This window comes from Melospiza georgiana, chromosome 3, assembly GCF_028018845.1.
Source record: "Melospiza georgiana isolate bMelGeo1 chromosome 3, bMelGeo1.pri, whole genome shotgun sequence".
NCBI lineage: Eukaryota > Metazoa > Chordata > Aves > Passeriformes > Passerellidae > Melospiza > Melospiza georgiana.
In genome coordinates, this window is record NC_080432.1 from 76,648,818 (window position 1) to 76,792,996 (window position 144,179).

The following is a 144,179-nucleotide window of genomic DNA, read 5'->3' on the forward strand; positions in this document are numbered from 1 at the left end:
TCACTTTCTGCTGCTGTAAAAATTCTGTTTAATTAGCACTGAAATTGGCAGCACTTACCTTTCTACCTAAATTACTGTAGCAAACTAAAATGCAATGTTTCCATACCTGTAAAATGTTCAGTATAATCAGGAAGGAGTAAGCTGTGCTTTAAGGTTTTCAGACTCTCCTACAGATGTGGCTGAATGCACTCACAAATAAAATCTTTACCAGCATCAAAGTAGCAGATTACAGAACTGGAAACAGTTTCAGATTTGTTAAAAGACAACACAGCTATTCAATAATTAAGAGTTGAATCCATTACTTTCTTGTTCCGAAAACAAATCTGTTATTTTCATGTTCAATGTGCTCAGTAGAGGCAGGCTGTGGTCTGCATGTGTTTACATAAGAGAAAGCAAGAGGAAGACTCACTAAGCATGGAAACATTAAAGCCCACATGTTATCAACAGCTGCACAAGCTGGAAAATTGTCAGAAGCTGGGCAATATCAGTCTAGCAATGTCACCTGCCTTAGAGCCCAGGGTGCATGGTTTTATCATCACCGTCAAATTGCTGCATATGCTGCTGTCTCAATGATTGTTGTGGAGATACAGCCTGTTCCACAAGCACCCTTCATCTTTGAAATTATTTTAATGAAATGAATAAGAACTTTCTGCTCAGGAACTCCTACAGAGTTTCAGTGGGATGACTTCCAAGATAAGAGACTGCTCTGTTGAGAAAGACTGGCAATCGTTGTGATGGAGAGTGAATCAGGGGCAAAAAGGTGGGAAAAGCTGAGGGATAGGATAATATTTCTTTACAAAAAATAGTTTCTTTACTTTTTGATAATTTGCTGTCATCAAGAGTATAAACTTCTATTTGGACACAAGGAATTTTAGTAAGAGGGAGCTCCACTGAAGGGGTTTGCCACCAAAGCACTGTGATTTTGTATTGGAGATATCCATCTGCTTGTATGATCCTTCCAGTCACCACTAACCATTCCTGCTGATCCTACCTCTCCCAGCAGCTGCAGAGTATGGATTTATTCCTGTGGAATACCTCTTGTGGACCACCCTTGACACAGCTCAGGGACCTCAATGGAAGCAGCATGGTGCACAATTATCAGGCACAAGTAGCTCATTGGTCCATAGTAACAATCAAATTTACTTCAGTAGAACATGGAATGAAATCTGTTTCTAACTTGTCACTACAATACTATAATACTGTTTCTATTGACACATTCTAAAGCTCTGCCTCCATTTGTCTTTGAGAGGCTTGGAATTAAGTTCTGTGTTCATGCTATGAAACTCATACCCTTTGGATGGGCTCTGAACTGGAGCTCTGCCTGGGGCTGGCTAGAGAATTCTTCAAGGTGACTTGAACTGTGCAACTTTGAAAAATGTTTTATAGTAGGAACCTGGCAAATATCGCATTTCTACCTTGTGCATTTTTATTTTCAAATATAACTACAGTCAGATGCTAATATGCCAAACATCCATGCCTTTTTCCCTTGTCGCCTATGAAGAAGTATTTTCCTGATAAAGAAAACTAGATTTTTTTCTTCATTCCTGGAAAACAAAACTATGGATTCTAACTTCAGCTTACCTGGGAAAATTAATTTTTTTTATAAGAATAGCAGATTCTAACAGAGATGTTACTTGGAGGAAAAAAAACTTTTATGACAGTGAGGCTCTTTTTCTTTGTTAAAAACCTTGTTAAAATAAGACACTGCCAGGGCTAAATTGATCCTCCCATCAGAAATCATAAGCCATAATCTGTATTTTATTTATAAAATAAAGAGAAGGAAATTTTATGAAATTGTATTAATTTTCATTCGTTTAATTTGTGTGTTCACCACTTTGATTACACATGCATTGAGTGCCTCAGAGTTAAGGGGGATGAAGGTACTAGTGCAAAGCAAATAGACTGAACTAACATGGTAAATTTTAGTGACAGGTATGCTTTCATACACAGGATGTAGAAGCCTAAACAGTAGATGAACAGAACAGAAATTCAGTAGATGTTAAGGATAAAATCTAGTTGCATGAATTGCACATGGTGAGACTGGCTACATTTACAGGTAACTAGGGCCATTTGGTGCATTTAGGATATTCGTGCACTGTGAGAAGAACAGAAATATAGGAGATGCTCAGCTCTTTGACAAGATTTTCCTTAAAATTCAGCTAAAGTTTGTTCCTATGTTAGTTGGCTTAAATCAAGCTTCAGTTTAAGCTCACCTGGAAGTGAGCTTAAACTGAAGGATTGATTCAGCAGTCTCAAACAGACCTCTACTGCCATTTGGGAGGCCTTAGGACATTTCAGACATGTGCATGTGTCTGGCAGATGTGACACAGGACAAACAGGATGTCGACACTGTTCTGGAGCATCTGGATACCACACACTGGGCCCAAGAATATCTCAAACTAAAAGCCATTTACAGATATCTGAATTTGACGCTTATTGTTGCACAAAAGCTCTCAAAACAATTACCCACAGTATTGTAACATAGCAAAAGAAGGCCACACTTAACCCAGAATTTTCATGTGAATTTCTCTATAATTAAAACTGGATTTTGTTAACAGATGGATCATTTTCCCATTGTTATTTTTACATTGTTCCAAATCATGGTCCCTTCAATTGCAGGGTACTTTTCAGCTCTTATTGCCAATGAAAACTGAAAAACATCAAGTAAGATGGTTTTGCACTGCCCAGTTCTGCACAGCAGGGTGCTTCACATAGCCAACAGATCAACACTTGCTCACATGCCACTGCTATTCTGCCAGATAGGGACAGAAACAAGTTTATGAGATTCCTTTGAGTTCACTAAACAGAATGTTTTAATCAACTGACATTTTACTTTCATTCTCAGCACTGATGATGTGGAAATTAATGACCCATATGCTGACAGAGCTGAAACAAAGGCTGGTGGTTGCTGCAAGAGCCCCTGAACCCTGGAGCACTTCTGTCACTTGCAGTCTGTGAGGGGAAAGGGGTAAACAGTTACATTCCAAAGGCAGAAAAGAACTTTAGCATGAAGTCTATGACTCCATGTCTTAATATGGACTTCACCTTAGCTAATTCAGTTTGTGTTTGCTTTGGGTTCCCGTTTACGTGATTGGTACTTACAGAGGTTTTGAATGTAATTTTAGCCAGATTCTCTCATCACTTAGAATATTATAAACGGAGCATGACTTCCAATGGACTAACTTGGTGTAAAATAAGCAAAAACAGGGAGAGAAATCAAATAATTCTAGATTGCCTGCATGCCTCCTATCCATTTACATCTCTGCCATTAAATCTCGTCTGATTTTGTTTTGTTTATTCTTCTAGTTAGCATCCTCTCAGTTAAAGAATTCATTTTTGCCTTGTTTGTTATTCTTAGGCTCATGGAATAATCTAAAATAACTGACTTCAATATTGCATAAACTAACTGGTTTATAATCCAGTTCCACTGAATAATTTTCATTGATGTAAATACTTTAAACAAATTAAGTGCTCTTCCCTTATAAGATTTGTGATTTACTGTTCTAAATTACTTCAGATTTAACCAGCAGGATACATAATAATAATAATAATAATAATAATAATAATAATAATAATAATAATAATAATAATAATAATAATAAATGCAAATAAGTGAGTTTTCAGAATTAAAATGGGTCAATTAAAGAATTTTGAAGGTTGAGAAAGTCATGGGAAAATATTAAATTGAAAAAAAATCAATACTAACAGCGTGACACTTTTGAAGAGAGGTGTTAAGTGTACGCAAACAGTTACAGGGCAAAATAGCTACTATGAAGAAAGTTTTAAAACAGTGCCAAGCTGAAAACCACAGGACAAAGTTTGTGAGTGTATGGAGACAAAGAATTCCTTACTGAAGGAATTCAGTTATGGTGAAAGAAAAAAAAATTAGAAAATATTATAATCCCTTTTTTTTTGGAAACACAGCAAAATCTTAAACAGAAAAGATTCCACGTTTCATCTAAGAATCACAATGCTTTGTACTAAAAAATATTAGGGTTGCCACCCCCAACCTGTATTACAGGAATCTGAAGAAAACAGTAAACCAAATCCAAAGAATTTCTGAAGTTAAAAATCCCACAGACTCAGAGAGAAAGATGCCAAAGAAAAGAAAATGCCAGGGACTCTGTATTCCTTCAGGAACATCTTTGCTGTTTTTTTTTTTTTTTTTTATCTGAAAGATGACCATATGCTGTGATAATGAATTGGAGTATAAAACTATATTGAGAGTTATTTTCAAAATAGTAGCAATGAGACTGGTTAAACAAAATGCAAATCTGATTATCTGAACTCTCACAAAGGTTGCAGTTTCTGTCACATCAAAAAGAAAACAAAACAAGGCAAGCATGCCCTAGAAAACTCTCCTGGAATATCTTGTAGGAGAAAATTCCTTGACAGACTTTAGGACAGAGGGTATGACCTTAAGAGCCAACTTTCAAAGGGCTTTCAGCCTTGGCTGTAAATTGAGTATGTTGCCTGCAGGCACAAACAGGATCTATGCTTGCAGATAAGATTTTGCAGTGTTCTCAGATCAGGGCTGGGTCAGTCACTTGCGTGCAATAGATCTACAAAAGACCATTAAGGACTCTTTTAAAGCTGCTATGACAAGTCATTTCCTTCTCTAATTCAAGCATTTCTGCAACAGACCATGCTAATCTATGAACAGCTTATTGCATTGACATGTTCAGGAATGTTCCACCCTCTACATCCAGCAAGACATCGTTTCCATCAGCAAGAGTAGATGGCATTAAGCACTGAGTTTATTCCATCAGCAGGCTCACAGCTTTGCACTACTGGGAAAGTAACGTCATTATATATTTCTAATGCCAACTTTAATTGCATTGTGACTTTGTCTTCAACTTACCTCTTTCATTGTAGTTTCCCCAACCCCTTTTCTCTTTTTCTCCTGGTCTTTCATGCAGGTCCTTCTCTCTCTTTCTGCAAAACTCCTAGCTCCTACTCCAGCCAAAAGTACCTGCTCTGGGTCTGCAAGAGGCTGCAGGTTTTACTGTGCTTTCTGGCATCCTTATACTGAGGGTTTATTTTCAAGACACACCATTAGCTGGAGAGGAAGGGTGCACGAATAGAAGTTGGAATACTTTATTCACAGAGGATATTCTTTCTTGTGATGCTAAAGGGGCTCCTTTAATTACTTTTGGAAGGCTTCTCTCATCACCTAGAACTGATGCAAGAAAGTAGGCTGAGATTTTCAGCAGTGGCTGGCAGCAATGTGTGCAAAGGAGACCCAAAGAAGCTGTGCAGAGCATGAGCACACAGCGCTTCCTAAAATGCATGGTCCACCAAAGTTTCCGGAAATATACTTAAACACCCCAAAAATCAACTATCTTTTCTGAAAACTCTCATCAACACCTTTTGATATCCTCATAGTGTGTAACTCTGAATAAGCACTTGACAGGAACTCTAAATAAGCACTTGGAGGGAGCTCTGAATGGCCATCCCTTTTCTCCTCCTAGTGGAACCTTCTTCCATACCCACTGAAGTTAGTCAAGCCACTTACACAGTGATCAAAATTAACACAAGAACCCCAGCGTGTTTTGTTGCATTAAAGGAGCTGCCACTATCACTTTAAATAACCAAATTCAGGTGGTGTTTTGTTTCAAGCCTCCAGCAGCCACTGCAAAATCCACGTGGCAGAAATAACCTCTCAATTCAAGCACACATGTAGCCTCTCTGCCTTTCCTTTATGCTTGATGCAACCACTTCTTTCCTGCAACTTAACACATAAATTATGTTTTCTTTGTATTCAGACTTGTATTAAAATGCATTGAGAATTTGCTATGTAGCTATAATTAATTTTTTGTTCTCTCACGCTCCAAAGAGATGCTCAGGGTGCAGTGAGGGCTGAGTGCTCCTCAAGTGTTATAATTGTACTAAACAATGCCAAAACCTCAGAATTAAGAGGAAATCTTAGCTAGAAGCACAATGCAAAAATGAGGGAAGTGTAGAAAAGATCATCAAGTACTTGTGTTGGAGACCAAATCATAACTACAGTATCTGTACATTTTTTTTAATTAGCAAAGAAAAATAATTTTTTCAGATGTCATTTTATTAAACATAACATATCTAAATATGTTAGTGTTTTTAAAAGCAAATACACACATCAATTTTTTCTCTGATCTGTCAGAGGTTCATATGGCTCACTGGACTTTGTGCAGGTATTTGCTTGGTTTTTCAGAGGACTGTGGGTTTCTGTTGTTAGTACTAGTCAGACACAGGCAGAATGGTCAATGGCAGGGAAGGTTATATTGTTTTACATTAGCAATGTAAGCATTATTTCTGACACCTATAATGGAAAATTAAAATGTAATATAACCTTCCCTGCCATATGAACCTCTGACTCAGAGAGACTCAACATTTCATGTGGCCATAAAGTTCCCACCTTTTCCACCTAGGAGGACAGTGTTTGGCCAGTGCTGCTTACTTGTTTAACACTGGCTATACACCTTGCTATCTGTCCTGTGTCTGTGCAATTTAGTAAAAGTCACAGCAGCCTCCTTTTCCCCTCTGTCTACTGATGACACATTTCTGTCCCATATTACAACTTCCATTGTAATGATAAAAAAAAAAAAAAGAGAAACATGAAAAATTGATGGGGCTGTGTGTTTGCTTTAAAAAACACTAGCATATTTGGATATATTATGTTTAATAAAATGACACATGAAAAAATTCTTTTTCTTGGCTAATTTAAAAAAATGTACAGATACTGTAGTTATGATTTGGTCTGTTCCAACACAGATACCTGATGATCTTTTCTACACTTCCCTCATTTATGAGGTTGTACACTTGTATAGCGTGTGACTAGGAATATGAGGCACTATGGTGCTGTGCTGAAGCAAAAGACTAAAGCAATGGAAACACCTATTTCTTCTTAGTATTTCTGCCACCATCACATCATTATATTATTAGACAGACCCACTGTTGCTCCTGCTGGTAATGTCCTGCTCAGTACATGCTTAATCAGAGTGGGTCTAATGACTTCTATTTGTAGCTAGATCAGTGACCACAGGCACTGGCACACAGACTGATGATGTTTCCTGTACTGTGCACTTTGTTAGGCAGAGCTTGATACCAAAAGAGAAAAACTCCAGCCCTGCTGGGTGGGCAGGGATCCTGTTCTGGTTTCCTGGGACCAGCTTCCTATTGCAGACACCATCTAGAGAGCACACAGGATTTAGGTTGTGAATGGCTTAATTTTCCCTTTGAGTAAATAATCAAGTTCCACAGTATAAAACTCACATTGCTGACTCTTGGTTTTTCCCCACTGAAAAAAATAGCAAGGAAAGGAATTCACTGTGCTCAGACCCGACTGGACTCAAAAGCAGCTCAGCTGACACTAAAGCACCCTCTCCTCAGGTCCATTAGACTTATTAAGTGTAATCTGAAGGTCTGCTCAGGAACACTGAGAGCAGAAGTCTTTACAACAATCTGTTCCCACTGAAAATAACTGAAAAAGATTTTGCAGCCTAGGGAAAAAAAGTAGGGATATGAATGAAATTAACTCTGACTTGTCTAGTAGTAATTCAGTAATTCTAAAGAATAAGAATTTCTCTCAAAAATTATTTTCCACTATCCCCCTATTCCCCCCCCCCAGATCTGACTCAAACATTTATTAGCTGAATAACTACTTCAGATTTAGTGTTTTGTCCTGAAGATCTAGGAAACCTTAGACTTTGGGCTTTTTGGCCCCTCCAACTTTGTACAGACTAATTCAGTCGATTAATTTTCAAAATACTTTGAGTAACTCTAATTGACCACACAGTAAGCTATATTTACATGTAAAATTAGTTGAATTTTCCTGACTGTTAACAAAACCATTTAAGCAGCCTTCAGTAATGAAGAGAAAGCAGGTCTATTGACTGACTCCCTGTAACACAAGTTATCAACTGTGGAGAGGGAAAAACAGTACAGTAAAGAAAAATACCTGATCAGGAGGAATACAAAATTCAAGAAGAGTATCACTTTTACAAAGCACATCTATCCACAATTCTTCAATTGACTGTAAAGAATTAATAAACTTTTTAAAATGCAGTTTCAGCCTTTTAAGAAGTAATTAGTCAGTGAGGCAGCTTGCCACAATGCCGCAACCCTCTTGCTGCTTGTTGCCTGCAGACACATTTTTCTGTCTAATTTCATGCTTTTCTCTTCTCCCTCACTTCAGCAGACCACCAGACCACAATCACAGGCACAATGGGGAAATGTTCCTATGATGTGGTTTCTGAAATTTGTCTAATTTTTTTTTCTTGGAAAAGGCTTATTCATTTCCATGCTCTGTGCCAATCCTGTTCCCAGTAAACGATAGCTGTGTGAATACATGTGAGTGCAGAATTTGGCTTTCTGTGTTCAGCTGGTTTCACAATGACTTTTTCTGACTCGATGCTCATTCTGCCAAATTAATACAAATTCTGGGAAGTAGGGCTGCCGCTTAGCAAAATCTTTTTTATTAGTTAATTGATTTTTTCCTACTACTTTGATTTTGTTTTCTTTTTCTCTGACATTTAAAATCAATTCCCCATTTTTAAGAACCCTTTAGATTCTACACTAGATTAAATTTTCAGGTGTAAGTAACATATTGTTCCACCTCAACAGAGATCAGTTGTGCCTGGTGCTTACTGTAAGCAATTTAAAGAGTTACTTACAAGATAAGAACACTCTTTCAAAAGGAAAAAAAAATAAAGATTCTAAACATATCCTTTACAGAATGCAGACACTGACAGTTGTTCAAGGGCTATATGATAAAAATGCTTGGGAGGTCCTTGCTGCAGCCCTGCTACAGAAGACTCAGTGCAGGGGTTGGACTGGGTGCTTCTGTGATGTCAAACAGAACAGGTCCCAGGGCAGATGCACTGGTGGCACTCCACTGCCACCACCATCCAGGTAAACACAATCCTCTAACTACTCTCTGTCCTTTGAGCCCAACCATCCAACAGCTTTTTAACCAGCTATCTGCCCACCCATTTGCAGTGTAATGACTCAGCTTAGTTCCATGAAGTTTGAAGGAGACTCTGATGGAAGCCTTGCTAAAGTCAAGGTAAATGGCACCCACTGCTGTCAGCTTGGTAAGGTATGATTGATCACTCCCTGGAAAATCCATGCCACCTGTTGCCAATCACTTCCTTCTTCACCTGCCCCAAAATGTTCTTCAAGAGGACTTGCTCCATGGTCTTCCTTGGGATCAGCATTCTGGAGACTACTCTAACTGGTGGAAATTGTTACAGCTTCCATGTAACATAATTCGATTGCATATCCCTCTTTACTGTTGGACAGATTTGAAATCTTCAAAGTGGATACAACATTTAATTAATCACTGAACTTCATTTTAAGTTGGTGTCTTCAAAAGCCCAATTAAATTCTACTTCTTTCATAAGATCTTTTGTCCATTGCTTGACAGCAGAATTTAAGACTTAGTTTATAAAATCCCATCAAAGCTGCTGAAATCTATGAACATAGGTGAAGGAAGCTTTGTTTCTCCTGGAGATAAGTGATGATCATATTTAATTCATCTGAATTCAGTATAAACATTGCCTTTATTTAAATTTATTATTAGAATGATACATTTATTTTCACACTCTTAACTATCTGTTGTGAAAGAAACCTGAGTTATGGTTTAAAAAGTTAGACACAAAAAAAGATAGAAAATACATTGCTTTGTGTATTAAACCTGTGTTTGGGGTACATGCCCAATCCTAGGATATGAGTGCGCACTAAGAGGTCTGAAAACTGGTTTTGCAAGAAGAGTTCACTTGACATTTCCAAATTCTGACTCAGAAAACATATTTTTTAGCATATTGCTTCTTGCTTTCTCCTATTATTTTTATTCTGTGATTATAAACTGACAGGCACTGTTCTTTCTGTGTTTAGACAGCACCTGGGCACTGCAGCCCTGGTGAGTGCCTTAGGCTCCTGGCAATAGTGAAAGGGAAGGATCTGTAACATATATCTAGTTGCTATACCCTAAGACACTTCTAGGTTGTATGTCACTGCCAAAACCAGCTTTACCATAACCTTATTTCCTTCCTTCCCTCCTCCATACACATGTAGTTTAATATGATGAAATGGGGATTCCAATCACCTGGTTTGTCTGTGACACAATTGACAAGAACCCAGCTTTTCTTCTCCTTGTTCCCGCTCTGCATTTCATACTTCAGGGAAACACACAAAATTTGGAGGTTCTGCAGCAGATTTGGAGATAGAGCTAATTCCAGTCTTAACTGTGTATTTTGGCATTGCATATTGATTCCATTAGAAAGAAGAACTGTTTTTTGCCTTGGTTTCTGAATCAGCCCAGCCACAGAGTTTCCCATTCCTTGAATATTTCAGCTTGCTATCATAGTCTTTTTTTGTGGTACATGAGCTAAAGAAGGCCAATGGCTGTATGGGGCATTTACATCTCAGCAGAAGCTTACCAGAATTTAATAGGACAAAGAAGAAATATTTCATCAACTATAAGTACTCCTCCTCTCAAAATCCTCCAGCAAATTATCTATATATATAAAGAGTCTTGTAGAAAAAATTGCAAGAATGCTACTAATGCAAAGTGTATAAAAGCCAAAACTTAACTGAGTTTCAAGATAGTAAAAGGAATGTAATGCTTCATTAAATCTCTGAAGGCTATCTGCAGAGGTATTAGCCAACAAAAATGACGATGTGCTTTAAGAACTGTGTCAAATTTTCAACTCCTCAACTCAAAAAAAGACATGCACAGAGTAGAGAGGATCCAAATGAGGGCCACAAAGATGATTCAGTTGCTGGAGAACCTGACTCACAAGGAAAACTGAAGGAATTAGGCCTTTTCTCTCATGAGAAGACTCATGTGACCTCATCAAAATTTTCTAGTACTTAAAGGGCAGTTAAAAAGCAGAGAGAAGGTCACTTCAGAAGGACACACAGAGAGGACAAGGGACAATGAGCTCAATCTCCATAAGGACAGGTTTCATCTTGATACAAGAAACAATTTATTTCACAGTGAGAACAATCAGCCATTGGAACAATCTTCCGCTTTTCTACTTTTCTATGACCCATCTACTACTTTTTATTAGCATTTGGACATGCATTATTAACCAGTTTATTTTTGCTTTTTTTTTCTTTTTTGTTTGGTTGCTTTTTCTTTTGGTGTGGGGGGGAGTGTTTTGTTGGGATTTTTTTGTTGTGGTTTTCTCTTTTTTTTTAATTCGGGAATTCCATCCAAGCTTGAAATTTAGAGGCAGATGGGACAATTTACCATTTGCTTGCCTGAACAAGATAACATGAAAGATCTCTCCAAAATGTTTTATTATCTCCTTTGTCTCATCCTCCTTAAAATTCTCCTGGATTCTAAATCAGGTCTGATAAATTATTTGAGGATTTGGTTTTGACATGAACAATTCTCTTCTGCCACAGCTCCAATTCACAGTCACCATTGAACAAATGGCATATCTGCCTCACACTGCAATTTTTTGGCTGTCTAAAATAGCAAAATTATCAGTGTTGCAGTGACCTCTTTTTTCCATGATGAAGGATCATGCTGATGTTTTTTAATAAACTAAATTACTTTGAACATCTATGTTGGCAGGGATAAGAAATTGGAAAAAAAATTCTACAGTTGAGAAATCACAGTAAAATGAGAGGAAAGGATTATAAATATCAACCAACAAAATGCAATTTGTGGATCAGCTTGCATAGATTTTGTACTATCTTCATTTGACGTAACTTTAAAGCACAAGTCCAGCACATAAACCCCAAGGATTTAAAAACACAGGAAATTCTAGTTATCAAAAGAAAAAAGGAAAAAAAAAAAGAAAAAAAAGACTCCAGAGGATATTCTGATTTGTTCCTAATGGCTGGAAAAATTGCATCCTGAGGTTAGAAGTAATTGTCAAAAAAAAAAAAAAAAATTACATAGAAAAGATCATCTTGTGTAACTTAAGCCAAGAACTCACGAATACATAGTTAGGATATATGTGCCAAGAAGAAAATTAGGAGTTCCAAGATATGTGAAGTAATTTCTTCAAGAGTTCATTAAAAATATTAATACATCATGCCCACCTTGTTATACAAATTTACCAGTCAAATATTGAAATTTGAATAGGACAATTTGGCTAATAGGTCGAGAATTTTTAAACTACTTTCAAGAAGCAGAAAAACATTACTAAATTACGAACTTCAGTGAAGAGTAACAGAAATGGTCAGAACGTTGGGACTAATTATACAGAGCAATTAAAAGTCTTGAATACCTCAAACTCAGCAAGGGGTTGACTGAAGGGTAACGTAACCAGTCACAGACATTTCTTTAAAAATGTTAACCTCAATATGATATGGATAAAGTAAAACTGGCGAAAAATTGGATAATTACCAGTAAAAAATAAGAATAAGCATATTCTGGTTTTCTTCATGAAAAATTAAGGAAATTGCATACCATAGGAATATTTGGTATGTGAAACATCATTGTAAAAGTGCAGATGTATTGTATGAATCAGTTGGCCACTTTCCTTTTTGAAAAGGGTGGGGTTTTTTTTGTGGAAAGGTAGCAAAAATTCATAATATTGTGATCACTGAAAAAGTAATATTTCCAACAGCTCAAGAAACAAGTCAAGAAAGAGTTTCTCACTGTAGTAACCACTTACTGTAACAGTGAACAAGTGTTTTGGAGAATGAGGGTGAGCCACGGCATTCCCCTGGATTCCTGGATAAGGTTGCTAGGGAAAGAAATTCTGACCAACATAGCCACGGTCTCATGGCCAGTACAAAAACAACTTCCCTGAAATTATTGGAGTCTTTCCACGGACTTAAATAGACTCTGACATTCTGTGAATGAAGTGAAATGAACTTATGGATAGCACTCAAAGTTCAAGAAAGCCCAGAGGACAAGGTCCTGACCTGTCCCCTGCCTAACACAGGGAAAGGAAAGAAAAAAAAAAAAACAGTAAGGCAGGAGGGCAGGCAGGAGAATGGTGGAGGCATAAAGGAGAATAGCAACTCTGGGCTATGTACCTCTTGGAGAAACTGATAGGGAAGGGAAGAGACATGATCAAAGGAAGGTGGGTCAACAAGGGGGAGGAAGATGAACCTGGCATGGCAAAGGGAAATGAATAACACAGTTGGAAGCCCCTTAATGGAGCTCTGATTAAAGCTGCAAGGGTTCAAGGTTCTCCAAGTACCTCTCCCACTTTGTTATTCTTATTGCAAATTCCAACAAAACTGAAAGCAAAAAAGCAAAGAAGACAAAGAGGAAAGCTATTGCATTGGTGACAAGAAGAAGCAAGTATGCTAGTCATGAGAAAAAGAGAGAATGCAAATCACAGACCAATAAAGTACAGTTTCTTGCATTCATAAATTAACACTGAAGAGAAAGTTTTAGCTCAGAAAAATACCTTGTGGTTCAAGTGAAAGAGACATAACCCAAAAAGATCATTATCTACAGGCCTGGTAAAAAAGGGTCCTCTATTACTGATGAGCATGCATGAAGCAGAATGGGTGGTCTTAGAAAGGGATTATGAGATGGGAAAAAAAAGAACACCCACATCAGAAAACGGATGAAATCCATAATAACAATAAGTCTACATAAAAAATATTTGAACCTAAGACTGCACTAAGAGAGCTGTAAATTTTTCATCCTGGGAGATGGTGAGCAGACCAGCTTTGACTACTGATGAAGACACAGCTCCTCACCCAGACATGGGTCATGGTGCAGATGACAGGTGCTTTTTGGATCTTTCACCAGCAGTGACTTGAGTGAAAGGGTTTTGCCTCTCTTCCCCTGCCACCTACTCCAATCACTAATATTTATTCAAATGGGATAAACAGTAGAAACAATTTTTGGAAGAAAAAGAAACTCAGTTCATTAGGACTATTGAAACTCAATGCCAGATATTTAAAAGTATAATCAAGCCACTTCAGTCCAGCCATAACATTTAGATTCTATTTAATCCTAATGTATTTTTGCAACTGATTTTTGATAAATCAGCCTTTTAAAATTTTTTACGTAAACTGTTCTTTAGATTTATATGCAAATACTATCCTTTGTAAACTGAAATGTTGGCATATATTCCTACCACAATTTACAAGTAGCTTAACTATTTACCCTTCAGATTATTCCTAAATTTTTTGATGGTAAATAGCATCCAAAGAAACAAAAGTGTTACCTTTTGGTATACCATTACAATAAACCCTTAGAGATAACAAAAATTCCCAATGTTAACATGCTTGCAATAAGGCTAACCTGATGGGTTAGATCAATTTTCTTCTGATTGTTTGCTTAACATATGCATTAAGAACAGTTTGGGAAATTACCTACATTGTATATGAACTACTTCAAACTAGAGTTTGTCAAAATTCATGACATCTGGCAATGTTCCTAGTTAACCAAAATGGTATTCTAACCTCCAGCTGAAGTGAGACACCTGAATAGCACAAATTCAAAACAGGCAACAGAGCAATCTCTTAAGAACTGCTGATCCCTGTACAAGGTCTGCTCCAGAAAAAGGCAAAGAACCTTTCATTTTCTCAGGTGCCCTGCCTGCTACAGCAATGTGTGCTTCTCAAGACACTTGCTTCTACCTGCTCCCATAGGAGCTTCCACACTTACATGTTTGCCCTTGTGCTACAGATATTTTCATCCCTGTCTAGTAAGCCGGAGTGGTCAAAAAAGTCAGAGAGGCTACAAAAAACAAAAGTCATGGTCCTGAGTTAACAGAATAAGCAGTGAGACAACAATTTGGCATAGCCAGTTTAAATATAGTGAAGGGCCCAAAAATGGCCTGCTAGAGCAAAAAGCCTGTAACCTCACCTTTTAAGAGGAGCAGAGATTCAAACTTTATCTTGCATCTCCTCAGATTTCCAAGAGATCTTCCCACACACTACATTGTGTCAGGGAAAGCTGCAATTTCAGTGAAATGTCAACAATGTTCATTCTGAATTTTGGTGCAGTCTATAACTACAAGCTCCTATAGATGCTTTCAGGTCTCCTTAACTTCATTTATATATTTCTCATAGTAAAGAATCACAAAACACTCCCTCTGAGTAAAATATCCTGCTTAACATACAGAATTATACAAAACCCCTCCTACAAAACATTGCTACGTTAGGCACCACACTGCAGGTCTAACATCATGTCACACAATTTTTGGCTAATGCATTCTATATAAACACCCTCAAATATCACATTTGAAATGCAAACATAGAGGATAAGGCATAATGAAAGATATACTATATATCTATCTAACATAACATAACATAAAGACCAAACGATACTTTATTTTTCTCATCAGCCAATTAAATCTTGCTCAAACAGGCACTATACATAGTCAGGATTTAAGGACTGAGACATTTTGTAGAGTTCAGACAAAGCTCTATACAATACTAAAATTTAGATAACAAATGTAACAAGGTTTACCTGGGGACACTTTTAGCTCATTCCCACATATGTTTTTTAAATGCGCTTTATCCCTTGGTGGTGCAGAAGCGAATTAACAACATGGGAAATCTACTAAGGAAAACAGAAGGTGTACATTAATTTCACACCTAATTATTAACTAATTTGCTCAGGCTCTGCCAGAGTAATCAGCACTTGAACAGCTTCACTTGTTCCCAATGAGCCTCTGCAGTGCCTGTGTTTAAAATTCCAGGGGGGCAGAGTTGCAGCAGGATGAATAATAATGATTGCAGGGAGCCTGAGCCTGGCTTGGGCACTCTTTTCCATGGGGCCAGTACCACATTCCTTTATAGTACCAAGAATTATTTGGACACTAATGCTAGGGCAGACAGATGTAACTTCTTTCTGATAGATGTGCTACACTAGCATAAAACTGAAGGGGAGGATGATGCAGATGAAGTAGCTCCATTGGTTTTGTATTGCTGTAAAATTGTAACAGTATTAAAACAAAGTCTGTGTTATTCACATCAGAAAAATTATTCAGGACAGATGAATCTGCATGCTGTACTATGAACCAAGGCTCTGGTGCTCTGATACAAACAATATGTAGTGTTGGGAGATGACAAGTTCAACTAACATTAAATAAAACACAAATCATCTTTGACAGACAGATGATGTGAAAGGCTGACACGAATTTTTCTACATGCTGCCTCTTTTGCAGATAAAACTTCTAAACACACAGCACAGTTCCTTATATGTTTGATCCAGATTGTATTTCACTTCCTTCTGTACCCCATGCAGGTTTTAATTTGCTGTAACACCTGTCTAGTAAAGTCTTACATGTATATAAAATCACTGGAAATTCGAAGAAAAACATTATGCTTATATAAACATACAAACATCTTCTACATCCTATCCCTGTTATCCTAGGTTACAAAAATTGATATATAACCCATCATTGACCTAGAAAAAGAGGGACACGTGAAAAATGGAAGACATTTAGGACCATATTCAGAAGGTTTGAAACTGAAAATTAGGGTGCAGGGTGCATCTTCCTGCTTGGCTCTGGACTCCAAATGCCTACACACCTCTTTACACTTCAGTCTCACAGTGCCCATTGACAGTATTTAAATCAGCTCTAGAAACAGGGAATTTAAAACAAACCTGCTTCCAGGAGAACTTCTTAGTGGCTGAGAAGCAGGCTCGGCTGAGCAAGGCTTTCCTCCTCTGCTGAAGTTTTGTGAAGGTGGTAGCGATTTGCCAAAGAGGGAGGGAAATCCAACAAGTGGAAAATTGACTCTGGAGAGACACTTGGGTAGGAGTGAGTTGTGGGACTGTCTCTATTGTCAGGACTGATCATCCATTTTATATTAAACAGTGACTGGACTTCATAAAAAGAAAAGTACATACACTCCCACATCAGTACTTAACCACAGTGCTGCCGTCAAGCTTCATCTCTGTGTAAGATTTCAAGGAATTTGTAATTCCTATAGGAAAGGAATGCTTTCCTTCCCTCCTTTTCCATTCTCTGTGGAACTCAAAATACTGAAAACTGAGAGGAAAGTTTGCCTAAAAATTGCAAATTCAATGGTTCCTTTTGGCTCTTAGGTCCCATTCTGGAATTAAATAAATGAAATGAGAACTGCACAGTGTATTTTTGCAGAGGTCAGCTCATCTCATGAAGCTTAGGATCATATCATAGAACAAGAGAAAATTTATTTATTGCCTAAATTTTCTCTCTTAACTAAGCATCAAGTCTTTAATGGATAAGAATTGGAGTGTTGTGGTCAACATGCAAAAAAAATCTGCATGGGGTAAATAGCAGAAAGAATAAAAGGTTCTGATCTGCAAAGTGAGATTCTTGGCATTCATTGCCTTCAGAAACAATTGAGAATGTGCAGTAACACTCAGGAGGGATCTTCAAGTAACCTTTAAGGCAAAGCATTACAAGTATAGACTAATTTTAAAAGACAAGTGTAAAAACCATAAAATCCTAGCAGAGCTTATTTACTCTTTTATACCAAGATCTGTGTTTCTATAAAACTTTGTGGAATTGCACCTAATTTACCACGGGTTATAAAAACTAGGAAGAAAGGGTATAATAATTTCTCTATAATTTTATATTATTTTCATCACAGTAGATAACCTACCTGTAATAAAAATCCACCAACTCTCTTTTGTAATACTATGTTTATTGTATTGAGTTATATGCAATATAATACACATCAATACCATAGGGTGCATAAGCAGTAAAATAAATAGTATGAAACACAATGGCATTACAATTATTTAGTGTCATAAAAACTATAAACCATTAGAATGGCTAGTAAAATTATTCTAAAAACTAAGCAGGTATTTTTAAAGTGTTCTAAGAGGTTTGCCAAGAATTACTCATCTGTGAGTATATCTTTCTTCCTCCTTAAAACTGGGGTTGAATCTTCTACTGATGTATTCTGATAGATCCATCCGTATAAATCAAGTTAATCAACCTACAACAGCCTAGAGTCTACATCCACAAGAATTCTTCCCTCCAGCTGCTGCATTACTCTTCAATGCAAGCTCAGGAACCTCAGTTTAGCAAAAAAGAGTGCATCAAAAGGAAATCAGACTGTAAAATAGTAATTTTCACATTCTTAGCATACTTTTCTTATTACAGGAGTGCTCCAAGGATTCCAAGCAGAAAAATCAGTTTCCAATCAAATCACAAGTTCACAAAACCCATCTGACTGATAACAAAGGGATGAAGATTACACTCAGCCTTATCAAAACAGAATATGCTCCCAGTTGCTCTGACTGCAAAGCCAGTTATGAAGTTCCAACCTCTATCAAGAGTTACTATTACTCCAGAATCACAGCTCTTTCCCTCTCAGTAGCACTGACTTGCACACTGCAGGTCTGGTATGGTAAACAAGACCATTCACAAGTCTGGGAAAAAGATACCTTCTGAATCCAGAGACCTGAGTCTCATCTTGTGAATTCAAATAAACTTCTAACCCAGGAGAACAGGGACTCTGTGTGTGTTTTTCCAGGAACTGCCCCAGACAGGTGCAGAATACAATTGCCTGGCTGAGAAGGTGGTTCTCTGAAAAAAAAAGAATTGAAAAAATGAATTTTCTGAAGAGGAGAAGAGGGATCTGGACAGGCTGGATTGATGGACCAAGGCCAGTTGTCTGAGGTTCAACAAGACCAAGTGCCAAGTTGTGCCCTTGGGTCACAACAACCCAGCACTAGAGGCTGTATGATAAAATGTGCATTACAAAATTTGTAACAGTCAGTGAGCAGGTGTACCAAGACACAGAAGTATTTTTCTTATTCCTCTGTGAAAGGAATTCAACTGACAAAATCATGTCTCTATTGGAATTTCACTCACATCATGAGGGCACTAAAAAATACCAGTGAAAATATTAAATATTCTGCTTGTTACTTGGAGATTATTTTTCATGTCAGAGAAATGTATTTGCAGATTTACTGAATCAAATTCATCCTTGAATAGCACAAATTTTAGTAAATTCACTGGAATCACATTGAGATGATGGTGGCATATTGACTTCAATAATGCAAAACTGTAACACTTTTTAAAAAAAGAAATTAGATTCATTATCTTAAGGAATGTGTGTTACTAATAAGATTCCATTGCTTAATAGATTCTGTTCCACAACAATCTTAAAATAAATTTTTTAATAAAAGATCATATTTTGTGTATGAAGATATTCAGGACTGGTGTTTCTCTTCATTCATTTTTCTGTATTTCAGACACTGTATTTGTTCACAGAATCTCCAAAGAATTTTCTCAGATGCAAAATTCTGTTAGGATCACAGACATTATCTAAGTGAAATAATAGAAAAAAGTAAAAACAAGTGTTTTCTGGAATTTAAATAAACAGTGTTGTTACCAAGCAATGCTTTGACTATTTCTTTAAAACATAACTTTGAGGAGGAGGTCACAGCTTGCTAGGACACAAAACATTTGAAAAACAAAGCACACAGTTCATGTTACTGAAAGTACACAAAGGAATAAAGCATGGCAAAGGATGGGCCAAATTCTGTCTTCCTGAGCCTGTCTTAGAAGAGTACAGCTTCAAATGAGCAGCAAAGAGCATGATTTGCTTACTTTTCAAGTATTTTACAACATTCCAAAAATGAACAGAACAAAGTTATCTGTGCGTCACATCTGGTCAGATTAATCTGTACTTGTAGAAGAGACTCTTACAAGAAGACTATAACTTATATTAACAAGAGAATATAATCAACAGCTTACACAGCAAATGTCTCCAGTATTTGACTCCCTGCAAATATTAACATTACAGACAGCACATGGTTGATGATCCAGGAAGGAAGCTGTATTGTGTTTGGGATTCAGAAATATAGCAGGATAAGCCACTGGGTAAGGAGAGTAGTAGTTTATCTGGACTGGTAAAATTTCCAGAAGACAAATGGGAGACAGGAAAGAGAAGGTGGGGTCACTTAACACTTAAACCCCAAGTAACAAAATCACTTATGCAGGCTTTGTAGTAATAATGGTGTAACAAAGGAAGTGATACCAGTGATACATATTAGAGAAATCTAAGAGGGAGCAGAAATGCAAAGAGGAATAGCAGTCAGTGTCTGCAATAGGATACCACATCAGCAGCTCACAGGAGCTGATGACTGAATTCTGAAATGCCATGTGACAAGCACAGGAATTAATGCTGATCTTGAGATGAAATCTTAAAGAAGTTACTTTAGCAATACTTTACTAAGGATGAACATAAACTGAGCAATTATAAAAATATTCAACTTCAGGACATCAAAATACTGTTTTGGGAGTTGGCATAAACAGTCATTGGTAAGGACAAGAAGAAAGATGGACAATTCTAAGGCACAGAAATATTCATATGCAACTACTAAAAAGGCCACCAGTTTTGCTGAGCAAACTCCTTAAGAAGCACAGTGTAATAAAGTCTGTCAGTATAATTTAAAATTGTAGCATTTGTGTTCCATGCACATTTAGGAGTGGAGATTACTTTAAAGAAAAAAAACCAAACATTTCTTTTCTCTCAGGATGAAACATTCAGATCTAAAGGTATGCAAGGATTAGGGAGTCCGTCTGGACCAGCAAAAATTCACAAGAAATCCCCTGCTTATGTTTTGCATTTTGTTTAGAAGCATGGCCATTGGCAGCTATGCAACTGACAGAATCACAGAATAGGTGAGGATAGAAGGAGGCACTGGAAGTCATCTAGCCTAACCTCCCTGCTCAAGTCAGGTCTTCCTAGAGCACATGGTACGGGATTGTGTCCAGATGGCTCTTGAGCATCACCAGTGGGGGAGACTCCACAACCTCTCTGGACAGCCTGTAACAGTGCATGGCTACCTGCACAGTAAAGACTTTCTTCCTCATATTCAGGTGGAACTTCCTGTGCATCAGTTTCTGCCCACTGCCTCTTCTCCTTGCTTGCCACCGCTGTGCAGAGCCTGCCTCTATCGTCTTGACACTCCCCTTCAGATACTGACAGACATTGATGAGGTTCCCTCTGTCTCTTCTTGAGGCTGAACGGGCCCAGCTCCCTCAGCCTTTCCTCTTAAAAGAGATGCTCCAGTCCCCTCATCATCTTCATAGCCCTCTGCTGGACCTGCTGCAAGAGCTCCGTGACTCTCTTGTACTGAGGAACCCTGCATCAAAATGGCATTTCTGGGACAGCAGTACTGGTCCTTGGGCCCTTATCCTGGATGCATCGTGGGAGCAGCCCTGGAGCTGACAGAAGACTTGCAGGCAAAAGAATCACCTGACATAATGCAGTTCTGTTAGCGAAAGACAAAGGGGAGGAAAGCCCTGCTGCCCCCGTTGTGGGCTTCCATGATCCTCCATTAAAACTACAGTGGAATCTGCAACTCCCCGACCAGGCAACTGCTAGCAAAATGAAAGGAGACAAAAGTTCCCTAAGTTATTTTGTATTTCTAATGTTGATGCAACTGCCTTGCTTCAGTAGCAGATGCATTTCATAAAAATGCATTGTACCACATCTGCAGTAAAAGGAGAAATGTTAAATGTTAAATGTAAAAGGAGAAATGTTTTTTTAATTGAAACCCTGCAATGCTCTGAGATAGTTGGCCTGACCCACTCTAGCAGTGATTTTAAATGATTAAGATCAAATGGAGGAATAGAACTGAAAGAAATCCTACAGACTACAATCTTCCTTTAGTGATCACACATAACATTTGTAGTGATTTGAACTGCTAATGTAGGGCCCACAAATAAGCTTGCAGGTCACTTCAGAAAAAGCATACAATACAGGCTTCAATGAAGACAATGAAATGGATAATTTTAACTACAAGCAATGCTAAATTGCTAATTAATTTAATACTTTAGACATGCTCCTTTTGTTTACGATTTTTTATCATACAAAAGAATAAGCAATTCTAACACTCCAGGTCAACATAGTTTCTTAATATTTTCTAATGATATTGTACATACAATGTTTACAACTACAATACTGACATCATCAAATTTTGATTTAAACATATTATTAGTATCCATAAATACAAATACATAAACATTGAAAGAAATGCTGCATTACGGGTCAGTAGGTTCAAAAGTCAGACATTCACGCAAGTCCTGAATATTGCTGCCACCTTCAGGAAACATACGATAAAAAAGGACCAAAATATTAATTAGAAAAGAAATGGAAAATAAAGTCAAGATCTAAGAGGCCACTTGGTTATTATGTTGTGAAATTAATTTTCATAATGGCATATAAAGATAGTTTTATTATTCTCAATTTCCAATAAAGACCTAAGTCTGATGCTAAGAGATCTGCCTAAGGCCAGTCAGAGCTAGTAACACATGTCCTTGGTTCCTTGAAGTTCACAAAAAGAAAGTTGTGGATCAGAAAATTGTTTTATTGGCATTTGGATATTTACATTGTCATTGAAGCTTATTTTGTCTTTGATTCTTTGAGGTAGTTACTTAGCATTGCAATATAAATTTTATCATCTCAGTTCCAGTAGTTACTTTTACAACTGCAAGCAGAGCATCTATTGAAAGTGCATCATAAAATACAGATGGAAAAATCAGTATCTATATATTCACTAAGCTATATTTTTAATCAATAACATTCCTGATTGTTATAGGACAGGCTAGTTCAGAGCTGATGCTTTACAATGTTATGCAAGAGTCCTATTGATTTCCTGCCAGTCTCTCACTTTTCAGAAAAAAAGCGATCAGGAACAGCAAAGTAAGATCTTCAGTCTTTTTGAAGTGTCAGCATAACTGAAGTTTAGTCACCAAATAAGCAAACTGACCCAATTTAATTTTTTGATTCCTGTAATAGTTTGCATGCATCTCATACCAGCTTAGCTCTCAACAGGTAAGTACAAAGTCATCTGATGTAACTTTAGACCTGTCAGGACACTTTACGTTTTTCCTGTTATGGAAGTGATATAAATTATCTTTGCATGTGTTTTAACACAAGATTTCAAAGAGCAGCTGATCACATAAGTGTTCCAGCCTGCAACCCTCATGACCATTTGCAGCCACCAGTTGCTGCATGTTTGTTTTAATGGAAACATCTATCCAGGGGTTAGTATTTCCCCAGAGTGCACAGGGAGAAAAGGACACACAGTCTCCAAAACAGAAAATTTTATTTTAAAAGATTTTCCCATCAGCTGTAATATTTTAAGCAGTTTCCTTTTTTTGATATTTATGATTAAATTATGATCTAATGATATCTTAAAACGTATTCATTGTTCCTCCAAATTTGGGAAACTGCCATAAGTGTGATGTGAGAGGGCAACAAATGCCACAGCATTCATACAAGGCTGGAGAAGTGTCCTCATCTTTTATTTGGAGTCTCAAGCATTGCTTAAGGGATGTCAGTGTGCAGAAAGGTGGTGAAGACTTCTTGTGTTACCTCCAGAACCAGAATTCACACTTATTTCTGCTTTCCTAACTTCTTCCTTTTCATATCTTAGTTTGGGAAAATTCTAAAGTGAGGACACCTTGGCTCCTTCTGATCTTGATTTAGCTCTGAAAAGGGAGTATAGAAAGTTGGTTTTGTTTTGGTTTGGTAGGGTTTGTCTTAGTCAAATGGAGTTTGCCTTCCCTTTTAGTTCTTTGGAATATAGTCTTTTGAAAACTGTATCAGCCAAGGAAAGGCTGATAAACTGAAATTTCAATAGATACTGGCTATGCTAAATTTTTTAATCAGATATTAAATCCCAGTTTATTTAGTAGGTTCTACATACAGAGTTGGTGAAAGTCTTAGCTAAAGAGTCTCGGAGAAACTAACAGCTCTGCATCAACTATATAAAATGAAAATTTCTCCAAACCTTTGTGTGTCATCCAGAAAAAGAGTGGTCTTGTGGGAAGTTATGGTGAAGGAAAAGGGAAAAGTCAGAAAGAGCAGAAAGAGGGGAGAGAAATTATGTCCTGGTTGTAATGACATAAGCACCAACACAAGCTGTTTCCAGTATTATCCAGCTGTAAAGAAAATTCTTCTGTTTTTCACAGTTTTCTTTTTTTCTGGTCAGCCACAATGAAGACACTGCAGAAATGTTTCAAATTCACAGAAATTTGGCATAAACTGATAATTCAAATTCTGGGACATGTTCAAGATATGAAGAGAAAATCATATCAAATTAAACTTCTCTATAATACTTAAATTACATTCCTTTAATGTTTCATAGTTTGAAACTCTGCTTACCTTATATGCTACACACTCTAAGAATTTGTGTATTGTTTCCCTCAAGTTTCTAAAATTATAGAAGTCAGCACTGCGACTTTCTAACAATGCTGAGATCTTATGAAGACTATGCCTTCCTGAACCGGGGTCAGGAGCTAGGCTTTCCTGTTTGTACAACCGAGGGAGAACATCTGGAATATTTTTACCAAGGAGAAAGAATTCCTAGAGCAAGAGAGTGTGGAATTTCACCAGTGTGAAATCCATATGAACAATTTCACAGTGATTGCAACCTCTCTCATGTGACAGACATCCATCCATGAAAACACACTGTACTTCAGAATGGTGATGCTCACTCTGGAGTATCACCCTTGGAGGGTGTCTGCCTGGATGTATCCCAATAATCATGGCCAACAGCATCTGAGGTGTGACAGCTTTGCTCACAAGAAAGGGCTCCAAGTTCAAATGGCTGCAAAACGTGGCTAAAGAAGCTGGATGCAATATAGAAGGTGGGACAGGGTTGAAAGGAATGGAAGGATTTCAGAAACATGGCAGGCATCATGAGGACATCTTTCTGTGATGCCACTACAAGCCCAACTTTTCTTATAAGGTTTTTTTAAGATAGGGGCTTGTTAAAGTGGAGGCTCTTTCAGTAAGGACTATGAACGCTGAACACTATGTATATTGATTTTTTTTTCTATTCCTTATCAGCTATGAAACTGAGATGCTGTCACTTGAATCAGTGCTTGTGAAGTGATAAAGGAATTGGAAGTGTTGCACCACTGCACCTCTCAGTGGGTATGAGGACAGAAAAGAAGCAAACTATTCTGTTGTCTGTGAAGGAAGAGCCTGGCACGGATGTGGAATAAGCCGCTGTAACGTGTAGCCCATTCCAAACAATGCACTTAGAAGGCGGGGAGAGTGCATGGTCAAGCTACCAGGACTCTGGTCAGTTTACTGGAGCTCCTTTGCAAGCAGAAGTAAGCAGACAATTTTTCCAATTTTATTTTGTGGATACCAGAGCACACTGGCCACATCCAAGCACTGAATGGCTCACTGCTAAAGGTATCACAGAAACTTTGTTGCCACCGATCAAAACCCGGTTTCTGAGAACCAGTAGTAAGAGAGGTTTGTGTTGCTCCTGAATTGTCCCTTTCCAATAGAAATACAGGAGTTTACAAATTTAATTCTAGTGTGCAGGTGGATCCCCACAACTAAGTAGGGCTCTGTTAACTGAAGGGGCTACAGGCTCAGTTAAAGCAACAAGTGCTCATGGAAGGTAAGTGTTACATGGAAGATTAACATTTGAAGGACACATCGTCATGGAAGAATAGCATCACCCAACATCAGAATCATTAGAAAAATGTAGGAAGAAAGGATAATAATGCACTATGTAACACCTCACATGCAATCATTGAAGAACATCATTACGAGTGTTTACGGTAACTAAATTCTGGTTTATTATAGCTGACCTAATAGAAATTATTTAATATTAAATAATAGTTTTTGTGTTATGAATTTATTTGAATGTATTTGTTGGAGAGAAAAAAAATACTATTTGATATCTTTGTAATATTTCCTTCACCACAGGAATGGAGAGCCAAAGAGGACTGAAAAATTCCATGCCTTTCGTAACTTTATTTACTGAGACAACCTGCTCCCCTGCTGATGTAAATTGGGAATAACGGCATGACTGCATTCCTTTGATTTGGCTGCGAAACCTGAGGGCCACCTGAGGGTTGAAGAGGGAGGACCCTGAAGCCAGGAAGCGCTGAGTGCTCCTGAGCTGTGCTGGGGTTGCCCGTACCGGCAAACACATCCCGGCTGGCAGCGGAGCGGCTCTCGGCGGAGCAGCTCCCCCCGGAGCCCTCACGGCGGCCGCCACCGCAGCACCGCCATCCCGCGCGGGCGGGGCCGGGCGGCCCACGGGGCCTCTCGCGATGTTTCCAGGGCCCGGCGAGACTCGGCGGCGGCGGCGCCGCGGTTGCCAAGGGCCGCGGCCGCCCAAGGTGAATCCCGGCGGGCTGCGGGCAGGGACGGGGAACGCGGGGATGCCGGGGCGGGGGGAGCGTGGCGGAGCCGAGTGTGCCTGGGCAGAGCTCCCCCGCACTGTCAGCGCCGCCTGAGGAAAGCACTTGGACCGACCGGCTGCTCTCCTCCTCTGTGGGTTGTCCCGGGAATCGTGGTTGCCGCCCCGCCCCGGTGCGCAGCCGAAGGACGGGCGGTAAAGCGCCAGAAGGGGCAGGGAGTCCCGCCCTGCTCGCGTTCTGGGAGCTGCTCTCCTCGGCTCCTTGTTAAAATTGCCTCCCTGCCCAGGCGCAGGTTGGTGTAAGGATGAATGCTGGCAACAACAGGCCGCTGCTGAATCGTTGCCTGGAGGCAGGATTTACATTTGGGATAGTGCTGGGACCTTGGAAAGACTGTTCAAACTGGGCTTAGGGTAAAGTTGTAATTTAGAGAGAAATTGACCATTTAAATGTTGCCTGGAAACTGAGCGAGGGCTGTGCCTGCTGGGAAATAACCCCCAAAGCAACAGCCACCAAAAAACCAAGCATAACAAACCGCAAACCTTTGCAAATGAAATGTTAGATATGTATCTTTGTTAGGGATTACATGAGTCAGGTAAGACTTTTCGAGGCAAACTGGAGGTGGAGCTGCAATATTCTCATGATTTCTCTCTATGAATAACCTGGGCAGGGCTTTGCACTGACTGCTAATGAGTAGCTGGATACCTTGCATTTCTAAAATGTCTAGTTATACCAAAATACTTGGCGATTTATTTTTTCCCCAGAGGAATAGGATATTGTCTGATGTTTATACAGAACTATAAGTGGATTAACTTTAGCTAAGTATTTTGAGATTCTATAAGAAAAAGAAGGCTGCGAATCAGTGAGTTAAGATTATTGCAAGGGATTTGGGGTATTGTGATTGTTTGCTGTGAGTTTAGTTTAATGACATTTCTGGTAAAATGATTGAGTTAATATTGAATAATGATAGGTATAAGTAAAATGTTCAACAACTGTGCTACTTACCACAGAAGAGTGTTACCTTGATGAACTATTACCTTTCATAAAAGATAACTCTTACAGCTGGTGCTATGTGGCTTTTTTTTCCCCCTGATGGTTGATACTATTTGATACTTAAATAGTAATTTGCTATGCTATCTCTTCCAATGTGTGTGTATTGTTTATTCACAGGTGCTTAGAGATTTTTCTTTAAATTTAATTTAAAATCTTCAATTTTTAATTCAAAAAAGTCAAATATCTCTAAGTAATTTTCTTTAAACAGGCTAGATGTATATAAGATAAAACTGCCACTGGGGTTTGAATGTCTTCCTTGCCATTTAAAGATTTTTAAGCCATTTATTAATAAAGGTCAAAATGAGGTTGTATTTTTTTTTTTTTTGGCAGTTCTTGAAAATTTAACTGATTGTCCATCTTCTGGATTTGGCAGATGTTTCCAATTTCTTACTGCTTCTTCTCCTCACAGTTTTTCCCAGCAGTTTCCGTGTAATTTGACAGAACTCTGTCAGGTCACTGCTGTTGATTAGCACGGGGCAATTAAACTGTTCTGATAATTCCACCTGGCCCTTGCAAAAGCTGACAGCACTTTCAGTCATGGGCACAGCAATAGCTCTGACTAGAGGGATTCCAGAGTCAGAACTGGGTAGTAATAGTGGATGAGAAGCCGGTGAAAGATTATTTATAAGGCTTTCTTATCAAGTTACTGTCATTACATCTGTTAAACCTTCCCTTCTTTTTATTTTTTTAGCTTGCCATGTAGTCTTGTGCCTCTATCATGGACAAGTACAAATAGAAATATTTAGGCTTTCTTTAATATAATATCTCCTTTAAGAATATTCTGCTAAAAAAACAGGAGTTTTAGTGAAACTGATTTGATTGTTTTGTTTTCAGTTGGTCTTGAGATAAGCTCTGTCAGATATTTCTTATCTGTGTTTATGACAATCCTGTTGATAACAGTAGAAAAGTGGCAATTTAAGGGATATGTGCTTTTCTTAGCATCCTGAGGAAAAATAAAACTATGAGAGTTTCTTATTCTTCTGTCTGTTTTCTACAGATGTCTCACTTTACAAGCGAAGATGAAGCTCTATTACAGTCTATGCTTAGACAGTTGCTGCAGAGTGTGAAGGAAAAAATCACTGGAGCTCCATCAGCAGAATGTGCAGAAGAAATTCTCTTGCATTTGGAGGAAACAGATGAGAATTTTCACAAGTAAAATATTTTTTGCTATTTTTAGTCTTTTGAAGAAGTTGGTATATCTTAAACTGTACTATTCCTGGGAAATGTGTACACTTTATATTGCTTTGTAAATGTGTGTGTATTTATACATATGTAGATATTCCTGTCACTAATCAACTCTCAGATGATGCTAATTTAAAGAATAAAATTCATGTTGCCATTTTCTTGGTTTGCTTTTTTCCCCATCCACTCTTGCTAGTATATTTTTGCTGTAGTAGTAATTCATGAGCTGTTTGTGAGAGAGGAAGTTACAAAGCTCTGATGCATGTGCACACATAATGTACTAAATGCACGTGTGGAGCTAGAAGAAGTAGTCCCTGGAGACTCTCAGTATATTTGACACCTGCTAGACAGCATAGTTGTGTTTTCCAAAATAGAGTACTTTTTCAGAGGGCCATTTGGCTTCCATATTTGATTGTTCTCTCTGGCCTATATTACTGATCGTGTCTATCTTATCTATCTATTCCAATCACTGTTTTAATTTATGTTTTAAGTAAAACAGAAATGTATCCCCATCACACTTCTGTTAAATCAGATTTGACAGTGTGACCTCACATGCAATGTAAATTTCTAGATCCTGTGCTGCTCTTTCCTTTCCATGATGTTATAATTTGATTATTTTTTTGCTGCATGGGAGATTTTTAGTACACGGTTTATCACAAGCCAAGACAATATCAGGCTGAAATAACCTGAGGGCATTTTAATAAGAAACAGTTTTGTGACCTGACTTCTGAGAAAGCTGGTTCCCTGTCAGTATTTTTCAGAAGTGGCACTATTTACATTCTCTTAAATTTACCTGGGTATTAGCATTCCTTTGTGAGTGGTAGGAGTTAGGTAAAAGTAAATAAGTGAAGTTGAACTAGGGTTTATCTAAAATTTCACTGTAATTTAAAAATCTTGATGGTTGAATGTGTTCTGAAGATTCTTTAAAAGGTATTTTAGTTCAGTTTTAGTTTTTGTTACCAATGTATTGAATTACCCTGTTGCTTTTACTCTTGTGAATTTTGAATAATAGGTTGCTGGGTGACAAGCATGAGAGTAAAATAATTTGGTTCTAAACATGTGGAAGTTGAAAGACAGGTATTTCTGAAAGAAAAAAAATATTTAGAGAAGATATATACAATAAAGATCAAACAAAAAAAAAAATTCTGTCATTTTTTTCTAAGAACCTAATAGAATACCCAGGGTGAGGGAGTAAGGTCTGTAAGTGGTTGAAGCAATGCCTATATAGCTTTTTTCCTTTTACAGCAGTGAAACCTTGACATCCATTACTCTTTCTTGTATGTTAGAAAATTGGTGATCCTAAAAATACTTTTTTTCATGAGAACAATTTTAATTTACATTTACTGGAAAATCAAGTGGTCTTTAAGTTCAGAACATGAGGATTACTATCTGATACTGCAATATTTCTGGAGGTATTCTTGTCTTGTTTGTGACCCATGGCAGTATAGACTGGGTGTCATGGAAAGTCAGAGAGGTCATGTGGTTATTTATAAGTGAGGAGATTAAGAAACTTTTTCCTTAACCTATCCATCCAGATTGCAAGCTCTGTTCTTAGTTGTGGTGGTGTTTGCAGGGGTCCCAGGATGAGGAAAGAGATGAGAATCTTGACTTTCAGAAGGCTGATTTATTTTTTTATGATATATAATATATTAAAATTATGTACTAAAACTATACTAAAAGAATAGAAGAGAAAAGGATTTCATCAGAAGGCTAGCAAAGGAAGGAATGGAATGATAATAAAATCTTGTGACTGCTCACAGCCTCAACACAGGTGTCTGTCATTGGTCATCAAATAAAAACAGTTTCACATACTGGGTAAACAATTCTCCAAATCACATTCCAAAGCAGCAAAACATGGGGAAGCTGAAGCTTCCCAGCTTCTCAGGAGAAAAGATCCTAATGAAAGGATTTTTCATAAGATGTGTCTGTGACAATTAGTAGTGTGTGCTTTTGGACTGTCCACTGCTGCTCTCAGCATTTTAAGCAGTACTGTTTCTGCCCCATGCCTATTTTGACACAGTAATTTTACCAGATTTTGAGGCCTTCCCCTTTGTTCCCACTTTGATGTAGAAAAGACAGAAATGCGAGATCCTCAGAAAGCTAACAAAAAGGAAAATTGAATCAAGTAAAAAAATTTCTGTGCGATAGTAGACAAAAGGATTTTAAACTACATAAGTAACATGTTTTCTATTATATTTAGCGACATTTTTAACCCCCAAGTGCGATTCCTTTGTAAGTCCTGCCAGATCAGTCTGAATTGATTCTGCTTGTGAAGAAGTAGAATTGTCATTGCTGAAATGCATAATTGTTACAAAACATATCTAAGGTAGAAGAATAATGCAGAAGATAAAGACTAGAACCTCAGAAATAAAGGTAATGGTGTGAAGAGTGATGTGGTTACTGCATATTTCAGACTGAAGGAGTCACTGCAAAAACTGATACCCTGGAAGTGTTGCCCTTATAAAACAAAGGGGAGACAGTTTCATGAAAGCTTTCATTCAGTGGAGAGTTGTGTGCAATTTTACAAATGAAAAAAATAAACATATGTTACATCTTTCTTGAAACACATTTCTATTACTTTCACTGAGAGCAAGAATGGAAAGATAGGGGAAAAGAAAAATACTGACATACCTGATGGAACCTGAGGTAGGCAATCCAGTGAGGAAGTATCTATCATGATACAATTTTGTGTGCTTCGTTGTTTATGTCTTGGCTTTTTTAATCCAAGTCAACATGAAGTAGGTGAACATCTACTTTTGATAAAATGAAAATAAAATTATGCACCTATTGTAACTATGTGATTACTTTTTTATGTGTTTCTGTTTGCCTTGCCCTTTATACAAATCACAGAACTAGCCAAAAAGAAAATTTGATTTATTGTGAGCAGTACTGTTTAGCAATTTCTATAGCTAATACGAAGCTGGAGGGCCCAGGGAGAGTCTTTGGTTTGAGATCTCCCTCTGATTATTCTATTCTGTTAGCAAGTGTCTGTGGGTACCTGATCATAAGACTGCAAAGTGGTGAATCCTTGAATTTGATATGTGTGTGATCACAGAAAGCTGTTTTGTCAGTTTGATTATTCCATGATAAATAAAGTTACTGAACATTATTTGTCCTGTATACATGTCCCTTGCCCTTCTTGGTAACTTCTGTGTTGCCCTTTGAGTCTATTGTCATGACACATAGAATTTCGTAGGCCATAGGTGTTCTCATATGCTCTAATTTATAAACTGTGTTTTCTGTCTATTTTCTAATTTTGTATATATACTGCATAAAAAATATTACCAGACATTTTATATTCTAAGACACGTTTAGAGTGCTACAAGGAATGTTTCTTTTGGAATTTGAAACTTCTTGATACTCATTGTTCTTTGTCTACAAAATCTTCACCTTTTTGTCTGGATTTTTACTTTTAGAAGAAGCACAAAGTGAAAATGTGCATTTTGGTAAACTAACTCTTGGTTTTGTTTCTTCTATTTGGTGTTATTTCTTCCTACAACATGCTGATACTGACCATATTGAAGAAAATCAAACTGTAATGTGTTATTTTACACTCCTGAAATTTATTTCTATGCAAGTCATCAACTCTTACCTCAGAGTAACAGATCTACTGGGAGTGAAGGTAGTGGTTGTTGTTATAATGTTGAAAATGTTTCATGGTGAATTCAAAGAGATTTAGCATTTTAATTTTGCATATTTCTTGCAGCTATGAGTTTGTGAAATACCTTAGACAATACATAAAAAATACTGTGGGACCTGTGATTGAAGAAGAAACAGAAAAATGTACCTCTGCTCAAAGTCAGGGTGAAATATCTGGCTATGAAACACTTGTTCAACATCTTACTAAGAAGGCCCGTGAATCAAAAGAGTGAGTATATTCCTCTAATTCACATTTCTATTTCTTCTTTGCCTTGGTCTTCCTTTTGCTTTTCCATAATATGTTTTGAAGAAATAAGATCTGAAACAATAACAATTCTGAACCCTTAACCAAGATGAGTGCCAAGAAATTCACATGTTGCCACCATACATTGCAGTTTGTCATGCTTTGTGTCCTCCTGGGCTTAAGGTTGAGAACAATTGCATAAAAAAAGAGAGGTAGCAAACATGTGAAATTTTTGAGGCATTTAGGATTTTAGCATCAGTGGTCATTTTTATGTGTTGCAACATAAAAAAAGAGGAAAATAGATGTTAGGAAGACCATTTTTTAGATTATGCTGTTTGTATAATTTTGTTTCAAGGATCAGGACCTACCTTAGGGTTTTGTGTGTATTAAAATTGGTAGAGGAAATGCCAATAAACTAAAAATGAGTCTTATATTTTTTAATTTGACATGTAGGAAGATATTAAAGCACAGTATGATAATCTGCATCTTTGATAACTGTAAAACAAATAATTGTAGCATTAAAGTAAAAAATAATTTGAAATAAAACATTGTTTTACAACAGGATGCTTTTCTGAAGTTTTTTTTTTTTAATTGCTTCCCTGTGGATATTATTTTACAATTTATGGAAATTAGAAAAAAACAAGTTTTGTTGAAAGAAAATTATTTTGTGTGTATGACCTGTGCTCAAGATCTTGAATCAGGATGATGTGTTCGCTTCTACTGGTTCTGCTCAAGCTTTATAGCAAAAGAAAAATTGGATGTGGAGCGACAAGAAACTAACAGTAACAAGGATGAGAACTGGCCTGTTTTCTCAGGGACAGGTCCTCCTTTTTGGTGGACTCATGTTGTTCTTTCTTAAAAACGTCCCAATAGAATTATGATAGTGGCATTTCATTGAGTGGTTCTGGAAGGGAAAAAAAGGAGTTTTGTTGTGATTTAAAAACATCATTAACTGAAACATGTAAAGTGCATCTATGTTTCCTTGCTTAGTTTGGATTTGGATTTGGTATTCATTAATTTTTGTAAATTCAGTGAGTTCAAGTCAAATTGTCATTATTTCATATTCTTTTTTTTTACATAGTGATTTTTATGTTCTTATATATTAAAATCATCTTTACTTTAAAGATACAGAGAAATGATGCATGCCTTGAAGAATGTCATGATGGTTGTGGTAGAATCTTTGATTAACAAGTTTGAAGAAGATCGGATGCATGATAAGGAGCTGGCCAGTAAAGCAAAGAAAGAACGTCAGAGTGGCTATTACACAGACAACTGTTCTGACAGTGACTCCTCCTTCAACCAAGTACAATGGATTTTCTCTCTATCTTATGAAATAGGCATGATACTGCAAAATTATTAGGTTACTGTCAATGGAATGGCCCTAGAGAAAGATTAATTTTTCCCATCTTTGTTATATCTTAAACCTAAATTATTTGCTTTTCTTTCAGTTTTAAGTACTAAGCTTATACAAGCTACTTTAGGCATCACGTGCTAGATGAGATCAATATGATGCCATATGCTCCAAAGTACCTATCCAAGTATGGTATAGAAAAATAAGGATAAAATCAGTACATCATCTAACTTTTGTGATTTTACTTTAAAAGCCAAATAATGTGCAGTTCACTTCCAGACCACTGTACTAGGCTACATTTCTTGCTGAATAAATTATTATACGGAATTTTTTGAAGATACAGAAAACTTTGAATTAAAGCAAACAAAATATGTCATGGTGATTTCATTATCGTAAGTTTAACTTTGGGCAAACAGCAGAAAACATTTGGAATGTTGACTTTTCAGTAAAATTAGTATAAATGTTGAAGTCCTAATTATTAAAAGTAAATTAGGTATCAGAAAGACTGATGATTTTAATCTTCTGCGGTTCAGTTTAATAAAATACTAATAAAATACTAATGATCATTTTATAATGTGTATTACAGAGTTATGCATTCATGAGTCAAGAACAATTGCAGCTGCTCACAGAAAAGCTTGACCCTAGTCAGCCCAAGGAAGTAAGTTTAAAAACAGAAATGAAATGTTGATAAAAATGAATGCTTATTGCATATTGTAGAGTAGCCTGTATGTACATACAAGTTCCTATGTATCTGAGTGGAATCTTTGTTGGTTCATTTATTTTACCTTCTGTGAAGAAAATACTCTTCAGTGCAATATTTCATTGTTTGTAACCATCTAGTTCAAAAACTAGTGTTGCAGCAAGTACCTATATATTTTTTAGAGATTATATGCTAAAGATTGGCATTTTTAGTTAAAAAAAAAAGTTGTTCCATGATAAATTAAGTTACTGAACATTATTTGTCCTGTATACATGTCCCTTTGCCCTTCTTGGTAACTTCTGTGTTGCCCTTTAAGTTACCCCTGTCCAAAGAGAGAGGTGCCTTCTGATTTGCCAAATACAAAAAATAAATGCAAGTTAGGTTTGCAATCATGTCAGTGGCAATACTAATTTGTGTCTCTAACCAACAACCAGCACCAGCTGCTGGTATTTTTGAAGCTTGGAAAAATACCAGTTTGAGTGTGCTGCCTTGATAAGACTTGTTGAGGCTTGTCTCGCAGCTGAAACAGGCATGGTAGCTAGGAGGTGGTAAAAACAATTTTTTTATTAGAAAACCAGACAGAAAAATCTGGTGCTATTAAATGTTATTAAAATGTCCTAAAGTTTGTTTCAGTAGGATGAAATAAATTGCTAGAGATAGCAGTTGTCTATGAACTGAAAAGAAAAAGTTACTTGAAATTACTTAGAATGCTGATGAAAATTCAGCAGTTATAACACTATGTCTAATAACTGTTTCTGCTTCTCCTAGCTGAGAGCTTTAGAGAGCTATATTCCCCAGTTTCAAAATATTTGATTACAGCCAGAAAATAGAACATAAACCTTGCATCCAGTATTGAAAACCCATTTAAAATGGTTTTGTTACTTCTTCGAATACACTCCTTTTCCCCACTCAGTGATGTAGTGTTTTGTCTAAATAGCCATAAAAAATATAGCAGAAGATAAGTATTTGTTATTCCTTATCTGTTCTACAGCCAGGGTCTGTTCCTTCCTGTCTTCCCTCCCTCCCTCCCTCTGACTTGTAAATTACATATTTCAGAGGCTGCTGTGAATGGATTTTTGGTGTTTATCTTTTTGACTGCTCCAGGTTCGCCAAGAAGCTTTGCAGACGCTGTGCTTGGCCCCTGCCTCTGATATCCTGAACTCTGAGAGTTGGCCAAGTCTGAGTAAGCATCTGACAATCTCTCTGGCAGATCCAGATGCAACATTCAGTGTAAGGGAATGTTTTGTATCTAATTACCAGATTTGTATCCAAAGAAAGGACTACCTCTTACATATTATAGGAAGTTACACCTCTTACATATTATAAGTAGTCCAGCAGGGTTCAAGACATTTTATTATTTGTTTGTGAATCACATAAACTATTTCTTTAAGTAACAGAAATACAGGATTCCAGTACATTTTGGTTTAAAGAACTGCACAGGCTTTCAGTAGGATTTTCAGACACCAAGGTAGTCATTTGCATTTCTTTTAATGGCAGTGAAGACATTTGAATTTATTTTAGCCGAAACGCATGTAAAAAGAATGGCCAAAACTGCTCTGTAAAATAGGTCATGTTAATATTTCCTGTTCAAGTCACGTTTATGCCCTGTGACGATGAGAAAATTATACATAGTAATATGACAGAGGCAGTGATGAGGAAAAGAAATGACAGCTGCTTAAATGGCTTTTAGATTATTTATTATGTCAATTAAACTTCTTTGCTTCTTCAAATTTTAAAGTGATTACCAAATAAATAGGAAACTTGCTCCAGCTGCTGTCATAGATTTCTCTTTCACCTGAGTTCTACAATTTCTTTTAAAACAGTGATAATTACAAGTTACTGATTCTGAATGGGAAGGTAATGTTCCTTGGTCTACTTTATAACTCAGTGAGGCTTTACATTGGTGCTGTAGTTCAAGTATTTGAATAAAATTTCCTTTGAACTGGGGGTTCCTGTGTTCAGAAGCTATATTTTTATAAAACATGCTTAACATCTGTGCAGATGTCTAGATGAATAATATATAACATTAAGAATAAATGATATATTGATTATTTTGCAATTATGATACACAGTTAATGACTATTTAATACCTTCCTTGCTTTTTTCACCCTTAGGAGAAAATTCTTAGGTTCTATGCAAAAACCTTTTCTTCTTCTCCATTTAATATGACAAAAGAAGTCTATACAAGTTTAGGTATGTGCATTTAATTACATTTCAAACTTCATGAGTTATGTACTTTTTGAAAAGTTAAATTTTATAATGAAGATTGTATAAGACAGTCTGTTTTATCGCTGTTGTCATGGAGCTGAAGTGATTTTTTGTTGTTTGGTTTCTCTTTATTTTTTTTAGCACGACACTTGGAGTTGTACTTTCTTTCTGAAGAAAATTCTCTTCATATTTCATCTGGTCTGGATGTATCTAACTCGGATGTGAATCGTTTACTTAAAAAGGTATAAATGAACTTTCTGTCAGTACTGAAACATTATTCATTAATTATTTTTTAATTTTAATAATTATGTTTTCAGGTTCGCCTTTTAAATGAGTACCAAAAAGAAGCACCTTCTTCCTGGATTCGACATCCAGAAAAGTATGTCACCTTCAAAACCCTGTAACTGTTTCTTAATTTAATAGTCCTTGACATAAGATGCATGTAACTTTAGCAAAGGCTTGATTATAGGATGCACAGTGGCTGGTCAGTCGCAACAGGGGAAATAAAAGTAGAGGATGGGAAAAGTAAAATAGGGAAGTTGCATAGGAGTAGTCATATTTAGCTGCTTACTTAGCTCTTGGAGTGTTCTAAGTACTTTTGAACAAAAAATAATTTGGATGTAAGTGTAGTAGGGGTAATACACTTAGAAGTTGTAATAACTTACGAGAATATAGATGCATATTAGCTTTATTTGTGATATTACAAAGAATTAATGCCCACACAAGAGCAAGTTAAAGATAATGCTGTTGGTATTTATGATTTATCTGAACAAGGTTATATGAGAAGATTGTTCTTGACTATTACTGGTGGAAGGACTTCAGTGATTCTTTTGTTTCTTGTCCATTTTTTCCTATTTGTGTCATAAGGTATATGGAAGAAGTAGTGGAGAGTACCTTGTCACTTTTGTCATTAAAACACAAGCCTAATCATCCTGCTTCTCCAGATTTCTTGAGTCCAATGCACTTCGTGGCTTTGCTAGATATCAAAGCAGTGTGGTTTAAGAAGTGGACGGTAAGCAAATAACCTGCAACGCAACAACACATAACTTGTTCATGTCAGACACTTATTTTGAAAAGTTATGGTTCTGACATCACAGACCTATTGTGTCCTATAACAGCCTATACTGAGAACTGTAATTAAGGAAGTGCAGTTTTTTTAAACTTTTATGTCCACTGCTTTTCAATATTACACTCCACCTCAATTTCTGTTCAGTTACTTGTTTTCATGAAATTTAGGAATATTGTCTGTGTTTTGTGTCTTCACTCCCTTTGGAGGAATTGACTGACAGCCACCAAAAGATGCAAGTATTTGTTTGGAAGAAATTATGAGCATGAAAGAACACATTTATATTACACACTACACACAACTTGCTAACTTCAGTGGACATTAAAACTTTTTCCAGCCTACCGTAAACTTACAATTTAGGATTTACTTGGCAATTTCAAAATGCGTAGTTTAGCATTTGTGCACTTACTGGTTTTCTCTTTTAACTATGTGTTCTGCTACACTTTTTTCTAATGACATAGATATTTTTGTCATAAATGTACTGCAAACAAAAGTCTCAGTTGAGTATAATACTGGCTTACACGAGCTGGAGTTCATTGAATATGTACTGTATATGGGATCTCTCCTAGAACAGAATCATAGATAATTTCCACTTCTTAGTTAAAAGTCAGAACATTTCTTTGTAGTTGATATTACATCTTCTTTGTCATTCAAGCATGCATATTACAGCAGAAGAGTGGTATTTAGGCTTCTGGAAAGGAAATATAAATCCTTGGTAAGTACTTCTATTAATATACTTTATTGATAATATATGCAGTAATAGTCTGTAAATAAAATTTATTGATAGAACACAGGGTAATGGCTTGAACCTGAAAGAGGGTAGATTTAGATTAGATATTAGGAGGAACTTCTTTTTCTGTCAGGGTGGTGATTCATTGGAAAAGATTGCCCAGAGAAGTTGTGGATGCCCCTCCCCTGGAAGTTCAAGGCCAGGTTGGATGGGTGGATGGGGTTGCAAGGTGTCCCTGCCCATGACACTGCTTGGAACTAGATGATCTTTAAGTCATTTTCAGTCCAGGCCTTTCTATGATTCTATGCATTACCAAGGCAAGTTTACTTGCAACTTAGTCTTTTTTTTGCACATAGTGGTTTGGACAATTTTTTCCTTTTTTTTTTTTTATTTTTTTTTATTTTTGGTAGCTATTTCATGTTCTTCAGCTAAATAAGCCTTTTGATTTTTATTTTTTTTTTCAATTTTTTTTGCTTAAATGGATCATTGATAAATAGAAAGAAGCATATGTGGCCAGCTCTATGTAAGGGGAATTTGGATATTTTATTGCAGGTGTTTATTTAGGATTATAATGTATTAATTTGTTATGTTTCATTCATGTTTAGAATTATTTACAAAAAAGCATAAAAATGACAAACGATGCATGATAAATACTGTAAATACACTGTACTAAATTTGGATTTTTGTTGAAAAGAGGCTAAACAAAGTGCCATTGTATTCTCTGAATCATAAGGGATTCAAAGTCAGCAAGATAAATCAAACTGGGAAAATATATTTAGTAATATAGTTGTTAATCCTATAATATATTTTGTATGGGCAGATCTCTTTACTGGGGTAGAATTTTCATTGTTTTTAATAAGACCGCTGTAGATGTGAGATCCATTCATTTAAACAGGACTTGGCTATGTTATATAAAATCTTGTCATACAGATGAAATCAAATGTAAAATATATGGGACCAATAAAACCTTAAGATGGAGAAAGGACACAGATGAGAGAACTTTTTCTTTTTTATCTGTGTGCATAGAACAGGACAGAATAAAGCATGATCCATGCAACAGAGTTTATAATAGAAAGTCCATAAGCAGGGTAGTCTAATCTAATTTATAAGCAAGGGTAAGCATCCGATTAAGGTTGGAGGTTTTTTTTATTGTGTGTGCCTGCATATTTACACTTGTGAATAAATCTTGGCAGCTCCAAGCTTTAATAAATCTAATTATTCTTCTCAGATCATAAGGAAATAGAAGAAATAAATTCTATCCCACCTGAAACCAGGACAATGTGCTTTGTGTTTCCTTGCTACAACAATGCTTATAACTTTTAAACTTTTATATACCTTGATTACATTATAGTGCAATGACAGTGATACACAACCAAGAACAGTAATAGCACTGCAGCACCTGGCAACCAAATCTACACTTTAGTAAGTGTATTCAAGACAAAGGTTTTCACTTGTGGAAATTTAAAATCTTCCACAGTAATGACATTAGGGCATTCACAGATTGCTGCTGACTTCTCAAAACTCTTCCATGTTCTCTGTACTCTTTTTCATAGACTGTCTTTATGTGTATAGAACTGGTTGTGTGATAATGTAATAATAATGGTGATATATTTTAATAGCCCTGTAAAAGTTTGTCTTCTCTTGGTTAATACATTCAAAGCACTGAAAAATGAAGTCATTGAAGTGAAGTGGATATTTAAGTTCTTGTGTTAAGGGACAGTACTTAGATGCAAGAGAGGAGTTTATTGGAAATATCAGGTACTTTATTATTTTGGGTTTTTTTTCCACAGATTAATGCAGCAGTCCAGCAATGTCTTGATTATTTTGAATTTTGCAAGGCAGCAGTTAATAAAAATTCCAAAGTCGGTGACTTTTCTCAGCAGCACTGTAGTGAGTATCTTTGCATGTCTCACATTATATGTGCATACATCCCCATTCTTTAGGCTTTTGAGCATGCTGCTTCAAGAGGAAGATGTTCTATCTCTTCCATTCCCCTGATGTTGAATGACTATCTTTTAAGAGAAAACTAACAGCAGTGAGTAATTTCTTAAGCTGTCTTTATATCCAAAATTATCTGCTTGTGTTGCAGGAAGGAGCTAGGTACTGTGAAGTAAACTACAAGAGTAAAGTTCTGATTTTTTTGCTTTATTGTTATAGGTGATACGCAGGATTTTTCTTACACTGGACCAGAATTGCAGTACATCTATTTTGTTCATTCACTGTGCCTCTTAGGAAGATTGCTGATCTATAAGGAAGGCCAGAATCTCTTTCCAGTACAGCTGAAAAATAAAAAAGGTAGGGGGAGAGTTGAGGAAAATGGAACCTATTCAGAAAAATTGTATCCATTCTTGATATATATTTATATATTTTCACTGCAATATTGTGGGTATTGAAGAACAATACTTTTTTCACCAATTCTGAGCCTGGAAACTTTCATAAAGGCGGTGTATGTGTGTATATATCTATATATGAAAATTTGTACACGGTTTTTTATTCTTTGATGGATGTGGTTAAATGGATTGTTTGTGTGTTTTACTTCTAATACATTAATTTTGTGTAGAAGGATAGTTGGATCAGTGTATAAGTGATTAATATTTTTCTAGGTGTGAGTAATAGCTTCTGTCAAACCATTTGATGTAGTTGGTTGGAGGAGAGGTATGTCCAGGGGCCAAAACTGGTTTTCAGGTGTGAGAGAAAAATCAGTATTTCAAGCTAATTGCAAATTGAAAACAAATGCTCTGAGTTTAATCGTTAATTAAGATAAAAAAAGTAGAAGAAAAGTTTCACCTCTGTGGAACAGAGGTGGTAACAGGGACACAAGAAATGAGATGGTAAAGCTCTTCAACAGACAGAGAAGACTACACGGGGCAGGGCTGGCAAACAGAAATGTGTGAGGGCAATTGTAGCATTCCATTGCTTTAGTTCTCTATTAATTCAACGTATAATTCCAAACATTACTAGATACTCATTCTGTGACTTGTCTTTTGTCCCTCAGGTTAGAGGGCCAAGACTTGATAGATGCAGTGTAGAACAGTTGTGAGTAAGAAATATCTACTAATAAAGTGCTTTCGTCATTTATGCATTACCAGTGTAACACCCGTCCAGCAGAGATCCAGGGATGGTGGTTGCTTATTTCTTTCCTATAAAATGTAACAATCTTGCCATTTCTCTTCTTAATAGTGTCCTCAGCTTCATAGATGGCAACTCTTTCCTCCCAAAGTGACTGATTTATTAACATAATTACATGTAAACTTGGAGCAATTTTTCCTATCTTGCATTTAGCTACATTTGTTGTATTTGTTCCAGACCTGAGAAAGAGTTGTGTGACACCTTCTCTCTTTACCAGTTGTTTCACTTAATCTAATAGAAAGGTAATGCTTTTTTTCTACAGCCAGTATTTCCAAATGTTGGCTGTCATTTGTTACAGTGAAAGACATTGCAGAATTTCAATTGGCTACATTGAGAGCAAGTCTTATAAGGTCATCATGAAATGCCTTAGTAGAGTGCCAAGGACACATATGTCCTTTGCTTTATAACTTGTATGTAATTGATTTCCTCTCTATGCAAAGCATTCTTTACATATATTTACAAAATCCATTTTTTATTTGGAAAATTTAACTTAATCTTTAATTTACAAAGTTCTTTTTTTTTTTTTTTTTTTTTTTTTTAATAGCTACAGTATCCATAACTGATGTGTTGGTATTATTTGTTCAACTTATTTATTCCTCTTCAAGTTACCCAAGGACAGCTTTGCCAGCACATACAGGTAAATGCTTTGTTTTTCCTTATACGTGAATATATGTACTTATAATGAGGCATATGATAACTTCTTTTGCAATTTTTTTCCATGTTATTAAAGCAGTTTTTCCTCTTCCCTTCCACCCTTACCATTCTTCCTCCCTCTATGTTGAATCAGGACTTAACAAAATTAATAATAATTCAGAAGCAACTGCATAAATCATACAGAGATATTTGTGTAAGTTAAAATAAATATTTCTTGTGCTCACCAGAAAATTATTCTCCAGAAAGTCTTGTTATGGAGATTCTGCAGGTCTTTTGTGATCAAACAGGATGTGCTGCTGAATGTTTGTACACAGATACAGTGATAGATGCCCTGCTTCATCCTGTCCAAAGTTTGCTGAATGGCACAGAGGTTTGTAATAATCTTCCAAATTATTTTTACATGTATAGAATATTATATTTTATTAATATTTTCTATGTAGAAGGTTTATTTACTCACATAATATGGTAACTTCTGTGGTATTTTGTTCCTTAACTATCATAGTGTGTGTTGAATAGTTTAGTCTGTTATTATGATTGGTCTGACATGGAAGTCTTGTGAATAGTAGAAAAAATTATGCTGTAGTGAGACTGTTTCATTGGGAAAAAACACACTGTTTAATTTTTTTCATTGGTTTTAGCTTTTTTCTGTTGTCGCTTGGATATTTCATGGATGAATATTTTCTCTACTTTCTATTTGAAAGGCAGCCTACTTTTTATTTTTTAATTCAGTTGACAACTTGTAGGTTAGGTGTTCTCAATTAACTAGTGTAAGTAAAAATATGTAATTCTCCATGGAAAGCTGCTATTTTCTGGATTGATAAAAGAAAACGTTTTTTTTTCTCTTTTTTGTTTTTTTCCTCGTAAACATTTTTATAAGGACTATGAAAATATTGGGAATTAGTGCCCTTTGTGATGAAGATTTCTGTGTAATGACATTTGAACATAAGCTGTTAACATAACTGTGTTTAAGACATTAAGAAAACATCAGAAAGGTGACCTTCAGGTTCTGCATACCTAAGACAGACTTGAAAAAACAGCTTTCACAAAACCATTGAATTTGAAGCTTCTTTTTTTTTTTCCCCCCTCTTTCAAATAGGTGTATATCAACTGCCTTGAAACTACTTTACTTGATGTAGCTGATATTTTGGCAAGGATTGCTGGTTCAGAAGATGGTCTTTCTCTTCTTCTTTATGGAGAAAATGAAAAAAATGCCAAAGACAGGTAAGAGTGTGTTAATGGATGGCATTAGTGAGCACTTCAATGAATTACATTGCTCTTATGAGACTCATTTTCTCATCTTTCATTTATCTATAATGTGATACATTTTGGTTTTGAGTAAGATATCTGATTATAAATTAAAGTAGTAAGTGTTTTATAGAATGTATGAGGGAGATCTTTATGTGTCGAACCAGGTTAAATGACAATGTAAATAAATACTAGTAATAAGGGAGATTTTAATGTTTTTCTTCTTTTTCTAATTAATGTGAGAGCTTTCCTTTCTCTGAATATATTCCATTATACTTGTGTTACTTTTCAGACCAAAGGCCTCTCTTCTTCGATTTTCTTTGTTTGATTTTAGAATAAGTATTTAAACTAACCAAATTTATTGAAAGAATACATTTAATGTAGCATTCCCATTTCAGTACATCTAGTAGAGACAGATCTTGTATATGAAGCTGCCATGTGTAACACTCTACCTAACTTAGGATCAGTGTGTTCATATGTGTGGAATATAGTTAGCTGATGCTAAAACTTCTAACACCAGTAAAACTGAGATGAGCCTTTGAAAACAGCTAAGCTGCAGGTCATGAAAATGTTTGGAATGTACATCTTCTAAGTGGAGAAATCTCCAAGTTGTCTTCCCAACTGGACTCCTATAAAACCAAGAGTCTGTGTAGTTCATGGTCCTGTGGGCTGTGTGGAAGGCAATGGATGTATTTTTGCATTGCACAGAACTATTTGCCAAGGTGACATCACTTTCTGTAAGTTTCTAATCTTCTGACTGGTGTTACAAATTCTAACATCGTTTGTCCTTCTGTAGTGGGTCATAGTCTCTTTCTGTAGCTTCTTTTCCCCAAAAAATTGTAAATAATTTTAGTCAGAGGATTTGTTTCAAGGCTTACTACAAAACAAAATTTTAAATGCATTATTTTATTTCTAGTCCTACAGCTGCTCATGTACTTGTTCAGTTCACAAAGAAACTTCTTCATGATGACATTTCTCTTTTATCTGGATCTGAGTTTATGCCAGTTGTTAAAGGAGCTTTCATTTTTGTATGCCGTCAAATGTACAGAACTTGTGAAGGCCTACAGATGCTAATTCCTTATGGCTTGCATGAATCTATTGCAGAAGCCTGGAGAAAGGTAAATTTTGCTTTTGGATTGGGAAAAATCTTACTGTGAGAGGTCCAGCTTGTGTAATAGTTGTTCTTATAGGTTAATTATTTTTAAGCAGTTAAATAGTACTTGAAAATGTTGTAAAAATGAAGTTCTACTTACAAATTTTCCTTCTGAATGTGAACCTAGCAGAAATTTAATTTGAGACTTCTATACCTGAGATTAAAACAGGAACTTTTGATGCATTGGTAGACTTGTCATTCATTGTCCTTGATGGTAGAAGTCACTCGATGTTATGATAACCACTGACCACCACAGATCTTGCCTTCATTCTTGGTTTGGGATACTTTGAAGGAAAATACTCCTTAGATGCGCTCTTATCAATTTTTAGTTAAACTGGTTTGTATCAGGTGAGAGAAAAAAATAGCAGATTGCAATTATTTGTTAAATAGTGAGGTGACATTTAAATATTCTCTAGAGACCATAGTGAAAAGTGCAAGGCAGGAGTTTTTGTCTTACCTGAGTACATGAATTTGTTATGAAGCTTAGGTTCTGTACTTTAACTTCAATTTGATTGCTAGTCCAGTGTTTTTTCTACATGAAAGAGCTTGGATCCAACAGTTCTGTGCATTTTTCTTTCTGTTATCACAGAATCACAGAATGGGTAAGATGGGAAGGGACAACAGTGGGTCTACTGGTCCAACCTCCCTGCTCAAGCAGGGTAATCCTAGAGCACATGGCACAGGATTGTGTCCAGAGGGTTCTTGAGTATCTCCAGTGGGGGAGACTCCACAAGCTCTCTGGGGAATCTGGTCTAGTGCTCATTCACCTGCACAGTTAAGAAGTTCTTTCTCATGTTCAGGTAGAACTTCTGGTGCATCAGTTTCTTCCCATTGCCTCTAGTCCTGTTGCTTGGCACCACTGAGAAGAGCCTGGATCCCTCCTCTTGATACCCTCCTTTCAGATAGTGACAGATATTGATGAGATCCCCTCTCAGTCATCTCTTCTCAAGATTGAAGAGGCCCATCTCTCTCAGCCTTTCTTCATAAATGATGATGCTTCAGTCCCTCATCATCATCAGTTCTATTTTCATTGTTCTAAAAGTCACATGCAGTGTGAAAATCCTTGTGTATTGTAAAAAATTACTTAAGATGGAGAAATGATGGCAGATCCTGCAAATGCAGTTTTCAAAAAGTTCAAAAGGAAGCCAATTCCAACCTTTGAATCATTAAAATAACATTGGCACAATTTAGGTAAAGGTAGCAAACAAATCTTCAGCTTTGGCTTCCAGCTTAACTGAAAGCATATTTAAACTGTAGGTATTAGGGCTCATAGTGGATAGACAAAGTCTAGCTGTGTTATTCACTTTACCCTGAAAAATAGGACTATCTTTTTATATCATATCTTAGAGAGGGATCAGATCAAGCTGGAACAAAGAATAGACTAAAAGACTAAATTTGTTTTTTTTCTGGAGGCAAGGAAGTGGAAGGGAAAATGAATGCAAGGGAAAAAGAATGGAAGAGCTTTTCTTCCTTCTTGTATGCTTCTACTGTATGCTTTTATTGTGATGAGATATTTTAAAAATACAGTCACAATGTAAACTAAGGCAGAAAATACCAGAAGGCAGAACATGAATAGAAGATACTTAAATCATCAGTTTGAGGGTATTTCTCACTGTTTTATATATTAATGTTGCCACGAAGCCATGGATTGTCTTGAAAATAAAATGTATTATTACTAAAAATCATAATCATATCACAATAAATTCTGTTCCTCATCATAGAATGTTGGTTTTGAAACTTATGTTATTCCTTGCATTGAAAACCTGAGGATTTTTATTGAATTAAGGAGCTTAGTTCACTTGATCCATGCTGTAATTTACGTAACTCAGCAATCTTTTTTTTTGATGCTTTCCTATTGTGTAACTTGTCAATCTTACTCCAGCTAGCCTCTTACTCTATTTAATGTTTATCAAAGGCCAGAGTGTTATAAGCTTTTGATGGGTATTTCCAGTTATTTCCTCTAAAAAACACAGCATTTACACTTTGTACAAAGACTTCTTTCCACATTAAAATCCCTTATTAAGGTATAGAACATAATTTAGACAAATTGTCTTGACATGTAAGAGATAAGTAGACTGAATGTGTTGAGTGAAAACAAAGTTTACCCTACAAAATGCTATTTCTTCACTTCACTTTGGTAGTCAGATATAAACTGAAGAAGAATCAATATATTCTTGACTTCAAGACTCAACAAGCTATTACAGGAAAGTCAACTCCATCATCTTAACTACTTTTAAAACTATTTTCTGTCATTTTTCAATTTTAAAATACCTGAAGTTTATAAAATATCATGCCACTTATAGTGTAGCAAAACCATTGGACTATGGTGGATTCTTTCCAAGCCCAAATGTCAATTTTTTAATGGCGGGACTGGTAATTTGTATCCATTTATTTTACATGTCTCCTGAGTTTTAAGACTGATAGAGAAAGAAATTATTTTTTTCTCAGCAGATTCTGATTAAATTCTCAGAGAGAATTTATAAAGATGATAATAAAAGGGGAACAACAGATCCAGAATGATTGACTAGTTTAAGAGAATAATATTTTGTTGATTTTTCACATCACATTTATAAGGTAGTAAATTAATAACTTCTCACTTTTATGTCAATGGTGTAATTTGCTTCTTATCCTATAAATGTAAAACAACTGAAATAATTTTGAATATGCATTCTTTTATGCCAGTTATTTTAAAATATAATTTAAATCTTCAAATATAAAAAGATGTATATATTAATGTCTGTAACTCCAATGACACCCATATCAATATAGATAAATATATATAATTTATAAATAAACAAAATAAAAAGTGGCAGAACTAATAACTTTGGCATGGTGACTTCAGAGCCTGTTATTTCCATTACCTGTGACAGAAACAGAGTAAAGAGCTGAGTTACATTTTTTCCTTTTTTTCCTTCTTTACTTTTAAATACCATTTTTTTGATTTTGGGAGTTTCCAGTTGGAAACAAAAGAGATTTATTTAAGAATTCTAATAAAAAATTAAAATGTATTAGCTTTACAATTGTTTATACCCAAGGAAGAAGTAAAAAATAAACTTTTCTGGAATAAAAACAATATAAAGGAATAGTGTATTCTGTACCAAAGACTGGACTATAACCACATCACTGTGGTTTTTTATCTTTTGTATATAACAAGAGAATGAATTAGATCTGGAGTTTAAAAATACTGCAAATAAACATTAAAGTGTGGCCGCAGTTCTCTTCACAGAGAGCAGCAGGCACAACCTTGCCAGGATTTCTCCAAGAGAAGGCAGTGAGAAAGCTAAGAGAAAGAATCTTATCTCTATTTGCTGCTCGTGTTGTTTGGCGCATGTGGAATGTGTTATGGAGGTAGTTTGCCAAAAGTGATTTCTTAATTGGACACTGGTGTTGGTTGTTTTGACTGATTGACCAATTAGGTCAAAGCTGCATCGTGACTGTCTGAAAAAGGGTCATGGGTTTTTTCTTGAGTATAGTTTAGTGTAGTGGTATAGTATAGTATAGCTTAATAAAGCAATTGTTTAGCCTTCTGAATCTTGGAGTCACTGCATGTCATTCCCTAGCAGGGGGACATCCTGCATCAATATTAAGGAGGTGTTTATTTGGTTTTGTTTTACAGACAAGTTTGCTTTCAGAAAGAGTACCTACTCCTGTAACTGATGCAGACTCCACTTCATCAATAAGTCAAGAATCAAAAACCAGGTAACTTGGTACTTAATTTATGCACATGTATGAGTGTGAACACAAACTGCTGCTTTAATTACAATTGAAACATCTTGTCACCCCATGTCTGTGTTGTAGTTTGATTCCAGCTGGCAACTAAATACTGCACAGCCATTCGCATCCCAATAGCATGGAGAGGAGAATCAGGAAAAAAAAAAAGGGTTGAGATACAAACAGTCTAGTAATTTAAACAAAGTCAAATGTAGTAATCCTAATAATAGTAGTGCTACTAATGGTAATGATAACATCAATAGTAATGAAAAGGAGAGAGAGAAGTAACACACAAGAGAAACAAATGACACATGACTCAATTGCTCCTCGCCCTCTGACTGATGCCCAGTTTATCTCTTAAGAGTGATTTTGGCCAGTTTATGTACTAAGCATGACTTCCCATGCTATGGAATATCCCCTTGGCCAGTTTGGCTCAGCTCTCCTGGTTGTGCTCTCTCATGGTTTCTTGTGTACCTGCTCACTTGCAGAGCATGGGAAACTGGAAGGTTCTTGACTTTGAGAAGTGCTACTTGGCAACAACTAAAATATCAGTGTGTTACCAACCTCATTCTTGTCCTAAATCCAAAAAACAGCACTTTACCAGCTACTTAGAAGAAAACACACTATTCCAGCCAAACCCAGGACAGTCTTTTTTTGCCAAAATGATAGTGGTAGGTAGAGAAACTATCCTAGCATAAGTCTCAGTAGAGCTACAAAATTCTTCCTGGCCTTTGAGAACTTCCTTGGCTTAGAGAGTGGTGTCTGATCTATGTAAAATTGACTTAGAGTTGATTCTCTCTGACTAAAGAATTTGGTTAGAGGAAAATGTGAGTTAGAAAGCACAGAACAAAATAGCTGTCAATCTTATGCTTTTTATGTGGTGCTAATTTAAAATGTTGTTCTGCTGAATCATATTTATACCTTCAAAATATTATGTAGCAAGATTGGCAGCCTTTTGGCTGATACCAAGTGAAAGGTGTCCTTCCTTTTATACTGAAACTTAATGTCCCTTTATAGAAGTTTATATTCATTAAGATGAGAAATACACAAGTATTTGGGAGTCTGAAAATTCAGGACAATGTTGTTTTTCCATTTTCTGCTCTTATTATGTGACGCTATTGTGTAAATATAGCACCTTTCTTCATAATTCCATACCAAGTTCTTGTAGGAACCTTTAGCTCCTCAAATGTGAGTCCCTCATAGTGTTTTTACATTGTTGAGAGATTCTGTGCCTGTTTTACCAAGATGAACTGCCATGTTAATATCTTAAGACTGTATAGAGTCAGACTGTAAGTCATACGTATGTTTAGGGATATCACAGGTCTTTTGGGTTCCTTTTACATCATCTCTCTCTTCTGTGCTCCTACATAACTTTAGGTTTGCCACACTGAGTTTGAATGTTCACATAAAATGCAGTCTGGTATATTATCTTTTTCCCCAAATGCTCTTTTAAATCTAACATAAGCTTATAAATTAAGCATAGAGTACAGTGAGTAAAGTACTGTTGTTTTTCAAAGTTAGGAATTGTACTTTTTTCTTTTTTCCCATGCTATTTAACATATAGTTTTTAATTACTATTTTGTTACTCTTGCAGCTTGTTATGGGAAGAGACTTTGTTAGATGCCTTGCTAAATTTTTCTACCACACCCAAAGGACTATTTCTGCTTCATAGTACAGATGCCATGAATGACTGTGTGAACTTTATGTTTAACAGTTTATCAAAAAAAATCCAGGTAAGCATTGCAGTCTTTGTAGTTTACTTTTTACTGTAAAGTTTGAAATACTAGAAATTTTTTTTCTTTTCTTCTAAGCGCAAATTTTCTTAGACAATGTTGGTAGGTCATGTTGAAATCTAGATATGCTAGACAAAGCTTAAATATAAGCAAAAAATCAGATAATGTGCAGTTTTAGTCAGGTAATGTGCAAAAAAGTAATGCCAAAGGCATCCTACACTATGTGTACAAAAACATTATAATACTAATGGTTTTATTTGCTCATATTGCATGTCTCAACCACAGTATTTTGTGTTTAATTTTTTATAAGATACTTGGTAAAGATGTTTGGTTAGGAATCTGACCCTGGTAAGTCTGTAGAGGATAATATCTATGAATTGTTCAAGTCTAAACATAAAGTGAATTAAATTCTGTAAACAAGTGTAAGAAAGATCAATATTTAAGAGATCATTTGAGAGTTTCAGGTCTTTTGAATAACTAACACTGTGCTTTTATACTTCTTATCAACAGACAAATGAATATGAAGATTTTGGTAATAGAATCATTGTTACACAAATGGCAACAACACCAATGGCTGCAGTGGCTCTGCAGAATTCAGGTAAGCTACAGGATGATGTTATTATGAATAATTGCGTGCTGTAGTCCTTCATTTTGAAAGAAGACAGTGGGAAAGATGTTAAATAAAGATCAACTGTGTAAAATAATTACACAGTATTAACAAAAACTCCTAAATGTTTGTTAATTATTTCTGATGGAAATTAATTCTCTCAAGCTTTTAAATCTTTCATTAATCTTGATGCAGAATTTTAGAGTTTGTTTTATTTTTCCTTCTGATATTATGCAAAATCTTTACTTCACTAGTTTGGATTTACAGAAATTTCCTGTATGTGTGTGAAGACATCTGTACTGTTTAAAAATAAATTTGCAGGTGCTTCTTATTGATCTGCAGATCAGAATTAATAACTGTTGATGTCTGTAATTTTTATGTACCATTTCCATGGTTACTGACTGCTCAAAGGGTGAGGAACTGCAAGGGCCTGAATGTCACAGGTGAAGTTACACATTAATGAAACGTAAAAGAGATTGTGGTGTAAGAAGAATTGGCAATTCAGACTAAGTCCCTTCAGAGTCAATCTCAGATAACCCAACTGTTACTATATCATCAACAGTCCAGGTAGCCATTATATTAAAACTAGAATCTCATCAATAAAATGAAGGTAATGTCTTAAGCTGCTAAGGAAGTCCTTGAGGTACAAAAGTTGCAAATCATCTCTCTGATTATCTAGAAGGGGCTGGTGTTGACTGAAAGACTGTCAGAAAGGCAGGCAAATTCTGCCAGTCAAGGAAACTGATTGGTTTCTTAGTTATTTGCTATTTATGCCTCTGGGATTTTTCACAAAGCAGGGAGCAGATCCACTGAGGAGTTACCCATCTGTCCTGGTGTAAGGTTTTCAGCCAAATTGCTTCTTAAGGCCCTTTTGTGCCCTTTGGCTTTAGAGACAAATGATATACCAAAAATAATCAGCATTGATTTTCAACCCTTACATTTGAAGATTTCAGAGTTAGAGGACTCTTTCCTTTTCTATTTAAATATTTAACATTTTAAATTTTAACAATTTAAATTCAGCTAGTAGGGCTTCTCCTAAAGTTGGGGTTTTTCTAGTCCTTTTCACTGTGGTCTGTTATAATTTATTTATGAGTGATAGTGAATCTGTATTTTTAGAACCACAGAGACTATACTAGCTAAGCCTTGATCCATTGCAGTTAACTTTTTAAAGAAGGTCAGAAGCTCATTTACATAGAAGATATATGAATGTAATCCTACTCTAGTGTAATAGCCTTTGGAAACCATTGGTACAGACTGTAGAATGAACATAAGCAAACTGCTCTAGGAACGTAATTTGGAGTATTGGGAATAGTAGGGATAGCTATTGAGAATAGCAGGGATAGTAAACCTAAGGCAATCTGTGTGGTGAAATTTCAGCCTTCAGTATAGAGAATTTTACACATCTTGGTTAGAATTGTGGTGTAAAATATTTCTGACAGGAAACTCATGATTAGAACAACCATTTGTTTTAGGCTTTGTGAAGGCACTTGTAACTGAACTATGGGCTCTTTTGGAGTGTGGAAAAGATGATTTGAGAATAACCCAACCTAAATCTACTCCGGTTGACCCTATTGACCAAAGTTGTCAGAAGGTGAGAAATTATTAATCTTATGTTTTTGTATGGAAAGAAACAGTGCTGTGGTTCAGAGAGGAAGACACATACCTTTCTGTAAATTTTTATTATACCTGCTTCTTGGCATGTGAGTCAAAATTGGTATAATACACTAGTTAAATCATGACTGATACAGGATTCTTATGTTGCATGGCTGTTCACAATGCCAAGGATTAACTATGAAATAATGAATAAAAATCAGGGCAAAATGAAGTCTTAAGGGCTGGCCATCAGTTTATATCCAGATTACTGTAATAAAATCAGAAATTTTAAATTTTAGATTATTCTGTGTCTCAAGATTTTAGAATTAAGTGGTAATGAAATACTATAATTTTCAAAATTGTATGTACCATATGATAGGTAATAGATATTTCATACACTACTGCCCTTTTAGATTATACAGATGCCTACCAGGTATGCAGTCTTATTTTCAACAGGTCTATTTATGTTAAGTTCAGCCTGTAAAGGATAAGAACAAAGTTAATGTAGATTGCAAATAATTGCCAACACTTACTTGATTGTACTTAACTAAGATTAATATTCCCTGTTGTTCCTCCTTTTTTTCTTTCTCTAGTCATTTTTGTTTCTGGTAAACTTGCTAACTTACCCAGCAGTTTTTGAGCTCCTGAGTAAACGAGATATACCAAATAAACCCATGTACTCATTCCGTGAAGTACCCACAGATGTAATTGTAAGTATTTTGAGGGAAAAATAATTCTGTGAAGACATTTTTACCTGAGAAAATGTTTTTGTTGTAAAAGAGTAAGTTTTTTTTTTCCTATTGAAAGATTTTGAATTTTTCTGCATTTTGTATTATATACAGCATGAGGGCAGTATATGCACATATCACTTCATATGAACCTAAATTTAATTTTGAAATCTTAAAGGTAATATAAATTTTGATGCCTAATTTAAAGATCATCTTTCCCGACTTGGGTTTTTTCACAGAAAAAAAGTAACATAAATAATCATGTTTGTATGTGCCTACAGTTGCATATGGGAAAACATTGGAAAATATGTATACTTGTACTTTATACAGCATTGCTCTATCACACTACTTGTGGATTTAAAAAGAATAAAAGAAAAAAAAACCAAAACAAAATGAAAACACAAAAGCCTCATACCTCAGGCTGTTTTTTAATAGGACACATAATTCACATAAAGGAAAAAATCAGTAATTGGAAAGCTACTGATTAAGACATACTTCAGAGAAATAGCTTCACCATTTCTGTATTTAGTATTATTTTGTATTCAATCATTCTACTGCAGTCAATTATGGCTTTTTTCTCATCTACAAAGCACAGAAAATTTGTGACCTTGTGTGACAGTTAAAATCAGATTTTTTCCCTAATGAGTTAGCACTTTAAATTGCTGTTATGTTGAAGTGTTTGTCTAGCATAGGCTCTGGATTGGTGATATTTGAAGTTGTTTAGACAGAGTTTATCATAATAGTGTATATTAGGTTTGGAAGGTATTTTGGGGTTCTCTTTTGCAATACTGTTTTGATGATTTCAAGAGGAAATTGCATGACAAATTTCATTTTTCCAATCTACTCAATGCTAGTGTGTTTACCAATGAATAGCTTTGTTCAGTTATCAAGTTTTTTAAGGAACTCAGAGTGAGAAAGACAGATGTATGCTGAAAATCATAAGTATTTGAGAGCATTCAAATTGTGGTTGATCTCAAGAAGGATTTTTGCAGCTTTTGAAAGCCAGAGTTATTTTAACTTTAGAGGCACTTGAGTATTTTTATGAAATTTTCTAGGGTTCTAGAAATGCCAATACTGATACAATTGTTCAAAGTTCCCTGAGGAGACAAAGATATTTTGGATGAGGTTTGTCTCAGTGAACTACTGTGCAGCAGTGGATTTTGTGGGCCTAGCCATCCAAGATACACCTAGTTATGTAAGATAGGCATCCAAGATGATGTAGTTAGCAGAAAGGAAATTGTGAGATCCTCTAATATTAGTTTAACATATAATGGCCCAGTCTAAGTACTCAGAAAACTTCTGAAGTTAAGAAGAGATACAGCTTTGTTATGACTATGTTTTTGGGCAGTGATTCCAGAAAGCAAAAGGTAAAAGATTTTGACTGGATATAACTACAAGAGGCAAAGTAAAAGCAACTTCTGTGCCACCAGAAGATTTGATTGGAAGACCTAACTGCTTTGTGTCTCTATTTTTGAATTGTGTTGTGTTGCCATGGAATGTGACTTGTTTATGCTAAACTATATTTGCTAATGCACAGAACTTAATCATCTTGGTATATCCTTTATTTCTTGAAAACCCAGGATTTAAACCTTTTTACTTCCTTTATATTTTTTATCTGACTAGCTGTATCATTGATTGAACAGATTACCAGTTGATAACAACTGATAATAGTGATAGTTGATAACAACTTTTACAATTTTTAACTGTAGACTAATGAGGTTTTCATTTGTCCCCTTAGGGAAATTTTTTTAATGCATGTAAGATTTCTCTTTGCTATGTTTGGCATGTAAAATTATTTTAGAGAATGGAACACATAAATGAGGATTTTCTGCCTGCCTCCAGTCTTTGAGGGTTTCTGCAGTGCATATATTCAGGGGAATCTAGTTTGGAAGTTACCCTCTAGACCTGTAGCTTTGAAAGACATTTGAAAAGGTGATTTTCTTCAGTGATTCTAGGGAATCTTAGATGGTTTGTCTTAGATATTCCAAGTAGATGACATCTGACCTGTAATATTTAAGCAATGCTCTGTGGCTGAGCCGTGAAAATCTGTCCACGCATTTTTTGGATGTAATCCTGTGTTAGACCTTGTTCATTATCTTCCTTCCTAAAATCCCAAATCAGAGTTTAGTCTCCTTTCTCAGTAGTCCTCTTACTGTGCCTGCTGTTTGTACTCTTTTGCAACTCCAAGCTTTGATTTATAAATGAGAGAAGGAACATAATGCCAGAGAAATATCCCTTAGCATTTAATCCTTGTACGCACAGATACCTGAAAAATCTTAATTCCCAAACAAATCAATTGCTTGCCTTATCAATTTTACGAACAGGCTTGAGGTCCAAGTTGAGTTTTTTAATTGAGAATTTTATTGTAAATATACAATGTGGAAAAAGCTGTCTCCCCCAGTGCCCCAGAAATCTAATAGGAAAAGTATACTTTCACTGTATTTTAAGTAAGAGTACATTCTATGAAGACAAATTAATTTGAAAAGTTCTAGACTTTGTTTTTTTTCTATTGTGAGTTTTACTTGTGATTTTTACTTTTCTCCATTGAAAACCAGAGCTTTTGTTAATTTCAATAAAGTACGGGTATTAACTTTCCCTTCATATCGTATTGAAATGACTCATTGATCTAATTAGGTGAATAATAACTCCCTCTGCTGTCTCTGAAACTGTACTTATAAAATGTGGAGAAAATAAAAGTTTGTATTTAATCGAGATTAAATAAAGCTCATAAGGATTTTGTAATCTGTTTCTTGTGACCATAGCACAGCAATCTCTCTCTGACATGATAACAACACTGAACATGAACAATGTTTTTGTTCATTCCTTAGTTTTTTTAATGAAATAATTTTTTCAGAAGTAGTTTGCATGTGCAGTGAGCCAGAGGGGAAGATAATTGGGTTGGCTTTGTGGAAGAAGTGGGAAGCAGCCACAAAGTCATTGTCTGCTACATGAGATGCTCCAAGATGAAAGGTGTAAGCCCCAACATCTGAGCCAAGCCTTGTTAAACCAAGACTAAATGGCTGTGTCTTGAAGCATGTAGTACTAACCAGTGTGAGAAAGGGTTATTACACTGACGGAGTTGCTGTTCTCTTTATTAAAATAGACATGTACACACTTCAAACGTGCAAAAAAATTTTAACTTTTTTTGTGCTTTAATGCTAAAGAAGAACTAGGATACTCGACATGCAAGGATCTTTTTTTATGTTTGTATTTTTAATAGATTTTTTTTCCTAATCTTCTACATGGTTAGGAAAGTTTTGCCGTTTTTGCCTTCAATTTTGCTGTTGACTTTTGTGTGGAAAACACCTCCTGTTACAGAAATAATTTCAGTGTGTGTTTTAATAATAGTTTTCATTCAATAGTAAATATCCCTATGAAACTATGATGTGCATAAATTATAAAAGCCTACATGGTTTTTCACATTTCTCTTCCTTTGACAGGATATTATTGACAGGCTTATAATTTTGAACTCAGAAGCTAAAATTCATTCCTTATTCAATTATGAACAATCCCATATATTTGGTCTGAGGTAAGGTGCATGTTTTTTATTCTCTGGTCACATTAACTAAATAGGATATAATGTGCTTGAATGTGTTACTTCTGACAAGATAACATTGTTTGGGTTTTATTATGTATGAAGGTGAAATTTCCCCTTTTTTACCATAAGATTAAATGAAAAATGGCCTTCAAAATGAGAACAGTGATGGATCTTATTATCTGTAAATGGATATATTGTAATATGAGAAGCACTGATAGAAATTGCATGTTATTTTGCCTACTTGACTGTAAAAAACAAGTTGTACATCCACGGTACACCAAAATACCAAAATTACTTTTACTATGTTTATGTCATTTTGGTTTATGTAGTTTCTCTGTACTTAAAATTGTTTTTTAACTATTTGTTTAATTATCACCTATTTCAAAAAAACCTAGTTTAAGGAGTGTAGCATTTGGTTCCAAATATTTCTGGAACCTAAAGGTACACTTAAAAGATGCTCACACTGTTATGCTCATGTATTGTAATATTCAGTGCTTTATAATTTTAACATAGAAATTAGTTTCTGCATTTTTATTCTGTTTTACAAGGATGACTATATAAATGCTTGAATTCACATTTTTGTTGGGAACTTATTATAGACAGTTGAAATAAAAACCTATTGGATTGTACTTCATAATATGGAAAACTTTGATTACCTTGCTTGAGCATGATATAGCCCAACTGATTAAGTTCTGAAACCTTAACTTTTTTGCAGCTTTGTTTTTACTTTAATATCACAATTAAATTATTTCATACTATATATGAATGACCCTAAGATACAGTACAATTTCTTGATAAGGATGAGCATAGAGGAGATGAACAATGGCAGATATTGGACTTGAGAGATATATATGATTTTGACATATAAATCAGAAGTTATAAATGCTGCTTTGAGGAAATCACGTTTATATAGGAATAAGAAGTCTTAAGATGAAATTTGAAAAAAAAAAATTGTTCTTCATTTAGGGTTAGACTGTCTCCATAGAAAACTTGACAGAACTTCCATTGATTTAATTAGGATCAAGAGAAAATGAGATTTTTTACAGTTTAAAATAAAGGGTGGTTGGGCACTGGAACAGGAACGTGAGAAAAGAACCAACCCTGACAGAGTTCAAAAAAGCCTTTGGACAGCACTCTTAGGCATGTGCTGTGATTCTTGGGGTGTCCTAGGGGTGCAGGTCAGGAGTTAGACTGGATCCTGATGAGTCCCTTCTAACTCAGGATTTACAGTATTAAGGCTTACTTAGAGTATTAAAACCTGCAAATCACCGTGGCCTGTATTACCTGAACATGAGAGGTGTTCATTTCAAAGTTCTGTGGTCTTTCCTGTGAATGCTGCTGACTGCAGACATCCATGTTCTGTAAATGAACCTTGCCTTGTGTAGTTGATTTGCTCCTTGACCAAATTCCATCAAGAGTTCTAAGTTCAGCAGTAGTTATACCAAATAATATTATATGCTTAACAGATCTGAAAATGTGCAAATTATAGCAAAAGATCTAATTTTCTTTGCTGTTATGTAGAAATTAAATATTTATGTGATAATTGCAGCATTGAAAAACAGTATGATTTTGTGAAGCAATTGTCTGGAAACATTTCTGCTAGACTTAATACCAGTAATACAGCCAAAGCCACATTCTTTTAATTGTTCACAGATCCACACGGCCATACACTATATATGTGGCTAAACTCAACCCACAGTTGAGTGCTGAACTTCAGATCTCTTTAACTTACAGTGTTGTACTGTGAGGTCCTGCTTTTCTTGTTCAAAACAGTTACACATGTACTTGACTGTTAAACAACTTCTGCAGTTTAGAACTACACTTTGCTTTGTGTGTATACTGAGCTTCAGTGTCTTAAATTATGTTGGTTATTAGGTGTGCAGTTGCATATAAAGCATAAAATACATAGGTATTTCCACAGTCTCTTTAATCCCAAATGCACAGGTATTTGGGATATTTATGTTTGTAGTGTTATTACTTCATTTTCTGGTGGATAGTTTTTTTTGTTTTGAATAAGCGTGAATTCTGTATTACAATTTTGAAGGACAGTATGGTAGAGGCTTTGCTGTCAACTTCACTTTTCAAGCTTAACCACTGTAAAGTGGTGTGCATGCAGTAGAAGGCAAACAGAAAACATAGGGAAGCAGAATAGGGTGTGCATAGCCAATATTTCCTAGTCTTTCAAGAGTACTCCCTATGGTGCATTCATATAGATTAGGGTTTGTGTGGTCAAGGGTGAAATACTCAGTTCCACCACAAGCTGTAGCTAATTTCAAATCTGTGGTTCCTTTGGTTTTCTTCTTGTTGTTACTCTTTTGTTTTGTTAGGGTTTTTTTGTTTGTTTGTTTGCATTTTTGTTTTGGTTTGGTTTTTTGTTTGGTTTTTTTATTTGTTTGTTTTTAGGTTCTTGGAAGTATCTTTGCCTTGGATGATTCTTCAGTAGTTTCAGACAGTGATCTGATATTCCATTAATTGAATCTATTATGTGTTTGTGTGATGAGATTTGTTCACTTGAAAGTCCTTTTAAGCTAACTGGAGAAAAAAAAAGTGTTATTATCATTAATATTATTTATTTATTAAAGGGAAACCTTAGGCAAGAAGTTGGAGATAGGAATAGAAATGTCTAAGTATATAGACAGTTCCTAATTTGTCTATAGAAAGATTTTCAAGCTGTCAGTTCAGCTTTTAGCTTCAAAGCAGATTTACACTTATTTAGAATTGAGAAGTCTCCCAGTTGGCCAGTATCAGTTGATAAAAGAATACTGAAGGCTGTCTCAGACACTCTTTTGTACAGGCTGAAAATCTGGATGCACAGGAGCTAATGCAGAAATTCTCAGTGGCCTTTCTGTTGCAGAAGGTTCTGAACTTGCTATCAGAGCACAAATCCTACTAAAAGGAAGTTAGGAGCAGTATATTAATATTAAAGCAATATTTTTTTAACATACTAAACAGAGAGTATTTTCTTAGTTTAATGATCAGCTTTATTTCTCTGATACAAGTATACCCATAAATCTGATTTTAAAACATACTGCATATGAGAAATAACAGTTTTCTTAAAATGTGACACTAGAAGTCTTTACCACCTCCCTGTTGAGGCCAAGCTCTTTGAAGAGCTCTCTGTCTCTTACTTATATTAAAAAGGAATCTTTCACATTAATGATATTATATATTATCAACACATTTTGTCTAGTATTTCAGTACGGTAAATGCATTCATGAGTTTTTACAGCCTGCCAAGAAAATATATGCATAATATATATATTTTCAAAGTCTTTGCCTGAAGGATTATTCAGCTATTTACATATTGCTGTTCTCTCTATTCAGAAAATAGGTTTTCTGTGAATGATAGTGACACTGTTTTATTAGCTGGATTAAAGTGTGGCAGAGTAAGAATTTCTAGCTTTGATAGTCAGGTTCCTGTCTCTAAACAGTATCAATACCCCAAAATAAATTAGAAGATATTCAATTAGTGTTGGCTTGAGTAAAAAACAGGAGAAACAACATTACTGGCATATGCCTACACTGTGGGCAGTGGGAAGAGATAAGAGTTGATTTACAGGCAGATCTGCAAAAATTCCCATTTACTAAGTACTTTTGTAACACACTGTTCTTGGAATCTCTTTTTTGTGGATATATGATAAAATGGCAGTAATGGGCATTTGAATACTTTAAAGAGGAAAATTAGACATTTTTTTTCCTTTGGCTATCTTTTTTTTTTTTTTGTGGATATATGATAAAATGGCAGTAATGGGCATTTGAATACTTTAAAGAGGAAAATTAGACATTTTTTTTCCTTTGGCTATCTTTTTTTTTTTTTCCCAGTGGCTTATTTTAAGCATAAATCAATAAAACTCCTAAATATTGTGAATTCAAAAGATCTTTTGTACATACATTCTGAATCAGAAGGACTTTTGTTAGTTCCACTCTTGTTCACTAAGGTGCCTCCTGCTAGTGAGCATCAAGCAACTCTGTTAAACTGTTTGGCTTTCTGCAGGGACATACCTGGAAGATTCTGAGGGTAAACCCTTTTCTTTCAGATATGCAAATTGTGACTGTTTAATTTTAAAGATTCAATGAGTTTGCCTGTCATTAGAGATATCTGAAGATAACCCATTTTGTAGAAGTGTAATTTGAACTGCAATGGAAAATAGATTTATTTTAGGCTTCTCTAAGGCAAGACTGAAAACCCAGCATTTGTTACAATGCTTTGTGTGAATAAATGCATTTCTTTTTCTGTGAAATTAAAGAAAATTGTAAATATTAGTCTAAGTCATATGCTCATCTGTATCAGCCTCAGGATTGTAAATCTACTGTCTGCTGCAAATAGAAAAATAATATTGGCTTGTTATTTTCAGGTTTGTGTAATAAAGATTTTGACATTGTTAGGTCACATTTTCTTTGTCATATAAAATAGTATGGTGAATATGTTTTTGTTTGTTTTCTTGCCTACCAAGTGAGTGCAGAGAATTATTAAAATGCATTGTATCTATTTCTGTTGCCCTAAAAAACTAGCAGAGAAATATTTAGGAAAGAAAATTTAAATGGCTTATACTATACTGACATCAAAATCAATCAGCATCTTGAAATTTGCCTTAAAGCAGTACAGATCTGTCAAAATTTAATCTAGATAATTCCGGTGGAATCCAGCTGAATGAAATAAATGAAAAAAAAAAGTGATAGGCAAAAGATAACTTTGTGAGTTTAGGAAATACAAATAATAAATGTTCCTGCATTCTTCTCCATTACTTTGTCAACTGCATTTTAATCAGCTCCTCCATTATATAATAGCATTTTAATAGTGAGGTAGCCTCAGCATGTGAAATGGGTCATTCCTTAATTGTACTTGCATTATGTGTATTAATTAAGAGAATGTGTGATTTTAATGACTGCAACACAATGCTGTTTATATTTAGTCTTCTTTTCCTTTCTCTTTATGAAAAAGCATCATGAGTAGGAGAATCCAAAGGTAAAAGGGGACAGCGTCTGGATTAGCAGTGACTACTAATGATGGGGATTTGCAACAGGCTTGTGCGAGAGTGCTTCCACATTATCTGTGATCATGGAGTTACACAGTTAATTCAGTTTTTTGCTAACTGATAATTTAATACAAGTTTATTAGGTTTATTAATTTAAAACAAATAGTTATTTAAAAAATAGGAACAGTAGATTCTGTGATCAGATTTTACTTGTTTGTTGACTTTTTTTCCTTTACTTAAAATTTTTCACTTCTGATCCTCTAGGCTGGCAAGTGATGCTCATGAAAAGCATTTTTATTTAGCGGGGGAAACTTTTATCATTAGCAATCACATTACATGTCATTTGTAGGTACATTGGGTAGCTGAAATGGTGTAGGTGGCTCTTTTGCAAGTCTTTTCATGTGGAAAACATTGTAGGGAATATGTTAGTCTCTGAGTTTTCTTTCTGGGAGAAACATGACTGCCCTGAGGTAGTAACTTCCAGCACCTCAGGCACAAAATGTGTAACTCCTTTATCCAGAAACCCATTTTTTTTTTTCAAAACCACGCATCATCCTCAGTGGAGCAATTAGAAGCCTCAATCCTTCAGCTAGACCAAGTGCAGAGGCATCCTCTATCTGCTCATTTCTAATGCCTTGTGTTCAGTTTGCAAAGGCAGCGTGCAAAGCTTTGCTTGGCTGAAGCTTCCAAATGCCCTTTGTGTTCCAACACTGACTGAGTAGCTTTGGACTTCTGTAGGTTTTTTTTTTTAGCCATAGCCTCTGTCTACTGGTCTGGCACTTAATAATTGCTGTTCACTGTTTGGATCCATCTTCTCATTGAAGTTCAGGCTCTTACTCAAAGTATAGTAAGGAGTAAAGCAAATTATTAATGTAAGCTCTGATGTTAAATGGGCTGTCCTCCATTATGTTGACACTGGAATTGTTTAATGCAAGTTTGGCTTTGGATTTCACTTTTGTTGTACATAGCCATTTAGTGAAAAGGAGGTCCTGCTACTGCAAAGAAGTTCCAGGCGTTGCTCTATTGCTCTTCAGTTTTTAATATTTATTCCTGAGAGATGAAAAAAATGCACCTTCCCTTGTCCCACAGCTGAGCTCTCTACAAATATCATGCTATGTATTTTGCACTGGCCTGATTCAGCCATGCCTATATCTGTAGAAGGCATGTAACTACAAGCCAAAAGAAAACTTTTTACTAAAGACCAATTTAGTCCACTATTTCAGCATCATGTCACTGTCTATAGCAGAGATGTAAGCATTTTGTGTTTAGTTGGCCATTTTATGCTGCATGCACACATCCATTACTGAGATTGTAGTATAGTTGACTTTGGATGAGCTGCTTGCTTTTTTTATGTGGTGGAAATTTTGTCCTGCTTATAGCATAAAATTTTATCTTGTTTCTCTGGAGTCCATACAGACTGGGGTCAAATTTTCTAAGAGCACCCCACATGGGTGCTGTGTTTTGAATTTGGGACTAAAAGAGTATTGATAACACAGCATGTTTCCACTGATGCTGTGCAAGCAGCAGCTCAGCAACAGGGCTTTCTTTTTTATCAACATTACCCGTACCTAGGAATGTGTAAGAGGTTGGGAATGAAAGCAGCTGGGACAGCTGATCTGAGCTGACCAGAGGAATGTTTTATACCACATAGCATCCCACACTGAGGGCCTTGGAGGCTGGTCTTGCGGGTCTCATTAGTCAGAGACTGGCCAGGCGTGAGTGGTGAGGGAGTGAGAAGCAGGGTGGGTGCTTAGTTGCTGACTGGTGTCAACCCACCACAGACTGTTACAGCTGCTGTTTTCAAGAGTAAAATCTTGCATCTTTCACTGCCAGCTGAGCATTAGCAGATGTGCCTGAAGTAAGGACAGAACATCAGAGTGGCTTTGGAAAGAACATGTGAAAGTAAGGAAGAATAGTGTATGGTGGTGTTGTGGAAACTGCAGAAAAATAGAAAAACATAATAAAGGTCCTGTTTGAGAGAAACATGGTTTGATATTGGGAAAAAGAACAGAGAACATGCTCTTTTGTGTTCTTAAAAGGAACTCCTAGAAAAAATACTGAGGTGGTCATAAGCTATGCTCATAATATGCGTTTTTAGCAACTCAGAGTAAATCATGGACAGTTGATTATATTATTTTCAGGCAGAAAAATTTAGAGAGACAGCATAAAAATTAGCAAGGTTTATTTACTAGCTGATTTATATCCCACAAAGGAGCTTTTGTTTTGTCATAATTAAGGAAGTCAATATGATTCCACATAGCAAAACTAAGGAGATAGCCCGTGGAACAAAATAGTAGTTAGAATGCTTTCTTTTAGATTAGCGATTTCTTCAGTGAATTAATAATTGCGAAATTGTAGTTCAAGGGGTAGAATCCAGGGAGGAATTTTCAAGAAAAATGGATAGGGGAGGAAATGCAGAGTTCAGAACAAAATTACTTATTCCTAGCATATTTTCACAACTATGATATGTATTTTGATATTTCTGAATTTCTTTGAAACTGCTCTTCTATAAAGGACTGCCTTCAGAGAAACTTTTATTTTATATGCATTTCAGTTTGTTCCTGGGGTGTGGTATATTTTACTAGTAGTACACACTACAACAATCACAGAATTACATAATCAGAATTGAAAGGGAGATGGAAGGTTGTGTAGTACAACTGCACTGCTCAAAGTAGGTTCAACTATAGAGCATTACTCAGGGCTGTGTCCAGTCTGGTTTATAGTACTGTCAAGGCTGGTGATCCTGCAGCATCTTTGGGCAATTTGTTCCACTGTTTTACCACCGTCACAGTATATTAAAATGGAATTTCCTTTCTTTCAATTCATGGCCTTTGCATCTAGTCTTTTCACTGGGTATCGCTGAGAAGAGTCTGACTCAATTTTCAAACCTTCCTGTTAGATATTTATACACATTGACAGGATCTCCCCTGAGGGTTCTCCGGGCTGAGCAGTCATAGCTCTCTCAGCTTTTCCCTATGTCAGATGGCCCAAGCCTTAATTGTCCTCTTGGCCTTTTGTTGGACCTGCTCCAGTGCATCCTTGTCATGCTGTGACTGGTGAGCTCAAAACCAGACCCAGCACTCCAGGTATGACTTCACCAGAACCAGTAGAGAGGCAGGGTCACCTCCCTCCAGCGACTTTTGGCAGCACTCTTCATTACACAGCCCAGGATGGTGATTGCCCTTAAGGGCATGTTTCTGGCTCATGTTCAAGCTATTGACCATCAGGACCCCCAGGTCCTTGACTGCAAAGCTGCTTTATGACTGATTGTCCCCAGCCTGTACTGTTGCTGGGCTCTTCCCACGTACAAGAACTTCATCAAAGTGTATCTTCCAATTTTCAGCAGTATTTAGGTTGGGAGTCTTTCTAAAGAAAATTTAAAAATATATCTCAAAAATATATGCTTGATCATATTGTGTTATGTCTGTAAAGGTTTTATACATTCTCGTAAGCATATACTTCTTATAGATGAGATATTGAGATGGGGAGTCTGATCCAATTCTTATGTTCCAAAAACAAAAAAGACAAAAAACTCCATAGCTGTATTCAAGCATGTTTACAAATATACTTACTATAAAAAGTGGGTTATTTTTTTTTTAATTGGAAACTTTATACATCTATGACTTTGGAAGGTAATTAATGGATTAGTATGATTAACCAAATAACCTCTACTTCAATAGTTGCATTTTTGAATGTCTTTTTCTATGTAGTTGAAAATTTCACTTAAATGCCCAAGCAGTAGCTGCATACTCTAGATCTTGTGTATTTCATCATTTATTCTACCACTATTCCATCCACCTAATTTTATTTGCTCATGGTTGGTTGCTCTTGTTGTTTTATTTTTTGCTCTGTCTTGCCTACCAGAGGAGATGATGTTATAAAGCATTCTCAGCTACTAGTCTTCTCCCAAGTGATTTTAACTGCTGGTCTTTGCCACTTACTGTACTTCACAGAAAAACATTATCCATCTTCATAATGGTTTCAGAGCTCTTTTCTGGGTTTTTTCTTCTAAATAATAATAAAAATTATAGTTGAACTGTCATTTCTTCTTCTGTGATTTCAAAAAGTACTGAGAACAAATTGATGTCACAAACTAGTTAATGTAAAAGAAATAAAGCTGAAGAGTACTGAAACTGAACACAACAAGTTGTTTAAAAAACAACAGAAAAAAACCTGAGACATAATCTCATCTTGGCTGTTTAATCCTTGGCCACAACTGTATAAATTTGCAGGTGTTAAATTATTGAGAGAATGGCTTATGAATTTTTGCTTTTCTCAGTAGAAACATATGAGGAATTCCATGGAAGAAAATAAGCTTTGACTAACAGACTATGAATTTAAAACAGTATATTTTCTAGTTCATATAAAATCTTATGTGAATGCAAAATATAATGCTGATCAGCCTTAATTTATGTTGCATTTTATGACTGTGTTAAAACAGGAAATAAAACCAGTAACAAGAATGTTTAGTTACATTCTTTTCCTTGAACTGGAAGCCCTCAATGAAATTATTCTGTTGTGGTCTTAGAGTGATTAGATTAGTTAAAACAAAAATTAATGTGATTTGGACTGTTTTATTTCATATTTATATAAAAATATATCGGAGTACTTACCCTGTTAATTTGCCCCAAAGTTATGAAAGAAAATTGTATATAATGTACTGTCTTGTGCACTTGTTATTATTCATTTCATTTACCATTTTTGTTTCTCTGAAAAAACCTAACCCAGATTTGTTGGTTATGTTACATGCTAAATCTTTTATTGCTTTTGAACTGCGTTAAATGTGATTATACAGAAGGTCTTAAAAGCCTCTTTTCTAAATGAAAGATATTTTTTTACCTCACTTCATTCTTCCCCCTTCAGACAACCTAATTTTGAGTTGCTTTACCAGCCTATTATTGTATAATTTCCTTATATTTCACATAGAATGTCTTACTAAGCCTGTATCATTTTTGTTACAGTGTGATGTAAACTCAAAAGTGACTGAGCTGACCAGTGGGTATTTTCTCTGGTTGTTCAGTGCACACAAAAAAACCAACTGTTGGGAACCATTCCCTGTTTGCTTAAGGTTGTGCCACTTGAGTGGTTGAAAAGGATATTAAAGTGTTCCTGACCTAGTTGTATGTGAGGTTTATTCAGGCACTTCAAGTGGGTTTTTTTGCTGTTTTTTCCTCTTCTCCCTTTCCATTGCAAGATCTCATAAACATGTTTACCCTTGTCTTTCTGTGAATTACTGGAGTCCTGACTGATGTACTACCATTTCAATGTCTCCTTCTGCAGGCTATTAAATGTGCTGTGCTGTGAGCTCAATACCCTTTTACTCTTGGAGACTCAGTATAAAGTGTCACAAGTTTTACTAACTGCTCAGGAGGAAAATGTCACAGAAACTTTAGAAGGACCAGGGTAAGAAGTGATTGATGTAAATGTTATTTTAACTATCAAACTCTTCTCCTGAGAACAAATACATAAATGCTTTAGTAGCTTTAAACATACAAATGCTTTCACTTAAACTGGCTTCTAATGTCTGTAAATTTCCTTACATGCAGGTTTGTCAGCAGTTTTAAATTATGAAAAGAATAATAGCCTTCTCTTTCTCCCATGTTCACCTCAAAAGTATAAAAAATAAAAAAGCAATTTCTTTTTTACTTCTTAGTTATATTACTCTTAAGTTGTTTCTAAAACAAGAAGTGTTAAAACTTGTGAAAATAAGTATGCCTTCTAATTTTATATATTTTTTAATATTATGTATTTAATATAAAATCAGGGTATTTTAATGTTCATGAATTACAGGCATCATACTTTGGGGTTTTTATGGGGGAGTATTTTTGTTCTTGTTTTTATTGTTTGGTTTGTAGCTTTGTCAACTCTCCAACAGCTTATTTGTAGCTCAGTCAACTCCCCAGCTACTATGACTTTCCACTGCTGTCTTCTAAATAAAATTGCATAGTGCATCCTTTCAAAAGAAAAAAAGTATTTTTGGGACAGAAGTGGAGAGTCATTTAGTTACTGACGTTTTTTCCTTTCTCATGGCATGCTGAGTTTGAAGTATTTTCCTCTTACTGTTTGTTATATGGGACCATTACAGAATGTAAGTCAAACAGTTTGGATGAAGATGATAGTTATTTACTATTTGAACATGAAAGCTGCTATTTCCCTTCTAAGGAAAAACTTTTATTAAGAAACTTGGTGAATAAAACCTGGATGTTACTGCTTTCAAAGATTTTGTACCTTGGGCTGCACAGTGATTTCAGACAGCAAGTTGTCTCTGTTTCAAGTAGTGAGCAACTCTGCTTATTTGTGACAGCAGAAATATACTGGTAGGCAAAATAAGGAGCAAATTTTTATGGTCCATTAACTGTCACCGCCCTAATTATATAATTTTTTATGTGACATAAGAAAATCTCTGAGATTTTCTACTCTTTTGGGTCCAGTAATTGCTCAAATTTTTCTAATCAGTAGTAGGTAGGGAAGCACACAGAACAATGCTTGGAGACATCTCAAAATACCTAATGTTTCTGTTTATTTATGCCTATTTGTATTCCAGCCTGTGTTTTAACTCTGGTATGTTTCTCAAAATACTCTTGCTTCTTTAAGTTTTCTGAATTAAATAGTCAATAAATCAAAGCTTGTCATTTTTAAAGGTTTGTTGTTTTTTGTTTGGGGTTTTTTCCACAGAGTTTTTATAATTGATGGTCTGTCAGTGGAGAGAAACCATGTTCTTGTAAGGATAAATCTGATTGGAGGACCACAGGAAAGGATATTGCCTTTGAGAGAATTAGATAAGGTTAGAATTTTAAGTTTACCAGTTTCTTTCTGTACCTTCTGCCTTCATTAACTGAACATTTTTGCTGATAATTAAGCATGTGAAAAATTATTTAACACCAGACCACCTTTAGCTTTATGAAGTGTTAATATTTTAAAGAAGTGATACACTGAGCAAATACATTGCTCCCACTATCTGGGGATTGCCATGTACCTAGGAGATGCTATGTTCAGATGACATCTTTATTTTGCTCCATTTTAATGTTACTTTTTAAGTGAATGCAATTTGTTTGAATTTTTCCTTTTATATTTCTGTGGTTTCTTTACTAACTTTCCATTTATCTTTGTATTATTTGATATTTTTTCCATTCTTGGGTTCTTATATGCATTATCTAATACCTAGAGCTTTCATTAATGTTCTAACAAAAGAGTGTTTGTCAGGCAACTTCTTTAAATGTTCTACTTCTCGCTGGCTGTCAGTCTCATAAAGATGAAATGCAGATTACTGTCAGCACAACAAAGACACCTAAATCAATATATAAAGTTGGAAATACAGTTTAGTAGGTTGTTGGGGTTTCTTTTTTATATTTTTTGTAAAACTTGCAATTTCCTTTATGATTGAAAAAAGGAACTGTAAAATCAAAACTGTCAGTGATATATATGCCATAAAAAATTATATTCTCAAAGCTTTTTGGATTTTCTATCCTTTTTTTTTGGTGATAGCACATCTCATTGGAAGTTGTAGTATCAAACCATTTTGGTGCATAGGCTGTAATTCTGGGAACTGTACCTTTGTTAATCGAGAAAAAGCTATTAATGTTTCTGTTAAATTAATTTATTTCTGTTTCTAGGACAGCGGTCTATATCCTTGGCCAATGTTTTCATCGCTCCCTGTGCCAAAGTGCTATCTTGCAGAAATTCCTAGGAAAGCTGAATCCAGACAAGGTATGTAGAAAGCATGCGAGCAGTGTAGATTTCATGCAAGTATCTCAGTCAATTAAAAAATTTTCTTATTCCTTCCTCCCTGCACCCTGCTCCCCACGCTCATGTCCCACTGATCATAATCTCATGAAAGACTTAAGGTTATTTCAATGCTGGCTGCAATTGTAGCTAAATAAGTTGGTTTAGTTTTGCTTGTCTGGCTTTGTACAACTGTCAATCTGGAAAGCTGTTTGGTAATCTAATTCTTATGCACACTTCAAGATTAACCTCCTGTACTCGTTTCTGGTGGGTGACTCATAAGGTACATTTATATCATCTCTCTAGTAACTGAAGCAAGACAGTTTGCTTAAACTGCAGAGTTCTTTGTACACTATTTTCGTGATTCACATCCCTGTGTTTACTGAGCTTGGTGGTGTGTGAAATAGACAGCGTTTAAGGATAGTTGGTTTCCACATTGAACATCAATTTGGAATGTGAGCAGACTGAAGAATCCTTTGAAGAGCTACCTAGGCACAGCAGTTTAATTCGCACAGAGAAACTCTTTAAAGGTTTTAGTTCGCGTAGACAATGCAAAAGAATCAGGTGAATTGTTTGGTAAATAAATAATTCATTGTATTTATCCATGTTTACTATATCCCCGAGATGAACTTATTAGAAATTATGAATTTCCTTAGCAGAGACAGATTTACAGAAGTGATAGAAATTTTATATTAACTGGGGACTATAAAATAGTCTGTTTGTATATATCTGGGGGGAAAAAATTAAAAGGTGATTTCCTACTCTGACCAGAAGAAAGGCCATATAGTTATAAAAGAAGGGAGTTTTCTGTATCTTAGCTTTTGTAATACTGTTCCAGGCTTCCCAAGGCAAGTTTCATAAGACAACAATCAGATAATGGTGAAGTGGGTGTTTTCAAGGAGGCAGTAGTGTTGTTCTTGGGTTGGAAAAGCATATTGTATTATTATTATTGTTATTCTCAGAATGTGTTCAAAGGATCCCTCAGTTCTCTTGTTCAGAATAATTCTGTTGCTCATCATTACCCAGTGGGCCAATGAAATAAATATTACAGTTATCACGTTTGTGGATGACAGCCAACTAAGTAAACTTGCGTAAAACTTTGATTAAAAGTAAATTTGCTGAAATGAAGTGTCAAAGGTTTTCAAATGAGTTTGAAAAATTGAAATCAAAGAAATATTTTAATTTGGAATGGCATTTTTGATGTTAAGGGTAACTGAATTAAAAGATTATATAACTGCAAAATTAATAGAATGTTTGGTAGTGGCATCAAAATATTTTGTGTTTGTTGTTTGAAAATAAAAGGGAAATAAACCATTGAAAGTGTTCTATTTCAGTGCTAGGTTAAAAAAACAACAAGCCACTCAATTGTGAACATAGGATTTGCCAGACCAAAGCTTTCAGGATGTGTAAGTTATTTTGAAAGAAAGCATTAGAATAAATAGATCAAAAATTAAAATAATGAGATTCATAAATTGCTATTGTAGTGCTTGCAAAAAAAGAAATCAAGAGCATAAATAGAAAATGGAGAATATCTGAACTGTATTTTTAAGCACTATGATATGGCAGCAATAGAAGTTTTCTTTCACAAGAGAGTTTAAAAATGCAATTACAAGATGGATCCATGAGTTACATTTATACAAGATCTTACAACTTTATTGTTGTGAATATTCAGAATTCATGTTGCGTGCTACTCAGATTGCTTGGAGTTTAGAAAAATACTTGTTGAATTTTCATTCTGCTTCAGGGTTCACACAGACTTCTGACTGGCAAGTTCTGCAGTCATTGTGTGAGTGGGAATGCATGACTGCTTCATTGTATCTGTTGACAAGGATTGAGGGCCAGCACAATGTCTGTTTCCTGAACCTGCCTGTGTTCAGATTTCATGCTGTAGTGTTTCATTATGTAACCTGTGAGGTATCATTCTGGTGCCCTTATTTTGGTGTTTCTATGACATGAATAATTAAGACTGGTAGATTCTTAGTACTGTTAAAGAATGTATAGTTTCTTTGGCTGAAAAAGCTGTAACTGTAACTGTCATCCTGTCTGTCCTGACCTCTTATTCATGTCCTCTTTTATTGCTGAAGAGGATTTCACCTTTTCTTTGTACTTTGAAAATATATCCTATATACATCACATAATTGTGATGGCACATGTAAAAACATAACCTGAGTTGATTTTTTTAGTATATTTATATAATAGATGGAGATGGCTTGTGAGCATTTAAAAAAAAAAAAAAAGATTTACAGATGTGCCTTGAATATGGTACTGCTAATAGTCCTGTTTATGACGCTCCTTTCTGATGGAGTTGAATGACAGATGCTATAACAGAATATTTTGGAACTAGTGTGGCCAAGCTGAGGTCAGGGAAAAGGAAGCTTCATTTCCAGATCTCAGGACTTCTTTTATTCTGTATCTGGTATAATGGAAACCATGGATAAAACTGAAAGTAGCTTATGAGTGGTGGTTAATTAAAAGGACTTGTTCACATGGAGATTTCCAGCATGAAAACCCAAGAAGTGGGTAGGGGCTTTATTCTATAAATTCTTTTGAAGAACAGTGCTAAATGTGCAACACTGACACCTTACGGTTCAGCTGTAATAAAAAGCAGAGCAGTGGTAAATCTGGTATTGTATGGAACCTGTTTTCTAGCACAAAGGCCTGAAGGTTGTATGTAACAGAGCTCTTCTTTTAACATTCTTGCTTTTATTCTATTCTGTGCTATTATAGTGATCACAGACCCTGGCAAGAGCATATTTTGACTCACTGAATAAAAAAGGACTCTATTGTAATTTAGTAACTGCACTGATGTAGTAGAGTATCTCTTTGAGGACACTTTGAGTAAGCAGACTCGCTCCAAAAATATGTTTGTATTTGAGGAAAACCTGCAGTGCATCAATGTTTACAAATATGTGTCCTGGCTTTACAGATGCTAGGTATTTGTTTGTGTGGTATATGAGTCTGCAGGAAAGGATTTATGGAAAAATAAATTTGGTTGATTGTATGTTAATATGCTCTAATAATTTCAGCCAGTAGTTAGAGTTTGAAAACTACTGGATAGCCATATGCTAATGATTCACTTCTGTCAAAGATAACTTATAGTGAAACTTCAAATGATTTATGCGGATCATTATTTATATGTGAAAATTAATTATGCCATTTCTACTTGTTTACACTCCAGCAAGAAACCCTGTTGCTTTTCATGTTTATTTGTTCAATTATTATTTTATTAAGGTAATTTGAGGAACAACTATTAAGTAATTTTCAAAGAGTGATATTTATATTCAGGAAACAACTGTGTAAAGATTTTTTTTGAACTTGTAATATTAACTATAGTGTCGATTATTGAAAGTTAAACTCTTTACAAGGCTAATAAACTGTAATATTCACTCTTCTATTTGTACAGAATATGTTTTTCTTTTCTACTCCTAGCTCTGCAGTTATGACAGTTGGTAATGACTGTGGCTGAAGAATATTTTCTGTAAATGTCCTGCAGTGATGCATTCACTGCTTGACATTTCCCTAAACGTGGGTATTCCACCATTCATTAATCTTATTTTCTTCTGAAATCATACATTCCAGAATTGGTACCAAAAATGTGGTTACTTGTTATCAAAAGAATTTTGCCAATTTATCTCAACCACTGTTATCTGAGTTCTTTGCTTTAAACTTCTAACTTGAATGGGAACATGCTGCCATGTTTACAGTTTGATTTCATTGAGGGTTTCTTGTTTGTTTGTTTGCTTGTTTGTTTTGTTTGGTTTTGTTTTTCTAATCTGATTTAATTCTTTTTTTTAATACCTGGTATTAGCAGTCTAAGTTTTTTTTTTTAATTTTCTCTGTCAAAGAATCAGCTGTATTATCTTTTCTGTTATTCCTTATAATGTCACATAAATGCCTCTATCACCTACACTTCTTTGACTTGTACTCCTTTTTATATTTGCCGTGATATTAATGTACAAGTCTGTTGCCTTTTGCTTTTAAGTCCACTCAATTAAAAAAAGATGAAAGAGTAGTAAGGTCTATGAGAAATGCACATAAGCTTTCCTTAATTATACATCTCCAGATGGATTTGTTTCTATGTACTAGCCAAAAAATTGTAGTCAGGTTATTAATCTCTCAGTTTAGATTTTGAATAAGATATGCATGGATTTACAGATCTTAGTTATTAATCACAGAAAAACACTTCTGCCACAAAGCACAGTCAGATGAGAAGGTGCTTGTTGCATTTCTTATGTTTTATAAAACATTGATGAATTTTTCTGTGTCTTACTAGCTTTAGAAGATCTAAACAAGCTAGCTGAAGAATTATTTGAAGAAGTATAAAGCAGCATCTTTTAGAAAAGGGAGATCAATTTAAACTTGCTGTTATGATTCAGTGGTTCAGATTTCATATGTGTGGAAGTGTAACTTATTTATAGTGCAATTTCATAGCTTCGTAAACTAGTGAATGTGGGAGTTTTGTTTTTTGGTTTTTTTTTTTTTTTTCATGGGATTACACAGAACAACCAATGCTAGCACAAGGTAAGTACAAGTAATGGATGGGATGGCAAAATATAGCTACGTGTGAAGAAGAGAGCAGAAGTGCAGCAGATTAGTTAAATTTACATTAGCTTCTTTTCAATGATGTCCATATTTAAAAGCTTGCTAGCTTTTAAATTACTAAGACCTACCCAGTAGAGGAAGGTGTTAGTCATTTTCTTCCTCATATTTTCTCTTCTTTCTATTTTTTTCTCCTTCCCCTATTCCCTCACCTTGTATCCTTCACGTCATTCAGAAGGTCTAGTATTTTTTCAGAAAAAAATCAAATTCAAGTCATTAATTTAGAATAACTTGTGAACTCATTAGTGACAAACCAGAAAAGATAAGAAATAAAAGCAGGACATCTGTTTCTCAGTGTTGGTGGGTTTGGAACACCTCTAGTGGTAGTGGTAGTGTGACAGCCTGCCCTCAGTAACACATAATATACATAGCCCAGAACTATGTTGTTCCTTAAGTTTCAGCTACAGGGTAATACTGTTGGGCAAGTTGTAGTTGCCTACAGAATTGTGAAAGCAAGCTGCTGTTTTTTAGATATCATGAGTGTTTGGAAGCAATTGTCATTCCAAAAAACCCCCAAAGGTTCTGTCTTTTTTTTTTGTACTATGATGACCTGCTGGCAGAAGTGATAGTCCACATTTAATGACAAGTTAAGGGAAGCAGTGGTTTACCTGGAAGAAAATAAGCTGCAGTGAGTTTCCACAGTATGATACCAGTTTCAGTTTGTACTGGATATATTAAATACATGACTGCACCACAGTATCTTGGTTGCATGGATCTCTGGTACATTGACTGATTAAGTCTCAGCTTGTAGTCTCTGATCCTTGTCTGCCAAACTGAATTACTACAATCCTTGAGGAAGTAAAATAGCTATTTAACTTGTATCAAGGAGTGTTTCTTTGCGGCTCCAGGATTTTCTTCAATACTCAACTGTTTCAGAAATAACAAAAAAGGGCAGAGAAAGAACTAGAAATCCTACTGATAATACTGTAAGAGTTAAATCCTTCTTCACATTAAATTTTCATAAGTAAGCTGTTCTAAGCATCACTGTGTGTTATTTGGGAATATACTGAGGACTTATTTATTTGAGAATAACAAAGAGATTTCAGGTTAATTAATTTGGAGGCATTATTAATGATAATAATCAAGTTATTATAATAAGATTGTTTTGAAGTGTTATGTATTGTATAATAAATTCCAATGACAGGGATACAATCTATTAATTAGAAATCATTAAGGTTTTTAGATGAGCTTAAAATAAATTACATGCAAAATCATAATTCTGTTGAAAATATTATAATAATCTAAAAAGAATAGGATCATTTGAAAAGAATGTTTTGAAATAGAAATGGTATAAAGAAGTAAAAGTACCAGCAAATATTTTTCATATCCATAGACTGGCTCAAACTATTGACACTTGATCTGGTTTAGGGCAAATTTAGGGAGGAAATCTCTGGAGAGGTTTCTCTAGAAAGCAGATTCAAGCGGCCCCTCCTCCCACCAGTTTGGGAGAAAACATTTCCTTCAAGAAAAATGGAAAAAAATTTATTTAACAAGCAAAGTACTCGCAAACATGAAAAATGTGTAATATTAATCGTCCAACAGCAGAGGGATTGTACACAGCTGGAGTGAATGCATGTGCATTTGCTTTGTGTCAGGTATCATCTTTATTTTTCTCCTCCAGATGGCCAGAAAGTGTTTCATAGCAGCATCAAGGACTCTGGGAGCCAAGTTACCTGGTAGTTGCCAAGTGCCCTGGCAGCCAAGAGGGCGAGCTGTGTCCTGGGGGGCATCGGGCACAGCATTGTCAGCTGGGCAAGGAGGGGATTGTCCCGTGCTGGGGGCAGTTTTGGGCGCCACAACATAGAAAAGACATTAAGCCATAAGAGAGTGTCCAGAAGAGGGCAGCAAGGATGGTGGATGTCTGAAGGGGGGAGCTTTAAATGGAGTGGTTGAGGTCATTTGTTCTGTTCAGCCTGGAGGAGACCTCACTGTGATCTTCAAAATCCTTGCAAGTGGAAGGGGAGGGGCAGGCACTGATCTTTTCACACTTGTGATCAATGACAGGATTTGAGGAAATGGTATGATGCTGAGTCAGGGGAGGTTTGGATTAGACATCAGGAAAATGCTATTCATCCAGAGGGTGGTTGGGTACTGGTACAGGCCTCTCGAGGCAATGGTCACAGCAACAAGCTGTGAGTTCAAGAAGTGTTTGGACAACACTCTCAGGCACATGGTGTGATTTTGGGGTGCCCTGAATAGGGCCAGGAGTTGAACTTGATGATTCTGATGGGTCCCTTCCAACTTGGCTTATTCTGTGACTGTATAATAGAAAAGCAAAAGCCATGCACACAGACAAAGCAAAATTAATTCACTGCATCCAGGTGGCAGGCAGGTGTTCAGCCATCTGCAGGAAAGCAGGACCCCATCACCTGTAATGGTTACTTAGGGAGACAAATGCAATCACAGAAATAATTAGGTTTGAAAAGACCTCAGATATTATTGAGTCCACCTTTGAACACCACCATGTCAACTGTTATCATGTCAGCATCACTCAGAATGCTCCTCTCCTTCCTTTTACTTCCCCCGACTTTATATACTGACCATCTCATATGGTATGAAATACCTCTTTGGTCAGTTGGGTCACCTGTCCCAGCTTTGTCTCCTCCCAATTTCCCATGCACCCCTGGCCTCCTTGCTGGGGTAGCAGTAGGAAAGCAGAAAAGGCCAAATCTGTATAAGCTCTGCTCTGCTGACACAGATCTCTAGAACATCTCTAGATTATCACCTCTAGATTATCTGCAGCACAAATCCAAAGCATAGCCCCATATCAGCCGTGTGAAGAAAATTATTTCTACCCCAGCCAAAATAAGCACAAAATCCCATCAGTAAATAGAATGTTTTGTATAAAGCAGAATGTCATCAGTTTTAGGACTGCTTCTCTGGTTTAATTGTCTTAGGAAAAGGCATATTTATGTAGTCTTTTCTTAAGAGGTCTGAAATACATGTGGCAATGGAGTTGGGGCTACATGATCTTTGAGGTCCCTTTAAACTCAAACTATGCTGTCAGTGTATGATCATTATAGAATAACACTAATTTTTCATTTCTTCTAGATAAAGATCTTGACAAGCTCTTAAAACTCTTAAGAAGTCCAGACAAGCCAACTGGGTGGGCAGAAGTTTGTAGAAAACAGTTCTGCAAAGTCATGAAAACCAGACCAGATAGCATCAGTGGACCAAGTGAGTATGACTTAAGAAGTTTAACAAAGAAAGCAGACAAAAAACCACTATTAAGCAACTAATTATTTTCATTGAGGAGTACATTATCTATACAAGTAGTCCATAATTCTATGTTGATTATGAAAACTATTTCAATGGTATTTTCCCAAGAAAGCAAGGTTTATGCATTTTATGTCCTATTTTTCACTTTACGACTATTATCCCTCTATGTTGTCAGTGAAACTTGACAGAGAAAGAGGGCTCAAATACAAGTCTTTGTTCCAGATCTTTAAAGGGTCCATTATTGAGATACTGAGAAAATGAAAAGGAAAGCCTGAAATAAAACAGACTTTTCTCAGAGACTAGTGAATGAGTTAACATGGGTTGGGAAATTATATTTATGGGCAATTTCTGAAAAAAAAAAAATCAGAATTAAACCATACGAAGCATCAAAGAATTCATTCATTCAGGTTTTTCTTAATTTTCATATGCATTTCTACTGAACAGTATGATCATGAAGTGCTATAGCTCAGTAAAAAGCCAAAGCAAAAACACAGATCATCGATATGACATAAATCATCTGAAGTAAGACATAATAATTCCCTTGTGATATATAAGCTTGTGTAGCCATAAAGAAGTGAAGTGTTCTCAGAAATTTCAGGCTTCTATTCCTATAGGAATTCTGATTATGGTCACTTGTTTACAGGTGCCCAAGGTTTCCCTTTATGTTATTTAGATAAGCAGTTAATACAACTGGCTGTTGCAAATCTCTTCAGATGTTCTGTATCTGCTTGGAGATATTTCAGAAGCAGCAAAATATCTGCAGCTCTGTGGTTTGAGACAACATCATGTTTGCTGAATCACTTTACAAGAGACAGCTGTACTGCTATGTATCTTTTGCAGCTTGCAAAGCTCTCCCAAATTTCAGAGGAGTGAGAGACTTCAGTCCAGATGCCCAGAAATCAAAATTTTCTCTATAATTACAGATGGAGCAATCTCCATGGTTTACAGAACAAAGATGTACACTTGTGCTTTCTTTACTGGGCCCATTCTAAGGCGGACTGACATTAACAGGAGTTAAACCAGAATATAATGGGAGAAGATAACATTAGACTCAAGGACTGTATGGAGTAATGTATATTGATTTGTTAAAAATATTCTGTGATCTGGTGTAAGGATTACCAGATGCTGAATCTATAGAACTTGCTTGAACTCCATCAAAAAATTCTTGAGCAAACTGTACAGTATCAATATCTGCAATTCACCCTTCCCATGTTGATTACTCTCTGAGCAACTTGGTCAATACTTTTGTGCTAAATGCTCTGGTAATGCATTGCTTTTGAGATGTCCTTAGACTGGTGTTTTCTCTGCTAAAGCATCACCTCTGACTGTAGCTTTTAAGTAATTTCTGTTCTCAAACATCGAAATCTGTTTTTTGAAAGGCTTTATTGAACTGCTGGAAGGAGATACAAACCTTCCCAGGCTTGCATATCTTTTAATACATCAGGACTGAAAGTCTGGGAATTTTCTTGGTCTCCTAACACAAAACATTGCAGACAATCAGCTCCTACAGTCTGGTGTTCTAAGCACAATAAACAGATGACAAAGGCATTCTTCCAGTCATTCCTTCCATTAAGGTGCCACAGATCTGTGGGTGTTAGGGTGTATAGCTCCTTGTTTTCTTTGGGTCACTTACCAGCAAAACCATGGGGAGAGCCTTTGGCCAGGTTATGTCTTGGCTTCTTTTGGACTACTCATTACAATACTTGTGGCCTCCCTCAAGTGTCTTTAGTACATCTAGAAAAGAACTTTCTGTGTATTTGCATCTAAGCTTTGGCAGAAAAAGAAACAGGCAAATCAACTCCTCTGAATAAAACCTTAGGTTTATGTAGAAAGTTATTATTCTGTATGAATCTAGGCTTAGCATAGTGCATGTTCAAATAGTTCACATGACTGAGAGATGGCTTGTGGCTTTGGTTTTTTTTTTTCTCTTGAACCAGAATCTCATCTTGACTATTTCAGCCATGCCTTTTTCAATTATCTTCTCCTTTTTGTCCTTCAGATATGGCAGAATGTTGTTTTCTATTCCAGAAACTTCTTTTTTCATCTGTTCCCAGTTAACATTGTATCAGCATCTGACTTCTGGGCAGATTCAACATCCTTATTCCACTCCCCTTTTAGGAGACTTTAAACCCAAAGCAAAATAAATTAAGGGTGTTGCAGAGATTATATCAATTATATACTAACATTTTTCCCTTCATAATGAGATATTCTGTCCCCAAATCCTATTCTACTCAAGCTTTATATTCATATGTGATGTGGGTAGGGATAGTAAACTCAGCTAAAATTACTTTCTCCATAGAGTCTTTCAGATTTTCCATCACCTATCACCCTGAGGATCTGGATTTAGATCTCCAATATTCTTTAGGGCCTATTAATTTACCTCCAAATTGTTTTTTCTTAATAAAAACCAATCAACCAAGGAAAGAAAATACAGCAGCTCTTGAACTTGCATGTGAGAACTCACTGTAAAACAGGAATTTTCTCCAGCTTTTATAAATGAAATGTTTGATGGAAGCAGAGTGGTTACAGTAAACACAGTGTTCAGGAATCTTTTAATATTTTGTGAGCTCTGCATCATCTGAGATAGCTCTATCAAAACAGGTTGACAAAAAATACAGTGAGCCTTTGAGGCTGTGTTATTGTTTGTGATGTATGTGTGCTGCAGTCTTTAGCAATTGCAACAAAAAGTTGAAACTAACTGCAGGACTTTCCCCATAGGATAAAGAACCCATAACTGTTGTATGCTTTTGTAGTGGTTTTAGTTCAGGATAACAAAATGCTGATATTGTATTTTCAAAAGAAGTTTTTAGAATAATACAAATTAGATGTTTGTGGTTTTTATTTTTATGTCCTTGATTTTCCAAGGAAGCTTGTTAGAATTTGAGTGAAACAGTGGGTCTTTATGTTATGCAGAAAAAACAATTGCAGATCACAAATTCTTTCTTCTGACCCCCAAGTCAGTTTGAGCCACTGTAAGCAGTGGCACGTGAGTGCACATGAATGTCTGTGCAGGTGTGTAAAGATTTGGCTTGGTTTGAAGGGCTGTTTTTTTCCATTAATAAAGAAAATACTTGTATATTTATATAACATATGCAATGTTCATCTCTAATGGAAGCACTGTGAGAATTTTTATTATCTTGTTTTCTTCTTTCCAGAGAAAATGTAGGTTGTTCATTTGTCATTTTAATGTACAATAATTGAAAGTTCTCCTTGTTCTTGCCATCAGTAATGGAATTGCTAACTCTGTTTTTCATATACTTAATAAACTGAAGTATGGTTGATGGAGTTGAAAATTCTGACACTACTCTTGCAAAAAAGTAATCTGTCCAAGATGTTCACTCTTGAATTTCTAGCATCTTAACAGAAGTCACAAAAGCACAGAATCCCTTCCACCTCAGCAGAGTTGGAAGAGACTGTCAAGGATCATTGAGTCCAACCCCTGGCCCTGCACAGGACCATCCCCAAGAGTCACACCTTGTGCCTGAGAGCAGAACTGCTGTTAAAAAAATCCTTTGTATTTTCTTTTAAGCTCCTTTGAAACATCTGGATCATAGAACATGATCCGGTTGCAGTAGTTAGAGGATTTTTAAAAGTCTGATGATTTTTACTTTTTGACCTTTTTACTTAAAACTTTCAGAGTAGGAATTAAGTTAGTGCTCATGGTTATTACCTATTAAAACAGTTTTAACCACATGCTTTTTTTAAAGCAGTGTTCTTTTGCAGTTTTGAAGCTGTTTCAGTTACCGTCTGTTTTACACTACTTCTTCAAGGAAAAATAAAATCCTGGAGGAAAGTAGGCATTTTATAAGATACTGCAGTAATTTAAGAAATTTAAAAGCATTTCTCTTTATTTTGTATATGATGACACACACCGAAATTAAAATTATGTTTATTTTTTGTGTAAGAAATAAATTTCCATGAGATTATTTCTAGAATCTTAAAAACTTCAATACTAACACAGCCAAGCTACCATAATTTAAGAAAATCAACATTTTCACTGTGTTGGTAGGCCACATAAACTTTACCTGAAAATTTCAACTTTTACAGCAATACTGACTGTATTATAAAGGAGCACAATGTACAATGAACCTGCCTAAATGTCTTTTTTCTAGTTTTCCAGTTAAATGAAGAATCACTGAACCAGTTTCTGCAGTGGTGTCCAAATGGCAGCTAAATGATGTAGTAATAAAAGAAAAAAATTGAAATAGCTACTTGTCATTTCACATGGACATTCCTTTGGAGAAGGCAGTGTCCTGTGAAAACCAGTTATTTAAGTATTAACCACTTGTGTTTTGAGACACGTTCTTGTGTGTCTTCATCTCTCAAACTTGATGAAAATATTTTCAAAGATCCTGATGGGCACTTAGATAAATACTTTCAAATGGTGGGAATGAATTTAGTGCTTGAATTTCAAAATATTACTTAACCATTGAACTCTCACTTCTATTAAATCAAGCACTGAATTGAAGTATTCACCTGCTAGGTCAAGCATGTGGTTGCCTTATGACAAAAAGAAGAAATGTACAATGTGCCAACTTGGTTTTAAATTTCCTTAATTATGGGATATTTTAGTCTTAACATAGTTCTCATTTATTATTATAGTATGGCATATTTCAGTAATCACTGTACAAATAATCATACAGTAAATATATAGCTAATTACAAACTTAAAGTGTAATTTCTGCTTTTGGCTGTCTGCAGTTCCAGAAATAGACATGTTTGCTCATTTTACACAAATACTTGTTATATTGTTTGTGAGCCAAATTCCACTAAGCATATTAGTGAGGATTAGTGAGTTTGTATATTCTTCAAAAAAGAATAAATTGTAACTCTTTTGTAAAGTAAATTGCTTTTTTTAGCCTCATGTGTTTTATTAACCATGATTAAAAGTAGCTATGTTATATTTAATTAGCAGTTTCATTTCACTGTAAAAGTGCATAAGAATATAAATTACACATGTAGGTTTTTAGTTTTAATTTAGTAGTTCCTTGCAATGCAAAATTAATTTTGTTACCATTGGAGTTAGAACTCTAACTGTAAATTCATGTTTAGTTGTTGTAGTGCAACTTCTTTAGCATTACCAAAACACAGCCTTTTAAAAACTTTTTTTGGACTCATTCAGTGTAATTTCTGTAAATATTTTAGGCAATTAATCAAGACAAAAAAGACTGTGATTTAATGTCAGTATGTTAGCTTAAAATAATTGGAACAAGAATTAATTACCTTTATTATATATTTTTTTAATTGTTTTTCTGGCATAACAAGCATCAGAGTGTGGGTGGAAATTCTGTCTTTCTCCTCCTCCTCCTCCTCATTCCCAAAAGAGCATTAACTGCTTGTGTCACTTTTCCTGTCATCATGGCTAGCTCAGGAGGTTTCTGGCTTACTCTGTTGCCACCTCCAGCATGTGTCACTGCTCTGCCTCACTTGTGCTGCTGCAGCTGCTCCTACTGCTGTCTGCTTAAACAGTGTACTGGTACCAGTGGTACTGGGTGTTCCTTATGGTCCCTTCCAACCCCTGCCATTCTATGGTTCTTTGAACTATTCAATTCAAAAGCAGAAAACCCACCTTGGCAGTGGGTGCCTGGAGTTATGTGCAAGAATGGGGGAACAGGAGCTGTTGCTTCATTGCTATTAGCTGGAAGTGCTGGGAGGGAAATGGTAACATGGTGTTTAAACAGGAAATCCCACAGGTGGCAGCAGTTGTTACTCTCTAAATAGACTCCCTTGCTTTGATTTCTTGTAAGAAGTATCAGTATGCAGATCTGTATGCTTTATATACCATTTATGGAGCCAACAGCAGGTGCTTTAGGATAGCATATACTTCTAAAAGAAGTTCGTTGTTGCTATCCTAAATTCCTAATATGGCTTATGTCATGCCGGCCTCCTCTGTGCGGTTGGTGTAAAGGCTTCCTTGTAACCTTTGTTTAAACTTGTATGATGTCATGTGTTCAGTTGCCATAGCCTCAGACTTGGGGAATTGAGGCATCAGGGACAGTTTGGATAATGATTTGTCAATGAGAGGTCCTGCTAACTTCCTGGCTAACATCCTGTCAAGGTGGGAGATAAGATTGTCTCCATAGTGAAGAGGTGTCAGCATCGGGCTTAGCGGTGCAGTGCCTGCAGACACAAAGTTCCATAGCAAGAACTGAAGAAGAACATTATGGTCACCATTAAATGCAGAATTTCCAAAATTAAATACTCCTATTGCATAAATTTAAGTGAATAATTTTTATTTTGTGATGGCATAGGTAGTTTTATATTGAAGTTTGTTGGAAACAGCCCTTAAACTTCATGTGCTTTTGTTAGCATAATTTTGGGATGGTGTCAGCTTTTTGTTCTGTGTGGGTTGTTGAGTTTATTTGGGGTATTTGGTTGGTTTTTTGGTTTGTTCGTTTTATTGTTTTCCTTTCCTGTCTCTATACACAGACAAATGTGGTGAGATATTATAGTTTAATTATAGTTAATTTTCATTTCATATTGAAACCATGTAACAAATTCTGAAGTAATCCTTGGAGGATATGAAGATAATATGAGATTCTCTTTCTGTTTACACTGAATATATTCTCAGTAAAGCTATTAAAATTTAATTTAAGTTAGGAATGGTGTTAGGAATGTAAAAGTGCAATGCATGTTTTGAGTTGTTTCCCCATAAAAATATGAATAAATATGCAGGAATTTAAATAGCTTTACTTTCCCATACATTGTCATTTAGTTAAGTGACACATTTCCATATTTTGTTTGTTGCCTCTAATTTTTAATGGGTTTTTACTTCTTGCAGTTTTGGCAGAATTAATTGAAAAGTTCGTGTCACATCTTTCTGAAAGCAAAACAGATTGTTATTTCAGCACAGGAAGCTATAAAGGTCAGTCTCCTAATAATTTATTGCCATGCAGCTTCTTCATACTTAAATTGCCTTTCTTCTAAATGTATCTGTACCATTTTGGGGGTTGTTTAAAATGTTCTTTAACAGCTCAGAAATTCATTACTTCACTGTTGGGAAATACCTCACTTTGCAGAAGAAAATTATGTGCTTGAGTGAACAGAACAGATAATTATTAGTGATGGGCTTTCACATTTCTGTGTGTAAAATAGAAAGAGGAAGATGCAGAGCAGGTGAGGATGAGATTCAGAGTATTTGTACTGAGTATTGACACCTATTATAGATGATTTGCAAAGCTGGTGGCATAAATATTTAAGATGGTGTCAGCAATCTGGCTCATTTTTGAAAGCCCCACAAAGGTATACACTTTATATTGTATTAAGGCATCTGTATTAAAGAACTGTTATTGTTGCCAGAGTAACCTGAGTGTTAGTTTTGTACAGATTTTGTGCTTACAGCCAAGAATAAAGGATGAATGATAATGTTGATTTATTCTTAGTGTAAATGGATGTGTTTTAATACTTTGAAGCACTGGTAAAATTAGAAGATTTAGAACCAATGTTAATATCTGCTGGAAGATGCACTTTCTTTCTTCACTGTTTGTCCATGACTCTTCTCTCAGGTTGTAGTTCAGCCATTTAGAGTACTTATTCTGTTACTAACTGTGGAGAATCAAGACTGCTTTGGGGAGAGTCTGTTGTTTATGCTGATGTTTTACTCTCCTATCCATAGTATGCAGATACAGTATCCTTGAGGCCTGCCTTTGAAGTTTCAAAGCATAAAACCCCTTTAGAAATTTTAGAAGCTGTCTTTCTTTATATTTAGTGGCCTTTACCTTCCAAAAGCTTGCTAACAGGATACCCTTAATTTAATTTAAGAATCTGTCTCTTTGCTTTATGAAGACAGTTGTTGATGAGACGGTTATTTCTATCACAATTTTATTTTTTCTTAAAAGATACTGATATCTTTGTCAAGGACAAGATATTTGTCTTGTCCTGTATTACTTTTCATCTTCTCATGAGGCATAATGAGCAATAAAGCAATTCCATGGACTCAAAGGCTTGCTAATTGCATATTTCTGAGACTTCCTAATTCAAATAATAATTTTGGTTGTTCCTTTAAAAGTTAAACATGCAAAAACTAACTCAAGGAAGAAGAAACATCTGACTCTGAATGGATGCCTTGCCCAGCAAAAACAGCAAGGCTGCTCTTCATTAATTATGATAGCTAAGTGCTTCCATCTAATGTGTAAGATCTCTAAAGAGAAGCAGTAGGCCTTACTCATCAAGTACCTTACTTTTAAACCACTCCTCTCAATCTTCTGGTCAAAGGTAGGATTTAAAATACATTCAGGAAGGTTGAACTTAGATCTTCTATGTAATTGATTTCACCACAAACCACTGATTAGACAGATGTGGCATCAACACTGCATAATTTATCTAAAATTTAATGTCAACTTCGAAGAAAACAAAGTTTGAAAATCCCTAGATAATTGCAGGTTCAATTAATTATCTAGAATGAAAAATCCAAAAGAGTAGATACAAAACCAAAGATAACATAGTGAAAACCTCAGTTCTTGGTTTTCTTGAGCCTTAAAGATTTTTTTTAATGATAAACCAACTCTGTCTAATATTTATTTCTGTATTTTCTGTATGAGAGAGTGTTTTTGGGTCTTATACAGGCACTGCTAGGCATTAATTCTGGATAAGTTTGCCTGTTCGGTAATCAAATAAAGGCTCCGACATTTAATGGGTTGTCTAAGAAAGAGTTTTCATGTGCAAATGCTTTTGATATTCCATGTGCTTTAATGAATAAAAGCTTGGAAATGGGAGAATTAGAAGTCTTCTCAAGAGCAGTCAGTAATCTGGTGGTAAGAGGTAGACAGAGGGCTGGTGATGCCCTGTTGAGTTCTTTCCCTGTGAGCAACAGCGTTATCACAGACTTCTTTTGTGAAGAGTTCTCTAGCCCAGAAAAGAGTGTTGCTCAGGTAAACACCATGTATTATCAAAGGTTTATTTTAACTTTTATATGAAAACAGTTATTAAGTGTTCATAGCACCTTTTCCAGACAGGTGTAGCCATAAGGGTTAACCAGGGAAGTTAGTTTAGGCCAATAAATTCATGCTGATTGACATGAAACAAAAGTCTGGCTCTAAAACTGAATCTGTGATCATATTCTAATTCTACTCTGAAACAGTAAAAGGACATGATTTTAGGAATGGCTCATATAGCTAAAATGACGTTCATTTTGGGTTCTTTTTTACATCATAAAATAAGCAGTATGGCCTTCCTATGAAGGGAGGGTGATGAGCATTGAGAACCCAGGATGCATCATGCTTCCTATGTTTGTACCACAGGGACAACAAAGCACGCTCAAATCTTTATCCGACCTTATTTGTTTAAAATTAGATTTCTCACTGATTGAATAATGATTGGCCAGATTTCTGTACATTTCCCAAGGTTTTCTGGTAGTTTTTATGAAGCATTGAAATTGCTTCAAGGACAATTATTGAATGCCATGTTATTTCACAGTATGTTTTTCATATCCTCCTGTAAGAGCCATCTAACCTAAATCCTAAAACTAGTTACAATAGAGACTTTTTTGGTATGAGGTAAAGCTAATGAGTTGTTATAAGGCAACAAAATAAATTTGGGTCTGAGGAACTGAAAGCCAGTTTCTAATAATTGTTTTATTTCAATGAAGAAAAGTCACATTTTGCATGAAAGTGGATTCAGTACAGCACATAGATATTCAGCGTTTATCATGTTTCCTGAAATTAGAATTTGAGTATCTTAAAAAAATGACAGCCTTGTAAACCTGTAGCTAGTTGTAATTAGAATAACACAGTCATCCATCTGTCGTGGAACCCCTTAGGATTTCAGTCTCTTATAAAATTTGCAAATATGGAAAAATTAAATTAGATTGGGTTGTTACCGTTTTCAAGATAAGAGAGAAGGAAAAAATATCTGATAAAAAACTATGCAGTTGCAATATTCAATTATAAACAGTAACACAAATCTTACATGAAGTTTACTTTCTGCTAGCAGCAACAATACTGCTGTGATGCTTATTCAGATGACTGAATCTGTGCATATGTTGATGATCTGTCTGTCCCCTTTCCTAGAATTAATAGTTTCTAGTTTGCTTTTATTTTTTCTTTCTCCTTTATAAACCCTAAAACATTGAAAACCAAACCCTTGGTGTCTAGCTGTAATAGGTAATAAAATGGCAATAAATTGAAATTTGCTGTAGTAGTAAATAACATGCATTATATATTAGGGATACGAAGTTCCTAAAATAGCCTCTTCCCTTTCTATTAGCAAATTCTAGTTCAATGTAACAGAAATGCTTCATGAAAATGTCATAGTTTTCTCAAGGTTTAAACAACCCATTTATCAGAGAAATGTGAAGTCATCTAATGTATTGGTGTCTTGTGCTTCTCAATTGATCTCCATGATGTGTTGCAGACCATGATGTGTTGCAGACACTTGGGACTGTTGCAATGTTCTGTGTTCAGCAGGTTTTTTTTTGGGAGCTCTGCTTTTGCAGATGAACTTGCAGTCGAATCCTCTGTTTCCACTGGACTTTGTCTCTGAAACAGCTCTGTCATTTACTGCCAAAGGGACAGAACCTCCGGGATTTCAGGTCTTGGCCATAAAACTCAAATGTCATGGTGTGTTCCTTCTCCTAGATAAGTCTAAGTTCTCTGACTGAACAAAATCTCTAGGAGCTTTCTAGCATTTAATGAGCTCTTAATCTTCAGAGGGTCAGGTGTGTCAGGTAACAAACTGAGAAATTTTAAAAACACCAGGGGGAATGTATCAATATAGAGCTGTTCAGGAAGAGCAGCAAACGAGAAACACTGATTACAACCTGAAATTGTGCTGAAAGGGAAGGAGAAGGAAGGGAACTTTTCCATTCTTTCTGCATCATTTGATAAATTCACTTCTTCAAACTGTCCACCATTCTGAAGATGCTGTTATCAGAAAGCATTTTACCCATTGCCAATTTAGGTAACTGGATGGAAAATGTGGTTCATTCTTAATGAAGCTGTTGCCAGAAACAACTTGAGCATTTGAGATGATCATTACATAAGTTGAAGTTCCAGATATCAATATTTTGGTCTTGTATTGTTATGATGAGTATTGATGGCATAACAAATACTTCAGATAGTCAAACTAGAATTGTGCATAAGGTTACCTCTGAGAAGTCATCACCATTCTCCAGCAGTCACTCTTAGATCTTGTTTACATTGTCTCCAATCCCAGTTCAAATCCAAGAAAAGTAATACTTTTTTTTTTTTTTAAAGGATTATTTTATAGACATTTCTAACAATGAATGTGAAGTCAGACTGTCAGAAGTGTTCTAGATGAGTAGCTGGTTGAAGGAGGTGACATCATGAAAAAACAGTAGCAAAATGGCAGAACAGATTGTGGAGAAAAACTCATAAATTTTGCTCTGCCGCCAGTCTAAATAATGTTTAGAATAGAAAACTTTCATAAGAACTTTAGAATGAGAAAGGATAGTTACTGGCATAGCATAAAGATTAATATTGACTGTCTGGGTATCTGCCAATGGACAGGGTTAGTGTTTAGGTACCTGTTGAAGAGAAAGTGAAAACCTGCTGGTTTGTTAACATAAATAATAAATCAAAGGAAATAAATTATGAGTTCCATAATTCAGTTTATATGGACAAAGCCATAGACTAGAAATCTGATAGCAAATATACCTATATACTTCTAAGTATTTTAAAGCATTTGTGAGAATCATGCAGGTGGCTCCGGCTATCATGGTATTTTCAACTGTTTGCAGAACCTTTACTTAAATATTTTCTTTGAATCAAAAGTCTTTTTCATCCATAGCAAGAAACCTAATCTTTCTTATTGTCACTGAAGTTAAAATTTAGCATCCATTAGTATATTCCAAAGAGTATTTATATAGATATAAAACCATTTGGCCTGGGCACCAGGAACTGAAAGAGCTAAACCAATAATGTGAGTGACAGCTTTAGTAATATTTTTAATTAAGACAAAATGGAAGCCAGTTGTGTCTTTGGTGTAACAGCACTTTAAACAGGGAAATAAATTAAATATTATCCAAAGACCATCCAAGTTACATGACATATGCTGTAAAGCTGTTTCAGCTTAGCATCCTGTCATTTCAGTATGAATGCTATGTAGCCCATTTTCTGAATTAACCACAGGAAAGCTTTGTCATGGTAAGAGGAAAAATTAGTAAGAAAGCAATCCTTAATATAAATTATAAACTTAATTGAAGTGTAGGCTGACCAGAAAGAATGCCACAGGACTGTGCATGTTAGTTTAATTTATGCTGGAGTGCTTATAGCTATAGACTGATTTTAATAATTTAAAAAATCATGCCTCATGGGAGTCTCTTTTTGTGCTCCTGAATGCTACAAAACATTTTGAAAAGTGCTGCCCATTGAGGCACTTTCTAAGAATTTTCCTAAATCGTAAATCAGCTCCTAGAGAATTTTGATATTTGTCAAGACACCAGTTTAATTTTGGCTTCTGTTTTACAGTGTTTTTCATTTTTAAAGAAAAAAAAGTGTGAAATATCTGTTCAACATAGATTATTTTGCTTTAAGATAAATAAAAAGGAAGCTGCCAAAATATGTTGTTCATTCAATTTAATAATAGCCAGAGTGCTGTATCATATTATTAATTCACAGTTCAGAGAGGTGGTCTGGCCTTTGATGATGAATGGCATTCTTATTTAGAGAACTGATTTTTCTCCATGCCTTTTTGTTATGAAACCTTTTGTGTTTCAAGGCAGTTATATCAGGTGTATTGAAAAATATTTGTCAAAGCATTTTTGTATAAAATTAACTCAGTGCATTAAATCAGATATATGGACATCATCACAATAGTACAGTCACAACAAGCAAGCTTTTTGTCCATGGATTGCAATATTCCACTTGTTTTTCATAGTATTTTTCTAAGTTTAATGGAGCATTTAAGGTTTCTAGGTCCAGTTTTTAATCAGTGGAAAGTAGTCCTTTGTGTATTCTAAATGACTTTACAGCGTTTTAGGCCTAGTCTTCCCAGTTTGTTAAGTAATAAGCAAAAGGGAACAAAAAACTTTTGACCCAGGACAAAGAAACACAATTTTTGGATTAGGAGGATACAGAGCTGTGATTATGTGGAATACAGTGGTGTCTGAAAGCAAGAGGTTTTGTTTTGATAAGGTACTGTGTGCTAGAGAATTATTATTCAGTCCACACTTCAAGTTAATTTTATCTTCCTTCACAATACAGAAAAAATATAAGAAGGAAATGTGGTGGGAAAAAAAAAGCCCTTTCCAGCCACTAAGAAATTGTTACAATAGAGAAGAGAAGTCGATGAAAATCAATGAAGTCAGTTGTGTTCTTTTAATGTTAATGGACAATGAGCATTCAGTACTTGCTTACTTACATTCAGTAAACTGTTACAGGGCGGACACTGGGGGCTGTGACAGCTTTTCTTTGTTACACCCCTGCTGGACTGGGAAACCTGCATTGCCACCCACAAGAGGATCAACCTCAAAATGGAAGCAGGACTGCAATGGAGCTTAGAGGTCATTGCTGTCCTTGCCCTGTGCTGCCATTAAACTTGGTGGTGTTAGGACTGAATTAGTCATTAGGCACAGCCAACTCATTTAAATTCCCCCTATTTCCTAGGATGTATGTATGCCTCTTGCCTTCCCACTTGCACACACAAACTTGAAAATATATTGATTTCATATGGCAATTGCAGCCTGAGTAAACAGGTAACTTGGAACAGGAGCTGTAAAAAGTTATAAATGTTTCAGTAATCTCCGTGGGGTTTTAACTGAAATACCCTGTGAAGTTAATTGTATTCTTCCAAAGATTGTGCTGCTGGTATGCTATGTAAAAGATATTTGAACTTCTATTCTTTGGATTGCATAAAACCTCTCTGATGTGTGTTTATTGTTTCAGTCCCATCAGATTATTGAGTAAGATAATTTTATTCAAAGAGCAGTTGATATTTGTTATGCATAAATATATTGTCAAAGGTACAAGGTTAACTTCTCACAACGCTAACACAAATTATTGTTCTCTGAAAAATATAAAACAGAGTGGGGTTTTGTTCTTGCCATACTTACTCTGCTGAATTTTATTGCTTCATTGTTGAGTGTATTTTGCTGTATTATTTTCTTCATAACATTTTTGCCCTACTCCATCTGATATGAGCAGATTGAATCTTATTTTTTTGGGTTTTGGTGGGGTTTTTTTGGTTTGTTTGTTTGTTTTCCCTTTGAGTCCTTTCCTCCCTGAACTTGTAACTATTTCATCTTTACTACCTTAGTCCCTGTTTATGTGGCAGGAACGTAGAGTCTTTACCTACATGAATATTCAGGGAATCCTTCACTTTGATTTCTCTGTCTGAGGATATAGAAGATATACATAAGAAGTTACTGTGTGATTTGCTTAATTAGATTTTTACATTTATTGTTTACATGAAAATACTTTAACTTCTGCTGACGTATGTCTTATTTACATTTTAAACTAATGTTGTCAGTTAATAAGGGTTTCAATTTGTTTAATTTCTTTCTGGTTTTAAGCAGCACTTTCAAAGAAGTATATTCAAGGTTTATTCCCTGAGCTTTGTAACTCATAATATTATAAGACTGCAATTTTTATCTCTGATATAGTTATCTTAGATGATAACATGTACCTGATAGGGAAAATGCCCATTTAAAATTCAATTTAGAATTTAAAATTTTGAGGAAATGCTACAGCAGTGGTTGCTTTAAATCCTTATTTATTAATTTTTTCTAGCTTGGATTTTTAATTTAAACAACTGCGGAAAATGGGATATATTTTACTATAGGAAAAAATGCATGTAAATATAGGATTTAATTAATTTATTAAATCTATCAGTTTTAAAGTTTTCTGTGCTTCATATCAGAATAGAATTTTTGTTAATAAAGTTGGAATTACAGTTAGGAAATTTTAAGGCCTCTGGAATGGTAGAAAGTGGATCAGAATAGGCTGCCTTTTCTGGTTTCTAGGCCAGAAAGGATGAAGTTCTACTAAGATATGGGGCTGAAAACGATGTTGCTTGCTGTAAATGTAATGATAACCATACCAACCATGAAGATTTCCTTAAAACAAGGGTGATTTTCATTTTTAAAAGAGTCTTGTGAAAAATGGAGATTTTTTATGACTCCTTTCCAAATGCTACCAAAATAATTTTGAATAGGAGACAGTTCTCCAGAGTTGATATTCATACACAGAAAGAACTTTACATTAGCATTCAGTTCAAATCATATTTCTTGTAACAGTTTATTTAATTTATTTTGTTTTAGCCATGGATGCAGATGTGAAGAAAGAAAACCTTTCATCTGTGCAGCAGCTTGGTGTTGAAATGACAGTCAGGTACATGGTATTAAAATATTTCCCTAGAGTATTTCTAGGATTTGTTTGATTTTCATGGAATTACTTTAATAATACTTAATCCATCAACTCATTGCTTTATAGCATTTAATCTAAGATAAACTTTAAGAAAATGAATTCTAACTAGAATTGAAAAAGGTATTAGAACAGAATTAAATTATCTTTACAGTTTATGTATGTTATTATCCTCTATTTTTGTAAAGACTAATTGTAATGTGCTAGTAAGATTTACCATAAAATTGCATTATCCTGAATTATGTGGCTTTTTTTACCTCGCATTACTTTTCTAAATGGTTGTGTTTAGCTAAGCTTAGTTATATGTCATTTAAACATTTTATTTGGCTGGGAATTTGCAGAGCTGTGATGAAGGAAAAGCTTAGATGTCTGTACTTCCACAGATTGCTATCTTTAGCATTATTGTTTGAATTCTGATTATAATAATTACACACACAATAATTATATTGAATTCTAAATATTGTACGTGAAGAAACTGAGTTGTGTGTGATGGAGTACTTGCTCATCCCCACCACTGTCTCTAAAACTGAACTAAAGGCAATTTCGGCGAAGATTTGTAACAATGAGCAGCAGATGTTTGCTGTGAATCCTTTCTAGATAGAGCACAAGTTTTATTTAATGATCTATGTGTATATCTACAGCATAGTTTTAGTGATGAACAACTTTATGACAGCTTAACTTTTACAGGTTTATTAAATATGAGTTCTTCCTTTTTAGGAATTCAAAAAATATTAAAGAGGGTTTTTTTTTTTACACTTTATGAAATAGATATGGAAAATACTTAAACTTGCTAAAAGAAGATGCTGAAAATGGGCTGTGTTTCGTGTTAAAGAATTGTGAGGAGTTTCTGAAACAACAGCAAAGAACTGTGGTATCTTCACTTTGTATCCTTTCCTGATGGTATAAGTTATATTGTCTAAAAATTTCAGTGTAATTTGAACTCCTGGTTTGTACTTTTAATAGAGGTGTAAGTGTGTTATATTTATGGAAAGAAAAAGAAAATTAAAAGAGCACTTTTACTTTGAAATTTTATTATGTTAAATGCATTCCCAATGCACTTAGGAAAATGTTCACCCTTTCCTTCCCCTACTTTGTTAGAAGTGCAAATCACATTCACTTTTGTCATCAACTGTTTTGGAGTGGGATCACATCTTTGGATGTGATAAAGAGCCTGCAGCAATGCCCCTTTGAACATTAGTGAGTATTTGTGGTACTCCCACAATACCAACACTGGTAATGATACTGCCCATGTAGTGATAGGTGTGATAAGTGTAGTCAGATCAACAGCACTGGTTAGACTTCTGGTTCTTTTGCATCTACTGTGGAACCTCCTGTAAAAAAAATTAAAACAGATAATAGCTTTTCAAGCAGCTTTGCTATATTATTCTCTGTTTAACTTGCATACCACTATTAAATTATACTTCGAGTGTATTACTCAGAATGTGCTAAATCTCATTTTTAAGGCTTTTTACTTTTTTTTTCCCCCAATAATTTTAAGTCCTGTTTTATTCCTCCACTCTTCTTCTTTCTTGCACTTCATAAGCGCACTCATTTTGGTGCAGATTTTTTTTTGCATTTACTTACTTTTTTGTTTTTTATAAATCACTTCTACTGATTTAGCTTGACTATATATGGACTGAAAAATTTAGTATATGGGGAAAACAGCTTAAATTGTTTCTCTTAGTTCAGTTTGAGAGACAACTGTGCCTTGATGCTGCCTTCTGTGCAGCTCTGTTCCCCTTGGCCATGCCTAACAACCCAGCTCCTGGCTCTGTGTGCAAGGAGCTTGGAAGGAGGAGAGCTGTGGTTGCTGCAGGAGAGTGCGGAGGAGATCTCTGCCCAAGTTCCTTAACCTTCCTGTCCAGGCTGCTTGCAGGAGCACTATGCTGGTTATGACTGGTTTGCATCTTCTGTCTTCCTCATAATGTCAGGGGACAGGGAGAGGACACTGATGTTTCTTCAGCAATTTTCACGTCTTCTTGCTTCAGCGTTTCTCTGGCTACCAAGACTGCATTTATCCGTAAGAGTTTACAACCTGTTTCTTTCTGAAATGCTCCTTTGAAAGTTTAGAAATGAGAGTTTATTAATCTCATTAGTTTTTTTTTTTCTTGGCAATTTTTTGTTTGTTTGTTTACTTTTCTAATGCATTATATTATCCTTATGCCCCACTAGCTAAATACATGACCCTGAAAAATTAATGGAAAAATGTAGATCTGATATTTGCTCAAATTTTTGTTTAAAAGGAGAGAGGTAGCAGGTGGACTGAAGACAATGTTACTGAATTTTAAACCAGACAGTAAAACAAACTTTGTTAGTGGCACTAAATTCTGTGTGAAGTCAGTGATACTGCTGAATGACCTTTTTTTTTTTTTTAATTATCAGATTCCAGTAAGAGAGCAAGTCTGTCAAACTGATTTTTGGGGTTTTTTTAGTGACAGTTTTGAAATTTACTTAATACATTTGAGTATATTCAGTAACTTTAAAAAATTATTACTGCACAAATACTGTATGATTGACAATTTTAAATTGTCAGTATCTGGATTGAGGTTGTAGTATAGGAAGCATCATTTCTGTCTTTCATTATGGGAGTTTTCAGCTGTTTAAAATAAAACCCTTTGTACATTGTCATGTTTTGAACATAAACTCTAAACTGTAGTAGAGACTTCCAGAGAAATCTGAGTTATAAAAAGCACAGATTAGGTTCTGTGTTTCTTCTGCATGGAGGCTTCTGTGACAATACCAAGTGATCTGTCTTGTCACTAGGAGGGGTGATGATATCGGTCCATTCAGCACTGAGTCTGGCCTGAGGTTGTTCCAACATAATAAAATTTATGCTGAAATTTGCTTCACTTTGCTAGTGCTGAAAAACCACTGCTGCCAAGGATTCATTAGCTGGAACTGGGCATTGATATCCAGAGCCTTCCATAGTGATAAAACCTCTGCTCCTTTTGTGGTACACAATAGAATTTCGCTCCCAGCCTCCACACATACTGCAAAGATATGTGCACACAAAAAACAAGTTGAAATACCATGAAGTTTTACTCCACCACAAAATGAAGGAAAAATATTCAGCAGAAATCAATCTTTTTTTTTTTTAATTTCTATTCTCCTGTTTAAAATACAACAACAGTTTCTCCATCCCTGTTTTGACAATTAAAACCTGTATACAATAAGGAGCTAGCTAGCTACTAATGCACAGTTACAATCAGGATATATTTACTAACACTTTAGTTACCCACATGTTTTTCTTGATGGAAGTACAACCTATTTTGTTTTTCCTGTTTCCTGTCTCTAAAATAATCAGAATTACTTATCTTACATATATAAAGGGTATATTTTTATATATTGTTCTCAGCAAGGCATTAAAAACCAACACATTTCTGCAGTCTGTAATCCTGTTCCTCAATTTCATTGTTGTTGATGACGATGATGTTGTTGTTAACCAGATGCACCTGCCTGTTACAACAGTGGAATATGGCATCCATCCAGTCTATTTTTGCAGTGCTCACCACGTTGAAATGTTGCTGAAAGCTGAGTTGCCCCTTGTCTGTTCAGCCTTCCACATGTCTGGTTTCACTCCATCCCAGGTAACCAATTCAAAGTCTATTAAATGATCATCAACCTATTGACTTAAAACTGCAAAATCAAGAACACTGAGGAACTACTGGCCATTTTTTTCTAAATGGCACTTGTGTGGTTATAAAACTGAGGCTAAGAGATAAAAACACATAGTGACTTATCTGAGTATCTGAAAATAGAAAGTGACTGACTCATAGAATAATACCAGCGTACGGGAGCTGATGACCTTTTATTACATGTTCATGAAGAAAAATTGATAAAAATAATATATAATAAATCCTTAGATTTAGCATTTAAACAAAATGCCTTATCCCCTGGAATAATTATCTAAATCTTCCATAGGAGAGAAATGGGTAATTTGCAGTAATTATATACTAGGAAGCAGTTCCTGTGATATTAGAGAAAAAAAAATTTTTTATGAGCTACTATAACTATTGCAATCAGGTAACACACTGTTCTTTCATATTAAAGAAGTGTTACAACAGCAGAATAATTATCTATAACACCAGCTTTCATTTTGCCTACTTACAACAATTGTTTGGTAGTATTGAAAGCTATGGATGAAGTATTGTTTGTGAAGATTGCAATCATGATGAAGGGTAAAGAACTCTGTGCAGTGAGTTAGATTGTCCATGCAAAGAACATCTTGCCAGAGTGGGAAAGTGTACTGCTGTGCCAAGGCAAGAAAAATATTTTTCATCCTATGCCTTCAAAATTCCTTTTTGCTGCAAGATTTGCAGCTGAAGAGACTCTCTACTGGGGCAGATGCCAGTGTGGTACAAACATTGCTTAAAGTAGTCATCTTGGAGTTTGGTTTTTTGGTGAGAAAAGAGTGGCAGATGAAGGACTTTATCTCAGCATAGGAATAAGGTGCTTGCAATAAGGTTCCTGTTTTAGGATGAAGAAAATACAAGGGAACAGTCACTCCTTCAGCTATTCTTGTGCAAGTTATACTATTTCATTTTTTTAATTGTGTGCACTCAGTAGTACACTAGATACTGTTTGAAACTGCTAATAATGATGTTTTTCATTTATTTAATGAGCTACTGAAATACCACTTGTGGGTACCACTGTATCTTCTCTGTGATTTTGCAGTTTTACTGCAGCATTAAAAACAAACTCTGAACTGTAGAAACAATTCTGATGTATTTAAGTGATTGTGTGCCTCAATAAATACCTCAAAACAGATTTACTGCCAGACTATGGTTGTCATCTAATTGGAATTGTGGTAATTCTGCTGCATATTTTTAAACACTTTAAGGAATGATTAGCAGAAGATCTGTGGTCTAGAACCAAATGAAATGTTCATTACACCTCTTAATACATTGTAATTTAGATCAGGGCAAAGGAGTCACTGTGTTCATACTCACTTCATTAAATGAAAATGTGTTTTAGGGGAGGACCTAATGTTCATTTATAATGCATATAACTACTTTAATTGAAAGGAAAACCCATGTTGAACATGTCTTCATCACTGTCATTACCTTTTAGGACACATTTAAAACAAAATCTTGAAAAAAATCACTTTTTCTTTCATTGGGCTATGAGTCTCAACCTCAGGAGGCGCTGGAATACATTGATACAAGTGAGCTGCATGGATACAGGCTGTAATGTTTAGTCTAACTCACTAGGAGTCTGTTCAAAGGCTGTGCGTTAAAAATGGTGAATCTTGGCATCTTTTGTACTTTATCCCTTTTGTTTTCATAGCTGGGGTAATGTTACAGGGGAAAGGTTCTGTAGTATAGAAAAGAGATAAAACTGATTAATTATGACTGAATTTATAGAATGATTTAATGATATGTCATTTTATTCCCATCTAGATCTGTCTGCAATGGATAACTCAGTGTTTCTGGAATTACATGGATTGGAGTGAGATCTGTCACTACATTGCCATATGTATTTTTCTTGGTCCTGATTATCAGATATATATATGTATTTCTCTGTTCAGACACCTACAGCAAGACATCCTGAAGCACACAGAAGCCCGAGATCTTCAGGTTTTTCTGAAAGTAAGGGTTTCCTAATTTTTCAACTGAGGAGTAGCAAAGCTCTGAATACTCAGGATATATACATTATTTAATCTGAAACTCCTTCTGAATTTCACTTAGTCATTTTAAACAAGTGAAATAATACTTGAATTTTATTTCTTCCCTAGCAGGAAATTGTGTATAGTATTTTCCAGAAAATAGTTTTCCTGCATTTTTTACTGAGCAATTTTGTTCATGAGCAAAGAAAATAGGCACATTTACTTGAGAGAGCATTTGACTCAGTTCTCTATATGTGGGCGCAATCTCACTGAGCGAGGTGCTCTCCAGAAAGGTGGGTTTGCACAGTTGTCTCTTGCTGAAGCTTGTAGAGATGTGGCACAAAGCTGATCAAGGTGGTAGTTTGAAGAAATGCCAATTACCATGCAACCAGCCTCGCAATTTCATATTCTTTCCCAATTATAAATTATGCTTGGGGTTTTTTGCAGGGTAGTGCAAAGCTGTAGCTGCAGTCATAAATTGATACGGTATCTTACTCTTCTTCACAGGGATATTTTTGTCTTTTTTGCTAGTTTTTTTTCACCTGTCAAAATTTTTTTGTGAACTAGATATCTGCATCTTAGTCTGTCTCAAGAATAATCGTTTTCTGACTGGTTTGCCTCCAACTAACATATGCTTAAATATGGAAAAGTATCTCAGCCCAATCAGCTTCCTTGAAAATGTTTGCTACACAGTCTAATGAATGTATTGTTTTGTTTTCCCTGGTTTTGGACAAAGTGTCTTAAAAGCTGAATCTTGATGGCATTGTTGGATTGAATATGTAAAATACAGAAGAAAGAAATTGTACATTGTCACATGCAGTATAAACAGACTAAAGGTTTGGCATGGTACTGTTTAATTAATGAGAAAAGAATGTAAATTAATGCAGTACTGGAACATCTGCAATTTATTGAGTGACCAGTGCAGAAAAAAAGGAGCATACTTAACTTGAACTCTTGCTATTGATAAGTCTTAATTAATTGAAACAAAAAAAAAAAAAAAAATTTAACTGTAGAATGGTTTGGATTGGAAGGAACCTTAAACATCATCTAGTTCTAATCCATCTTCCACTACACCATTGAGCCTGGCCTTGAATACTACCACAACTTCATTTCAGTGCCTTACCATCCTCACAGTAAAGCTCTTCCTCATACCAAATCTAAACCTACCCTCTTTGAGTCTGAAGCCGTTCCCCCTTGTTCTGTCACTACATGCCATTTAATTCCAGATATATGTGTGTGTATATATATAATTTTATATTCCACTGTAGTCAGCTTTCTCACAGTGCATAAGGAGCAACTTGGAAGGTAAAATCTTACTTTTGCTTTGCTTCTGTGTAGAGAGGAAGAAATATAAAGACTGTTTTGAATTCCTGTTCAGATGCCAAAGTGCAGTTTTCCAAGCCTGAGTAGATGTTCTCAGGAGAATTCTACTTAGCAGAGATTCACAGTTAATACACCAGAGGTACAGCTTATGTCCACAGAGACTGGCTCCAGAGTTTTTTGCAGCACAGGCTGCCAACAGTGGTAATAATGATTAGTAGATGATGAGTACGTAACAGTAACAAATTAACCCTTTTTACACTTAACCATTCTTCAGTATCCTGTGTTCTGTGGGGCATCCTCCTTATCCCTCCAATATAGTAGCCATGAGCAGGAACATTATCTATTTGTTTTCTGAGGGCACTTCCTTTTACCCTGTGTTTTGGAATTAGTAAGAATTATTCACTTTTAGTAGTGCAGAACGGTTTATTCTGGTTTTATTTAAGCACTTCATGAAAATCTTCTTTTATCATTGATTTAAAAAAATCCTCATCTCCTGTTTTTCTTTCCAACCTAGCTGGATATAAAAGCCAACCATAAACTTATACCATGTGCTGGTGTAGGAATCTTCTTTCAAAAGAATATTTTAGTACCTGGCTTTCTCTTCTTAAAGTTTACTTTCATTTCCTTAAAAATCTTCAATGAAATGTTCTCCAGAAATTAGATAAACAACATCCCAGTGAAATGAAATTCTCTGATACCAAGTGTGTAATTAGAAAAAAAAAAAACAAACTGCCTGGAAGCAGATATTGCCAAATCTGTATTTCTAAATAAAACATGATAAAATATATTTTAAACAGCCAGGCTCTGACAATCAGAAAAAATTAGCTACCTTTAGAAACTTGGAATTCGTTAAATTGAAGTTGTGCATTTTTTTTCCCTAGCTAATAAATGCTTTCTCTGTGTATCTGTGCAGGAGGAAGCACTGCATGGATTTCGAGTGAGTGATTATTTAGACTACATGGAAAGCTTGGAGGAGCTCTACAGACCAATGCTGCTGAAAGACATGAAGAATATAAGAACACAGAACACATAGATGAAGCAAGCAAGCACTTTATTTTACAGTTTTGATTACATCCTTTAAAAGGATCCTTATTGATTGATACCTCAGTCTCACCTAAAATCAGCCAGGCTGTTGAAATGTACATACTGTAAAACAAATAAGTGTTTTCAGAATATAGTTTTTCAATAAGACATAGCCTACTTTTGATAACCTGATTTTACCAGACAGGTTATGTGCACAGCCTCCTTTTCAGTTAGCAGAAGGCAGCTTCAGAAGCCACCTGTAGGATGCTGAAGTTTCTTCCTTATAAGCCTTGAACCTGTTCTCAACTCATTCTCTCTTTGTCATCTCCTTATAGCACTGTCCTAAAGCTTTCGTATTTTGCTTGGATCTGACAAAGGGATTTTTTCTTTAGAAACAACTGCTATTGTGTATTCATGTGCAAGAAAAGTCAACAAATGGAGACCAAACTCTCTGTTCCATCTTTGTGGATAATATTGAGAAAATGGGATGTTTGAATACATGCAATGAAAAAAGACTTGATATTCCTGCCTTTAAAAAAACCCAAATAAATAGTTTTATGTAATAAAGCATTATTAACCTTTGTTGTGAGTGAAATTAGAATCTTTATTATTTGGCCAAAGATGAGGGAAAAATACTATATTTTGTCAGCAGCTGCAACAACATTTTTTTACAGAATTCCATAATCTCAAACTATTTTGATTAGAAATTAATGATACAGTGTTTTGGAAGTCCAACAGACACCACAAATGTTGAATTTAGATTTATCCAATATTGTTAACACATTCCTGGGAGAAAAATTAAAGATTACTGCAAAGTTCCTGAAAAACAACTTTGCTAGATAAAATGGTTATATATACACTAACTGAGCCCATACTCAAATTCAAATTATAAAACACATTAGAACCTGCTGTGAAATTTCTGAAATTATATGCAACCTAGAGTGAACATTGACAAAGGTTTTGCCACTAATTTCTACTTTCCTGACTGTGCATTTCATAAGTTCACAAGTTTAGGTTTTTTTCCTGTCTAGCCAAGATATGTTTTAAAAACTTTTGCAATTTTGTGAACTGTGTTAGCTCACCTACATTAATAAAAGAGACTGGCAAGTATGAGGAAGGAATTATGACAAGAACTGATAGAACCATGTGCTTGTCTGACACTGAGGCCATTGAATGCTATGACTTACATGGTATATATTCTTTTAACCTTAATAGCAGTTTCTCTTTTCTTAAATAACCTTATTTAGGCATATATCTCAAACCAAGAAACAACAAATAACAAACATCCAGGTGCTGAATAACACTTGAACACTAATATATACATATTTCTAGACAGACCATGGGTGATTAAATATCCATTCTGAAGTAAGTCATCAGTTCCTTTAGCAGCAGCAGAAAGTTTTCAGGAAAATAGGCCTTTGTGATAGGTATATAAGTACCCTAGGAACTCTTGCCATATCAATAGCTGTCATATTGTATTCCTTGTCCCCCAACAAAGAAGAGAGAGGTACTGCAGAGCTGACCTTTAATAGTAATACCTTTCATCACTATTGCATCAAATTAATCCAAAGAGATCCAGTATGCAATAACCAGAAAGGAAAGGCAGATACAAATAGTAGAAAGCAAACAGCCTGACTGCCAAGCAGTGCTATTGATAAAAGCAATTTTTGCATTTCCAGCAATTCAATCAACTTCAGTTTTGCTATCTGCAAAACAGCTGCATTTTCATACAGTCTGTATATGCTGAGATGATTAATTAGAGCACATCCATAAAATAGTTAATGCATGAAAATCTTACGTAAATGCTAAATCTTCATACGTAAATGCTAAATCTACCTGGTAATAATTTAAAATTCCATTGTGCCCTATGACAGAAACAGGACCTTGACACCTATTACAAGTAGACTGAAATAAAGCTTGAAGTGATGGGGAAACCAATGGCATCTTCTTTAAATCAATAACAGTGTGAAAACAGATGACCATTTTAGCAATAGATACCTGAAGACATGCTCACATGCTATATTACATCCAGTCTGAAGACTCCCTTATACAGCTTTGCTGGTATATATATATAAATTTCTCCATTCAGTTCCCTGTTTTCTTTCAGGGAGCTATTCTACTGAGATGTAGACAGTTTCTATCTCAAAATCTACTTCTTCCTTGCTTTCCATCATGATTGTATTTACCTCTGTCAGGCTTTTTCTCTCTTTTATTTTCAGTTGTCTCATTGTTCCCAATCCCCAGTGACAGCCCAAGCACTAAAGGATAAGAAGTATTTACTTCCTTGTACCTGAAATGTGTAACTAAACTTGATTTAAAATAAACATAATGGTGCAAAACCCCCAAAACAAGACACTGAATAAATCCCCAACTTGGAAATCTGAGGAGGCAGTAGTAGGAAGACGTGACCTTCCCAAATATGCTGTCAGCAGTCGTGACCCAGGCTCCTACTGGAGGAAACTGAGCTCTGCTGCATCTGCCTGTCTGTCCTATCCCCCTGACCATCAGCTGGGATGCCATGATGGATAGAAAGGTCTGCGTTGTTTCTAAAACATATGTCATGTTGAAACTACCTCCTTTAGTCTGTGCAGCATGAGCCAGCCTTTTGGGATAAAAAACAGTAATATCCAAAAATACTTTCCAACTTGTCATCTCTGCCAACTTATTTTTTTTTAATGACAGTTCTGCAGGTAGAAAGTTTCTCCATTACAATATATAATGTTCACACAACAAGAGAAGTACTGACAGTGAATGCAACTAGAAACTTTGAAATAAAATATTTTAGATGTGGTAGGAAAAAAATATATCAGTGGTAAATAGTTGGACTCAAAATTCTGGGTTTGAGTGTTTTAATAGGTCCAGCTCAATCACTAGGACAACAGTTAAAAAGTCTCTGCTTTTCTAAACCATTTTGTGTTGTCTTAAAATGCTTTTTAGCTAATCCATAGCAATTGTCCATAGATTCAAGAATTGGTGGTAATTTCAGCGTACATTTTCCCTCTCAAATTATAATATCTACCTATATATCACATTGGACTAGAGCAGAAGATAAAATTTTACCTAATTTGAGCAGATAAAAATTAAAAACTAGTTTGAAATGTAACAGTGTATTTGTGCCAGGAGAAGTAACGATCATTTATTTCCCACGAAGAAGTCATTTCGAGAGCTGCAGTGTTTGTACTGTTTCTGCAAATCTGTGGGCTATATTTATGACACTTCTACTGGTATTTTGTTCATTACTGATCATACATAAGTAGACAGTGATATGACTCTTCCAAGCTAGATTACTTAAGGCAGTTTCCAGTAATTTAAAATGACATTTCCATTTAGACAGATCCTGTCTTTTTAGAGTTTATTTTTATTCAACATCTAAGCTAAAGGAGAACAATTCTTTACATTTCAGATCATGACTAAGTTACCAGTTTTACTACTTCATCTAGCAAGAACTGATTCAAAAAGTTTTGTGTACTCATCAGTGTATAGAGAAAAAACATCTTCCCTGTTCCTTTGATACCAAAACACCAGTAAATTAAAAAATCCCCACAGCTCCAGAACATAATGTTGTTTGATTCTGTTTCATCACAAAAAACAAAAGGCCTTAAAGCATGCTATACAGAGCAGTGGTGCATAGGGAGGTTTCAACATGGTTTGAAAAATTAGTTTAGATGGTGTTAAATCAGGAACTGATGCCTGACTAATTTCATATGGTCAGTTTCCTGTTCAGAAATAGAACAAGACAAGGAGAATATATGAAATTCACTTAAAATGATGAATGAAGAAAGCAAGCTTTTTTGGAGCACATTTTTAAGAAAACAAACACCACAGGAATAAAAACTCCAAGGGAAATTAACCATTTAAATCAGTGTTAACTCTCAAAAAATTTCATCTGCTCTTGGTATTTTCTCTGCTCTAACTGAAAGCCTGTCATGGAATGAGATTCATCCATGTTGTGGGAATTAACTTTAAAATTTGACTCAGCTTTTAAAATGCTGCTTTAGTTTTAACACAGACGTTCACAAGCACAACAATCCAATTAAGCTTCCCTCTCCTCAAAAATTTTGATGGCTTAGATATGATTTTTTTTTTTCAGTTATCCAGGCTATTGCCACACTATTTTCACTTAGAAGGCATATTTACGAGTAGTTTTTTCAGATAGAACTTTTCTTGATTTGTAAAACCCACTGTTGTAAACAATGCCATAATGTGTATACTGTCACAATTTCTGTAATGGATTTTCTAGGCAAAGATTTCTTCTCCAAAAAAGCTTATTTCCCATGGTGATCCAGGAAGGTGTTTGGTTACACTGCCATTTTCCTCTAGCTCTAAATCAGCAGAGAAAAGCTTCCTGCTAGAAAATAGGAAACCAAAGTTTGGAACAAATACAATTTTGGCAAGAAATTCCTTCTGAGGGAAACTATAGACCCATGAAGCCAGTTAGACCATCTGTCTAAATCACTTTGGAGTCATTCAGATATTTGTAGGAAATTAATTTTGTACAGAATATGGAAATGAGAGGAAACCATGGTCTCTAGATATCCCAAGCCTTTCGGACTCCCATGAAAATTAAATTTGATGAATTTTCAGCCAAGTCACTTGGAGCCATGCAACTTTGTCCCCTAGAGAAACTAATTTTATATCCTGAATAATTGCCTTGACCTTCAACATGCAGTAGACTTGAAGCTTCCAAAACATCCTGAGCTGAAGAAGTGGGAGAATTATCTAGTGTTTAACAACCATTGTTCTGTTTTTAGTCTGCTACACTGCTGCAGCTACCACTCTGGCTATTCTCGGTGCCAGCTGTTTCACGCAGCTATGGACAACATCATGCAACTAACTAACACACTATGCCAAGGAAAACAGGGATATCTTCCACCCTGAGTCAGCTAGCTCATCCTCTCTGGTGAATAATAATGAGGCACTTTGCCTCAACAGAATTTTGACTACAGATTTCATCAAATATTTTCCAAAAGCACAGTGATTATTTTCAGAGAGGCAAATCCTTGTAAGTGTCTCTCAAAAAAAAAAAAAAAAATTAGTCCACCTCACCATCAGCACTGCCCCCCAAAATTGCAGGGAACTATTTAAAACATAATACTCATTACAGAAAAATGGTAATACAGAACTCCTGGAACATGCTGTTTCAGGCAGCTAAAACCATCTTAATAAGCTGCTACCTTCTATAATCCCTGCCTGAGCAATTAGTAGTCTCACTGCTTGCACCACTGATTCCTATCAGATGCTTCCACTAGCTGCTTTATATAATTAAAACAGCAGAAGGATATAATTTTATTTTGTGAGCATTGTTTTCTAGATGCTCAGGTGGGGTGTGGAAGCCCCATCAGGGTTGCAAGGTGAACCTGTAACATGACTAATAGTGTGCACATGGAAAAATGTCTCCTCCACTTGTGTCACAAGCACTTAAACTGTCGTTTGTTACAGTAGAGAAGATGAAAGCGTCAAAATCCCAAAGTAAGAATAGTTTGTTTCCCCCAACATGAACTTATTTCTGCTATAAATTTCAGCCACTGAAGAAGTTTCAAAGGTTCAAAGAAATACATTAACATTCTTTATGGTACATTATGGTCCTGGATTGTGAGCAGCCAGTTTGACTTGACTTTGAAGAGCAGAGGAGGTAAATGTCAGAACTGGTCTTCCAAATGACCCTTTCAGAAGATAAAAATAGACCAGAAACTTGGAAAAAACCCAAATATTATTTCTGATTCTAAGTGTCCTGGTTTAGGGCAAATTTAGGGAGGAAATCTCTGAAGGAGCCCCTCTAGAAAGCAAATTCAAGCGGCCCCTCCGCCCACCCAGTTTGAGACAAAAATCTCCTTAGAGAGAACTGGAAAAAATCCCTGTTTATTTAACAAGCAAAGTACTCACAAAACAAGGAAAAATGAGTAATATTGGAACTTCTCTGGGTGTTTTCCATCCAGAGGTGGTTTGAAGAGTCACAAGAAAAAGAAAAACCACAGTCCAGGGAACTTCTCTGCCTCAGCTAGCTAACAAAAACTAACTAAAAAGCAAAGGAGAACTTTCTCCTACTGTCCATCCATGCTGCAGACAACAGGGTCTGTGAGAAGGAAAGCTGAAGGTCTTCATCTCTGCGTTTTTGAATACAACCACCTCAGACATTCCACTGCTTCTCCTTTTTCCCCTCTTCGCTCTCAGATCTAGTTTTAAAGGTGCAAAAAACTAATTTCTGGGCTAAATGGACAAATAGGGATACCAATTCAGCATTATACAGTCACACCAGACACTAAGAAAACAAGCTCAGGACCTATAATAAAACAAAAGTCTTCCTTCAGGAAAAACCCTGGTAAGACTCACAGCACATTTTCTTTGGCACATAGTTTTTATTTCAGCTTGCTGATTGAACTGTCCTTTTCCTCCACTATACACCAGAGCTACCAGTCTATCCCTAAGGCCCTTGTATACCCATGTCACCTACGGCTTTTTAAAAAACAACAGTGAAGTTACACAACAACTGCAAGGGTAGAAGATAAACTAATCTTAGGGGTACTTTGGGGTACAAACTGCAAAGAGGTACTAGAACAATTACTTGCAAATTCCAGATTGATGACAATACAGTCAACTCAGATTGATTTTGGACTCTCACAATGCAGTTTTGGATCAGCCAAGGTGTTTTTTTTTCAGCCTCTTTCAGCCTTTTCTCCGGCCTCTCTGACATTAACCACAGCCTCTTCACACAAGGGTTTGTTCAACTTGCTACACTTTAAAAGTTGCCACAGGTCCTAACAGAAATCTGTCTGAAAGCTTGTGATAAATTGAATACTCTGAGTGTTACTTAAAAGTATGAGCAGTATGGAGAACTCCACATATATGTCTTCAAATGTCTTTTGCCATGAAAGGGTTGTGCTTAGCTCCTCATTACACATCTCTCCTCATGGGTAGTGGCATGCAAATCAAGTTCGCCATGCTGCAAATCCAGAGCTGTAGAATATGGAGAGGAATGCTTGGTTCCTCTTCACCTTAGCTCATGCAAGATCTTCAGAAAAGAGCCTTTTCCTTTGTATTTGTACCAGCAGTTTCTGTTGGAATTTCAAAAAAATTGAGGTCATGGGACAGAATGTATGAAGAATTCCTTGAAATACAGTAGCAATTTCATGGTTTGTGTTTATGAAAAAAACGTTGACAAAAAGTTATGTCCCTTGGTCTTTGTGCTGCTCACAAAGACAAAGGGACATAACTACACATTATCACTGTAGCAAAACATTCAACTGTACTTCACTGGCCATGTAGTAAAGGCCAATGTTGACACATTTTTGTTTTATTTAATCCTGATGACTAATTCACTAAGATTATATTATTTGCAAATTCTACCTCAAAAGTTTCATCTGTGAATAGAGAAAGCAATGCTAACACTTACAAAATCTTTTACACAAAAAAGGTAAATTAAGGAATTTAGGCTAGATATGATGGGTAAGTTAATATGTAGCTTCAGACATATTTAATCTGTCTGAAGAAATTAAAGCTTTGTAAGTTCTGTTTGCAAATATAATTTTAGCATCGTAAGCTCAGTGCACAAGCCAAAGCACTAAGTTTAAAACGATAGCTTGGAAGAGTCCATGCTTTTCTCTGTTGGCCTCAAACTAGCATCATATTAAGATACATCATTACCTATTGGGTAGTATTGGGAATTTATTTAGAAATATCTTCCTTTTATTAACTCCAGAGCAACTGACCTAGTAAGATCCCAGTTTTTTGTTCTGATAGAGCTGAATGTAAGGTAAAGTTTCCAGCTGGGTATTAATATGTAGAGTGAGAGCTCATCAATTTCAGCAGAACTTTGAGCAAACATACTTTGATCATTTGTGGGGTGACTGTGCAGTTTCATAGATTACAATTATTATCAGTTAAAAGTTCAATTCTTTCCACAAAGTAATCAGCCAACAAAGATTAGCTCATTATGCAAATACAGGCAGTGAACACTGCATGCACAGTGATGTAGCAAAGATGCACTGGCAGCAAGCTACTTAAGGTACAGAGAGAAACCAGATCTTAAAACAGTAAATGTAATAATAAAAAACAATTAGAAGGAGCATAAAGATTAGGTCTGAGACTAAGAAATTAGAGAAGAAATAACTATCAAATTAGTATGCCAGCATGAAGCTGGAAAGCAAGGCCCTTCGTAAAATAATCAGAGCACAACAGAGACCATCTGAATTTAAAATTGCACTTTCAAGGGATATGAAAGCATCATCTGCCTGGAACAACAATCAGCCCCTAGGGGTACATGAGCTCTTATCCTCCTGTAGAATGGTGTTTTCTGTGCAATGCCTTGCTATGTTTGCACAATCATAAATTTCTTGACAGAACCCATTTTTTAAGAAGTACCAGTGTATTGACCTGAGGCAGTTCTTTTGAAATATCTTACAGTGAAAGCTCTCTATAAACACAGGACCAATATTTAGAAAACTCTCTTTGCCTTATCCAAGACCGAGCTCTTCCTACCCTCCCAGTCTGGCTGTTCTGAAAGTGGTGGCAACTATACCAAGAGCAAATTTTCAGGCAAGAATGATCAATTTTGAACTAGCATGTCTTTTCCCATATCCATGTCAGCCTAGCAAGTTCAAATCTTACAAAAAACCTTCAAAATCTGAACACCTTCTTACAAAATGGAGAGCTCAAATAATTCCAGGTTTTTCAATGAGAAAAAGTAAATCTACTAGAAGTTCCAACTCTATACATTTGCTTAGATACTGTCATTCCAATAGCACTACAACAGATAGTAATTCTTGGAAACTAGCTCACAGAAACATACTTGTTTCAAAGTTTGGGGCAGCACTCAACACCTGCCATCCAATTCCTTGTGTAAGCCTTCAAATTGACATATGTACTCAAATCCTTCTGAAGGTATTGTTCATCTCTTCAGAAGGATCAAAGCCTTCAAAAATCATGTTTGGATGTTCACAGCCAACCACGGGTGTGTGCCATAAGAATTTATTCAGTTTTGCTTTACAGTATTTTGGTCACTCAGTTCCAATAAACTGATCACTGATACATTACCATTCAATATCTAGCTGAAAATTTTTCACTGCTTTACAATGTGATCTTCAGGCTTTATCCACAAGCCACCAATAATCCATATCTCAACTGCTTTTTGGAAAGCAGGAAGCAATAATGGATTTTAATTAGCCATATGCAGTAGGAAAGCATTCACTCAGAAGACTGCTTTGTTTCTCACTCTCTTCAAATTGAGACTAACCCCATATCATTCTGCAAAGAGCTATTCATTTCTTTGTGAAGAGAGAATGCTCTTAAAGGGAATCTGTTCAGAAATGAAGCAGTGCAGCACTTCACCTGGTCTATAGATGAAAGGTACAAAAGCTCTTAAGGAGCAAAGGCTGTTCATCAAAGAGAAGGAGGTCAGGCTGGAAAAAAATTAATGTCCTTCACTAACAAAAATGTAGGGATTAAGCACATGCACAGTTTGATTGAAAACACATTCCTTGCAGTATGTTAGACTGAAAGGGAAACACAAGTATTAGACCCTGATATAGATGAGAAGTTTACAAAAGAGGAATTACAGAAGAATTAATGACAAAATATTTTGGTTTCTCAAATTTCCAAGTAAACACTGAAAGTTAATTGGAGAAGGAAGAAGTGAAAGAAAAAACAAAAAAAATCCTCAAACCACTACAAATAAATAAAAATAGGGCTAGATAGTAGTCTTTTGCTGATTAACTTCTAATAAGACTTAAAGTTTCAGTTCCACACAGCAGTCAAATGCCAATAGGAGAAATGCATTTATAATTTGTAATCTTGATAAAAATCATGATACAGGCCACTTCCCTCAACACCGAAAGAATTAAGACCCAGCTACCTTAGAGTATTTTGGCTAATCTGCCTTTGATATTTTAAGATTCACTGCTGTTCTCTGATCTAACTCTGTAAACATTTCAGCCTGTGAAGCTTCAGGCAGGGAGACTGCCAAACCAAAGTCAAACTCTAAAATTTACACCTGGCTCTTCTATAATTCCTAGCTCTATACCAAATAATACCTACATCTTGGGTATAATCTCAGCCTGCCTGCCTGTGCACCAAAGAGGCCAGTAAAAGAAATTTATACCAACTACTAGTGCTACATGTATAACCTTTCAAAAGAATCTGTAAAGATTTGTTATTTCACAACCTGAGGCCTCTGTGTTTTACTAGGAACACTTCTTCAACTTCACTTCTTTCTGTACTGTTTGTTCACATGACAGTGATCCTTATTTGTACTGCTTCAGTGTACCTCGAGTCCAGTTTGCCCATGACACCAGAGCTGCAGCAGGCTCAGAAACAGCTGTGGATTAAAGCAGCAGAGATTAATGAGTTACAGGCCCGAGTTCTTCGACATAAGCACTGTAGCTAATGACCCACCCCAAATTATATCAGCACTTAGACAAACACTTATTTGCATAGCATTTCTCCTCGTTCTCCTTCTGCTTTATCCCCAGGAGCCAGGCAGGAGCACACAGGGCCACAGCTCTGTGAGGCTCAGTTTGTCCATGGCTCCAAGGTGTCATCTGCCACTTCCAACATGAAAGCTCAGACCTGATGAGTTCCCAGCAGATCCTTTGAAACACGGAAGTCTTTAGGTTTTTTGATATAATGTCTTTCTGATCCCCTGCTAAAAATTGAGTTTTTATTTTGCATTAAAAATTGACAGAGCAACAAGATAGGTGCTCCAGCAGCCTAGTGTGGGAACCACACCACGAACAAAGCAGTAAGAATATTTCGGCCATCCTTTCCATGTCTGGATAAATTATTACTACGATTTCTTTCTTTTTCTCCCCTCTTCTACAGCATATGCTAAAACTTCTTATTTTCTTCCTTTTTTTCCACCCTTTTGTTCCTCCCAACACCTGTTTTGTCATAAAGTGAAACAGTGGCAACTTGATAGTCTGGCAGCTGGCTGATGTCAACCTCACACAATCTGGTTTCTTCTGATATGGCTAATCGTGTATTTTCTGCACTTTAAGAGGAAATCAAATACATTGTCTCCAAATCTTAGAGCATCCTTGCTATTCTTCCACACAGAAAATGAACAACTATTTTTGGTATTTTCTACATTTTTATAACACTGGTAAATAATGTAAATGGTAAATAATGTAAGACTAAATAATGTAACTCTTTGGGTTTTGCTGCCTTTTTTTTTTTTTTTTTTTCTTAATAGATAACATTTACCTCATTCCCACCCTTTCAGACGTTACTTTCCCAGTGTACTGATGAACAGTGCCGTGCAACTTTCACCATTTCCACAGCATCATCAATAGCCAAGTTCAGCTTAAGGCAATTTAGGAATTCAGCTATGGAAAATCTCATTTATTCTAACCCACTTGAAAGGATATACCAAATCATAATGCGTGATCAACTGAACAGATAGCAGGATTTGCTACAGTGGCTGTATTAAGAGGGCATTATTTCCAAATGCAGAGAGAAAAATATGTCTATGACTGTGAATACAGACTGAAATTTTGAAGCCCTTCCCAAAGTACTGTTGCATTCATGTTTAATATCCAGTTTTCAAAGGCATATAACTAAAGAAATTGATCAAAGCATAATCAACCAAACCTTAACCCAACACCTGGGTAGAATTATTTTAGTGATGGTACTTGTGTGTACGTCAGAGTACAGCAGAGGATATCACAGTGATCAATTCTGCATGCTCTTTTCTGGAGTACAGAAACAGTGAACTCAGCAATTTGTCTTGCAGACTTGCAAGAACAATCCAAAGATGCCTATATAATGAGTTATACTCAATTTCCACAGGTTGATGCACAATTCTAGTTATGATTAAGTTACCTGAACCCTGCATACAGTACTTGGCAAAAGAATTAACAGACATTTGCTGATTTTCCTTACCATTTTTCATAATATCCAGATTCTTCTAGCAGGAGATTCCTGCTTTCAACACTGTTCAGGATATACACCTCAGTTCCACTACCGCCACTTCAGTCAGCACAGCCAAACAATATTTCTGATTATACCCTAAAACAAGTTTCTCTCCACGTTGCATACAGGCTGATCATTTGTGCTTATGGTCTTAGGGCCCCTCATGGTCCTGTGTCTGTACTTTCAAGATTTTTGTTACCATCCCAAGATTGTTATTTAAGCTCCTTAATGGTTCTAAATTATCTTTGTTCTGAGGTGCAAACTCAGCAGACCTTATTTCTGACTGGTATACACGTTTATTACAGGGCAGCTGAAAATTTGTTCTTTATAGCTCTGTTCCACTAAGAGAGTCTATCAGCACAAAGCATGTATTTATTATCCTTTATTTTGTCATGGAAAAATATATATTCCCAAAGATAAATACTTTCCCAGCCCACGAACAGTTAATGACTTTCAACAGCGTTTGATGTTCCTGACCAAAAAAGTACTTGGAGAGGAGATGGGCCATTGGTATTTTTGTTTCACAAAACACCCAGCAGAACACCCTATCTTTTTCTTGACCCAAAAGGTTTTCACTACATTTCCTCTCCCCTGTCCAGCTGAGGAGGAGAGGAGTCATAAAGAAGTTTTGGTGGGTGCTTGATACCCAGCTGGGGTGAACCCAACCATACCCATCAGGAAAAAAGAAAAGTATCTTACAAATGTTGTCTCACAGGACACCAATTATTCGGTTTTAAAGGTATTTTACTGGTGCAAACTCTTCTGTCTTAAGCAAAGCAATATTGCCTACACCATGGCAGACCTGAACGCTGTCTACAATAGCCCCAAGGGAGCCATTACCCCTATCCAGTGCCACAGGCCAGCGATTGCAGTTCAGGAGGATTCCTTCCCTGTTGATGCATCACGCCAGGTATTGAAATAAGACTGAGTAGAAGCAAATAAAGCTATATGCCAGCGTGGGGGGAATTTTAATGAGAACAGAAGCTCATTTGGCATCAGCAATATTCCCAGAAAATTTTCTCTTTTTCCATGGATATCAGAACAGTAGATGAACTTCTCCAGTTAAGTTCTTTAATAGAAACAAATAGGCCCTTTTAGACCTCATAAGGAGTCTACCACCATCCATTAAGTACTGCATTTCTTCTTCCCCCATAGAAAATGAAAATTCAGAAGGTTTTGATCCCTTCCTTTTTAATTCTGCTTTCCCTTTCCCACTGTCCTCACACAAACAGCAAATGAGTGTGATATACATCCTCAGGAACAGACCCTACCCTACCTCATTACCCCTCCATCACCATCACCTGAGCCATGACTGTGAGTTAGAGGCAAGTGAATGGATGCTGATGAGAGCCTGAGGTGTGTCAGCTAGCCAGCCATGCTTTCTGCACCTTTTGCCAGAACTGAACTTTCAGTCATTTAAGAGTTTTAAGTTCACACTGGCCTCTGATAAACGCAGGGTAATTTTCCCATCTAGTTAAACTTCACTGATAACACACTTGTTGCTCTTTTATTTGTATGTAAAAGGGAAGATTTGGTGGCATATCTTTCACATGCTTGGCAGTACTTGCTATGGGGAAAGCACTGAAAAAATAACAAAAATAGACAATCATCTTACTGTGATCACCTTGCTGTTTTAACAGCATGCTAAGAGCTACACATGTAAAAACATTAGAGTGCATTGCAAAGCTCTAACATTTAATCGTGCTTCAAAATATCCAAGCAATGTTTACTAATTGCATTGATGGTTACAAAAATGATATCCCTAAATTAGCAATGGTTTATTACCAATATTTTTTCTCCTTTCCAAGAAAAGCAAAGTAGTTGCTCCAAAAGATTTAATTAAAGGTGCATTAAGCCAGAAAGAAATACACTATTAACATTCCAGTTCCACTTTAATGGTACTGGCTTTAACAGCAGGTCAGTAACAAACTCAAATTTTTCATTCCAAGGTAATAATAAAGAAACCTAGCCAATTATTTATTCCTTCCTTACTTAGCACAATTTTCTTTTACTCTATCTGTATGTCACTGTTTGTTCTCTGTATCCTGCTATGCTGTCTGCAGTGATTAGCTCTAATTCAGTCCTGAGCTCTGAACCAGACATTAACATGCCACACCTGCACCTACCTGGGGCAAGGTCAGCTCTGCTAGCAGTTGGATTTCTGAAGGTCCCACATGATTAGCTAATTCCAGGCTTTTTAATGTCATCCTATCTAAGTTTTCGAGCACACCATGATGTGGCATAAATTGGTGCATTTTTTCTGTGAGGATGCCTGTTAATCTAATAGCAGCTGAGAGAAAGAAGGGAGACTTTGCAAGCAGCTATCAATTTTGTGTGTGCAGTGCATCAGGGAAAACTGATATTTTTTTCTTGTTGATCAAGAATTGATTGCTCTTCAACTCATAGAGAGTGACTTGCTGTCTGAGCCTCTTTGAGGTGTTTAGGATCATCCTCTGGGCTCTCAAATATCAGAAACATAATCCCTTCTAAGAAAATAACAGCCACCATCAGAAGTTCATAACTTGAGAAAGGAAGGAAATATAATATATCCATAATATATACAGCCTGGCACTGCCATCTTGAGCAATAGCTTTCCCTGATAGGCAGCAAGACACTTCTTACAGAATGCCATTGCTGATGAATTGATGCAAAGGTAACACAGATGGCTAAAGAGGCACACAAGGAAAACGAGGAAGTGTTCATATTGCTTTCCCTGTCATGTAAGAACTGATGCCATGCTGCCAGGACCGTTCAATTACAAGTTGTACCTTATTTGCCATCAACATAGCTGACACTTATTTGATCAACCCTCCTTATCCTCACACAGAATCAAATTGTTCTATACCAAATATGCAGGAAGTTTACATTTCTGTAAATAGAAGTAACAATTTGTGATCAGTGCATGCAGAAATCACTACAATATGCAGATAAAGGTATCAAAAATTTAAAACTTTTTACCCTCCTCAATTTCAACAGAAGTTGCAAGACAAAATTTTTACACATATTTTTACATTTTAGGAAGAATAAAAATCATACCTTTTTCCATTATTGTTAAGTTCTGATTTATTTTTTGATAACATTGAAGCTTATTTATGGCTTCATGTTTATCTCATTACAAGAGCTGTTTCTGTGCAAACCTATAAAAGACTCCCAGACACTTAAAAAAATTTTGTCAATCACCATTTAAGGATCCAACTTGCATAGCTGAGACATTTCCTGACTTTGCAGCAATGCTCACATCACTTATGCAAAAGTGATATTCCACAGTAACACAGCATTAAAAGGAGACTGTGGATTTCAAATATTAGATTGTTGTACTTCTAAAAACTAGTCAGAGATATAAATGGACCTAATGAAAAAGTCCCCAGCCAGTGTTTCTTCCAAGAAGCTGTGAAGATTTCTGCATATCTCATGTGATTCTGTAGCTTTTGTGATCTCTAACTAAAGTAAATAAGACTGTTTGTCTTCAACATTTTGTTTTTTATTTCTACATGCATCCCAGCTGACAGTGTCGATCCCCTCACTATTCATTTAGCAGAGACTGGAGAGTAAGACATATATATATATATATATATATATATATATATATATATAAGATCCTGTCAAAGACCTACACTGGGAAAATATTTCCTTTAGATTTTTTCTTTCCTTACTTTAGCTTCAGTGAAATCAAGAGAAGGCCTCAAAACAGAGCCTACTGGGTATTCTGGAGTCCATTTAAAAGCCTTGCCTGAGGCTGTTTAGGTTGTTGCTTCCTGCTGGAGGCATTAGAGTATGAGGCCACCTTCATGAGCTCCTTAGCAAATATTACTATACTAAAACTTCTGCTACTTCCTCAGATAAGTATGAAAAAATAAAAAAAAAAGAAACTTTTGGTTCACTGATCTCCAAGTATCACAACTTTTCATAAAGCATAAAGCTCAAAGTTCTACTTCAACAGAGCCCTTTGGGACAATGTAATTTCTATTCTACAGCAGCACACAAGGAATGATGTGTCTATGCTGTCTCCTGGCAGCACTGATTATACTACATCTTTTAAACCTGTTATCAGCTCAGACTGAATACTGATGCCTTTCTCTACAGGTTAGCAAAATTTGATGAGAAAATCACATTTTCCTGACTTTAATTCAACCCACTGGCATTTTCTAGTGCATTGAGCTCTCAGTGTCTCCCCAGGGGCACATTTGGGGGCAGAATATTCGTGGCAGATAGGTCTAAGTGCAATTCCACCTCACAGTTTCCCCACCCACTGCAGTACCTGCAGGCTGGACATGTACAAACTCCTGCAGATGCCACCTTTGTGTGAGAAAGATCTTTCCTGAAAGAGGCAATATATGGTACTGCACTGCAAAACATTCCCATTTTGTCTGCCTGTTATGGCCAAATATCTTACCTCTTATACCTTTATACCATTGTCTCCCCATCTATCCTCCCTCCAAAATCAATCCTACAATGATTTACAGTTGCAGAGGATATTGTCTCTTTCCTATAACTCCATTTTTCCTTCAAGAAGAGATGAGAAAACTCCCAGCAGGATGAATGGAATATTTAGCCTGAGCAGAGGCAATGCTCTCCTGACAAAGTGGTCAGTGCTTCATCAAAATATCTGGCAACTACAGAAATTAACCCATACAAGGCTCTGCTACTAGGACTGCAAAATGAGGATTAAACTTGAAGAGTGGCTGTAGCAATAAGAAATGTGAATTTACACAAATAAGTAAAAGCCATGTTACTCTAACAAAAAAAGTGAAGATTTAGGGAAAAAAATCAAATCAAACAAACAAACAACAACAACAAAACAAACAAACAAAACAAAACAAAAAAACAGCAACAAAAACCCCTAAAGCAGATATTCCTCTGAAACACAGATATATGGAGTTTCTGGCCATAACAATGCAGGAGTAAAGTAAAAGCAGGAGTGCTAGATAAAAGCTGAAACAGGCTTCAAACTTGAAAAACATCCAGAATAGGTATTTTTAAAGCCCATTAAGAAGAATAGACTATTCAAAATATCCTCAAGTGCTGTTCTGCACCTTTGTAGAAGTTCAGACACATTTCAATCCCAGAAATGAGTAGCAAAAAGAGCAAAGTGGTTATCTTTTCTGTTCTTAGCTTCACAGCAAGCTTTATTAGTAAAAGCCTAATCTCCATTCTAGAAACACAAATTGAATTCAGCTGAAAATGTAATGCATTTGGCCCCTAGTTCCTTTTCACTTGATAAATAGACACTTCAACTGCTATGAAAATTGTTTCAAGCTGCATCTAGAAAGCACAGCCCACACCACAAATGACATTTCATTACAAAAGCAAGTCATTTTCTGCAATTTTTAGGGGAAGCAATGTTATGACTTCAGACTTCTGTGACATTTCTGATTTAGCTAACAAGGGCACTAGAAACCCAGATGTTGCTAGCATTGCAAAGAAGTGAAGCTGACTTATTCATTGCTTCTGGTTTCCTTCAGAACTGATAGTCCACCTTGGGATGTATAATGAAATGAATCTTACTAGGGTGTGTAAAGATGGAATAAACAGTCCATGGACTGTTTAGTTCTCACCACTTCAAAAATCATTCTTCCCTTCTGGGTTTTCAGTCAGAAACAGAGTGAGCAACTTTCTTCTACTTGTAGTGCAGTTAAAAGATTTTCACATTGGAATAAAAACTAGCCAAATCTCTTCATCTGGAAACTATATTAATTAATGATAGAGACCATGCTAGACAAAATTAAATTATGATAGAGACTTTTCACTGTCGCTAAACCTGTGGCACACAATGACTCCATAGATGGCCAGACACATACTGTGTACAAATATGTGGCAATGTCCTTGCTAAGATGAAACACTCAATACTGGGTATAAAACAAACTCACCTGGACAGAAAGCTTTGTCTGCAATCACATTTTTTGTTGTTGCAGTTGAGTAATAAATGAATCAATCAAAGGATATGGTTTTGTCCTCTTTAGTCACTGACAAACAGACTGTATCATCTATATGGACAAACACTGGCATATAAGGACAAATGTGTGTCAGCGTTGCTTGCCAGTCCATATGCTCAGCACAGTGATTACACATGGATTGCCATCCACAGTGTTCCCATTCTGTGCCATGTTGATAGCACTGAGGCGGACTATGATGCACATGACCAACAAGAACGTGTAGTAAGAAGAGATCATCTTACTGCTACCCAAGATCCAAACAGCAGATATGGCACCAAACATTTGCTCAGGGAAAATGCACTACCCCTGGACATCCAGGTAACCCTTTACTGCTCTGCGAGGGCCCTTCCTTGTTTCTGCCCTAAAACCCAAACCACCACATAGTCAAAAAGCCATGCAACTTGATCCCAAGTCCATCCCAACTCCAGCTAGCAATGCACAAAATATAGTCCTACTTCAAAACTGCCAAGGAGTTGGATGGATGATTTTGAGGGAATTAAAATGTAAGTGTTAAGGCATTTCTAAAATGCATGAATTCTCTGAGCAACACAGTTGTAGGTAAATTGAGGATTTAGAGACCTTTGGCAGTATGGATCAAAGCAACATTTAGAAAAGAGCTTTTACAGAAAAGACACAAATCTTCAGGCTAAACAAGTACTTTGTGGTCAAGTACTTGACCATAACATAGGCCACACACCTTACCCAACTATCCAACCTTGCTCTATTTGATTTATGAATCTTAACATGAGGCTCAAGCATTAAAGACTTGTGACGCTTCTTGATGGCCATATTTATTTGCCTGCCTTAAGAAAACGGAAAAGCAGCAATGTATTCCTTGTTATGGAAACACATCTGCTTGGATTCTGCCTTTCTTTAGTAGTCTACATTTTCCTGCTACTTTAAGAAGCTACTTAGTTTCAGAAATCTCAATTGCTAGGTATTTCTGTATTGCATTAAATTTACCTTTTAATTTGTTTCATATTAAAATAAACACCAAATTGACTGGAATTCTTAGATCTCTCACTAAAGTGGAAAAAATTTTAGGGTTTTGATTTTTATTGTTGAGTTTTTTACTTCCCCCCCTTCTCTAAGAGTTGAAATGTTCTTATTTCTTTATTGAACCAAGTTTTCAGTGTGCTCCATTGTGGCCATTTAACTTCTTCATATATAGATCTCTGCTTTTGCATCCACAGAGTCTGTGCTAGCACAGGAGGGAACCAATAGTGCACTGATAATGACATGACACATTCTCATCTCCAGATGCATTTTGCAGAAGTAACCTGGTTTTTTTGTCGATTTTGTCAAATTTATTTATAAATACATGAATTTACCAGAGGAGAACTTCAACATACAATTGCTAAATATAATAGCATAAAATGAAAAGCATTATCCAAACTGAAACCCTTTTTTAAACTCTAACAAGAACAGAATTCTCCTCAAGAAAATCATTCATTTTACACATTTTTTTTTCTTATTCCTACTCATGCATCAAAGGTTGGCCTATGCTCCTAGGATTTTTCTTTTTATTTTCATTTTTCTTTTTGCAAAACGGTCTTTCTTCCATGAAAAGAAAACTTTTACATGAACGACCACTGGTTTGAATTAGTCATAGGATTCCTGCTACACCAAATGTCTTGTTTGGTTGTTCTAAAAGACAAAAATATCATCTTCTTCCTTTCAACCTTCACAATAAAGCAAAATGCCCCACTGTATACACATTTTTTCATAATTTCATGTAGCACTTATGAGATGACAAACTTTCCCACCTGACATGTCAGGACAGATTATGTTTTAAGGGTTGTTTTCTGGGTTTTTGTGGTGTTTTGCTTGATTTTTTTTTGTTTTTTTCTTTTGTTTTGTATTCTGTTAAAAAAAAAACATATCCCAGTTGTTTACCAGGAAGAGGCATTTTATGTAGCGAAGTCAGTGTTTTCTTTTGACAAAACCTTCTGCAGTAAACATTCCTCCCTAAGACTTTGTTCTGTTAAAATACATATTGAAATTCTCTCTAGAACATTTGTTGCACCAAAGAGGAGTGACAGCTAATATTTTATTTCTCTAAGTAAAAAAGAGTTGAGACTCTCCCCCACATTTGTAAGAGGTGGAAAAAAGATAAATAGCCAGTAGGATTGAAGAAATAAAACATGAGCAGATGAGTATTTTCTAATACTTACTTGCTACAATGTTGGTCTTTCTGTACAGTTGTTCCAAAGTTAAATTCCACTGTTAGAGGTAAGCCCAAGGCTTTAGCACAAAACATACTACCTGCATTCAAGAAATGTAAATGACTGTTCTGATTCATTCTGCATTCTTGTACAGTTATTGGGAAAGGCTGAAAGAGAAGATAAAAGGAAAGTCACAACCTCTCTTTTGTATTCAAATGATATCCCACATAGATTACAGGTTCCCTTTTTAGTGGTCATGACTTTCCAACCTACAACACTGAATTAGATCCAAGATTCTTTGAAAGCACATCAAGGTTTCTGCAGGAACCAATCAGACTATTTCCCATCATTATTATATGAACTCACTCTGTCATGTTTTCTGAGTAGTATTTTAATTAATTCCCACTTCCTTCTAAGATCTCTAATAAAAAGTTCTTACTAATACTCAATAGTCCTGAACTTCAGGACATAGGAATCATTTATACAACACCTGCCTTATTTTAAAGGCTCTCTCCTGTCATTTAGATGAACATCTGCGTACTAAAAGAGTTTTTGCTTTTCCAACCCAATAAGAACCACAACATGCATGCTCAGCCAGTTTCTGTGAGTGCAAGAAGAGTTTTAAAGTTCTATATAATTTTAAGTTGTTTAATAAAATATGTAGCGGTGGGGAAAGAAACAAAAGAAAGAAACAAAAACATCTTCAGGAAAAACCCAAGCAAACAAATGACAAAAAACCACAAGAGGTCAACAATATTTCACCTATAATACTAATACCTTCTGAAAAGCAAGTACATAATCTGTACCTATACATAAAAACTTGGGAGATTTAAAAAGGTAGATTTTTTCCCCTGTGAGGTTTGTTCTCGGTTGCTGCAGTGGGAAGCTCTAGTGTGGTGCACATGGGTGTGTTAGGGGAATGTCAGGGGAGCAGACACACCTGCCAGGAGCTCACAGCTTGTGCCACAGTGGCAAATGAGACCAGGGTGAGGGCAGAAGCCACGGCAACCAAGCACCCCAACCCTATAAAAGTCCTTGGGAGTGCCCATAGCCAGGGTGTGGTGTGTCAGCAAGGGCATGGATTGACACCTTGAGCAGGAAGGGGTGCAGGAAGAGCACTGAAACCCAGACAGCTCAGCTAAGGAGCACAGTTACCCACAGAGTAAAAAGTCACTGCCTCACCAAGCTCTGCACCCACCACACCGATCCAGCTGCCCAAACAGTGCTCCAGTGGGAACACACTTTCATCCAGGTTTATACTGGATATTGTGAAAAATCTATTTATCAAGTGGCACAGGGAAGTGGTGGAGTCACCATCCCTTGATGTATTTAAAGAATGCATAGATGTGGCACTTAGGGACATCATTTAGAGATATACTTGGGGATGTTAGGTTAACAGTTGGACTCAATCTTAAAGGTCTTTTCCAACCTAAATGACTATTCTTTGTAACCTATTGATATGCAGCATTTCTCAGCAGCTAATCAATAATCTTTCATATCATTCTCTGCCCTCAGATTTTGCTGGTTAGGGTGTAAATTTTCAGGGATGAGGATAGAGAAGTTCCATGTATCAGTTCAAATTTGCATAGCCTATACTGAAATGACATATCTTCCCTGGGCCTGTAAAAAAATAAGTTCATTGTACCATCCAAAATTTTTCACAGTCCCTGAATTTTTAGACCATTGCCTGCATAAACAGTGTCCAATCTTTTGCTCACTTTCCAGATGAATGGCTACAGAATGTTTTATTTTAGTGGGACCCAGATTTGGATTTTCTTTAGTGAGTGGTGCTGAACTTTAGGCCCTGCTCATGACTAGTTCAGAATATTCCTGCACCAAATTGGCCCAGAGCCAGTGAGCTCTCTCTTCCTCCCCTACTCTCCTATAGAAACCTCTGTTTTACCTGAGCCAACTTTTGGGACAAGGTTTCCACCTTGAAATGTGGGGTATCAAGGAATGGTTTTGAGAACACAGTGCTGAATTCCCAGTTTTGTCTTGACATTCTATGGGAAGCCAATGATCACATAAAAAAGCTGGTCTGATGTGCACTTGGAGGGCTAACTCCCTCACAAACATAAATGCTATTACCTCAGCTGGGTAATCCTTTCCTCTGGATGGGAAGAGGTGGGAGCTGCTGCAAAGACTCATGACAGAAAACATTAAATGCTATTTTACAACATCTGCAAAGCCACAAATGTGTCTGCTACCAGATTCAATTACAGTAATCATCCTGAAACACCCCTACTGGAGAAACTAAACACACCATCCCTCCTGCTCGAATGAGACAGGGAAGAGAGATACGCTGCTGCCACTGTGCCTGTTGTCTATCCAGCCTTTCACAAGAAATTTACCAAGAGCATTTTATGTGTTCTAGGATAAGGGCCAAGCACTATGAATGTCAGTGTCTACTGACAAGGCAGATAATGCAATACCTTTTATTGGGCCAACAAATAAAATGTTATGCTTTAGCTTTCAGGTCAAAAAAGCTCTGTCTTTTGGATGTTGTCAGTATTTCCAGAGTATAGCATTTAAATGAGGCAACTGATTTAGGGCATTTCAACAGTCCAACATCAATCACATCTTAGGGCTACATCAAAAAGAAAAGCCTGCTAGGAGAAAAAGGCAGGCAAGATGTCTGCAGGCCCTCTTTCCTGTTTTAGAGAACCTGTCCTGATATGTCTAACCTAAAATTATTCTACACTTTTATTCAAAAGTGTTACACAGCCTGTATAAAAATTTTCAAAATAAGGATCACTTGTGGAGATGCACAAGGAGAAATTACTCTGTCTAATTAATTTGAAAGAGGCTCAGGAAACCTGAAAAAAAAAGCAAAAGATTTTTAGAAAATCTTCCAATGAAACTGATAAACATTGAGAGAAACAAAATAAAGACAGAAAGAAGCATTAGAGCCCCATTTAATTTAATCTATACTGAGCTAGCTAGAAGGAAACTAAAAAAATTGATCAGGAAAACCAAAAAAAAAAAAGACAAAAATTCCTGTGAGCCAGCTGCCCAGATCTAAGCAATTAGTTATCTGAGTAACATGATCAATTTCTTATCCATAACTAGCTTTTCTGGTGAAGGTGTATTAAAGGTCAGATCACACTGTCAGTAAAGATTCAAGGATGGGAAATGCAAGAGTAAAATTTTTAAATTTTCAAAATGGTGCTAAAAGTATCTTGCTTGCTTCCTTTGATTGAAACTTTGAAAACTGTAATCATCACAAGTGTAGATGAAGTTTTTACCTGTCTTATTCAGAAAAGGAATATAGAGTGTTAAATTATCTTCTTAAACAGTGTATAAGAACTGCAGAACCTCAAAACAGAAACCCTCTGTTAAGGGGCTGAGCTGGGCAAAGAAGTCCAGACAAAATTCTGACAAGGGCCCCTCTGTAGCCTCTCAGCAAAGCTGCAGCTGGCCAGGGAAACCAGAGGAAGGGCTTGCATTCCTCCTTTGTCTGAAATCCTTCGGCCTGGGAGTAAACAGCTTTCCTTAGGAAAGGATTGCTCTTAGACCTTCTGTTAGTAAGATGTCTCCAGATGTTTTTCCAGATAATTTCTTTCACTGATGCATCTTTGGGGAGATAAGAAACCATTTCATTATTAAAAACTCTTGATGCTACATGTGAAAAAACAGATTATTCTCATCCTAGTTCATAGTGACCAGTAAGTCTCATGTATAACTTCCACTGTTTTATGACCAATTAAACTTTTACATCTCTTCCAGTATTGTCCCCAAATTCCTTTCTCTTCTCACAAGACTTAATTTAACTGCTAACCCCAAGATGATGACAAATCACTGTACTTTTTAAATCCTTTTTTCAATGGCAAATTAGTACCCTCTATGCTAGAAGATGGCAGTAAGCAGCCTTTAAGCAAGTTTCTTTAGTTCCCAGGGTAATGGAAGAATTACAGCTAGCAATATGCAGTAGCTTCAAAGCAATCATGTAAGGACACTGGCTCACCAGTACCTTGGCTTAAAAGATTGATGGAACCCTCAAAAATCAGGAAACTGCTTAACCTATGCTATCCAAAGAGCTATTTTATACCTTGAATACACAAGAAAATTCTATTTCTTTACAATGAAAGCAGGAGATGCAGTTGTCTACCATCTTAGACTCAAAAGCCTGTCGCTAAATTAGAGCAAATTAAGAAATGTAATGCATCTAAGCAATAGTTGGTTTTTGTAATTTGTAAATTAAACTTTCCCATTATTTGAAATAAGTTACAAAGTACTTTCATACTAGCATACTATCAGACATTATTTTCTTATTTTCTTATAATAGTTCCTCTGGTATTACCTGAACATTTTTTAATATATTACTCATGTTGTCAAAGTGTTGATAACAATTAGCAAAGCAGCATTATAAATAGTATTGAGTTATTTGCTTTGTTGTTTTTTTTTTTTTGATAGCTTTCCCCCCCCAGATATTCTGAATCTTTTAAAAGATATAAGTAAAAATCATAATCTGATAAAGTGAGAGTCTCAAAAGAAGAAAAAGAAAAAACAACTTCAGGCTAGACAGCCAGATTTTCAAATGGAACAGCTAACTCTTTGGGAGACCACATGGTCCCAAGGATTTTGGTAAGGTTGCCCCTGATCTAATTGAGAATCTGCCCCACTTTCTTAGCACTGGGTAAAACACCAGGACATGCAATACCCTGTTATAACCAGAGGCAAAATATTTCTTAATCCACATCAACAAAGTGTATCTACATTAAAAGAAAAAACATTTCAAATGCAGTCTCTTCTAAAGATGGCATAAAAACATTTCCAAACTTCTTCATAAAGCAGCATTATTATGTTCTTGCACAGGAGTTCAGTGCCAGAATTTTGGATCAAGTTGAGATGCAACTTTGCTCTGCAAAGATACTTACACCCCTGCAGACCCAGCTCTCAAAATTTCTCATCCTCATCCAAATATACAACTCTGTTTTTCTGGGAGATGCCTTTTAGGAAGATCATCCTTAACTTCCTTAACACTTTGAGCATTCAGCATTGATATATTCTTGAGGCACATATCAAAGTATTTCAATTAAAAATTAAGCATCTTTTAAATCAGACATGGATAAGACTTGAAACAAGCTAAACAAATAAGTGGCAAATGCTGATTTCTTAGCCTTTTCACGTCAATATTTTATGCCTTCTTGATCAGACATGTCTATCAAATACTGATTACAGAGTTTAGTGAATTTCTGTCAGTCAGTGACCTGTGAAATACGAATGAACAGATGGGATCCTGTCATCTGATGTTACACAGCATGAATCTCATTACCAATTATGTTTCTAGTCCTAACTTTAGATTTCTACAAAAGTGGGTTTAAAGCTAAACTTCAGGATCCATGTTTGAACCTTTTTTCTGTATACATGAAAATATCAATTGGATTCAGTTACCCTCCTTGAAAGTCTGACATTTCTTTCATTGGTGAAGTGCAGAAGCACTTGAATTTTGAAAACAGTAGAGACAAATCCAGTGTGAAAGTCCTCAAGGTACAATAGAGTTTTGCACCAAATGCTGTACTTGCTGAAATTCAAGCCCATTATATATTGGAAAACAAAGGTTTTCCGATTGAATGGTTTAGTTTAAGATTATACCAGTCTGTAAAATTCAATAAATGTTACTATATTCTGCTAAGTTATTTTATAAACAGTTTTAATCTGCTCCAACTACCAAAATAAACTGGCAAAAGTTTGCATTTCTTAAAATAAAATCTACAAATACTCAGCTTTACTGAAAGCTTTATCTGTCATAAAAGCAACAGAGTTTTCTACAAGATATATGACAGTTTATTAAAATTACTGAAACTCCTCTTGAAGACATAGATATTTTTACTTTTATATGACTGTTCAGTCCTTGCTAGTAAAACACTTGAGAAAGGAAAACAAAATAATATGAGTTTCAATGTGCTGAAGGGTTCAGATTTGGCTGATGACCTGATCTGAAACTTACTAGCACTGTCTTCTTCTGAACAGTTCATGATAAATTTGTATACTTCCACACACAGATTCAAAAGGTCTTCCAAAATCACTTTTGTCTGTACAGTATTCCTAATCCTCTGTCTGTCCCATGTGCCTGCCACTCACACTTCTGAACTTAGCACCTTAGTGCTAAGTTAGTTGACACTTAGTTGACATAAAAATCTGTTTGATGAAATTAGACACACAGCTCCTCACCTTCATGAATGTGTGACAGCAGCTTTCAAGATAATGCAACACAGTTCATTTGACAGACTTCATAGTTTTAGTACCCACATTAAAAAGTGGTTTAGTTTCCACGTCTTCAGAAAGCAAACATATGCTTCCAGTCTGAACAAAATTAAGTTTGCTTTCAGAGAAATATTTAACAAGAGTGAAGATTCCAGTGTTCATCCAATTCCTCCTGTGACAGTACAGGTATGATGAAAAGAGGAAGGAGAGAGGAAAATACTCTGCTCTGTAGTATCTGAGCTGCTGCTTGGTTCTTCCTGAGACAATAAAGTATTTTCAGTGCTTTAGAGATATAATTATAAATAAAGATCTCTCTCATATGCAACTAAGAATCCAACCCTAGAGGAGTCTGGAGATCACTCATACAGGCAATGTTCATAGAAAAAACTTAGGTGCAATGTGTTTCAGGACTCCATTTGTCAATACTGAGAATAAGAAAATCCAAAATACCAGTGGAAAATATTTATCTGCTTAGCTAATAAGCTGTATCTCCACAGAGAAGATTTCTGGTTGTCTAAACAAATAGACTACAGTTTTTATTCTGTAGAGACTCTAAGTAATGGACCTTGCATACCAAGTCCACTTGACAGTTTTAAGGTAAAAGTCAGACTGTGCACACATTTCAGAAATGTTCCTCAAAACAGCACTGTAATCACAAGTCTCAGATCACACTAACTGCTCTTAAAGTAGCACTCTTCTACAACATGATAAAAATAATTAAAAAATAGAATATGCAAATGCAATATTTACTAATATTTGCTATTTATATGTCCAAATACTCTATGTTATGTCTTACCTGTTAGGTACACTTCTGTATTCTCACTCTCATAAATTTTGTTGAGTTCACATTCTCAATATTAAGTAGCACTCAATGCATGAAGTAGAACAATACAAAGGCAATAAGATGAATGAAGAGGCAATACAAAGAGAATGAGCATGCCAGGAATTTTTCTGCCTGCTTCAGACACAGTTGTTTAATGTTACATGTGCTCAGCAGCAGTGTGGGTGCTTTTCAGCTGTGGCATAAAAGCAAAATCTTGATTACTTTGTTCTACTGGTAACAAATGCAAAATGCAATAATTACTACATTTAACTGAAATTTTCTACTGTTTGATATCCAGTGAGCAGGTCAGCAAGTTAAATATGTTTGGAAAAATCTGCAATGATATTAAATACCCAGAAATACATATTTTAACTGTTGCATGCCTATGTAAACAAATGCACTGATGGATAATTTTTCTATTCTGTAATTTAAATGGTTTCTGGTATGGTCTTTTTTTTTTTTTTTAAACCTTATTTTTTTTGAGATTAAAAGCTTTACACATATTTGGTGTTCTGTTAAGAGCTTTTGGAACAGAAAAAATGTGGCTGAAGGTATTAAATTGCTTCAAAGATGCAACTATTAATCAACCAGTTTGAACACAGGCCAAGAATATATAGAAGCTTGTAAATTATTAAGCAGAGGCTCAAAAGAATTATACATTGGTGATGATTCTGTGCAGTATTACACAGAAATAAAAAAGAACACACTACATATGTGTTTCAATTGTAAAATTGTTCTTTTTAAAATATTATATGAAAATCAAACTTTCCTTGTATCTACCATGTTAGACACCAAAGAAACAATTTAACTCTTAATTGAAGGAAATATGTTTCCTTAATCCCAACATGCAGAAATTTAAAATTGTTTTGATTATTTATTTTGTTTTTACACTACAAATAAAGAGTACAAATTTACTGATAGCACAAGCACTTTTAAGTTGTCTCTATAGCAGATGAATATAATTAATTTTCACCTATGGAGCCAGCAGTAAAGCTTCCATTTAGAGAACCCTGACCCAAGAAACATCAAAGCACAGATGCATTTAGCCAAAGAAGAGACCACTGCAATTCCCCATTTTGTCTTTTCCTAAGACAAAAATAGTATTTAAACTTCTTGGGGCTGAGAAGTAAAATTTCAATCAAAAAACACAATCTGAAGAGTTGATTCTGTAGCACGATGAATTATTGCCATGTTTAACATGAAGACACCCTTTACATGCAAGTGCTTTACACATAAAACATGGCTACAAATTGTGTGACAGAAAAATAATTTACTTATTTTAAACTAGGACAAATCTCAGTGGAATTTGAACTATACAATCATATAGCATTTCTAAACATATTATTGTGTTACATTAGCCAGCTGAGTACTTTCTTATTAGTTAATAGTTATGGGAGCTCACAGATATTAGGCTACCTCTAAGGAAATAAATTCTTTTTCCCTGATCTCAATGGAAATGGATTAGGAATTGCAATGGAACACTAATAAAGATGCTGAATATAAATTCTTGGACATTTTAAAGCCAGTAATTCCAGCAATTTTTTCCCTTAACCACATTTTTAGATGTCCCAGGGATTTGTTATGAGATACCTTGCACTTTTCACAAATAGAAAGAGGAAATGAAGGTTAAAAAAAGATCAGTTTTATAAACACATTCTGCATAAATTAGATTAACTAGATGTTAGAAAAAAAGTTTAAATGTTTAATCTACCGTTTAATCTACTGTTAATATTATCTGGATAGTACTGCAGCTTTCATTACACATAACCTGTTAACAGTTATCTTGCAGGTAAATATCAAAATTCACATTGATTTCAAGGAACAGTTGAAAAATAAGAAATCACTTTGCAATCTGGTTTATAATTATCATCAAGACATTGAAGATACGCGTGGAAATGAATGAGGGTTAAAAAATGCCTTGAGTTATAGACCAATGTAAGATGATTCAGCAGCTAATTCAAACCAAAGTCACAGTGTCTTAAAAATCTACAACTAATGGAGAAAACCTGATGAAATTAAGACCTTCTTTCATTTGGAAAGTAAAAGGAAATAGGCACCTTTTCCAATCTGTGGCCAGGAGTTCACAGCATATTCTTAAGTGGCAGTGCTAACAATATTAACAATGCTGAACACTTTAAATACAGCAGGCATACTTCTTGTGTTTTCTTATATTGCTATTCATTTCTGACGCTAAAAGACATTCTTTAAAGTGTCCAAGTAGGATACTAATGGGCATAGGAGGCTTTTTTCTTCAAAATAAACATTTGGAATTGGTGAGTCAACAACTGGAGTGGTATCCTAGTCACCAGCTCTGTTTTAGCTCCTGCCTTCCCTGTTAAGCTTTCTGATAAGGGAAAAATCATGCTATTAAAATTCACCACCAAAGGAAAAACAGTCATCACCTAACTTCCAATCTTTCCCTTCTAGCAAGTGCTAAAAGAAAATACAATTCCTATTCTTTAATCACACACAGTTCTAAATCTCAAAATCCCAGTCTATATTTTTCTCTGAGAGTGGCATCCAAGTCAAAATCTCTTCCTATCTCTCTCCTCCCAGAAACTGAGATATCTTCTGTTCAAGCATTTCACTCTCAAGATCTAAATATCCAATCTCATTTGTATCTGTGTCTGACAGGAGTTTGTCAGAAACACAAGATTTCATGTTCCATCCATCTTGAAGTTTTAAAATCTCAAATTCCCATCCAAGCACTGTCATCAGAGATTGCATTGAAGCAATTGCATTCATAGTAAATAAAGTTTAAGAGAATTTAAAACTTCATCCTTGCTTCAATTTACTTCTTTCTTCAACACTAATGAGCATATTTTAAATCCATGGGTAGGCTTGCTTTTCTTCCCTCTGTTTTGAAATACATATTGAAAAGAGGATTTCTTTCACGTACTCACGCAAGCAACGATGCCTGAATGTAAATGGAGTTCTTTTATATGTAACTGCTTTTATCTTCCAAATCATACTTGCCTTCTGCAAAGCCACAGAATGTGCTGATTCTTTTTCAAAGAAAACTTTGTGACAAAATGGCTCGTGCACCTGCCAGGGTAATAAAGGATGGTTTTTGTTAAACAAAACCAGAACTTTTCTCCCCTCCCCTGCATTATCATTGGTAATTGCTGTATTGTTTCAAGAAACAAAAATTCACAGAGAAAATAGCAACTGCATATACAGCACTGTGTATCTACAAATTGTTGGAAGCTAATTGGAAGAAGCTTAAGCCAGTTGTTCCACCACTTGTATTTCACAGTGCAGAGGATTCAGGAAAACTAATTCTTTCATCTTTCTGGCTTTGAAAACCTTGATTTTCTTATCAGTTTACTTCACATGCAGTCACTGTTGATTTCCAGTAAGTACCACAGCACAAACAGTTATTTGAATTAGAAGAGTCACTGATTCAGGCAGAAATAAATTTCTTGGAGAAATTTCAGAGTTTCAACAACACCCACACCCCTGCAGCTTCACACCAGGTGTGCTGCAAGGCACCAGGTACAGTAGTTTTACTCCTGTCCCTTCCTTCACACCATAACCCCTCCTGCTTGTGATTTCAGCTGTGTAAGCAACTGAAATAAGTTTCTGTTCAGTTATGATTGAATACATCAGGGGAAATTTGAGACATGACAAAATAGAGGACAGAAAAAAGACTCATGACCACAGCAAAAAGCCCGAAAGGAACCCTTAAGTTAGTATTCAGGGAGACCACAGTCATTAGCAGGAAGACAGAGTGTTAGCATCTTTTTTACCTGCAAATAATGTTATTTCTGCAAATTAAGAATAATCCCTAGAAAAATTGGAATACCACTGGAGTTTTATTGCCTGCTTAATTTAAAACCCCATGTTTTCAAATCAAAGAAATAGAACTACACTGTGAAATAAAAATAGCTCCTTAAGGTGAAAGACACCACTAGTTTCTCAATGTAACAGAAAAAGGGATTTTAGTAAAACAGACTAATCATCACTGCTGCCCCACCAACCTGAACTAGGAATCATTGCCAAGAATTGTGCAACCCTAATATGAAGGCCTCACAGAAGCACAGCCTGTCCCCAAGAACTTCCTACAAAAATACCTGTTGTAAAGTCCAATCAACATGAACAGGCCCAAAATCTCTCTCAGAGATCCATTCTCAAACAGTTCCCCAACTATGTCTCCATATTCAGAACTTAGTTTCAACCTTAACTGCAACAGATCTGTTACACAAATCTGGATCCGGCTCACAGAAACTAGGTTGAGTGGAATTTTTTTTATTTTAAGAAGAAAACAGCAGCTCATAAATGGCTGCAGATATGTATGTTTGACTAAATATACTGATATCATTCTGATATCATACTGATATCAAAGTTTCTGAATCATTCACCACAGATGACCTCTTGAGTCAGAGATGAGCAAGTCAGGGTTAATTCCATCTCAAAGAAAATGTTCAGCAACATTAAAACCAGCTGAATTGAAAGCCCTCCTAAGGCACCCAATTCTCTCCACTTGACAAAGAACAGAAAACTTATACTGTTTCACAGAGCTAGAATTTTATCTTAGGAATGCTTGGCCCATATTTAAAGTAAAGTAATGCCCTTAAAGCTGCATTTCAAAACCAGGTTCCACCTCAATTTTTATAGAGCATATTGAATTTAATGAGCTTTCTTAAAAAGTAAAAATCAAGTGATAATGCTTTCACTGTCCCCTCCATGAGTTTACTTCATTCATATTTGAAAGTGGACAAGTTTTTAAGGATATTAAAGGATTAATTTCCCCTGCTTCCCCATAAGAAACTTTTAGGGAGAAGACAGTATTTATGCTTTTAGTAATGGAAAATCAGAAACAGCTCCTTCCAAATCTTTTCCAAGGAGAAAGAGAAACATACAGGAAGAAAAATAAAACTCCTTTAGCAAGTACACTGCCCCAGACAAGCTACACTCTTGCTGTGTGCATACAAGTGTGGGCTGGTGTGCAAGGACTGGTGACAATAGGAAAGCAAGTTTCATTAGTTCTGCTACTAATGGAGCAGTTTGTTTTAGCTTATAAGCATTCTAGAAAAATTTAACAGCTATTAAAACCTTTGAAGATTACATTTGATCATTAAAGTGTGAAATAAAGAAATTTATGTCTGTTTTAATTGAAAAGCCTAATGTAACCTTTATGGCAGAGTTACCTCCTGATACATCTTCAAATGCCTGCAGAAGTTTCTTCTGCTGTGAATATTTTACATCTGCCAGGAGATTCTAACTAGGAGAATTAGATGGTGAGGACAGAAAAAACCTAATGGAGATTCAATTAAGATGTTCATAATTAACACTCGAGAGTGATCACTTTGTCCTTTCTACCCTTTCTAGTTGTATAAAACAAGGGGGAAAAAAGGTGCAATCCTAAAGAGGTCATTTTAGTATGGAGGGGAGTACCTCTCCACATAATGTGTATTTAAAGTGTAGACTCAATGGAGCATAGGTCAGCTTCTCAAAACTTCACCTGCAGCACTCCAAACAGAATTCTTCTATTGCAACTAGTGAAGTTTGTATTTATGTGAGATAAAACAAAGCTAATGAAGCTGCAAATCCTCATGCATCAGAGAGACAATTCTGCTCTTTGATGCGGTTGATGTCATACAAACCTTGTGCACAAACCACCTTGCCCCTGGAGACTGTCAGTTACAGGGTCAGCACAAAAACCATCGCATCTTGTCCTGTCACTCCAGGCCTTGGAAAGAGGTCTCTCTTCCTCTAAGTATTGAAAGGACACAATCAGGTGTCCCCAGAGCCTTATCTTCTTCAGGCTGAACAGCCCCAACTTTCTCAACCTGTCAGCAAAGAAATGCTCCACTCCTCTGAGCATCTTCATGGACATGCTCTGGACTCACTCCAGCAGTTCCACATCCTTCTTACATTGAGGAATTGGACACACAACTCCACTGGTGGGATCTCACCAGAGCACAGCAGAGGGGCAGAATCCCCTCTCTTATCCTGCTGGTAACACTGCTTTCAATGCAGCCAGGACACCATTGGCTTTCTGGGGGACCAGTGCACATTACTGGGTCATGTCCAGCCTCTCATCCACCAGTAAGTCCTTCCCCTTAGGCTTGCTCCCAATCTCTTCATCCCTGAGTTTGTCTTTGTGATTGGGATTGCTCCAACCCAGATGCAGAACCTAGCGATATCAATATATATAAATAAATAAATAAATATAAATATATTTAGTTACAACTGTGTGTCTGTCCATCATCACACTGAGAACCTTTATAACTCATGGGGAGCATACTGTGAGTCAGACAGTTCACTCAGCATCTGCATGGGAGAATTTGTATTCCTTTCTCCGCAGATTCAAGATGCAGTCAGGAGCAGCTCATCAGGTTTCAGCAAAAGCTCTTGCCTTGAGTTTAATGGTACAAGTTGATCAGAAAGCCATCAATTACTGGCTTTATTTAGATAAAAAATGTTTTTAAGAAATAACATAGGAAACCTCTCTTCACTACAAAATATGTGTTTGCACCATCTAATAGATAATTGCTAGCTACATTACCGAAGCCTGGGAGCTCTTTGCTCCATTTGGAATACTTTGAATACTCTCAGAACAGATGTGGTGCATTCAACTCTCTAGTTGAGGTCAAAACAAATGCAACAGGAAAACTCTCACTTCAGTATCTGATAGCTTTTCCACAGCTTATATAAAAGAAGTTGAGGGAGGTGATTGCTGAATGGGACCTTAGACAGATGATTTGATAGAAAAAAGAAAAATAGCTGTTGGCTGGCACACAGTCACAACTTCACTTAAATTGGTGATTTGAGACTAGGAAATACAATTTGCATCCTTACTGTACAATGTGGAAAAATGACATGGCACCTGGTATACAATAAGATACTGGAGTAAAAGCAAATTCTGAAGAAAGGACTTTAATAATTAATAAAAACCCCTATGACTCAGGCAGTCGGTGCATGGAAGAGAAAAACTCCATCTTTTAGAAGTTCATAGAAAATAATATCCCTGTAATTTTCTACAGGGGATTCAGAAATCTAATATTTCTATAAGAGGCTCAATTTTGCAAATACTAGATACTACTGATGACCATTGATTAATGTAAGAGTAGGACTATAAGATTTTTAATCATGTGTAAGGGTTTCATAGAGAAGTCCATGATTTTTTTTTTAAAGGCACTTTTAAGAAATTAAATTAAGAGCAGGACAACTAAACAGTTCTGTGATTTCCAACTTCTTCACATAGCAAGAAGCAAAGTAGTGTGGGACCAATCAGACTGCAAAGAAAATCTCTCTTCAGTGACACAATATCTCTGTTTTATCTTTATAATTTCAAACATCACTGTTCTTAGATTACCTGTCTTCCACAAGTTATCCTTACATCACAATATTTCTTCTTACCTCAGTTATCTGGGGAATCTCTTGTATATATTTCAAAAATTAAAATTTTTATACACCGCTAATTTTTTCATTCACAGGAAAAGAGAATGAAATAGTATTATCAAGAATCAAGACTATTATTAGAACTGGGAAATTCTTTGAATTATTTTTATGGAAAATTAAATTTATGAAATTCAACTTGCAGTCAAATTTGCTGTGAAGCCATTTACTGTTTTATAATTACAATAGCACACTTAAACTGAAAAGTGGATTGAAAATTAAAAGCAGACACTTTGTCTCTTCTGCCATTCTCAGAATAACTTGGTTTTATAACAAAAATAGTCTTCTCTCTCATGTATTATGATTTTTAAAATAAAATTTATTTCAGAAATGTATTGGGATAAAATGAGATAATTTCCCACCAGAAATATGTTGAATACTTAATGTGTTTAAAATTATCATGAATTTTTTGTATTGAAGATTTTGGAGGATTTTTTTGGTATTTCTGGATAGCTTTCCCACTCAGTTCATAATTTATACCAATTCAGTTCTTCTGTTTTGAAGTCAGCTATTAAAGATTCTGCATAGCAATGCTGTGACTCTCAATATGTGAATCCCAGGCAAGAGCTTTTCCAGACTTTTGATTCTGAAAATGGAGTTATGCATCTCTATTTAGTGATTTTTTACAAGTTTTGGTGACATTTAATGTCTAATAAGTTAATTAATTAATGTTTAATAAGTGATCCAGAAACCCCTGAGAAGGTCAAACCTTTTGCTAGGTAATGTTCAATTAACTATGCAAAGAACTTTTTTCTCTAAGAGCCTGAAACCTAGGATAATCTGGTTCTAGTTGGTCAGACTTAACTATTTTTTTAGCACTGCCAAATTGATTCTTCAACCCTTTATGCCTCCAAGGTTTCTGTCAGGGCATTCTGTAGAAAGTCAAATTCAGAGTTAAATGTCTAACACAGAGAGATCTCATAGAAGGTAGAGATTCAAGCAAATGAGAAAATCAGGTTCTTTCCTGTCATTAAGATACAATCTAGAAGACAGCAGTGCAGGTCATATGTGGGTCAAACCACTCTCCTAAGATGGGCCATCCAGTAGGCAAACCCTGAGGAATAACTCTGAGATCTCCTTAGTACTGGTGGCATAAAAAAAAATCACAGGAGTAGGTTGAAGAGGGAGAGCTACTTTAGAAGAACATGTATAAATGAAAAATATCTTAGGCAAATGCCCTAACAAATAGACTAGAGTCAGGCAGCCAGCTGTTGCTTCTCTCACTTCCAGGATGCTCTACATTTTTTGGATAGTGATCAAGTGCTGGCAAATATGTGCTGTAACTTATCTGAATGCTCTTGCAACCAGGTTGTAAGACTGATGCTTATCAGCCAAACATCTTCAAGTCCATATAGTCACACAAAAGTTTCCCTTTGAATTGAGGCTAATTACATTACAGGACTCCAGGTGATCACATGCAGCACTTTTTCCTTCCAAATCCCAAATATATACATAAGAGAAAAACAAGTTAGATTGTTTTCAATATGAGCATGTAGATGGTATTTTATAGGTATGTTTGTCTGCTTTCAGGCTCAAGACATTATTTATAAACCTATCATTAGCTAAACCACTACTAATACTTAGGAGACAACAAAATAATACATTATTCCACAGGAAATAATGTCTTTGAAGGCAAATTTTCCCCATGTTATTCTTTTCTCTAGGACCAAAAGCTGCATTTGAGTCATTAAGACGAAGAATTTTCCCTTTTAACTCAATGAAGGCTTCAATTCTGATTTCAGTTTGAGAATGGTGACAGCTTGTGAATTACAGGCTCCTGTACACTTCTCTGACTCAGATTTATCAGCAAGGTCAGGCACGGCAGTGCGGGAATAGCACTGTAAATACAAAGGTGATTGTTCTGCCAGCTAGGTGTAAATTGTCCCAGCATGCAGGGTGAAGCCTTTCTTTTATGTGTAAATTAATTGCAGTAGCTATCAAACTACAGCTGGTAAGGCAGCCAGCTGGGCATAAATAGGAATTCCAGACTGCCAGAGTCTTCCTGCTGGAAAAACATCTTCCCAACATGAGTCTTCAGCTGTTTGAGATGACAAACCTGAAAGGGAAAATGCCACCTCACACACCTGACTTGAAAGTGAGCATCTGAACAGCTGATACTCTCGATAGAGCCAGAAGCAGAACACAAAAAAATCCTTCATGTCTGGTTATATGATAACAGCACAAGAACAAATGTTCAAGATTTCATGGTTTTTCTTACAAACTGGACTTGAGCTACATTGCCTCTAAATAGAACTGCTAGTTTCTATAGCTTTTATACCTTCAACCTTTGTATCTTCAACCTTTTTTTGTCTTCTGTATGGAGATGAACACCAGTTAAAAGAAAACAATTATACAGCAGATTAGCAGCCCCATGATACAAGGTGTTCAACAACAGTAATAGGAAGTTTGAGATTTTTCCTCTTCATACATTCTCTTGCACTTCAGTGACAAAACCATCTTTTGAACTGGCCCACTGAACATGCATGAATGAAAATAAATCCTGAAAATAAAGTTATTATAATCAAAATATGAAGCTGAGGTAAGAACCTCAAACAAACATCCTTCATTTCCAGAAAGCTCATCAAATGTAATTCTACTACAGTGTCAAAAATATATTTAAATTTTATGATCTTATTGAGTTTCAAAATGGTGTTTTTACTACAGTCATTGACTGAACATTTAGTGTTCAGAAAGAAACCAAAAAGGCCAGTTATAGAAATGATGAAGAATGAAAAATACCTCTTCAGCTTCATAAAAAGAAAATAAAGCAGTCTTAAGTTTAATTTATTTCTACATAATAACACAAACAACAGACTTCCTTTTTCGTGTGTTTTAGGAAGTTTCTCATTCCATCAAAGCTGACATGGGGAGGAGTAAACCTCTAAATCTCTGCATAGCCCACAGGTGTGGAAGGATTCAGACAGTGAAAGACAAGGTGAAGCAGAGCAGAAACCAGTAAATTAATTTATGTCCTGTATACTTGTGAAGAAGAGGGTTGCTTCTGGTTGAAAACACACTGATGGGAACATCTGTGCTGGACACTTATCTCCCTATTCTTTTAAAGCCTGAAAGTTTGTTTGTAAGGACTCTGTTTGTAGAGAAAGTTGATTTAGAAAAGCATTTTCTAGACTATGCTGATCATCCAAGGTACAAATAACAAATTGAGAATAAAGCTTTCATCAATCAAAACAAGGAGGAAACACATCCACTCATTTACAAACAGAACACATAATCTATTTTTGCTTCTTTGCACCTGCTCACTTGACAATCTGTCATCAAACAGGGAAGAATAAAGTTGTGATTAGGAATTAAGAGTACAGATCTCATACTATTGAAAATCCCCAATGGGCTTGTCCACTTCTAAAAAATTGCATTAATTAAGAAAATTTATGTCAATATGTCTGACACAAGATTGTGCTTGTCTCTGTCAGCTGTTCCTATATCAAGCCCAGAGATCACTAATTTAAGTTTTCAGGACCGTCTATAAACGTTCCCAAAGCCTAGCTGTAATTACACAATAGCAACACAAACAGCTGCTAGAATTTCTACTAGGATCATATTTTCAAGATATAATCCCTACCCTTAGAAAAAAAAAGTTGGCTTACAAAAATACCAGCACTGGAAAATAACTAGGAAGGTGATCTTTTCAAATAACTTATGAAAGAAAAGAAAAAAAGGAGAAAAAAAAAGTCAAGGCCAGAAGAGAATGGTGAAAGCTTAGAGGCCTTGGAGCCTGGAAGAAGAGGCTTACAGATTCAAACTGCGGGTAATTCACAAGTTTAGCTTCCTAAAGCTATATTATGTTATTTTAGAGAGATGACAAGAAGTAATTTTTTATGCTTGAATTAAAAATATTTCCAAAATATCTGCCCTTTTTCTCAACACTGAATATGCATTTTGACCATAGAGAAAGAGCATATTCTTTAAGAAAGCTCAATGACAAACGCAAAACAAATTAACAATAGAACAAAAATTAACCCCTAAGTAAAATAAATATTTATCCAGAATGGATTTTGTAATTCATATATCCCTCTAAGCTCAATTAGATCTCTCAAAATGCATTCTCCAGTTACAAGATAGAATATAGTGGAATTTGTCCTTGGGAAATGAAGCCAATTTTCCTCACTTTAGTTGTTGCATGGGCAGAAGACAACAGGCATGAAATTGTTCATTTAATCAAAATATCACTTTTCCATTACAATCAATCAGTTTTGACAGAAAGTGATTGATTATCCAAAATTAAAAAGCAGAAGTACAAACCCATACTTATTTATGTATTGAAGCATCACAAAACAACCTCTTGGAAATCCTTCCTGATACACAAATCCCATAATTAAAAACATAAACAAGTTTCAAATATGCTCTCAGCAAAAGGGTCACTTTAGCTACTATTTTCTATCTCCCCACTAACATTTGCATCATTCATTCCTTTACCTAGAAAAAGTATTTCATAGAGAATTCATCAGAAACAGTAGTTTTCTTGGATTTTGCCTTAAAAATAAAAAAAATAAAACAAACTCACTTAGCTATTTCTATAAAGCTACTCATGTTCTAATTCTCCCCATTTAAATGCTATTCCAGGAACCAAGTGACCAGTGATCAGACTAAGCAAGTTCTTGATGGGCATTTTAATAAATATTTAAATCACTAGAAGATGTAGGACAGATTTCACTGTCAAAAAAAACTCTATGGAAATTGGTATCTTCTCCAAAATTAGTGCCAGAGATAGTTAAAGTGGTATAGGCTTCCTAATTAACTATGTTAGTTGGACAATGTGCTTGTATATGTACTAACAAATAAAACATTTACTCATAGAATTACACTGTAAAAAAGAATTTTCTCTCTACATACATGTTTATACACATATTTTGTATGTGCATTTGCATGTATTGTATATACACATACCTACATACATACCTTTAGACAGGGGCAGCAGCAATTCCTAATACGTTGCATGAATATTGCAGTGCACTCAAAATATAATTGTGAGTTTTTAGTGCATCATTTCAGTCCAAAAAGCTCAAAAACATCAGCATGAAGAGAGATAATATTCCCCTTATGAGCAAAATTGCATTGTTTCTACAATATTAAAAAACTTTTGACAATGTGCATGTTACATATTTTTAGAGCAGACATTTTATTTACCAAATGTATTTGAATAATTATTAGGAAAAAAAATTAACTTCTGAATGCCCAAATCATCTTTTTGACATTATATTACACAGGAAATGAGATTAAAAATGTTTTAAAAAATTGTTTTTATGTATGAAAACACTGCTTACAGTCAAAAAAGCTAAATTCTTTCAACAGCTATCAATTAACTGCCAGCAAAGAATGCATTTTGATCATTGTGATGTTTAGCATTTTTTTTATTATTATTACTTTTTAAGATATGTATCTATCTTGCCTCTTAAAAGAATCTCACAAGGGAGGTTCTTAGTAAAAATTCCGGCCCATTCTGGCCACACAGCACCAATCTACCACTTTCCATCTCTCCCAAAGAAGACATACAAGGGAAAAAAAATGTAAAAAACAAAACCGCTGCAAATGGTGAAGTAAAGAGATATCAAAGTATAAAGGAAAAAAAAAGGCAAAATATCTCCCTCAGAACTTTGTCTTTATCATTGAACCTCAAGTCAATTTTTACTAAGGTTCTTTGGGTGCTTCTGTGATTAGCAGCAATGAGTTCCACCCTCCTGCCATGAACCAAACCACACCACCTTCTTGACATTACCTAAAGAGCATTTCATAGTGCAGCATTCACTGCTGGAGCATTGCATCCTCCCACACCATAAACTCAGCAAAAGTCTCATCTATAGATGAAAACAACCAACAACAACAAGGGTTTTATAGGTTGGCACAGCAACAAACCTCTTATCAGAATTTCTAGTGATTTACTCCAGTCAAGGACACTTTTAGAAGAGACGGTTCATTAGCAGGCAGGTCAAATCAACCAAATGACTGAACTGCTTTGAACTTTGTGTGTTACACCCTGAAGTCATGGAACATAGAAATTTGTTTTAATTTTAATTATTATCAGTGAACCTACAGGGGCTATGCAGTCTGCTGCTAGGCAGAGGGCAACAAAAAAACTGTGCTACTGATCCAATAATATTTATAATATTTCAGAGTTTGATGAAGTAGACAAGTGCTACTGTACATATTTGCTTGGACTTGACTCTGCAGCTAACCAAAGTCCTAATAATGCACAAATCTCCCAGAGAACAGTCATTCATTGTTGCTTTCTCAGTCCAAATGCGTACAGTCCAAGGTGATAAATACATTAACAAATAACTTTTTAAATTCAGCCTTCAATATAAGCAGCTATTTCTCAGTATGGGCCTTGTGAGTCTGTTCCATGGCTGAAAAGACATTTGTTTGCATTTTCAATGAATTAATGCCCAGGGTACTCTTGTGCAATGAATTGTTTTGCTTTGAAGGGAAAAAACTTTGGAAGGCAATCACAAGAAATAATCAGTTAATGAGGAACATGTTACCAAAGCTAAAGCTCTTCAAGACCTCTTAGATGAAAGACTAATGATTGATCAAATTAATCATACTGCCAAACATTTTATCCAGCATTGAGGATGAGTAGGCTGCTGTTTTAAAGAGGAAGCAGATATTAGTTTGCGGACAGCCTTGTCCCTCTAACCAAAGGGCTGTTGAGAATGGTTTGAACAAACTTTTTTCCTCCAGGGAGGAGTCCCAAAGAGGGCTACAAGCTCTCTATGTTTCAGCTTCATAAAGTTGCTTGGAAGAACTGTAAGACAACGAGCTGACAACAGTGACATCTGTAGACTGATACTCTTGTATATGTTCTTTTTCAATCCAATAACGCTTGACAATCTAATTTCTTTTTTCAGATTGTCTCAGGATTAAAATTGATTAAATCAACTTTGTTCATTCAAAATGAAGTAGGAGTGACACTTATTGTCATGGGAAGGGATAGAGTGGTGTTGCTGAAAATCTTTTGGTTGATGACACAATTTATTGCTAAATTGGTTCAGAGGCACTACAGGCCTTTGGGCTTTGAAAAAAGGGTTTGGATTCTCAAAGAACAGCACAGACTTGAACTGCTTATTTCTCATTACTGATCTGAGAGAAAAAGTAATGAGCTTTCTGTGCTGTATTTGACCAGATGACTAAAGATTGCAAAAATTGTCTTACCCCACAGTGGACAGCACTGAGATAGGAAGAGTGACCACACTATAAGCATATTTATTAATGCAAATTTCTGGTAGGCATTTGGGTCCAAATGTACTGAACAAGAGCTTTCCACAGGCAACATTTTGTCTCACTTCCTGGTTTACTACAGCCCTAGGACACAACATTATTATTATTTTTTACAGGAAGAGTAAGTCACCTGGGAATTGAAAATGCATGAAACAATTTTCAGAAACATAGTTATGCTTAGTAAGCTAAGTTTGCAACTGCAGACTGGTTGTCTGATTGTTCACTGTTTTCTAAATCTCCTGGATATTTAGATGAAATATGACCTCTTGAGAAAACAAGACAAATAAATTAAAGGTGATATTTAGACCTAATCAGTGTGCCTGTCCTCATGCAGCAGCAGTTCAGCATTTTCTATCAGTCATGTAGAGCTTTGCTTACAGAACCTGCGTGGCAACAACTTCACACAGTGCTTTGAAAAACCTAAAAGCTAACATTGAATTCTGTATACGCAAACTATTATTCTGTATTTACTTAATTTTTTTCTCCTATAGCTACTGTATTTCTCTCCATCTACATGATCCACAAAGGACTTTGAAGTGCCTGCCTCATAAAATCTCAGGAAGGAAAAAATCTTTTAAGAAACAAGCCAGCAACAGCATAAAATCTGAATGGAAGATACAGCTTTTCTCTTCTGTCATTTCAATGAGTCAGAACCCCAGGCAAGGGGGGCACATGATAGAAGTCAATCCTATAAAAGGGAGATGATCTTCTTAAGATGTTATTTACTAATAAGATGACCACCTCTGCTACAGGATATCTTGTTTAACACTCAGTAAGTATTTGAAGACATATCTTCTATGAATACATTTTTTTCTGCCATGTCTAGTCAGTCAACTGAATGATTAAATATGTACTTGTCCCCGAACACCTTAAAAGATCATAAAACAGCTCCACAATGTATTATCTTTCAGCATCCCTGAGGCAAGAAAAATGAGAAGAACAAATATTCATTCCTCTTCTATATGTTGAAAAATGGGCTGCCACATTAAGAAAACCCTCTTTTTTCCAGTAGACATGAGTTCTCAAGACAAACGATGAAAGACTTCACTTGCCTGCTTTTCATGAGCAAAATCAGATACATTTTTGTTTGTAATAATTTCTGAAATTTAGTTCTAGATTTAGATTTAAAAAGCCCCATATCATTAACAAACAAAAATAAAAACCCTCTCCCTGTTCTCAGAAACTCTGAAGAATATAATTTTAGATTTCAGATTAAGGGTATGAATCTTAATTAATAACTCTAGGGACAGGTTGCCTTCTAACAGCTTCCCTGGGGACAGTGGGACAGTACTGAAGAGAGACCAATCTCCATGCATATGAAGCCAGCAAGACTTCTAAGCTCCCCATTTCCTTCTTGATAAAGCTCAAGCATTTTTGCATTAACTCCCAAGCAAAAATACCAACTCTTTTCTGCTTATTCTGAACTCATTAGCATCCTGCCAATTGCTTAAGAGGAGACTCTTTTTGATTGTAAATTCTCTTTCAAACCATACTGCCCGCCACCCCTGCTTCCCTTTGTGGGCCTTTAATTGTGCAGACTACAGACTTTTGACAACCATGACAACTACTTTGATTTAATGCCACAAGATTATTTATGTGCTGCCTTAATTTTGAAGAGCAAACCTGATTAAACCCAAACCCTCGAGTTCCAGGATTCAATAAATAAGCTGCAGAAACAGCAGTGCAAAAATGGGCATTTCCAGCAAATTACTGCTTTACTTAGACATTTCAAAGAAAAATGACAATAAAAAAAAACTTTTTCTATATCTAAAAAATATACATACATACTCTCCAGCCATAAAATAAGATCTTCTCAAAATCTGGAACCCTGAAATGCACATGTTCAATATAGTCAAGAGAAAGGAAACAATTTTAGTTAAAAGAAACCTTCTGTCTGCTCTACAGCTGTGCCTAATTTATACTGCAATGATTATGTAGGTAAGGCAATTAAATTTCAAACTGAAATCACAGTATTTTGCTGTTGTTTTGACTGTAATTATATGCCTATCAGAACACAATCCCAAAAATGAGCAGTTCTTGGAGTAATTTAGGCGAGGTTGTTATTTTACAGCAGCAAGTGTGAACAAACATTATTGCAAGGAGTTGGGGAAAGAAGGTTTCCTTCAGTGCTAATGACTGCAGTCTTGTTTTTATTTCCATAATGCTGTTTTTGAAGTGTACAAGCACTTGACTTGAGGCCTGTGACCATGAAATCCCTCAACTTCCCTACTGAGTTTGAATAAAAAATAGTAGTTGCTAACTTTTTTTTTAAGCAGTGAGCTCAGAACATCTGAAGAAGAGGCAATGTAGAGGTGAGGTTTATGACTCAAATGTTTTATGAGCACATGCAAATTATTAGAGTACCACAGAGCCATGCAGTCATCTTAGAGGAAGAAATGCAATTAGTTACTACCACACT

At 35.8% G+C, this 144,179-nt stretch overlaps 1 protein-coding gene across 2 annotated transcripts; it reads left to right on the forward strand.

Annotated features, from left to right (window-relative positions):
- The first annotated feature begins 25,964 nt into the window (after window positions 1-25,964).
- On the forward strand, window positions 25,965-100,656 carry TBC1D32 (TBC1 domain family member 32). 2 transcript variants are annotated; one of them, XM_058021144.1, is made up of 34 exons: window positions 25,965-26,030; window positions 28,099-28,253; window positions 31,990-32,151; window positions 33,292-33,469; window positions 34,104-34,175; window positions 35,322-35,447; window positions 36,332-36,410; window positions 36,567-36,667; window positions 36,743-36,804; window positions 37,293-37,437; window positions 38,147-38,206; window positions 40,012-40,111; window positions 40,379-40,516; window positions 41,895-41,987; window positions 42,232-42,374; window positions 43,101-43,225; window positions 44,166-44,367; window positions 48,019-48,101; window positions 49,708-49,846; window positions 50,357-50,444; window positions 51,926-52,044; window positions 52,640-52,756; window positions 56,215-56,303; window positions 66,568-66,690; window positions 67,963-68,071; window positions 68,901-68,994; window positions 76,660-76,785; window positions 83,608-83,691; window positions 92,041-92,110; window positions 92,912-93,027; window positions 94,009-94,163; window positions 95,590-95,730; window positions 97,543-97,731; window positions 99,985-100,656. In XM_058021144.1, exons 2-34 carry the CDS (start codon window positions 28,099-28,101, stop codon window positions 100,102-100,104), a joined length of 3,903 nt encoding a protein of 1,300 aa, XP_057877127.1. In that variant the 5' UTR covers window positions 25,965-26,030; the 3' UTR covers window positions 100,105-100,656. The 2 variants fall into 2 exon arrangements, with proteins under 2 accessions (XP_057877127.1, XP_057877128.1); XM_058021145.1 differs by having other exon boundaries at window positions 25,985-26,030; window positions 97,671-97,731; window positions 99,985-100,114.
- The last annotated feature ends 43,523 nt before the right edge of the window (window positions 100,657-144,179 follow it).

Bases quoted from the DNA above. Each gene is read 5' to 3' on its own strand.
- TBC1D32 (XM_058021144.1), top strand. From the start codon at position 28,099: ATGTCTCACTTTACAAGCGAAGATGAAGCTCTATTACAGTCTATGCTT. The intron at 40,517-41,894 runs GTAGGGGGAGAG...TTTTTTTAATAG, and splicing joins ACAGCTGAAAAATAAAAAAG to CTACAGTATCCATAACTGAT. The intron at 94,164-95,589 runs GTAAGAGTTTAC...GTTGTTAACCAG, and splicing joins TACCAAGACTGCATTTATCC to ATGCACCTGCCTGTTACAAC.